General features: G+C 37.6%; 3 protein-coding genes across 6 annotated transcripts in view; all 3 read left to right on the top strand.

Annotated features, from left to right (window-relative positions):
- The window catches only part of TTC39B (tetratricopeptide repeat domain 39B), an 81,985-nt gene extending 55,439 nt beyond the window's left edge, over positions 1-26,546 (top strand). For all 4 annotated transcript variants that reach the window (XM_087716090.1, XM_087716091.1, XM_087716092.1 and 1 more), the window contains 17 exons: positions 482-586; positions 1,463-1,594; positions 2,595-2,671; positions 5,297-5,364; positions 7,373-7,437; positions 9,151-9,256; positions 9,659-9,724; positions 11,220-11,328; positions 13,228-13,295; positions 13,381-13,440; positions 14,061-14,222; positions 14,905-14,996; positions 17,528-17,648; positions 18,546-18,657; positions 19,734-19,851; positions 22,352-22,468; positions 23,478-26,546. In XM_087716090.1, the coding sequence (XP_087572216.1) occupies positions 482-586; positions 1,463-1,594; positions 2,595-2,671; positions 5,297-5,364; positions 7,373-7,437; positions 9,151-9,256; positions 9,659-9,724; positions 11,220-11,328; positions 13,228-13,295; positions 13,381-13,440; positions 14,061-14,222; positions 14,905-14,996; positions 17,528-17,648; positions 18,546-18,657; positions 19,734-19,851; positions 22,352-22,468; positions 23,478-23,574 (1,675 nt within the window). In that variant the 3' untranslated portion in view covers positions 23,575-26,546. The remainder of the gene's footprint in view (positions 1-481; positions 587-1,462; positions 1,595-2,594; positions 2,672-5,296; positions 5,365-7,372; positions 7,438-9,150; positions 9,257-9,658; positions 9,725-11,219; positions 11,329-13,227; positions 13,296-13,380; positions 13,441-14,060; positions 14,223-14,904; positions 14,997-17,527; positions 17,649-18,545; positions 18,658-19,733; positions 19,852-22,351; positions 22,469-23,477) is intronic.
- Positions 26,547-39,705: 13,159 nt separating this feature from the next.
- On the top strand, positions 39,706-133,808 carry FREM1 (FRAS1 related extracellular matrix 1). The gene is made up of 37 exons (XM_087716089.1): positions 39,706-39,829; positions 48,608-49,067; positions 58,653-58,747; positions 59,029-59,330; positions 60,962-61,113; positions 62,628-62,951; positions 64,019-64,127; positions 65,616-65,747; positions 68,790-69,134; positions 71,123-71,265; positions 72,269-72,465; positions 74,007-74,097; positions 75,075-75,242; positions 79,129-79,337; positions 79,905-79,998; positions 80,721-80,973; positions 83,679-83,876; positions 87,101-87,286; positions 88,230-88,426; positions 90,872-91,097; positions 91,859-92,003; positions 96,862-97,003; positions 98,648-98,843; positions 99,187-99,451; positions 106,272-106,686; positions 107,079-107,280; positions 110,780-110,924; positions 115,078-115,207; positions 117,374-117,446; positions 120,097-120,246; positions 122,002-122,231; positions 123,563-123,610; positions 124,650-124,805; positions 125,505-125,633; positions 127,224-127,339; positions 128,589-128,674; positions 131,267-133,808. Exons 2-37 carry the CDS (start codon positions 48,846-48,848, stop codon positions 131,464-131,466), a joined length of 6,471 nt encoding a protein of 2,156 aa, XP_087572215.1. The 5' UTR covers positions 39,706-39,829; positions 48,608-48,845; the 3' UTR covers positions 131,467-133,808.
- Positions 133,809-141,142: 7,334 nt separating this feature from the next.
- On the top strand, positions 141,143-142,626 carry CER1 (cerberus 1, DAN family BMP antagonist). Its single transcript, XM_014052900.2, has 2 exons — positions 141,143-141,616; positions 142,342-142,626. Exons 1-2 carry the CDS (start codon positions 141,143-141,145, stop codon positions 142,624-142,626), a joined length of 759 nt encoding a protein of 252 aa, XP_013908375.2.
- Positions 142,627-144,179: the final 1,553 nt, after the last annotated feature.

Raw genomic sequence — 144,179 nt, 5'->3', positions numbered from 1 at the left:
GAGTGTTTCTTATTTCTTACCTGTAATGGAAGTATCCAATTGTTCTTTTTCTCAGGGTTCATTAGCTTCATTAATCTGATGCAACATAAATTATAATTGTGTAACATTCAGAGATTATATCATGATATAGTTATAGACTACAATCTGCTGCTATATGGAATATTGTCGTCTGTCTGTCTGTCTATCTTATCTATCTATCTATCATCTATCTATCTATCGTTTGAGGGATTGGGGCTAGGAAGTAGTATTACACATACATTGCTCTCTCTGACCCTAAAATTTGAGAGGGTAATACTCTATAAACTGGATGAAGTGTTTAGGAATCACAAATATTTTATGTTAAATAATTAGTCAACACTCATCATTATTTCAACGTAATCTTGCCTAAATTGAACATTGAGAATCTTACCATATTAAACAACAGAACAGTATTAGTAATGATGTAAGTGTAATGAATTTTTTTCTATTTGTGCATTTTTAGGGCTGCAAAAATGGACCTTAAATGTGCTTTGGAAGAGTGTTCAGTGGCAATAAATTTATTTCTTAACAATAAATTTTCAGAAGCTTTGGAATTACTTCGACCATGGTGAGTATTGTTTGCTGGAGAGTTTTTATCTAGTAGCTAGAAATGTATTTAAGGCCTCTCAATAATATAATTTCAATTTGCCTAAAATAATTTGTTTTACAACTATTTAATCCCATTCTAGTCTAAAACATAATTTTTTAAACTATCGAAGAAGGGTCCCTAAATTTTGCCCTAGGCATGATAGTTAAATTCAGACTTTTGAATATCACTGAATATAATTTTTCACCTGATTCTGTTTCCCAGCAGATGCTCAAGGATTTCATGAAACAATATTGTGTTCTTTAAACTAGTCTTTTGTTATAAACTGCTATTTTTTAAATGAACTTTTAACATTTGTATTTATTTTACAAAATATTTAAGATTTATTCATTCAGACTTGCCATTTTGTCAAAAAACAAAATGTCTTTTTGTTTTCAGTGTTTTATAGAGTTGTACGTTTTTATTCTTTTTGATATAAAAATACTAAATTTTAATTATTAAAAATGGTATATTGATTTCTTGCCAGAACTTACCTCATTAGATAATTACTTTTATGGGAGAGAGGTCATCACAATATTGCAAGGTTTGGGTCCCCCAGGAAAAAAGTGTTCCTGATTATTTCACTTAAAATTAATATTTTAGCTCATATTTTGATATATACTGGAATTCATATATTCTTTGAAAAGCAAATAACAAAGGAGATTGGACTTCAAAATAATTCCCAAATAAAATGCATAATTTAAAGAATTTTATAGGCTTGGCTCAAAATGTTATGTTGAACCCAAAGTAGCATGTTAAAAATAAACTATTGTAAACATTATGTAAAATTTCACTTTTGTTTTTGACAATCGTAATTGACTTCCTTATCACTGTCTTTATATTTTATTTTCAAAATAGGTCTAAAGATAGCATGTACCATGCCGTAGGTTATAGCGCTATATTATTTATGCAAGCAACAATGACGTTTGAACAACAGGATATCCAAATGGGACTGTGTACAATTAAAGAAGCTTTACAAACTTGTCAAAAGTAAGATGGAACAATTTTACGACATTCTTGCAGGATTGATATAATCAGGATTGGTATTATTTCATTATGTAATGAAAAATATGTGTTTGTTTGTATCCTGCCTTTATTATTTTTACAAATAACTCAAGACAGCGAATATATCCAACACCATTTCTCTTCCAATTTACCCCACTATAACAACCATGTGAGATGAGTTGGGCGGAGAGAAAGTGATTAGCCCAAGGTCATCCAGCTGACTTTCATGGTAGAGCTCTAGTTAATTTGGAAAGAAAAAAGTATTTGTTATTTTAACGAGAAAGCTCAACATTTTCATTACTTATTAATATTTATAAGATTTTTATAACAATGAAGTTGGATGAAAAATAAATGGCATTTTTCAAATTTTAAATCTGCTGTTGAGTCCATTGAAAAATAAACCTGGATCTATTGTCGTTGCCCTCCCGTTTTCAAAATTAAATAATATCTTTGCTGCATTTTAAAACTTTACTACAGATATCTTCAGATGATACTGCAGTAGCCAAGTAATTGAGATAACTCTAGAGCTTGTACTACCTATCAAATCACACAGTGCTAATCCATATAACCTGCTTTTCCAAGAACAAAGAGAAAAACTGCAGTGTAACTAGAACATTGGGTATGCCGATTCAAGGTAGCTTTTCAGGTTGCAGCTAATGGTGAATGGGGGTGGAATTTCACTAAGGGAACCTGTGTACTGTGAGAATGACAAGATTTAAGGAAGCATTACTTATTTCTGGCTTCAGGATTGAAGCACAACACAGCAAAGCAGTTGTGTGGAAGTATCCATAATCTTCTGGTTCCATTTCCTTATTCCCCTTTGTTTGCTTAGCATCATGTTATTGGAAATTATTTGTGCAATAGTACAATGTGTTTTCTGTAGATTCAGTAGAGCACAACTTGTTTAGGATTCTTTGTTTTTATGATAGTTGCTTTAATTAAACAACATGATGAAAGTTTGTTTTTCTTATTTATGTCAATATAGGTTTAGAAAAAGAAACACAATGGTGGAATCATTATCCAGTTTGGTTTCAAAACAGTCTGTAGATCAGCTGAGTGAAGGTAAGAATATACAAGCAGACTTCCCATGATATTTGAGTTTTAGTCTATTTTGCAAAAAGTTGTATATATTTTTCACACATATAAACACATACATGGTGAAAAATATGTACAACATTTGCAAAATAGTCTAAAACTCAAATATCATTGGAAGTGGGCTTTCTTTATTTTTATTTAAAGGATGTTTAACTTTTTTGTTTCTGTAGAAAGAAAAAATCCTGCCCAGATTATCAGCATATCAGGGTTCTGTTTTAATCTGCCTTGGGAAACTTTGGTGTCAAAGGGTGAGAATCACACACAAACTTTCTGGATGGCAAACTGTCCCAATCTTCATCCTTAAAGATCCAAAAACCATGGGAACCTGAAAATTGATTGTCAATAGTTAATGTTTTATAAATCTTAACATTTAATTTGAATATTGGTTTAGATGTCACTACATCGCATTCAATTAATAGGCCCCTTTCATTTCCTTACACTGGAATAATGTGGAGGGCATTATGTGCACAAGAAGACGTGCCAGAATATAATTTAGACTTCAGTATTAATCTGCTTTCTAACTGACCGATGCTACGAGCTCTGAAATAACAATCCTTATAAAACATCTATAAAACACTTAAGTCTGGCAATGAACCATGTAATAGTTTTATTATTGCTGAATTTTACACAGTAATTTGGAATGATGCACCTTTGAATTTGCTTCCTTGTTCATCTATATCACATTGTGTAAATATCAAAGGATTGCAGTCTAGTGATTACAGATAGTCTGCGACATAGGACAGGTTGCTTTATGGATGTTCAAACTTACATCAACCACCCACAAAAACTATTTATGGCTTTTGTGTACAGCCACTAGGTCCCCACAGGCCTTTTCTTCTTCCCAAGGGTTCTGCAGGCCTTAAGCCTGATTCTACACCACCAAGCCTCACATTACCTTTTGAAGAGCTCTGGAGCCTTCTGCAGCACTGGAAGGATCGCTTATAGCCCAATTCTGGAAGTTCCCACCATGTTCCCAGTGGCCACATTGAATTCTGATATGATGACCCTAAGTTTCACAAAGCAACTTACAAACCTGGCAGCTAAAAGCCAGATTATAGATCAGGTAAAATTCTCCAAATATTTGCCTATGAATTTTTATTATTCTACTAAATACAGGGCACATTCACATTACATCAACCAAAATGCATGAAAAATAAGAGTTATATAGTCACATAGCACAGTCAAACATCATCATAGGAAATGTTTTATGCTATTTTGTATGATGTCATAATTTTATGATAATATTAAATATTTTATAACATTTACCAAATTTCAACTCCATGGGAGTCCTTGATCCCAGATTTTGGACATGTTCGATAAATTAGCCCATTTGAGATAACTATATAATATAGGGCATATTATATCTGGGCAGTATTAATTGTACAGTGTTTTAATGTCCCTCATAGTAGTTCTTAAGGGCATATAAAAAAACCCCATGTGAATTACAATTGGACCCTTCTGTATAAAGGCCTATTGAATCCATACTTCATATCCTGCTGCTTAAATTTTATTGTTTTATAAGGGTGCAATGGCTTATTTTATCACCACTCATTCACCAAAGTGTCCAGACAATTCTGATCTATTCCATGTTAAATACACAAAGAAGTACTCAGTTTCTATGAACATGGCCTAATATGGTTACATGTTTGTAAAACCTAGTGCAATTTGATTGCTTTGATGATCTAGTTCTAAAACAATTGTTTCCCATTGGATGTTGATTTGTTGCATTCTGATTAGTGACCATAGTAAAGAACCAATGTTGCTAATGGTAACTGTGTCCTTAAGTGTTATATGTTATATATTGTACATGTCCTTCTAAGCCTTTCATGTGTATTCAGCAAGCTTTCCTGAACAATTGGAATGCATGGCATGTATATTTATATTTTTTTGTAACCAATACAGTACATATTTTTGATAATATTTCTTCTTTATGTCTTAAGAACTTTAAGAACTGCCAAAAGAGTTAAAATGTCATCATTATTTCTGCAGGCTGAGTGTTAGTTCTCCAAGTAAATATTGGTGCAGTAGTTTCATTCTGTGATTTAAAACAACAACAACAACCAAACAACTTATACCATCACAACATAAAATGTTTTCCAAAATCCTGCTTTAGATTTCAAGTACAAATTTTAAAATTAACAAGCCATGATCTCCTTGACCTCTATACCAGTATTGGCTTGGTTTATTAATTATTTTCAGCTTTACTTAGAATTATTTTTATCAAAGTAAAATACTTAAAAATATTTGGGCTACCAGATAAACTAAAAGTGTTTCATTAAAAATAATGTATATTATAGAAACAATAAAATAACATTAACATAAAGCAAAACAGTTTGCAAAAAAAGAAAAGGGACACGTATGTTCAGGGTTTGGTTAAATAATAGGGAGAAAAGATAACTGGTTAGAAAAAGAATATGTAATTAAAGGCTAAAGTAAGAGAAATAATGTTAGTTAATTTTTAAAAAACAATGCAAATGTGAGAATACTGCAATATTTTGTGGAATGCCTTTTGGTTTTTAGCATTTCTTGCTTTAATAAAAATGCTGGGTACTAGATATATACACATACACATACATTTTTCTTTTTTAATAGAGGAAATGCATGCAGAACTCTGTTATGCTGAATGTTTACTGCAGAAAGCAGTCCTGACATTTGTACAGGTAAATATAGTATACAAGTAATATAGTTTGTGTATATATTGCCAATCTATTAGAATATAGGACTCTAAAAACAAATTTTTCTTTGGTATCTCACTACTGCCTTTTTGAGGCAAGAAATTTAGATACAAGTATGAATTTATTAATATTAAGACACAGAGAAAGATTAGAATTTCATTTTGTGCATCTACTTTTTAAATCTTAGATGGGATTTGTGAATCTCAGTGAGGTTATCTGGCAAATTACCTTTAAGTACGCACATCTTTTCTTATCCATGAGATTCTTCCATCAAATATTACAGAAATTTGGAAGCAATAAATTCTGTATGCATACTATAATATTCAGAAATATTGTTGCCCAAATATCTTATATGGAGCTATCACTTGCTTATATACAAGATTGTCTTTCCAGTTTCTAGAGTATTAGATGTGACTGTGTTCTTTTTGAGATGTTCTCATCTGAAACACATTTAATCCTGCTTCATATACAGACATTATCAATTTCTTCTTTGTTTGCTCGTGCTTTGGAACCAACCTGTTTGCCTTTCTCCTGTGCAAAGTAAACATCATGCTACATTATAGATACAGTAATGACTCTTGCCATTTTATTTCCTATAATGATAGATGGGAAAGCCTTTTAACCCATCCCATAATCATGGATTCTAAAATGTTTTTCTGGCCAAATCTGACTTAGTTTCCATATTCATCCACATCTTCTGTATATGTGTGATTTAGGAAAAGGTGTTGAGGATTGGGTTCTGCATTGGAATGCTGGTAACCAATTCCAAAATTGTGGCTCTTATCGAAGAAATAACATTCTGACTTTGAATATAAATCCTATTTACACAGTTGATTAATATTCTGTCTTCATTGGTGAACTTTGCTTTGCTATCCTACATACACAATTATATAGACGTTTGATAGTGAGATTTACTCCTTGGGTTCCAAAAACAAACTTGCAAGAGGGCATTCTTTATCAGATTTAGACTCTGATAAAGAACTGCAATAAGGAAGAACTCACAATACAATCAAACAATAAAGCTAGGACATGATATTCTTTGCCTGTTATGTACTGAAATATCAGATCTTGCTAAACAGGCTTCTTAGAACTTGTTGAGTTTGGCAACTTAATTATTATTCAAATGATACTTATTTGATGAGAAATGTGTCTGAAAGCCAGAATTTCTACAATTAAGTCCTCTCTCTTAATCTTCAGTAAATATTTATGCAGGATCATCCTTGTAAACTGTCAAAGAACTTTGCAAATAGTAAAACAATTGTTCATGATTATACTCTATTGAAGCTTTTGTACAATCCTTGTACTCATAGAACTGAAATATGTGTTCAGAGTCAAAATCTTTAAATATTTATCAAATGTTTTATCAATTTCATATTTAGGAATATCTTTAAAATCAACAATACAGCCTATTAAAAATAAGTAGGATTGTACTTCATTGAAGCTTGATGTAGTTCCTATATTTTCAAGATGAGCATATTTGATATAAACTATTAGTTATTACTAATTATGAATCATATTGCATTATACCATTCATATACTAAAAATAGAATCATACAGAAAATGTAGCTTTTGGGTAAATATAACAAGTGGAAATTGCTGAAGAAATCAGTTTTCTAATCAAAAGAGTCTGGAAATGCCAAGCTTTGTTGTCTGTTATGTTATTATTGTAACTAATACTATAGTTCTTGTTATTTTTATTATCATTTACTTTTAGCACCATCTAGTGTTATCATATGTTACTTCAATTTGTTCCATAATGTTTTATTTCTCAGTGATTTCTTTAATAAAGTCCCTTGGTTAAGAATAGCTTTCACATTCTTTTATATATATTTAGGAGTGTGCATGTATGAACATTTAATTTGTAAAGCTATTTTCAAAGTATACGTTTTATAGATATATTTATTCATTTTAAAATTCCATAGATGAGTATGATGTATACAACTGTACTATTTTATTCATTAATTAATTAATTTAAAGTTTATTTTTCTTCCAGGATGAAAATATGATCAATTTCATCAAAGGTGGCTTGAAAATCAGAACAAGTTATCAAATATATAAGTACGCTCCTAAAGAATTTCACTTAGGCTGTGTATTATGTCTATTTGTGTTTTATGTTTCAGTAAATTAATTCCCCATCATAGCTTGAAATAGTGCGAGGAAATTTCCTGGATTTAAAAAAGAATGTCATTTTGGCAATGATTTCAGTCTTGCCAGATTGAAGACAAGAATAGTTAAATAATAATAATAATAAAGCTATCTATCTATTTATATATTGTTCTGATACCAATGGTAATTGCTTGTGAATTTCTTTCTATTAGCAAATCATTTCCATAACATTATCAAAAAAATTGCAGAGATGCAGACACCAGGAATTAAGCTTGGCTCAGTGCCATCCTTATTACTAGATATGCAAACGGTTATGGCTATATCATATACCGTACTAAGCAGGGCCACAAGATGTCTAGGGTTACTTCCAATTGTGTGATTCTGCCATTTAAAGTACACAAGTTATTATACAAGCCACAAAATATTGTGTTTCTATATAAAGAAATATGATCTTGGGGTAGACATGTGTGAAATTATGCAGGCATGGTGTGGATATCTCCGTGACCGCCTCCTGCAACATACCTCCCAGCACCCAATAAGAGCGCACAGGGTGGGCCTTCTCCGGGTGCAGTCGACTACACAATGTCATCTGGCGGCTCCTTGGGGGAGAGCCTTCTCTGTAGCTGCCCCGGCCCTATGGAACGATCTACCCCCTGAGATCTGGACCCTCCCCACTCTCTCGGCCTTCCTAAAGTCTGTTAAGACCTGGCTGTTCCGGCAGGCCTGGGGCTGTTGATCTTGATTGTGCCCCATTAAGATCGAGAATATGTTGTGTCATTTTTTAATTCGCTCTGTCTTGCATTTTAACTCTTTTAGTATTTGTTTTTTTAAAACTGTTTTTATGTAAGCCGCCCAGAGTCCTTCGAGATTGGGCGGCATACAAATCCATTAAAATTGAAATTGAAATATGAATGAATCTACAAAACGGTATCAGAAATTATAAGCTCCTGGTTGTATTTTTTTCCATTTCTTCCATCCATTCAAATTAGCTAGGGATTGTAGCTAATATCAGATTATAGATATATGAGTGTGTGTGTGTGTGTGTGTTTAAAAAAACCTGGCTTCTGATTTTAAATTAGGTTATCAGGAATTATAGAAAGAAATTTATAAAATACAAAAAATAACCCTTGTGAGAGCTTGTAATAGTCTTTTCACCTTTCTTTCCCCTTTATGCCTCCTTTTTCAGATTTGTAAATTTATAAAGATACTAAGTAAGCATTTAATACACTGTTATTACAGTGTATGTAGGCAGATACTGGGTGTCATTGGTCAAATTACTCTGAAATCACAGATTTGGGATTCTAGAATATAAAATAATGGAAATTGCTTGAATTGATGTGAATTTTTATGGTAATGTTCTGGCAAGTATCTGTACATTTAAATTTAGACAAAGATGTAGGATAGGCCTGCATCCCTGAGCAGTGAGTAATGTGGCCCCACAAGATACAATAAATATTAAAAAAGGAAGTTTGTTATTTATATACATTAATTATATTATATGTTTCATATGCAACCTAAGACAATTCCTCTTCACTCATTGCAGTCCAACCAAGTGACACCCATGATGTAGGGTATAGCATGATAAACTAAACCTTTAAAGTAATAATAGTTCATATTATCATTGCTGTTATTTAAATTAGCATGATTTGTTTTGTTAATCAAAAGGGAATGCCTTCACGTTCTGCAGATGACCCAAAGCAGCAAAATCAGGAATGAAATATTCCACCAATATGAAGGAGGTGTACAACTAGGAATAGGAGCTTTCAATCTGGTATGAGTATTCCTTCCAATGTGTAATCAAACTTCTTCAAATTTCATAATGCATCTTTGTGGTTTTACTGTTTTATTTGAATGCAGAACTGCCTGAGAGGTTTTTTTTTTTTTTAATTATTTTAAATTTATATGGTTGTTCCTCTCACCATGGCTCTGGGCAGAAAGCAAGTTTAAACAAGTTTAAACAAAATCTACAATATAAAACCATTATACAATTCCCCACATATAATTTTAAAAAATGCTGAGTGTAAAAAGCATAACATCAAGTCATTTGGACTTTATTAATGTTATCTGAAGATAGTGCTGAACATTTTTAAAGCTATTACGCAATAACTTAAATATTTGTTTTTCCTGCTGCATTAAAAACAGATGGAATCTTTGTTTTTTTCCTTTTTTGCAGATGCTGTCCCTTTTACCAGGAAGAATTCTCCGACTTCTTGAATTTATTGGGTTTTCAGGCAATAGGGTATTACATTTAATTTCTATTGTTATGAATTTTTAAAACAGCTTACGAGCTCTGCTTATCAGGACAGGAATAAATAATGGATGCGTTTGGATCATCTTTGGATCTCATTGACTATCTAATTATAGGGCTATGAGAAGAAGGTGACACAAAGTATTTAAATCTTTAGTTTTAAAATCTTCAACATTTTTATTACTATTGCTTTTAATAAAGCAGATTTTACAAATAATGGATATAATTGCTGTCACCAACTGCTAAAAAAAATGTTATATTAACAGAACTTACCCCTTGACTTGTTTCTTTGTTTACTTTCTCTCCTTTCCCCAGTGAACAATGTATATATTTCCTCTCTGTCTCCTGTCTATAGCCTTGTCAGAATGGGACAATGTGCCACAACCAAATTGCTAGTGTCAACTTGCCATGGCCAACTCACCACAGCCAAATTGCTGTGGGACAACTCACTGGAGGACAATTTAACAATTCAATTTAGTTATTCAAAATGAAATATTTTTTTAAATTTTTGTCATTCACATTATTTTCTGTCCCTCATTTGGCATCCTTAAATGATTCGATTCCACCATTTCTTTGATATTAGTGGCAAGTTGGATGTAGTGAGTTGGCTATGGTGAGTTGACACTAGCAAGTTGGTTGTGGCCCATTGTCCCATTCTGACAAGGCTATAGAGACAGAGAGGAAATAGATACATTGTTCACTGGAGAAAGGAGAGAATGTAAACAAAGAAGGCTATGGTGAAATGTCATAGGCTTAGCCCTGTGCTTGAAAGTGGAGAGAAAACAATGGTATATCCCATACTGACCTCACCTCACTCCTGGGAATGAGGTGTGAAGGCTTGAGGGGGGCCTTTATGTGCATTCACTTGAACACAAAAATAGTTGCGTTTTGATTCATGACCCTTTTTTATTTAGGTTGTAGATCACATAGGGAAGGGCTGTCAAACTCCCGTCCTGTGGGCCGGATGCGTCATGCGCTGGCCATGCCCACGCCCAGTTTAGCGAAGCGGAAAATGTCTCGATATGTCACAATATACCACCATGATGACATGAGTTTGACACTCTTGACATAGAGATTTCTACTCACACTTCAGCATGAGTACAAATCTCTACAACAGGAATGTCAAACTCTCGGCCCGTGGGCCGGATGCATCGTGCACTGGCCATGCCCACATCTGGTTTAGTGAAAGGGGAAAAGGTCCCAATATGTCATGTGACACTGTCATGACAATGTGAGTTTGATATCCCTGCTCTACATGATCCACAACCTAAATAAAACAGAGTCATGGATCAAATAATATTCAGTCCATTGAATAATCCATAAGACCTACATGACTTCACTTGCAAATGATACCAATATAGTTGGAATTCTACCTTGCTGCTGTGTTCATTCAAATTTCTTTTTTGTGTTTTCTTGAAATTATTAGCATTTATTAAAATAATAGACTATTGTGACTTATATTGTACAATTTTGTGACTGTTGACAGGAGTTTGGTCTTCATCAGTTACGGGAAGGAGCTTCTGGTCCCAGTTTACGAGCAATAATGTGTACTTTTACCTTGCTGCTATATCATACCTATGTTTCATTAATCCTTGGTAAGAATTAAAAGTGAATAACCACGTGAAAAATAATGCAGTATATCACAAATTCTAATATAATTCTTAGTATTTATTTGTTTTGTTTGAATTTTCAGCAACACTAGTGGCTAGGTTTACAGTATAGAATGAATTTAAGATTAATAAATTAGTTAACATTAGTGACATTTATTCTGCCCTAATTAACTATAATCTTGATAAAAGAAAGAAGGGAACACTTTTTTTTACATAGGATAAAAAGTGCTTGCTCCCACGTTTTTTGCTATTTTAACATTTGATAGAAGCCTGCCTGTAGCCCACCTTTGGAGGGAAATAAGAATGACAAATCAAATAAATGTTCATTTATTTATAATTAAAATGTAGGATTTTTATAAACAATAGTGTGATGGATTTGGAATTAGGCATGCCAATTTGAAACATCTTGATGTCATTCAATTCAAAGCATTTAGGAATTCAAATAACAAGAATGCAAATTAAATTAGCCCTGAACTTCCTATGGTAGTATTAAAACATAAATATCTAATGTATCAAATTAATTCATATTTAACATTTGCTTCAGATGTTTGGAAAAATTAAAAATAGTTTTTAGTTTCTTATCTTTCTTCATTCACACACTTTTTGAAGATAAACAGTTTCATCAGTACACAGAATGGGAGATAAGAGATTTTTATAGAATTGGATAACTAAATAATGATTAAAACTCCACTACTACTGAAGTTATTTTGATAAAGAATGGGTTAAAAGCTACAACTTAATTTTAAAGGAGTTCAATCATTCTTTCATAAATTATCTAGATCTCATTAGGGAAGAAACATCTACTGTATTTAAAAGCAATCTTACATTAAAAACAATAGGTTCTTTTGAAATTAAAAAAAACCCCTCTGGACAGATAATTATAGATCTGAACTCAAATTTATTTGAAGCATTTTATTGCATATATTTCTTATACTCCCAATGTTATTTATTTTAGATTTAGTTAAATCTGGTCATTTATTAACTATATTAACACTTGATCATCTTTCAAATGTTGATTCAGGATAGAAAAATAATACTTGTGCTTTGAGAGGGAGAGAGATTTTCATTTCCTTTGGCTTTGTTCCTACTTCATCTTTCGTTCTAACTATGGTCCTGATACTTCATTTCATTAAAAGAGCATGAGAAAAAAAATCATATCTAAGCATTAAATCTTGAAGTTGTTTTCTTTATTTTTTTAAAAAAACTAATGTTTGATAATATCTTTCAGCGTTCTGTTTCACTATAAATGTTTTCCTATACTGTAATCTTTTACTATACCAGTTGTCCTCAACTCTCAACCACAATTGAATCCAAAATTTCTGTTACTAAGTAAGACATTTGTTAAGTGAGTTTTGCCCCATTTTACAACCTTTTCTGACACCATTGTTAAGTGAATAATTGCAATTGTTATGTTAGTAACAGTTAGTTATGATTGTTAAGTGAATCTGGCTTCCCCATTGTCTTTGCTTGTCAGAAAGTCACAAAAGCTGATCGCATGACAGCAGGACACTGCAACCATCATAAATATATGCTAGTTGCCAAGCATCCGAAGTTTGATCATGTGACCATGGGGATGGTGCAACTGTCATAAGTATGAAAAATGGTCATAAGTTACTTTTTTCATTACTGAAGTAACTTTGAATGGTCACTAAAAGAACTGTTATAAGTCGAGGACTACCTGTACTATGATGACTTTTATTACATTTCAATAAAATAGGTTTTATTCTAATATTGTTTTATAATAATACTATATATTAATTGTATTCTAAAAATACTATATATTAAGTATTGTTTTCTAATAACACTATATATATTAATTAGCTTTTATGAATCAATGTATTATATCGTCATCAATACTGAGAGAGGATGTTGATATTTCTACAGGAACAGGGGAAGCCAATCTCATTGAAGCAGAGGCTCTCCTTCAACCTTATCTTCAGAAGTTCTCGAAGGTTTTATGATTTCGCATTGTTAAGTATTTTTTTTTACTGTGGTTAACACTTCTACCTTACTAACAAAGTTGCAATCTTTTCCAAGGGTGCCCTCTTTCTGTTTTACGATGCCAGAATCAACATATTGAAAGGAAATTTTGAAAAGGTAACAGCAGATTGCCCCTTTTTAAAATAAAAACTGAGGTTCTGCGTTAGTTATAAGAAAATCTTGCTCACAAGCTTTAAAAGAATCAAAGAAAGGAAAAAATGGAGGAAAAAAGGAAAACTTGAGCACTGTTTGGTGAAATGCTCATAATGATCAAATTCAGTAATAACATTTGACAGTGGAAAGAGCCAAAAACAAAAAAACCAAACAGCTGTTACTCCACCAAGTTAGGGAATATCAATATCAATGTTAAAGTTTACTTTCATAAGAAGCAAGTCCTCATATTTTCAGTTTTTCATGTGAGATGGCAAACCCTCATAAAAGTTTAACCTATGTAAGAATCAAATGTATTCTTTTCTTTGCTAGATATGACCATTGTTATAAAGCCGTCTTAAACTTTTACACAGGCTTATTTTACTGGCAATTAATTAATGTCCATTCTGCCTTCCACACATAACAGCAAATTGCAGTTGTTTGCTTGAATAGTCTAAAATAATGAACCATAAAGTTCATTATATTATTTTATCTATCTTCTTATACAAAATGAAAATAAAACACCATAATTTGAATGAGAAGTTTACTTTTATATGGTTTGACTTTTTTCTCCTTTTAAATTCCAGGGTGAGATAACATTCCTGGAGTGCATTGCTGCTCAGCAAGAGTTGAAACAGATCCATCATCTCTGCTACTGGGAACTGATGTGGTGTTACTCCTTCCAGCAGAACTGGCTTCAAGCATATCGGTATGCAGATCTGCTTTGCAAAGAAAGCAGGTGGTCAAAGGTAAATGGGTAACCCAGTACTGCTGTGAAGTGGTGAGAGCACTTCATGCTTACACAATGTACCATCATAAAAGCCTCCCTGGGTTAAATACTCAAATGTTATTCAGCTCGACATTTGTTTAAAGGAAATCGTTAATTGTAACTGATTTTTAGCAACTGGGAAATTGGCAAAGTGGAAATTATAGTAACCACCACTGAGAAAAAAATGCTTTGCTAGACAAATATGTAACATAATAATATATATAATTGCTAGACAATTATGTAACAAATTCCAATTTATGATTCTTTTTTCAGTAAGATGGCCCCTTGCTTTTTCCTATGACCTCATTCACATTGCCAAAAAAGGCGTCTTAAACATGGGCATTTCTAAGACGTCACAATTATGTCAAAACAATTCATTACTTATGTCATCAGGCAAATAACACAATTATATACAAGATGTCTGACGCAAGTAGATAATTAGAGACGCTAGTGGTGTCAAGAAACTTTGTCATCTACTATCTCCCCTTTTGCTTACCACAGGCACCTGTGCTTTGTGTAGCACAAAACTTTGAGGGCAATTTTAATGGAACAATAATTTGGCTTAATACCTCTGTGATCACGCAATGTGTACAAGGAAACAACTGTGATCAGATACATTGTAAGAAACTATATATTGAATATTTTTATTCTATTTTGCCTAGGCAATATATGTATTCCAGAAAGCTGCCATTTTGCTTATGCTTCCTGATGCTGATGTGAAAACAACAGGAGAAGATATTGTAGCTTTGTTTCGGTAATACTTTTCAAAAGAAAAGAATTTATTTAAAACTTGATCTTTTAAGCTATATCTTGAAAATTTCATCTTTTTTGCCTACTATTATTGCCTCAAAACTGCTCATTTGATAATTTATTTGTAACCTTATGGTTGGAAGGGGGGGACCTTTCCTAAGGGTTTGCTAGAGAGTTTTCTCTGCTACTTGAATTTATATTCTAGAGTGGATGATGGCATATAAAATAAATTCTTGACATGTCCTACCCTTAGTTAAAAATGTTTCAGCCATTGCTCTTATCTTGATTATCTAGAGATAATTATAATTAATTAAAAGTTTTCACATCCAATGTGAGAAATCTGCTGATCTCTCATGAGACATTTTTGGGGAATCCATATTGCAACTAAGACTGGACACATTTGTTACTAAAATCAAGATTTTGCTCCATTCTGCTAGAAAGTTCCTGACTTAACTTTTAAAATTTGGGAAATTAGCTTCATTAGAGTAAAATACTTGGAGTTCCTTGCATGAATTTTTTTGTCATTCTATTAATCAAATTGCATACTTTGGCCCTTACAAATTGTACTTTCGATATAGTTGTATGTAATTCAATAAGATTTGTCGCTTTTGAAAACATATACCTGTATTTTTCGGAGTATAAGACGCACCGAGGTTTTGAAGAGGCAAATTTTTAAAAAAGTGGGTAGGTAGATAGAAGGAGAGAAGGAGAGAAAAATACAGTAGGTAGGTAGGAGAGAGAGAGAGTAGTTAGATAGGTAGATAGATAGATAAAGGAAGAGAGAGAGAAAGAGAAATAGAGAGAGATAGAGAGAGAGAGAAATACAATAAGTAGGTAGGGAGAGAGAGAGGGTGTAGGTAGGTAGGTAGGTAGGTAGGTAGGTGGATAGAGAGAGAGGAATAGAAAGAGATAGTGAGGGAGAAATACAGTAGATAGGGAGAGAGAGAGTACGTAGGTTGGTAGGTAGAGGGAGAGAGAGAGAGAGGGAGAAATACAATAGATAGGTAAAGAAAAAGAGAAAGAGAGAGAGAGAGTAGGTAGGTAGGTAGATGTTTCCAGGTGTATTTATCCATGTGCTGGAGAAGGAAATCTCTGACAATCTGCAGCACCTAAGACTTTCTTTCTGCTGGCACAGCACTTGATCAATGTAATTCTCATCAATCAGTTAAAGAGCTTTCCAAAAGGGAAAAAACGTTTTTACACTCTGCAAACCTCCCAAAAACGACCCATTTTTCGTGAAAATGGCCTCTTTTTCTTTTTAAAAGGCAGGAATAGCCTTGGGGGACTTGCAGAGTGCAGGGTGGGGGCCAAAAACGAGCAAAAAAGGCCCATTTTTTATGAAAACGGCCTGTTTTTTGTCAAAAAAATTGCATGCATAGCCTTATGGAGGCTTATAGAGTGCTGCTGGGGGCCAGAGGGGCAAAAAACTGCCCATTTTTTGCTCATTTCTGGCCCCCGCCAGCCCCCAGGAGCTCTCTGAAAGCCTCCATAACGATATGCACGGCCATTTTGGTGAAGGGCTTTGGGAGGCAAAAAAAATGCTGTATTCGATGTATAAGACGTACCCAGATTTTCAGCCTCTTTTTTGAGGCAAAAGTGCATCTTCTACTCCGAAAAATACGGTAAACATGAGACATCTTAGGAACCTCTGTTCTTTCCTTATCTATGGTTTATTAGTTGGAATGCTTTCATAACAATCTTATCATTTTCTTTTCCAAATATACAAAAAGAGAGCCTAAAAAAGGATTTAACATTTTTTACATTGTAACTTTTCAAAGAAATTTTTAGATTTACTACTGTGGAAGCATTTTGTCAAGCATGTTTGAAAACCTTCCTGTCTACAAGACAATAAGCTAAATGTTGTTCACAAACCTTTATTACTAGGATCTACATGAATGATTTCAATTCACTGCTTCACCTATCAGATTAGATTGATTGTTTTGATCCTTTTTCCTTTCCAGTGATATTTTCTTTTGTTCTTGGTCTTCTGTCTCTTTCATTGCTTTCTTGCACATTTTTGAGATGAAATTTATGTTCTATAGTGAGGTCTTCCTACCTGGAGATATCATGATTATGGAATTCTGCTAGGGTTGGCACTGATTCTTTAGAGCAACTTGGCAAATTGAAAATGTATGGACTTCAACTCCCAGAATTTCCCAACTCTTAGAATTTTCTCAGAACATGTTGGCTTGTCAGAACAAGTTACCAAGGTTGAGAAACTCTGCTTTACATTTTTCTGTATCTTTTAAAGACTCATCTGTTCATTCAAAGTTTCATTTGATCTATGTTGTTGTGTTTAATGTACTTTCATCAGTTTAATTTGCTATAATTTTCTGTGATAGTCTTCCATTTTTATTTCTAAAATTACACAGCAAGTAATAAATATTATAAATTAAAACTAAAATATCTCTCTAGGCTTTATTATTCAGTAGAACTTATTATTGGTTTAGGGATTGCTGAAATGGAATCAGTAAAGCAAAAGTCAACAATGTGAGCTCTCCGTGTCTAAAGAAAGTACTGTTTTCCCTCTTATAGGCAAGTAGAAGGCTTAAAGCAAAGAATTGCAGGAAAATCTATCCCAACTGAAAAGTTTGCTGTGAGGAAAGCACGACGCTATGGGACCTCTCCTCCTGTGAAACTAATAGTGCCTGCTCTGGTATTTACAGCAGACTTACTTCAATCATCTTTTGAGTGACAGAGTAAATATGTGTTTGTGTGTATGTATAGTACATAACTAAGGAAAATTAGATTCCCATTTAGCTTTATCATGGAAAACCTAATTTATTTATTAGATAAAGCATAGAAGAAATCTATCTATTGACATTTCCTAAACATTGTAAGATAAACTTAGAACTGTATGATCTTACTGGAACTTATATATCAATGTACTGTTGCTTGCCATGTGAGTTATAATATTTCCAACTCTTGAGAGGCTAGGTATTGAACATAAATTATTAGCAAATTGTGCAGAATATATATTCTAATTAATAATGTAATATGTCTGCCAAGCTCATTCCCTAAAACTTTGGAGATACATAGATACAGGATCTATTCAATTTCAGTCTTTGTTATGAGCCAAGTTACATAATAAATATTAAAGGAAGCATCTATAATTTACAGGCTGCTACAATTATAATCAACGTGATCCTATTTATAAAATATTTTATCATTTAATATTTCATAAATATAGATTTGTGCTGCAAGTAAGTTATATGAGTATTTGTATACTTAGATTTTTATTCCAGTTTCCAAACAGGAAAATGTTCAAGAGGACAAATGCGAAAATTAAAATCTAGCATTTTTTATTGAAAAAGTATTAATTTTAAATTTGCAATTTTTCAGGATGTGTATCATCTTCATATCTGCTTCCTTTATATTAATAATTTCTTTTTAGCTAGATTCAGAGAATATATTTGTTACATTTTAAAGTTCTGCTATTAATTTACACTGAAAGAAATATTAATGCTAAATGCTAAATATTTAGCTTTATTCAGAAGTAAATAGAAAACTTATTGTAAATAAGTACTTTTCATTCACTGACTCCTTTTTTCAGGAAATGATGTATGTCTGGAGTGGGTTTTCAGTTCTTGGAAAGAGAGCTGACTTCACTGAAAATATGTTAATAACTATTGAAAAAGAAGAAACAATTTTAAAAAATGAAACCCGTGAGTTTTACTTTGATTTATAAGATACAAACTACAAAACAAATGTAACTGAGTATATTTAAATATTCTATGAAGAAGAGAGACATTTGCATTCCTCTGAATTTAATAAACATATATTTTATTTATTGGATGCTATATAAATACCTGTTCTTTTCATACACTCCCAATTCTGATGAATCCATAGAAACTCACATTGATAAATCCTACCTTTACACATTGCTTTTGCTTGATAATGTTAAGCAAGAATCATATTTTATACACACATACACTCACATACATAAAAAATGTATTTAGAATATTAATAAACTCAGTTTTCCATATGCTAGAAAAAAATCCTCTTGTTAACTATACTTTTCATTCTTTCAAAGGTTATATAGTCTTAAGTTGGTTGGCAGTAAATATGAAACAAGAGCAAGGTTTTGTTGTGACAATAGATGTTGACTGAGCCTGGCTGGTGTGGTTTTTAAAATTCTAAACATGCAATAACAAAGGGTTAGAGAACTCTTGTTGTAAATAATAATACAAATGATCCTCTGAGTACAACAGAAATATGGTTTTCAAAGCAAAACTGATGATGCATTTTGCTTCAATTTTCTATTACAGGTAGCAAATGTAATAAAAATATTATGCAGGGAGACCCTGTATCAACTAAATTATCAAATATTTCAAGGCTATATAAATAAATACTAAATAGTATTTAAAATATTAAATTCATCTTTTTAAACATAGAAATTAATAGAGCCATTTTCATGATTTCTCACATGTTTAATACTGTGTCTTTTTCTGCAGCTACCATTTTGACCAATAATTGAATATGAATTAAGGAAGGGAAGTGGGAGAATGATAGAAGATTTGCTTTATTTTGGAACATTCCAGTATTAAGATATACTTTATAGATATTTTGCTTTATACTGGAATTAAATATTACTAAACAATATTTTTATTAATTTTGTTACTGTATATAATAGATATAAAATAGATATAAAACTGTTAATTACGGTATTTGGCAATTTGTTGTATTCACAACTTTCATTATAATAGATGTAATTTTAAACTCACTTATGTTTAATTTTCAGATCACACTGAATTTTACATGGATGATGTATGTTTGCTACAACTACTAAAAGGATTGTGTTTGAAGCATTTAGGAAGACTCTTGCAAGCAGAACTCTGTTTCAGTCAAGTTATTCAAAGGTGAACATTGGGAACAGAATTTTAAGATGCAATAATATTCAGTAACACAGAGAAAATTTATTAGAATACTTCAATTAAAGCCATTAGAATGTAGCATTTAAGAGACATATTTGTATCTTTCCCTAAGTTAGTGTCTGACTTTATTCTTCCACATTTTTCCCTAGCTGACAAAATCAGTGGGGGGAAAACCCAAGGGATCTGGGACATTTTTTCTTGTATTCATGGTTGTATTGGAAAATAGGAAAAAGGGACAGGAACTATTCAGGCACATATGTGGAATGCTTGCTTACCCTTCTGCCTCATATATATATTTAACTATAAATGGAATTTCATCCAGATGGATTTTCATCCATCACTAGGTGCAAAGCTTCTTGGTGTCTATAAGATGCTGAGGCTGGTGTTGACACACAAAAGGAAAAAAAAACCAGTGAGTTCATGATACCATTCCATATTCATCAGGTCAAGTAAGTCATCTAACCACTGCCTGCATGAATAATAATTTTCACCTTTAGTTTATGGGATGGCACAAATATGAGTTGCTTAAAGTTTATTTATGTATTTAGTTAGCGGTTAACATTTTTTATTCCAATTACCAGTAACTTTGGGCAGTTCCCCCCCCCCCAAAAAAAAATTGCTTTCTTTTCTGACAAAATTTATGTTCAACCGAGGAGTTGAAAGTTTTCCCTGCGTAGATAAAACTTCACCAGTCAAATGGATCATGAAACTTCTGCCGGTGCAGAGTTCCTTCTTTTCAACTGTCCATGTTGGGTGCCTTCTATTGGAATTTAAAACTTTCCTACCAAAGTATACAGATGAAACTCGAAAAATTAGAATATCATGCAAAAGTTCATTTATTTCAGTAATGCAATTTAAAAAGTGAAACTAATATATGAGATAGACTCATTACATGCAAAGCAAGATAGTTAAAGCCATGATTTGTCATAATTGTGATGATTATGGCTTACAGCTCATGAAAACCCCAAATCCACAATCTCAGAAAATTAGAATATTGTGAAAAGGTGCAATATTCTAGGCTCAAAGTGAAACAAGGATTGTACATAGAACAATATTGGACCTCTGAAAAGTATAAGCATGCATATGTACTCAGTACTTGGTTTGGGCCCCTTTTGCAGCAATTACTGCCTCAATATGGCATGGCATGGAAGCTATCAGCCTGTGGCACTGCTGAGATTTTATGGAAGACCAGGATGCTTCAATAGCGGCCTTCAGCTCTTCTGCATTGTTCGGTCTCATGTCTCTCATCTTTCTCTTGGCAATGCCCCATAGATTCTCTATGGGTTTCAGGTCAGGCGAGTTTGCTGGCCAATCAAGCACAGTAATCCCATGGTCATTCAACCAGGTTTTGGTGCTTTTGGCAGTGTGGGCAGGTGCCAAGTCCTGCTGGAAAATGAAATCAGCATCCCCATAAAGCTCGTCTGTGGAAGGAAGCATGAAGTGCTCCAAAATCTCCTGGTAGATGGCTGTGTTGACCCTGGACTTAATGAAGCACAGTGGACCAACACCAGCAGATGACATGGCTCCTCAAATCAACACAGACTGTGGAAACTTCACACTGGACTTCAAGCATCTTGCAATGTGTGCCTCTCCATTCTTTCTCCATACTCTGGGTCCTTGGTTTCCAAATGAGATGCAAAAGTTGCTCTCATCAGAAAAGAGGACTTTAGACCACTGAGCAACAGACCAGGTCTGTTTTTCTTTAGCCTAGGTAAGACGCTTCTGACGTCGTTTGTTGTTCAGGAGCAGCTTGAAAAGAGGAATACGACATTTGAAGCCCATATCCAGGATCCTTCTGTATGTGGTGGCTCTTGATGCACTGATTCCAGCCTCAGTCCATTCCTTGTGAAAGTCCCCAACACATTTGAATGGCCTTTTCCTGCCAATCCTCTCCAAGCTACGGTCATCCCTGCTGCTTGTGCACCTTTTTCTTCCACACTTTTCCCTTCTACATAACTTTTTTATTAATGTGCTTTGATACAGCACTTTGGGAACATCCAACTTCTTTTGCAATTCCCTTTTGTGGCTTTCCCTCCTTATGGAGGGTGTCAATGATGATTTTCTGCACAACTGTCAGGTTGTGATTCCTACTGAACTAGACTGAGAGACCATTTAAAGGCTCAGGAACACTTTGCAGGTGTTATAGCCTAATTAGCTGATTAGAGTGGGACACTTTGAGCCTAGAATATTGCACCTTTTCACTGTTGCCATAATCATTACAATTATGACAAATCACGGCTTGAACTATCTTGCTTTGCATGTAATGAGTTTATCTCATATATTAGCTTCACCTTTTAAGTTGCATTATTGAAATAAATGAACTTTTGCACGATATTCTAATTTTTTGAGTTTCACCTGTATAAACATGGTTTAAGAAAGGCATAAGGTAGCTAATGTAACTGGTAATTTTTTATAGATATATTCAATGAAGTGTTTTAACAAACCTTTTTTTTGGTCCTTAATAATTTGTCTATTTGCATTTTAGTGAGAAGCAATTAAAGTATGATACCTACTTAGTTCCATATTCAACATTTGAATTGGGTCTTCTTTATAAACAACAGGATGAAAGACAAAAAGCTGTAAGATTTATAGAAGCTGCAAAGTAAGTAGTAATTATTTTATACAACTATAATCAATAAATATATAAAATATATTGTTTTCAGCTTGCTTAAATACTTTAACATAGTTACTGCTACTGCATCCAAATAAGTTTGGTTCAAGATATCTTGCTGATTGAAAAAAAAAAACAGGAAACATTTATATACTTACCTCTTGACACAAGAGATCAAACTATATTTCCAAATGATTAAGCTACTTTTACATTAGAGAGGAAGCTTGCACAAATGCCAAAGGTATAAAAGCTGTTGCAGGAGCCCGATGGAGAAAACAGTTTAAGAACACACTCTCTGAACTGAAAATAGGAGAATTGACATTAAATTTCAAAGGTTTCTTCTAGAAGATCTTATAAACTAAAATACAACCATCTGATTACTAGGAAACTTGAAACTTAGATATTTGAGAGTAAAAATTAAGGTGGGATTTCTGTATTTGAGCAAGAACTAATAGAGAACATTGGATAATGAGAGTATAGATTGGGACAGTGTTTCACAACTTTGGCAACTTTAAGATGGGTGGACTTCAAATCCCAGAATTCTTTAGCCAGCAGCATGCTTAAAATTTAAAACATACAGGTAGTCCTCGACTTATAACAGTTTGTTTAGTGACTGTTCAAAGTTACAACAACACTGAAAAATTGACTTATGACCACTTTTCACATTTATGACCATTGCAGTAGCTTGACAACTGGTTCATATTTATGACAGTTGCAATGTCACAGCGTCTTGTGATCATCTTTTGTGACTTTCTGACAAGCAAAGTCAATGGGAAAGCCAGGTTCACCAAATGTGGCAAGAACAATTATAAAATGGGGCAAAACTCACTTAACAAATTTCTCAAATTTGAGAAATTTTGAGCTCAATTGTGGTTGTAAATCGAGGACTACCTGTAAAATATTTCTACTGGAAAAATCTCATCCATAATTTCTCTCTTTGATTTTATTGGACCGGTTGGGGCATGGAAAATGACCAAATAAACTGAATATTCTTTTCTAGAAACAATTACAAGGACTATTCCATGGAATCCAGATTACATTTCAGAATCCATGCAGCACTTAGCAGTATGAAAGTGACTCCTGCTCCAACACCATGATGCCTTCTGAAGTTGTTGTCTAACATGTCTGTACAAGTTAATGTTTAAAAGCCTACAAAAATCATGTAAATTATGTAACAAAAATGTAGTTTATATTTTCTATCATTTGTGATAATTGAATGTCTGCCTCATCATTGTGAATGCTTCTTTTTTCTATGCTTCATTTCCATATTTCTGCTTAACATTTAAGAGGAAACCTATTTTATTTATAGAAAGATTAATGCTTGAAACAATAGGGGAATATTAAAAATTGCTGGTACAATAAAGAATAATTCAAACATTTATTTTTTTATGGAAATACTAATATTGTTTATGCATGAAACTGTACAATACATTTGGTAATAGTTTCAGCATTGCCTAAAGGGTTGTATTTCTGCAATACCTTTATTATGTAATAGGATTAAAAAAATTGGCTGCTGGTAGCCCTAGATGCTGTATCTGGATTTGAAGCTTAGTTTTACATACCAAAGACCAAATTACCATACTGTAGCAAAAATAATGCTTCAAGTCATTTCATGAATGTTAGCTTGCATTCAGTGCAATATCCTGACCCAATCTCTAAAGATAGTTAGGAAAGGACTTTGAGTTTTGTTCAATAACCTAGGAGTGTTTTTAAAATATAGGACGAAAATATTTATCAGTGAAAAGGGTTATAGTAAAGCAAAAACCAAACAGTAGAAATGTTTCAGTTTTTTGTTCCATTTTATCTATTTAATTCAGCAACCTTGCAGGGAATTCACTATAAAAATATGCAGCTAATGTTCTGAAGATTCTTATGCCCACCTCATCAGAGGTGGGATTCACTTGCCTTTCCTACCGGTTCGCAAATGTGAATGTGTGTGCACACACTAGCTTCGCCCGCCCGCGCCTCATCGATGCATGCGCACCACCACTTGCGCATGTGCAGTGCTCACATTACGTCGGGGTGGGTCAGCGGAACCTCCCGCAGCCGCTGCTACTGGTTCGCCCAAACTTGAGAGAACCAGCTAAATACCATCTCTGTCTCTCATTAACACTGGAGGTCAGCGGGTTTGATTCTATTTTCTTCCATATATTGCAGCAAAATTCTCAAATCCCAATTTCATATTTCTTATGAAATTGGTATCCATAATGTTTATTTAGCATATTGTCTTGATCAGATTTTTAAAAATGTTTTGCAGAAACTAGTAATTAAATATTTTTATTCTTCATCTTAGTCTCTTTTTAATATATATGTGTTACGTTGCAGTATTTTATGTCACAGAGTCTGGAGGCAAATGACCATGTTTGAGGATTTATAAATGTTACCTGTCTAGGTTTAGTGTTTTCCCATAAGAATAAAAATGTGACTAATCAAGAATGTCTATTTAATGACCATAACTGTCTATAAAAGATATTTATTGGTTTCATACCTATTATAGCTGTTTGAGATTAGTTTTTTTCCCCTTGTTTTTGTCTTTCTGTATTTAAATTATTTTATCAGCTGCTAAATGAATTGAAAAGCTGGGCTTTTAGAGTTTTTTTTAAATTGTCAAAACTGATGGACACACACAAAGTCCATGTTCATAAGCAGCTAGTATAGGAACACAAGGATAATTTCTTCTAGCTTTTGTAGCACGAGTTCTTATATGAATGGGTTTTTTCCCCATTAGCTCATTGCAATGACATTTTGCGTGTTTACTATATTTTATTCTACATCATCTTTTTCCCATCTATTCTTTTACTCAGTTTTTAACACCTTCCAGTTTGAAGAAGAGCACACTTTGTATATAATTTTCCTACATGCTTATACTCTAATTAAGAACTAATGGTAAAACCAATTTAACTGAGCAAATGTGACTTTTATACTTTTAGTCTGTGTGACACAATGCATGGTTAATACATTATTTCAACTAATTACAAATTTTAAGTGTTTAAAAAGAGATTTAATTATTTCTTAGGGATCTTTCATACATCTAGAACAAAAGTATTCTTCATTTATCATAACAAATTGCCATTCTTGTGTTTGTTTCTTTGTCCAGAGTTTCCCATCCAGAACTCTGTGAGTGTCACTAGATAACTTATTACATTTTGTTAGACAAGAACATGGTAAAAATGTAGTCATTTCTAGATTTAAAGAATTGAATGTTAAACATAGGGATATAGTTAGGCTTAAATCTGTTTTACTCCAACTAAGTTTTGCATTAAAATATTACAACTATTCTATGGTTATAATCTCTATATTAACACTAATTCTTTTAGTGTTATGTTGCTTAGATATCCACATTCTGCATTACACCTTTAGTAAGAGCTACAGTAATTGTTCCCACCTTTTGATAGAACCATTAGGAAATATTACATGTTTTTATAAAAGAAGTTACAAAAGGATTTTGTTCGTGTATGTTATAGTGGCTGTGGTTCCCATTTGACTTGCACTGTAATCGAGGCCAGGAAATAATATATTAAATAGATTTAGAAATTTTGCTAATTGCAATAAAACAGTCCAGCTTCTATCAAAATAACAATTCATGCTCTGGAACTGATTTTAATGTTCAACTACTGTGGATGTTAATTGGCTACTATTTTTCTTGTCTTGTTTGCACTGCATTTTGTAAAGCTGTCTCAAATTAGTTTTAAAAATTGAATAAACTAAAATGTAAACTACATTTATTTGGAAACAATGCTATTTTGGTTAAGCAGAGCTTAGTTTTAAGTAAGAATACATAGGATTTAATGTTGATTGCAGTATAGCACAAGAATTACAGTAGTGTTTTTGAGCAGAATTTGAAGAGAAATTATATCTAATCCTTCATGTGAGTTGTCAAAAGTTTTGTTATCCTGCCTTTCTGTGATAGGCAACAGAATAAACATGTATTTAAATAATTCTGCAGAGATAAGCATTTCCATGACTAAATAGGTTGCACATTCAATTGCAAGAAAATTGCCAAAGTATTTTTAGGAATGTGATAGTATATTGAAACTATAAATAAATAAATATTCTCAACAAGCTTTCACATATTGCTTTGCTTCTCTTTCCTGAATGCCTGCATATGGAGCCGTAGAACATCTGATAACAAATAAGAACTGTTCAACTTGGGGACGGGGGGGAGGGGCTTTCTCACAGTTTATAGCATTTTAACAATATTCAGTAAGTAACATTGCTAAAATCTATGACATTAAAGCTGTCCTCCTTAATGACAGATAAAACCTGAACCAAAAAGAGCTAATAGTCCTAGGCAGCCAAATTACTACAGGCAGACCTCAACTTACAACCACAATTGAGCCCAAAATTTCTGTTTTAAGTGAATTTTGGCCCAATTTACGACTTTTCTTACCACAGTTAAGTGAATCACTGCAGTTATTAAATTAGTAAGACAATTAAGTGAACTTGGCTGCCCATTGACTTTGCTTGTCAAAAAGTTGCAAAAGGTGATCACATGACCACAAGATATTGCAACTGTCATAAATATGAGTCAGCTGCCAAGCATCTGAATTTTGATCACATGACAATGATATAGCAGTTATAAGTCACTTTTTTCAGTGATGTTATAACTTTGAACAGTGAGTGAAGCATCTTATCTCCATAAAATGCTGCCCAAGGGAAACATTTGCCTAAAGATCATGTATGATATAGCCATAAGGCATTTCAGATTCCAAAGAAATGGTGCTTCAAAACATTTTGGTATAAATATTCTGTAGGTCAATAAAATGTTTTTGAATAATCATGTATTATACATAATATACCATAAATGTCAGAAGCTCTCTCAATTGACATTTAGCATATAATTCTTGAGAGTTTTAAAATGCAACTTGCATTTCTAGTCTTCATTGTGGAAAAATTCTTAAGGTCCCAGGTTTTCCCTGAACCTTAAATCTTAAGGTTCTTAAATGCAAAGCATACATGGAGCCCAGAGTCAGCTGTATTGACACCAATCTATGTTACTCATTGATAGTAAAAGGTCTGACTTTGGCACCAATATTCATTGTTTTTATTCTAGCCATTAGTACACCACATATGAGAATATACCTAAAGTATTTTAGAATATACCTAAAATATTTGTGTTGTAAACAAATCCATAAATTAATTTCTGCAGACTGGACTTACAGAGTTGTAATTTGTTCTTCCATGGACATTTTACCTAATTTTTGATACCCAGGTGTGTTTAGAGAACACATTTTGTCGTTTTACACTTTGTAAACTTGAAGTGCTGTGGCTAAATTTATGATTATGGGACTGTATTGCCATTCCAAATACTTCACTAGGTCTGACTGAATTTTTACCTACTCCTGAAATTTTGAGTCATTTGTGCGCTCCTATTCGGAGGTGCTTTCATTCTTAAGCAAACACTAATTAGGGCTTTGTTAATTGTACAGCCCTTCTATCAAAGACTTTGGTACTTCTTGGTAAGTCCGATGCTGTGTTAAACTTGCCTCAAGACCAGTCTGGTGATCTCAGTGGAAACTATAGAACTGAGTCAGATCCCATTTCCATTATCATCTTCATTTTATTGATAATGGACAGGACTTCTAAGGCCACAGTTTTACAGATGATGAAATATTCGAAGGAATGTTACTAAATTAAAAACATTCCTTCTCAGTTTCTTTATGATTAACTTTGAGCAATGCTGTGCTTGATTTTCCTCAGCAGGTGGCAATCTTAACAAAGCCAAATGGATTTCCTTAGCTTTCTGCTAACATTCTCATGTCCCTAATGCATAATTTCATATGTTCTGTTTAACAGGTATGTCACTCTTCTAATGTGTGTATAGAACAGCAGGTAACTTGACTTTGTGTATCTATATCAAAGTTGGCAACTTTAAGATGTGTGGACATCAATTCCAATTCTGATGGGGGAATTTTGGGAGTGGAAGTCCCAAACATCTAAAGTTGTCGATCGAGGACTACTGTACCAAAGTTCATTCTGGAATTTCAGACATGAAATTCAATATATTCAATATATTGAATGGTTCCAGTGGTGGGATTCAGCCAGTTCGCACCACTTCAGGAAAACCGGTTGTTAACTTTCTGAACAGTTTGGTGAACTGGTTGTTGGAAGAAATCATTAGGGGCAGAGAACCAGTTGTTAATTTATTTGAATCCCACCACTGAATGGTTCCAATTCAGGAGCAACGTAGCCGTTCTCAATATGGATTTGTTGCAGTAGGAATGATCAACAGACCCAAGAGCATTCTCTTCCAGTTCTCCTTTCTCTCTTGCACCAAGCAGCATGAGGACTTTGCTATGATTTAACTCATCCATATAATCTAAAATTGTAAAACACAATGTGATTGTCAAATAAAGATAGAAAAACTTGTTTTCAGTCATATGTGAAGATTCTTATGGAATCCAATCTGTTTTATGTTGGCTGATGTTGACATCAAAAATATTATACGGGAAAATACTTATTTTTAATTGCAAGTTACAAAACCCATTAATCTTTGCAATAGGCTTAATCTACAAACTCTTGTAGAGTTTGGGCTAAGGCCTATAATTGTCTGAGAATTCCTCTTCTGTCTTCCAGCCCATCTGATAAAATGTTTTTTTCCACCACATCTGAGAAATCACAGGAATGTTTTCCTTTCATTAGAGTATATTGATATTGTGCTGAAGTGAAGCCTTAATCTTTGTTCTTTTGACCATCCTAATATTCTGTGACATATATGCTGTCCAAGTATTTCATCCAATTATATATTTAAACATAGTGTGCTGTTGTGACTCGGCTAGAGCCTTGGGAGCTGTTATCAGACTCTGACAACGAGGGGGCTTTTGAGTCATGTTTGGAAGAGGAGGAGGGTTCTGGACAGGGGTCTGCCTCCGAGCAGGGCTCAGAGAGACTAGTTGGTCCCCAGGTAATGACTGAGCCTTGGGCCAGTGGGGAGGACATAAGAGAGACTGAGCCTTGGAGCAGTGGGGAAGAAACAAGAGAGGCTGAGCAAGAACCCTTCTGTGAGTCTTTTCGGGATGCACGTAGGAGACGAGCTGACCGACGTCAGGCACAACAGAGGACTCCGAGGAGGTGATTGAAACCAGATGTGCCTTGTTAGAGGCTTCCCTTATGGATAAAAGGACTGGTGGTGCCACGCCCTGCTCGCAGAAGTCAACGTTCCTTGATCCTGGATTGTGGTTTCTTTGCTGTGCACTTCGAAAAGTGGTTTGACTTCTGTAATCCTGATTCGTAGAGACTTTGGGAAGAAGGGCTTTGCTTCCGTTTGATTCATCTTGTATTTGCCATAAGAAAGATTTATGTTTGAGTCCGTTATCTTCTGGCAGAGACTTTAATTAGTTTAGTTTGGCTCGCAGCCATTTTGAAACTGAGAACTGATAAAGAGAATTCCCTTTCCTTTTATTTGCCTGTCGTCTGTTAACAAATGAAGAAAGGGGGAACAGAACAGTGTGCCTAGGACAATGTCTAGGCCACCAAATGTTTTTTTTAACCTTTATTTAAAGGAAAGATTAATTTCATTCACAACTATGGTATACATAGAAGATCAGAGTGATTGTGACAATAAAGGGCATTCAGCATTCAAAATATCAGCACAATAAGCCATCACTTTTATATGTAAATTGCTTTTCATATTGTATTACCACCAGTATATAGTATTGTTATTGTAATACATGTGTCTTATATCTTATCAGTAGAATAAAAACCACAACAGTTCAACCAAACTTTAGAAGTTAGAAATTAAATTATATTCATAGCTATTTTGCTCAGTAGTATCAGTAGCATTCTTTTTTTTTGTTGTTGTTGTTAATCTTCCATCACAAATGATACAAGACAGTGGTGGGATTCAAACATTTTTACTACCGGTTCTGTGGGCGTGGCTTGGTAGGCATGGTGTGGTTTGGTTGGCATGGCAAGGGAAGAATACTGTAAAATCTCCATTCCCTCCCTACTCCAGGGGAAGGTTACTGCAGTTCGGGGCCAGTCAGAGGTGATATTTACCAGTTCTATGAACTACTCAAAATTTCCACTACGGGTTCTTCAGAACTCGTTAGAACCTGCTGAATACCACCTCTGGTACAAGATTGCACTCTTATAATATAAGGGGAAGTGAAGTGTTCCTTGGATGAAGTCAGTCTGGTTCTGCCTCCAGATGATTCCATTTCAGAACCTTTCACTGGTAACACGGTTTGTTGAGATTTCACCTTGTAACCCCCAGCAGGTCAACTTGACCAGTTGGTCTGTGTCAGGAGAACTGATGATGGAAATAGCAGCCTCCCTATTCCTGCTGGCAAATCTCTTCTCTAGAAGTGGCTTTAGGGATGATTTAGATTTGCTTTTCCTTCCCCATTTGCTTAGTTGATTAAACACCTATTCAAACATCTATTCAATTTGATTAGGACTTTTCTTGCAAAGACTCTAGATTGTCATTAATTTACCACAATAGTTGGGACTTGAATTTCTGATGGTTGTTAAGTGAGTTGTGCTCAGTTTTATGCTGTGGTGGTTAAGCAAATCATGGTTAATTGAATCATGTCATTTAGCAAATCTGGCTTCCCCCATTGACTTTATTTTTCAGACCCCTCCTGGGAAGATGACAAATGATGATCCTGTGACCCTGGGATGTGGCAACTCTCATAAATGCATGCCAGTTGGCAAGTACCCAAAGTTTGATCATGTGACCATGGGGGATGCTGAAACAGTAATAAATGCAAAACTTGAAATAAGCCACTTTTTTAAAGCATTGCATAACTTCCAACATTTGTTGAACATTGCACAGCTGGTTTGATTACATGGCAAATATGGTCTACCATATGTGACAGCAACTCAGTCCCAGAAACCCTATATCCCTTATATATTAGAATGAGAATATCTCTTTGATGTCTTTGCTAATTAAAGGATTGCCACTGCGATTTTAAGCAGTTTGCCTTGCCTATTAAAAGTGCCAGTACCTAAGGCAGTGTTTTGGAGGTAGGGGATTTAGCAATGCATAATCTTTTGTCAAGTTGTTGCATTGTTTTAATCCAGTGATTACTTTGAAATGCACAATTTCTATACCACATGCCATTATTGTAAATCTTGAAAAGGATTCCAGTCAGTTAAAATACCCACAAGAACAACTGGGTCCACTGCAGAGCCCACGCTGCTTAAAAAGAAACCAGCAACTGATGTCTAGTTAGGAACAATACAAAAGGAATAACCAGTCTATCAGTATTGAATCTGCAGACGTGAACAACTATATTCACATGTTTTGAACATCAGAATAGGCAAACATTCTGTGGGGAGACTTATTTGGAATGTTGGTCACACTCACAAAATGGCAGCCAGGAAAGTCTTGCCTATCTACTGATGACTTTAGACAATCTTTGACTTATGACTGGTTGCTTCACGACAGTTTGAAGTTACAACACTCTCTCTGCAAGTTACTCATGACCTACTTCCCAAGTTAATATTCCAGTGTCCCTGTCGTCACAGGCAGAAAACTCAGGTGGATTTGCCCTTACAACTGACCACACGGATGCTATCTTCCTCCATTCTGCCTTGCTGGGCCCCCAGAGGCCTTGGGATTGTTTCCCATCCCACCGGCTCCAACCACCTCCTCCCTCCCCATCCACCATCACCGCTGGCACATGGTTTGTGTGGAACCAAAAACATTGTTCCAGAATGTTTCCAGCGTGTTTCTTTGCAATATGCTATCTATTTAATTATTTTAATTAAAAAGATCTTTTTAAAAAACAAGGCAAAGAATCTGGAGAGCCCCAATGAGATTTGGGGTGCACACTCACACTACATTGTTACACCAATTGATTCAGTAATATCAGCCAGATGTATAGGCATCCTTATTTAGTACAATTTCATCATATGAATCACTATTTGTGCTGAAATTTTGTTTAAGCTAAATAACATGTTATGACTGTCTCAGCATTGAGTATTATATGTACTACATCTAACTCCTAGGTGTATAGCTTTTTTGTAATTATGAAATGAAGATATAATTACTAATTTAAAAACTCTGGCTTTTAGTCTTCTTGAAAATGTCATGATCCACCCCCATTATTACTATCTGGGGATTAAAGCAGAGTTCTGCACATTAAAAACCAATGAAACTTAGTGATGAAAGATGGCCAGCTGTACATTCTTAGTACTTTTAATTACCTTCATATGTTCCCAGAACAATCATTTGACACGTACCAAACAATGCTTAAGGCTCAGGACTAAAAACATAAATACAAGGCATACTTTTATTCACTTTTTAAAACTTGAAAGAAGTCCAAACAAACAGTTTGTTCTTAAAACTGCCCCCAACTCCAATTTTGGCAGCTGTAGCTTTTAACTTGTTTAATCACATAGGGCAAATCTGTTTTGTGACATGAATCTCTGGATTCCAGTATAAAACTGACTGGTTCAAAGTTTCTTCCTTCTAAAAGATTTTTAAAAAGCAGTATTTTTTCAAATGAATGGCTTTCCCATAGAAATTTATCAAATGAAAAATGACTCCAGAACAACAGCAGCCTGATGCAGACAGATCTTTTAAAAGTTTGTATTTTGGACTACCCTTCTGGATTTGTTCTAATCCATTGTTATATTAAATGTATTAAAAAGGCAATACCATTAAAAAAAACTTTTGTGACATGGACGTTATAGGATTGACTTTTTTCAGAATTATTAATGCAACTGTAAGTAAAGTTACAAGGTCCCACTAATAGCTAAAACAGATTGCTAAAAGGAAACAGTTACTAGAACTCTGGAGGAAATTCAGTCAACTCTCTTGATTCTGCTCCCAAGCTCAACCTGTCTTTCTCCTACATAGCAGCCATAAGTACTATTAATAAGGCCATTGCCTGGATCACATGAAGTTTCCTGGATCCTCTCAGAAGCCATAAAAAGACCAGCACATTCCTGACCTTGTTTGCTTCTGTAATTCCAGACTATCAAGGATATTATTGAATTTGGCTATCAATATAAATCCTAACATGATCCAGAGGTGGGAGCCTACCGGTTTAACAACCGGTTCACTGAGCGCGCATGCGCAGTATAAAGAAGACTTACTTTCCGGATTTATGCTTGGGAAGGAAAACAGCTGAGGCGTGGCAATCTACTATGCTGTGCGACTCAGCTGAGCAAATAAAGGTAGGTAAAGTGTAGAGGCGGGCGGGCACGCCCACTTGCTCCCACCTGATCTTCGGAGCTACCAGTTCACCCGAACTGGTCCAAACCGGTAGAATCCCATGCCTGAGTAAATCAAGTTTTCTATTGGCACCAACAGACAAATATGAAACAATATTAGGATATTCATTTCTCTTTTTCAATTTGAGTTTCATTCTTTGTTTTGCAATCATCATCTAGGGCAGTGATGGTGAAACATTTTCTTACGGCGTGTCAAAATGGACTATCACACATGCGCAGGTGCCTACACCAATTCCATCCTCCCGCCCACCTCCTCGTGTGCACGTGAGACCCCCCCATGCATGCATGACCCCCTCCTCAGGATCCAGAAGCTTTTCTGAAGCCTGGAGAGAGCGAAAATGACCTCCCCCCGGCCCCCAGAAGTCGGAAACAGATCGTTCCTGAATTCCCGGTTGGCCCGTTAGGACCGTTTTTCACCCTCCCCAGCATCCGGAGGCTTTCCTGGGGAGGGTGAAAATGGCCTCCCCTGGCTCTCTGGAAGGGCAAAAAATAGCACATGCGTGCTGGAGCTGACAGCTGGCATGCCAGAAAATATGGCTCTGCGTGCCACCTGTGACACGCGTGCCATTGGTTCACCATCACCGATCTAGGGAAATTGATTTGACTGATAGAGGAATGCATGTGAATAAATAGGATACATGTAAGCAAATATAATAGGCCACAATCATGGAATGGAACAAAATGAGACATGGTATAATTTCAAAATTAAAATAGACATTTTTTCTCTTACATTTGAACTGATTGTACGGATAGAACGAACTTCTAGCATATGTATAGGAAAAATATTTATTCCTATTTCTACTGAATTCATTTCTATAAATGATGCTCAAGCCCTGAATAAAAGATTGCCTTTTTTGTGCAGCCTAATGGAATAGTTTCTAATGCACCAAGGAACTGAATCTCCTGTTTATTACTAGTGGAATGGCTGCCAATAGGCAAAAGGAATATTTTAAATTAACATTTCAGAGCCTATAAATATATGCTTATTCTCTTGTCAAAATGGCACAGGCCCACATATGAGTCTTCACTTTGCTGCCTTACGGTAAGAAAGCAGCTTATTTAAGCATAGAAACCCATCATTTATATTATATTCTGCAGGCTGGTCAAATATTTACCTAGATTTCATTTTTAAGCTGGGTTTTGCTATTCCTTTTGCCAATTTCATTAAAATCAGATTATAAACCCACCCAGTGCCAAATGCTCAACATCCCACTAGTAGTTCAATCTGTGCTTCATTTCAGAAATTATTGGACCTTTGTTTCTGCAATATACAACATAAATATTAATTGATATTTTAAATGGGATGCACTGTGTTTTTCTAAATACATCACTTCTCAAAGATAACTTTTTAAATTAAAATGCAGAGCTCTGGAAATTATTAACATTTCATCAGCCTCGTTGCTCAGCATGGATAATTATTCTAGTTCATAATATTTTGGGGATTTATACTACTGGGCAGAAAATGAATTCTGTCTTATTTTCCTTTTATTCTATTTACGTTACAACATACGTCAAACTTCACAAATGAATTTCATTATTCTTGCTTGCATTCTTTATAGAATAATATTCCTAGCAGAAAATATATACTTATAAAACATCGGCTAGCAACTGAAAAGAGTTAACTGGCAAAAGCAGGACAACAACCAGAAAAGGACTGAACAACAGGCAAGAGATAAAAAGGGGTGGGAGTTTAGTAAGAATAGTCTGCATTATCTCAATCTTACACCACAAGTACAGAACTTTTCAGAGTTGCTGGAAACAGGCTTGTGGATAATTAGCATGGACAGTTCCAAAGGGAAGAGCCTTTGATTATTCCAGCTTTAACTCATTTGTGCCACAATAGCAGGAAAATAGATACAAAATAGGACACCAGGTGATCCCGCCTCAGTTCCACATTATGAAAGAAACAATATGAAGAATGTGGATGTTCTGAAGGAAAAAAAAATATTTCCAAAGTCTTCATGTTATGGAGGCTGTACTGAGAACCAAACAACAACTACTGCCAACAGATTTCAGCAAGATGGTATCTTTTACAGTAAGTTGTCCATATTGTAACCCATCTATAGGAACTAGGCAAATACCACTGATATCATCATTGTCTACAATCTGAAGCTGCTGCCATGATATAGGGTAGTGAGGCCGAACCTTTTTTGGCTCGTATGCCATAAGCGGGGGGAGTGCAGGGGGGTCATGCGCGGGCATGTTGCACCCATAATGCAACATATGACTACCCCCAATACGCATGCGCACATGACAGGCACTCCTCTCATTTTTTGCATTTTTTTTCCGCCCTCCCTAGGCTCCAGAGGCTTTATAGGAGCCTGGAGAGGGTGAAAACAGCCTCCCCTGTCCCCCCAGAGGCCCTCCGGAGGCTTCAAGAGCTTCCCTGAAGCCTCCGGAGCGCAAATAACGGCCCTATGGGCAAACCAGAAGTTCGGGAACGGACTTCCGGTTTGCTCGTAGGGCTGTTTTTAGTCCTCTGGAGCCTTCAGAGACCTTCAGGAGGCTTCCCTGAAGGCTCCGGAGGAGTAAAAATGACACTACGAGCAAACCGGAAGTCACTTGTAGGCAGTGTCAAATGACTGCTCAAGTCAATATGATTTAAATCAGGAATGTCCTTTTGAAATATAGACCGTTGCACGCATTAATACACTGGAGGAATTGAGATTATCATAAAGCACTTTAAAAATAAATAATGCCGATTTTGTTTGCTAAAGTTTCCATGAAATTCTATCCAAAGATTGTGAAGAATGTAAACATCAGTTTCTGCTCAGGCTAATCAAAGTGAAGCTGATGGAAACCATCTGCCCCACAAACGAGATTAAGAAAGACAAGCTCACTCTTGCCCGCTCCAAATCTAAAGGCACTTGGATAACTTTATTTACAGTGCACATCACCCTGATTTTGAAAGAATTGAGATAAAGTGGAGAATTAAAAATATTAGTAAATAGCTCATCAGAATCTTGAAACTTTATCAAAGGGATTAGTTATAAAATTGTAAAAAGGGGTGGAATTTGGAATGGTAGATATTCACTCACTATAATATGATTGGCTAAACAAGATTGACTATAAAACAGAAAGAGAACTGCTGGGTGTGGAATTCAGTCTTATAATAGAAGGTTCATATATTTGCTGGCAGCCCTAATAAACCAGGTAAATTCAAGAGATGGCATTTCTGTAAAATTTTTACCAACAGAACATTCCAGCTGTTAAAGTTAAAGTCTACAATTGCTTTGGATAGTGAGATGGGCAACATAGAAATTTAATTAATAAATAAATCCAGGAAAATAACTTGTGTCCTAAGCTCTTATAGGAAGAAACTTTTAGGGGAATAATGCTCAGTTTATAAAAAGTTTACGTTGCAAAAGAGATAAATATACTGAATTTACAGAACATTGCAGCACTGAAAGCTATTTTAATATTATTACAAATGAGAGTTTTTCTACCAGTATCTTCTGGAGTCATTGTTCCATTAGCAACTTGATGTGGTTCTGTGAAAGACTAAAAACAAAATAATTGAAATATCCATTATATAATAGCGTATGCTATTGTATTATATAATGTTGATAAAAATGTACAACCCCCTCCTTTGTCTAGTAATTTTCATTATTCCTGTGATTATGAGGTTAATCTGCTTTTCTTTTAGGAAAGCAGATCAGGAACTGGTTTTAGGGGATCAATTGCTAGAAACCTCTAAGAAGGTTGCAGTAATACAGCTTTTAGCTATCATGTGATACTTCTCTGTTAATTGGGGGATGGGTTTTTCATGTAATTTTATTCTTTGTATTTTTTGATACCTGTTGTATTTCTTTTTTATGAGTTGTAATTAAATACTCACCTACAATCTGCAGTCAGAATATCGTAACATCACTAAGTGAAAACAATTCATATAACAAAACCTTACAAACATCGCATCATGGCATTTTATTTCCCATAAAATACAGATGGATCCAGAGGCAGAATGTTTTCCGTCCCAAGATTTTGGGGAGAGTTGAACAAGCTCCTTTATTTGCCATTTACAGCATAGAAGCAAAGAGAAGGACGAAATGTAGATATCTATTTATTTAACAGTTAAGATTTCATAAAGAAAGTAGAAAAATGAAACATGTTAAGATATATGGTGTTTTGGGTTCAGTTCCAAAAAGGTGCTTAAGAGCACATAAGTATAACACTTGTCTGCAACTTTTTAAAGCAGCTTTAGCTTTTCCCTTTATTGCTGTGTGATCCTGGAACGGATGCAGATCTGACTATCATAGCTACTCATTGTAAATAATGTCCCAGAAATAGGGGTATTCATCATCAAATTGTGAATCTTGTTTACGTCATTGCATGAGAAACATGTCCTCCTGTCTTTTATTACAGAATAAGTATTGGAAAGGTAGAACCTAGATTCAGTGAAGCTCAGTACACAATGTGTCCAAATCATGTCAATTCCCACACATAAAAAGCCTTGGAGCCTATATAACTCTCTTCAAGATAATTTAGCCATGATTCAAAGGATCAAACTAGACTCTGTAGTTAATAGAATCTATTTGAAAACAAAGGAGTAATTGGATCTGTTCAATGACTTGCTTTTCTTTCATATTCCTTGCTGTACAAATATATAATTTTATATATAGAATCCACCCTCCATTTTTAAAAAAGTATTAAGAACTCTACTATTGTTTTTTTTTTAATTAAAGCAAGAAGTTAGCAGACGAGCCTGAAATAAGAAGTTCAATTTTAGTGCAATAATTTGACCCAGCATATTGAAACAGCTTTGTTCCAACTTTTTATATATTTGTTTATCCTGTTTTATGCTGAAGCATGTTATTAAATAATTCTCAAGGATTTATGTAATGTTTATACTAACTATTTTTGAAACTTACATTATCAAAGGCATTTCTAAGATACTGGATATTTAAAAAACAATTAAATCTGATAATTCTGGAACTTCTTGCAAATCTTGAGTGGGAGGCATTGAATGTGAGGCATTTGTGAAGATGAAATAATATAGGAAAAAATACTTAACCAAACTGATTTGCAGAAAAGATGTGCCTGCCTACATTTTAATCTTGGTGCTGAACCCATTTCTCCTCTTTTATCCTGATTGTAATTTTTAAGCTTTTATCCAGATAAAGGTACATTTGAGGGTGGGAGTTGCTTCCCACAGTGGATTGCCAAAAATAGTATTTGGAAGGATGGGAAAATACCTCTGCCTGGAATGTTGGAAAAGGAGTTTAATAAAAATAAATAATAAATTAACAGATTTAATTTCGTTTACATCTGATATTTCTGTGCATCTGATAGGATGTTATCATGTGAAAATTCTAAATATCGAAATAAGAATATTTGTTCTGCTCTTAAACTATTTCCCATAGAATTGTTGTATCCCCCCCCCCAGATGCAAAGCTAGACTTCTGACAATTTGGATGAAAGTTATCTATTTAGTGCCAGAAGATTAAAAGAAGATGTCCAAGTAGATTTTTTTTAGACTTCCCATCCTTTTGTTACTCAATTTATCTACTCTTTAGCATTTCAGATCTAGAACTAATAACACAATTTAGGCTACTGAGATCTAAGGACAGAGGTTTGCAAATAATAGTTTGGAATAAGTATCATTTTTCAGCTAGGATAGAGAACTTGGTTTCTCTGTAAGAGAGAGTTTCTCCTTTGAAATTTGCTGCTAAATCAAGAAATAAAATATCAGGGACAACTACAGGAGAGCAATTGACTGAACTGTTGAATGTCTGGAAGGAGGTGGTGGAGTTGGCGTGGAGAAAGCCTGTGCATTTGAAGGACTACCGCTGGAATAAGGGAGGGAAACAGCAGGCAGGAACAGGAAGGGCCCAAGAATTTTTGCTAAAAAATAACTGCTCAGTATGAATATTTGTAGGCATCTTTAGAACATCCTTATCACTTTGTATTCTGTACATTTTCAAGGCAGCAGCTGTCTGGCAGGCAGCTTTGCCAGCGAGACTTTTAATGTGGATGTTTCTTACAAAGAAAAATACAGGCTGACCAGAAAGACTGGAATTTCAGCTTCCCCCTCCCCATTTCCTTGGATTTCTTCTCCCCCACCTCCTGCTGCAACTCTTTTAAACAAGACATTATTGGGTCAGTGCCTCATTTTACCCTTTCCAAGCTAGTGGCTTCCTTGGCTAGAGCAAGAAAAGGACACGGTTACCTGTAAGTACTATTTTTTTGTTCTTTCTCTTCGGTTGCTTTCTCTAATAATTGAGTGTTGCAATGTCATATTTGCAGAATAACATAATGTCTTGTAAATGCTCAAGTTTCATAGAACTGAAGTTTTCTTAAACCATGTGCATGAGAAAAGTTTTTGAGATGAAAGTAAAAATCTAATGGGGAAAGGGAAAAACAATATTGTAACAAAATACCATTAAAGAAAGTTGTGGCATCAATTCTCTTGCCTTAGTAGCTTATGTTGTATAATGAAACTCTGGACACAACAAATCTTAAACCACCTACATCTTGTCTTGACTGCTCATTCTGCCTTTACAAAACTTGGAAAGAGGAAGATTGTTTTTCCCACTGTTCTCAGCATGGGAGAAACTGAGAAACATATTTTACACAATATGTTTAACCTGCTGAGCAGTGCAAGTATCTCATGCTTTTTTATTAAGCAAGATTGCAAATCTTTTAGAGCCTTGCAGTGTGTTTACTAGGAACTTGTAGTATATTTACTAGGAACAGATTAACTTCCTAAGCAATTTAGCATGCTTCAAATGACAGGACAAATGTTGAACCCCAATCAAAAGTATTTTTGCAACTTGTAAAATTTTTATAATAAAGGAAAGATTCAGTAATGACTTGCAAATAAATAGAATACATCTCATTGAATTGATTGGCTTATACAATTAGTGTAAGGTTATAAAAGAAAAATAAATGGGGTTATAAATTGAATAAATAAATAAAATTATATTTTTAAGATGCCAGCTAAATCCAAGGTTTTAGGAAATAGCTTCCTGCTCATTATTGAAATAAGCATGGTCTACAATCCAGCACACGCTGCTTAATATATTAATGATTTTAATAAGATTTAGGTTGCAGTCTTAAATTCACTGATTAAAGAATAAATCTCATCAAACTCAGCAGGAGTCTGTCTTTTAATTTGCTTAAAACTGAATTGCCCAATATCCCAACTGCAAAGGATTTCCCCCCTGGATTGTAAAAATTCCTTTGTCTGTCTGAAGACCATTTTCATCTGTCATGCTGTTAACTTATCATTCTTTGTTTTCCAACAAATGTTTTCTTTTGTTTTGAAAATATTTTTTTAAACCTAGAAAGTTATAATATTCCCTTGCTATATTTAGTCAGCAATGAGATACATCTTGTAGAATTCATTTGTAAGATCTGGCATCTTCTGCTAATCCATTTTCTCTGTGAAGTATTAAATAGCTTTCAGATTTGTGGTTCTGTTTTAACGTCCTCCTGCACTCATAAAGAACAGAGCAAATAAAGAAGTTTTAAGATCAAGTTGCTTTTGTCTTTGGGGAAGACATTTGGAAATAATATTCAGTGTTCACAATTCTTACAGAAGAAAAATAGTGATAAAACATTTTGAGTGTGATTTTCTTTTTCTTCCAGTGAGTGCCTTTCCAGAAACATTAAATTAGTTTCATCTCTATAAATGTATCTGCTTTTCCAACAATCAGTAATTTTAAATCTTCAGCTTGACTGTCTTTTGCTGAGATGTGAGGAGAGTTAGTTTCTTCTACATCCTCTTTGACTGTTAAAAGGATTTTTTTTTTACCTCCAACAGAGAAGTGAAATGTACATAATTTTGCAGTTGCACTACCATGGTTATAGGATTAAAAAGAAAGTTGCTGCTTGCTACCCTGATATGAAACATGCTCATTGGAATCAGGCACCACATTTTTGCTTAAATAAATAAACTTTTAAACAAGAAGGGTAACAAAATGAATATGTATACAACTAGCTCTTTGGTATCTATGAAATATTTAAAAAGAAAAAAGAAAAAGAAAGAAAAAGGACAAAGAAAATGAGCATAAGCCAAAATTTTGGTGCCAGCTCTATTTGTGCTACTCCCGCATTATATCTTTGGTTCTAGGAATTTGTGGGGAGCAGAGAGTAAGTGGTGGAAGTGGTGAATTCTGCATTGTGATCTTATGATACAAACGCAGCTCAAAACCTGCAAAAGGCTACTAGACATTTGTATCATAATGTCATGATGCATATTTCAGCATTGTGCCACCCTTCTAGCTAGGAATGGATGCCTCAGGTGCAGAGGTAGGTTTCTGCCAGTTCGGCCCAGATTGGGCGAACCAGTAGTGGTGGCAGCAGGAGGCTCTGCCCACCTGCCCGCACGCTTCTGCACATGCGCAGAAGTGTCGCACAAGCGAGTGTGCATGAGCGAACTGGTAGAAAAAAAATGGAAATGCACCACTGCTCAGCTGGGTGGGCTTGGAGTTCCTTGAGGTTCAAGGATTGGTTTTCAGCCCGAATAGCTAAGTTCAAGTAAAAATATTGACCGGACAGGTTTTATTTTCTCTATATTTAATGGTCTGTGAGAATAATCTTGGGAGACAGGAAAAGGCTCCACAGCTAGACACTGGTCAGACAAAAGCTATCTCAGCCCATGGAATGAAGACAAAGAAAACATCTCAGAAGGGACCCTTCCTAGTTCTGTAGGAAGTACAGGGAGGGGGGGAAGATTCTGTTATTTGTAACCCTACAATAAATTTAGCATTAAAACTAATGATTTTGATTTCCTGACTATCTCAGAAAGCTGACACTAAGGTAAAGGGGCATGGTAAAACAAATCTAGCTGGCTGTTAGAAATTCTCTTTTCACTTCCTATTAAACCCAATTTTAAGCTTTTATTCTTGATAGTAGGCATGTCTGCAAAGATTCAGTGGCATGTTTGAGAGTGAGGGAGGGAGACTTACAATGTTTTTTTAAACCTTCCTAATGAAATGTTTTGCTTAGATTACAATAGTTATCTGTGGCAGATTTTCAAAGGCTTCAGAAAAATTGGCTGAGAAGGTGAATTGTCAGCTGTGTTTCTTTTGATTTTTAGATAAATATTCCTTGCTAAATACAGGCAAGATAAGAGAATTTGTTTTTGTTTTTTTTAAGAGAGTCTTGCATTTCAAAGAAAGCAAAACAACCCTTACTAAACGATTTGGAAGTCATATTGTTGCTATCTTTGTTCTTTTAAAGTTCATGTTATATCCTTGCTAAAGTTGTCTTATTTTAAAGTGGTGTGCCTCAATTACTTATCCCCAAAGAAAAATACCTGCAGGCAAAATTCAATTCTGTATAAGCTCATGTCAGGGATGAAATCCAGCAGGTTCTGACAGGTTCTGGAGAACTGGTAGCGGAAATTTTGAGTAGTTTGGTAACCGGCAAATACCATCTCTGGCTGGCCCCAGAGTGGGGTGGGAATGGAGATTTTGCAATATACTTCCCCCAGGAGTGGGGAGGGAATGGGGTTTTTGCAGTATCCTTCTCCCACCATGCCCACCAAGCCACTCCGACAGAATCGGTAGTAAAAAAATTGAATTTCACCACTGGCTCATTCCTACCTCTTCATCATCCACTTCTTCAGCTGGGAGATCTGAGGAGATTTGTGCTTATATTTCCTTGATCACAAATCCAATCCTCTGTGCAATCTGGGGTCCCAGCTACATAATTCAGGGTGGAAAGTATATGTGTGTTTGAACCATTGCTCAATTTTTGGTCTTACAAGCAATCTAGCTCTTGCTTGACCTACTTCAATTCCTCATTAAATGAAACTCTGAACAGGCCCAAGAGCTTTCCTTGTAGGCAGAGATTACTATGACAAACATACAAAGCTCCTTTTCTTGCATGTGAATGCTTACCTTACGGCAATGGGAAAAGCATTGGGGCGTGGAGTAGAATGGGAGGCAGAGACGCCAATGCACCTCCATACCTGTAGCCTGGTAGATGGGCAACTCAACAGGTAGCTCAACTTTTGTTCAAAGCAACTGACTACATATGCCCTGGTGTAGGTTAACCTTATGTGGGTTAAAAAGACAATTCCCACCATACATTAATAAGAGAGATTAATGTTTGGAAATGATGCTCTATGGCTGGAGAAACAAAGTCATGGAAATTATCCAATCAGTTTCCTTAATTTGTCCTGCACCAAATCTGAAAAGACATCACTACTTGATGGTCTTCTTCCTGAGGCATAATACAGTTTGGGAATCAAATCAATGCAATTGATGATAGGATACATTTCTGCTGACTCAAGGATTAGATTATGGGTTGGATTAGGGACTTTTAAATTCTATAGATATCAGTAGTATAGAAGGAGCATTTTTCATAAATAGCAGTATTTTGTCAATAGTGAGTATCCCTTGTGCCCTGTTTCCCTGAAAATAAGACCTCCCCAGATAGTAAGCCCAATCGGGCTTTTGAGTGCATGCACTAAAATAAGCCCTCCCCTGAAAATAAGCCCTTCCTGAAAATATTGCAACACAGCTGCAGCCATGAGGTGACCACACTCGCCGCCTCCTTATTATTGCACCTCAAACATAATAAGACCTCCCTGAAAATAAGGCCAATGCTTATTTCGGGGGTCAAAAGAAAATAAGATCTTGTCTTATTTTGGGGCAAACACAATAAGTGAAAAGTATTTCACAAACTGCATTAAATAAAACTTAGATTGCATTTGTATATTGGACTATACCTATTTCTGAGACTATGCAAGAAAATGGTGATGAACTGACACGATTGCTTTATTATTTTTATATCTTCATTTATGTGGCACTTTGAAATGTAAAGCGTATAGATCCTTGCTCTGCAACACTTGTACTGAAATCAGTTGACTGAAAACTGTGAGGGATAGGATAGTGATATTATGTTTATTGGTCACAAAACACCTTGTAGCTCTTCCATTTTTCTTTTCAACTTTTTTTAAAAAGAAACTTTCCAAAGAAGCAATGAGACAAAATGGGACAGTATCACTTCAAAAATCCAGATTGTGCAGTAACAGTCGGCAAGCCTGGAACTAGCTACACAATTAACAGTTACATTCAAGCAACAGTTAGTCATTAGATATTAGCCTTTTTGAGTGATTGGTTTTGTGCCATCAAGTTCTTTTCAACTCCTGATGACTACATACATTTTTGTCCATGATGATCCATCTCTAATATGATTTAAAAAAAAAAAACTTCCAACAATGCCATCGTCATCACTGTAAACTAAGTCCATTTAACCTTCCTCTCTTTCCTTCCATGTTTCTCAGCATTACAGCCTTCTCTGGAGAGTTAGGTCTTTGTATAATGGTCCAGAGTAGGATAAAACGATCCTAGTCATTTGTACCTCATATGAAAACTCTGGATTGATCTGTTTTCTTGGCTGTTTAGAGTATTCTCTAGACTTCAAAAGTGTCAATACTCTTCCTATCTAGATACATATTGACTTTGTTATTAGATAGATATTAAAGTGTTTCAAAGTCCATTTTATTCTGCTGGAATTTTAAGATAGACACAGCTTGTAAAAGGACCAGCTGCAAACATGCTCGTGTTTCTCTCTGTGGCACTCATCCTATAAAAAAAATGTTTCAACAGGTAGAACACCTGCACCAAATAATGGCTGAGAAGATACAGTAGCTATTTTCTTAAAGAAAAATGAAATATGCATTTTTGCGGGGGAAATAATAAGGCAGCTTTTAGCTTCACTAGGTATAAAAAGTTAGAATTCTTGTTTATTTTCTTACAGTTGCCAACAATTTTTTTCCTTTGACTTTCCCCCTCAAAGCATAAGAAAGCTTATTTCTCTAAAATCATATTTTCTATGCAGAACTGCTCATGTGGCATTATAAAAAATGATTATAAATCACCTCATGAAACTGAACACAACATTTAAGTAATGCCCAGTTGCCAATTCATGGTTTTATAAGATGTTATGTGGGGTTTGTTTTTTTCTTACAATGAAAAAGGATTCTGTTTTAACTGAATATAAAACATCTGTGTACCATCAGAGTATTTTGGCTCCTCATCATTATATAATTAAAAGATATCCCAAGGCTTCTGAAAAGAATCTACCTCAATTATCAAATCCTTTTTAGAAGCCTTGGGCTGTCTTTTAATTATAGAATGATGAAATTCATGAAAAATACACTACTTATTTTTGCTACAGACTTAAAGAGTACAGTGAAAGAAATCCATTTTCCATTCTTGATTCAATATACAAAATATTGAATATAAAATATTCTTGAAAATATTAATTCAAAATTGATATACATATCCACATTCACTACTTCTGAACAGGAAAGGCCTAAATATGAGAGTCAGTTGCTACAGATAAATATAATCAATCAATATCACAACCCTTTTCTGCATTAGTTTTATACATTTTTGATAATTTGGGATAGATAATTTGGGATGCCTTACTCCTGTGGTTATCGTGGGCAGACAATTGCTCCATTCACCTATAAAAGAGTGATGCATATAAAAGCTACTAAAACGATCACTTGATGACTACCTATTGACACATCTTTTCACCTCTGTAATAATAAACAATTGGGTGAATGACAGACATCATTAAATGCTTTCATACATGTTTAATGAGACAGGAGTCTCTAGGAAAGATCAAGATGGCAACCACACTGCTCTGTGATTGAAGATCTGCCTGTTTTTATATACATTTACTATATGGTACATTAAAAACAAAACAAATGAAGTTTCAATCACACCGTTATGGTCCCCATCTTGTCTCCCTGCCACATACTGTAAGGCTTTTCTCATTTGTTGGGTCGACATTGGCTAGTCTTAGGAAGTGTGAATTCCAATTCATTCATTCACTCGCTCGCTCGCTCGCTCACTCACTCACTCATTCATTCATTCATTCTATTTAGCTAGCAGAACATGAGGTACATGAGATACAAAAGTTGGCATAACTTTTGTATCTCATGTAAATAAGAAACAGGCATTTTCTATAGAGCTAGATGTCAGCCATGGTGCTCTCAGCGGCTTGGGGCTGCCATTCCGTTGGTGGGGAGATTTGTGACTGGAGCGTTTCATGACTCGGATCACTGCTGTGCCACATTTGTTTTCCTGCCGCGCCAAGAGCTTAAAGGACCTTCGGATCCTGCAATGACTTTCATACAGAATGGCACCAGCGCAGGCGTGGCAATGTAAATCAACATGGTCTGTCATGTCATTGGACTATATTGGGTGTATTGCGCGTGCGTAGAAAAAGGCGGGCCATAGGAGGGCAGGGCACAGGAGGGAAGTACAGAATTACAGGCTTGACTTTAATTCACTCCTGTTTTGCACTGTGTGTTTGTTGGAAGTACCGGAACAGGCTTATAGAGATTACATTTACCACAAACTACCTGCTTAGTCATCTTGTTTGTTTTCTTTGCCTGAATGGAACCTGACACTAGGCTTCTATGTTTGGTGGCAAACCTTAAATTCATTAAATTTGACAACTTGAACATGTATGGGCTTCAACTCCCAGAATTCTCCAACCAGCCTTGCTGGGAGTTGAAGTCCACACACACATCTTCAGGTTGCGAAGGTTGAGAAACACTGATCTAGATATAAAAGAAGTAGAGATATACTAGAACTATTTGTTGTGCTCCTTTAAAATTCTGCTGTAAACTCTCTCCTCATTCTACTAGAGAAAGGTTGTTTCTTAAAATGGTATGAAATGAAAAGCAGGGGTCAGATAGCTTTCATGTTTTTATTTGTTTATTTAACAATGACATTTTATTAAATGTATATGCTGCCCATCTCACTGAAAGGGCGAGTCTGGGTTGCTTACAAATGATAAAAAAGATAAATATAGAAACAGTTATAAAAAGTTATATAAGAGCCAAGACTAAGGAAATGGATTGTATGATGGTGCTATGTTGTTCTTATCCCATCAACCATCTCCAGCAAGGAGCATGCCTTCAGACTCCCAAGTCACCTGGCAAAACCCAAACTACTGGCTCCTCTGGAAGGCCAGGAGGATGGGATCAGATGTCATGTTGAATAAGGCTCTTCTCCTTGACTCTGCCAGTCAGAATTCCTTAGCAAATGGGTCTTGAAGTAATCCCCTCCACTGGAGGTGGTAGGGCAGGTAGTCCCATTGGGGCGATACAGCTCTTCAGATACCCTGGACCCATGCCATAAAGAGCTTTAAATATTATTATTCTATTCTATATCATATCATAAGTACTTTCCAGGTACTGTATGTCCTTGCATAATTTTTATTTGTGTGTTGATTTGTATATGAATTATTTCTATACTGATTGTGAAAGCTTTCCAAAGCTTTCTGAAGATATGTAATTTTACAGACATGACCAAATTTAATCAGCGTTCAATGATGAAAAGTTCTACTGATCATCATACTACTTTTCAAACATATTGAAGTATTCCTGGAGTTTATCATCTGCCTGTCCTTCCGCCTGTCTGCCCATCTATCCCAAGATTTAATAAATAATGGTGGCTCAGTGGCTAAGACACTGAGCTTGTCGATCAGAAAGGTCGGCGGTTCGGATCCCTAGCACTGCGTAATGGAGTGAGCTCCCATTACTTGTCCCAGCTTCTGCCAACCTAGCAGTTTGAAAGCATGTAAAAATGCAAGTAGAAAAATAGGGACTGGGAAGGTAACAGTGTTCTGTGCACCTTCAGTGTTTAGTCATGCCAGCCACATGACCACAGAGATGTCTTTGGACAGTGCTGACTCTTCAGCTTTGAAACGGAGATAACCACTGCTCTCTAGAATCAGGAACGATCAGCACATATGTGCAAGGGGAACCTTTACCTTATAACATTGAGATAATCTTGGCATTACATTGGAAAGTAGATTCAAAAGATTACATGGGAAAGGAGTATGAGGTACAATATGTTCACCACATTAAATTATAAAAATAATAAAGGTCCTATATAAATAAAATAATATTTAACACTTTCAAAAAATACTCATTCCATTGTGTGTGAATTTTTCTCTCTTTCCATCTAGATTTTGGAAAAATATGTTCACCATTCTGATGGTTGGAATTGATCCATATATTTATTAACCTGAGGATACTTTCAAAGATCTCCTGGTTTCGTTATGCAGGACAGACCCTTAATGAAACCATACCAGACGTTGTAACCTGGAACTGTTGACTGAATGTTGATGTTTTTGTGTTGTTCACTTTTTGGAAAGGATTAAAAAAACACCTCATTGCACAAGGTGCCTTTTCTTTGGAAACACTATGGAAAAATTTTGGGTTCTGTGGCTCTTTGCACTGAATCTGAAAACCACCTGCTCCACCTTTGTCAGCATCAACCAGGGACTAAAAGTGATGAGAGGTCAATCTGTCTTCCTGTCACAAAATGAGTTGCAGTTTTCCATCCCCAGAGAGAAGGATACTTGTAAAATAGAAGTGGTGATGAATGAGCCAATCTCCCAAAGAGTTGGGAAGCTGACTCCACAGGTACGTGAATTTCAACTGTACGGTAATTGTGTAGTGATGATTTGATGAGATAAAGACTTTTTAAAGCTGCTGTTATTTGACAAGGTGGAGTGCTGAGCTCTACCTTAGTTTCTGTCTGTGAATGATATTTTATGGCTAACGAAAAGTGCATAAAAACTTTAGAATGGTAGCCATCCAGTAAAATCTAAATCTAAAAAGACATTCTACTTACATAATGGAATATATGGATGATCTTGGCGAACAAGAGGAAGAGATGCTGTCTAGGAAATGATGAGATAAGTTTCAAGCTCTAGAGATGTCCAATATGACCTTTGGGCATTCCAGATATAACACCATCCTACTTCATGTATGGATCCAACATGAGATTGAGAAAAAGCAGAAATTCCTTCCCCTGTTTCCTAGCATGGGAAAAATATAAAATTTTCATGTAACATTTATCCCTATATATTTTCAGGAATGGGAGAATATTATGAAGAGTTGTTGCCACTTTAATATAAAAAAATCAGTGGGGGGTTTGGGGATACAGTCTGATGGGATGAATCAGACTGTCAGGGGGTGGAATTCAGCAGGTTCTGGTAGGTTCTGGAGAACCGGTAGTAGAAATTTTGAGTAGTTCGGAGACCCCAGAGTGGGGTGGGAATGAAGCTTTTGCAGTATCCTTCCTGTGCCACACCTACCAAGCCACGCCCACAGAAATGGTAGTAATTTTTTTTGAATTTCACTACTGGGGCAGATGTATTGATCACTGAATCAAATTCTCATTCCCTTCTCTCTTTCTCTGTCACTCTCTCCCTCCCTCTCCATCTACCCCCCCCCCGCAGCACATTATAGTGAAAGAGGGTTGGGATTTGGGGAGAAAGGTTGTACAGATCACAACACCTCCTCAATTATATACAAAAGCTCCATGGAATTCAGAACTGAGACTAAATTCAGAGCTATCTATTCTGCTCTAATTACCGTAAATGAACATCACTTCCAAATTAAACCGTTTTGCAAACTTTAGAAAGAGTCCCACGTTTATCCAAATGCTCTTCTCAGAACTCTAATGGAGGGAAGGAAAAGGATTTCCAAGGGACCACGTGCTGTTAAAACAAACAAATTGTACAAGGGCTATACAGCAAAGCAAACACACAGTGCTACAGTGCTATAAATTTAAATCACATGTGGCCTTTTCTAACCTTTCAGCATTTATTTCTTCTGTACTTACCACACACACACAAACTGCTATATGCTCAAGATGCAAGCACAATAAGCAAGGGTGGGCTGCTGCTGGCGTTATTGCCAGTTCGCAACCCGTGTGCAATGTGCACGTGCGTGCACTGTTCAGTGTAAATTCTTCTGTGCGCATGTGCAAAACAATTTACAGTGAACTGCACACACGCAGTCACTAAAATCCAAAATGACAGAGGCCAAGCGGCAGCGAGGGAACCAGTTTGGGGGCGTGGCAGGCCTGGGTCACTGCCGGTTCTGCAACCCAGGCCTGAATTGCACTACTGGTTCAGCTGAACTGGCAGCAACCCACGTCTGATAGTAAGTATTGAGTTGAATTCAATGTAATGTGACCCCTGAGCAACAATTCAAAAACTCTAGCATAGATCCAATGCGCTTTGTTAACAACTTACAATGAATTGCTTTGAGGAATTTAATTTGATTTAAACCAGAGTATATCCTTTATTCACAAACTTCATGTTTAATAAATAATGGGACCTGGCAGGATGAAATCCCATTCACTTGCTCCCATGTCCAATCCTGTCCATACAATTAGGTTATGCTGTGAGTGGATTTATCTGCATATATGCATTATTATTTGTTTTTATAGCTGTTTGTTCACTATTGCACCTTGCTTACATCTGTTGGACAAATAAGATGGGTGTGTGTATCAAATTTCTTAATTGCCCATCTACCTCATAGAGTTGCTCCACTTATATAGTATAAAGAGGCATTATTGTAGTTCTCAGTGAATCATCTAAATTATTATTTGTTGCATCTTTGACATGGTTAAAAAAAATACATGGATCACATGCTGAATTGAAAAGGAAAGATACATATTCGGGGAACCATCATATGCTTTTATTTACATTTGCCTACCTATTGCCATTTTTAAGGCCACACTTTCCTTCCCAGAAAGTCTGCTTTTGAATACAGGTAGTCCTAGATTTACAACCAGCGGTGAGTTCCTACCGGTTCAGATCAGTTCGGCCGAACCAGTAATGGTATGACTGCCTGGGTTGCTGGAACCAGCAGCGACCCAGGCCTGCCAGGCCCTGAACTGGTTCTCCAGTCTCTTCTGCTGTCCTGTTGCCAGCACATTTCTGTGCATGCACAGAACAATTTTCAATCAACTGCGCTTGTGCAGCAATGTGTGGTGGGGGTGGGGGTGAGTGAAGCGAGGAGTGTGCGTGCAAATACCCTCTCAGAGAACTGGTAGTAAACCGGTTAGGAACCTACCCCTGCTTGCAACCATGTGTTTAGTGACTCTTTGAAGTTACAATGGCACTGAAAAAAACAAACAACCATTGCAGCATCCCCATGGTCACATGATCAAAAACCAGATGTTTGGCAAGTGGCTCATATTTATGATCATTGCAATGTCCCAGGGTTATGTCATGGCCTTTTGTGACCTTCTGACAAACTAAGTCAATGGAGCAGCCAGAGTCATTTAACAACTTACAATAGCAGAGTTGGAAGGGACCTTGGAGGCCTAGGCAGGAAACCCTATACGGTTTCAGACAAATGGCTATCCAGCATCTTCTTAAAGACTTCCAGTGTTGGGGCATTCACAACTTCTGGAGGCAAGCTGTTCCACTGATTAGGTTTAGGTTTAGGTTTAGGTTTATTGGGATTTATATGCCGCCCTTTTCCCTGAGGGGACTCAGGGCGGCTTACAACCACAGGGGAGGGGAAGTGCAAGGTCAAAACAAACACTTTGTGAACAAAAGAAAAATAATAAAACACAGCTTTCATTCAGCAATCAAACACTCGGGCGGGTAATTGGAAGCCTATCCCCAGGCCTGCTGGGAGAGCCAGATCTTGAGGGCTGCGCGGAAGGTCTGGGTCGTGGTGAGGGTGCGGATCTCCATGGGGAGCTCGTTCCATAGGGTCGGGGCAGCAACAGAAAAGGCTCTCCTCCGTGTGGTCGCCAGTCGACATTGACTGGCAGATGGAATTCGGAGGAGGCCCAGTCTGTGCGATCTGATTGGTCGATTTAGGGAGGTAATCGGCAGAAGGCGGTCTCTCAAGTACCTAGATCCACTACCATGGAGTGCTTTAAAGATGGTCATCATTATCCTGAAGCGCACCCGGAGACCAACAGGCAGCCAGTGCAGCTCGCGGAGGACAGGTGTAACGTGGGCGAACCGAGGTGCGCCCACTATCACTCGCGCGGCTGCATTTTGGACTAGCTGTAGTCGCCGGATGCACTTCAGGGGCAACCCCATGTAGAGCCCATTGCAGTATTCCAGTCTAGAGATCACAAGGGCTCGAGTGACTGTTGTGAGGGCCCCCCGATCTAGGTAGGGCCGCAACTGGCGGACCAGGCGAACCTGGGCAAATGCCCCCCTGGTCACAGCTGACAGCTGGTGGTCAAAAGTCAGCTGTGGATCCAGGAGGACTCCTAAGTTGCGGACCCTATCTGAGGGGTATAAAATTTGACCCCCCAGCCTAAGCGTTGGTGTATTAGCCAAATTATTGGGGGGGAAACACAACAGCCACTCGGTCTTATCCGGGTTGAGCACCAGTTTGTTAGCACTCATCCAGTCCTTAACGGCCTCCAGACCCCGGTTCATCACGTCCACCGCTTCATTGAGTTGGCACGGGGCGGACAGATACAATTGTGTATCGTCCGCATATTGATGGTATTTTATCCCGTGCCTCCGAATGATCTCGCCCAGCGGTTTCATGTATATGTTAAATAGTAGGGGGGATAGGACCGAACCCTGAGGTACTCCACATGTTAGGGGCCTCAGGGACGATCTCTGCCCCCCCACTAACACCGACTGCGACCTGTCCGAGAGGTAAGAGGAGAACCACCGCAAAACAGTGCCTCCCACTCCCACCTCCCGCAGTCGTCGCAGAAGGATACCATGGTCGATGGTATCGAAAGCCGCTGAGAGGTCAAGGAGAACCAGGATGGACGCATAGCCTCCATCTCTGGCCCTCCAGAGATCATCGGTCAATGCGACCAAAGCGGTTTCTGTGCTGTAACCAGGTCTGAAGCCGGACTGGAAGGGGTCAAGATAGCTAGCTTCCTCCAAGGCCCGTCGAAGCTGAAAGGCCACCACTTTCTCAACAACCTTCCCGATAAAGGGAAGGTTGGAGACAGGACGAAAGTTGTTTAAGATGGCTGGATCTAACGATGGTTTCTTTAGGAGGGGTCTCACCACCGCCGTTTTGAGTACGGCGGGGAAGTGCCCCTCCCGAAGAGAGGCGGTGACAACCGCCTGGATCCAGCCATGTGTCACCTCCCTGCTGTTAGCCACCAGCCAGGAGGGACACGGGTCCAGAATACAAGTGGAGGCACTTACAGCTCGGATTAATTGTTCTAGCTGTCAGGAAATTTCTCCTCAGTTCTAAGTTGCTTCTCTCCTTGATTAGTTTCCACCCATTGCGTCTTGTTCTACCCTCAGGTGCCTTGGAGAATAGTTTGACTCCCTCTTCTTTGTGGCAACCACTGAGATATTGGAACACTGCTATCATGTCTCCCCTAGTCCTTCTTTCTATTAAACTAGACATACCCAGTTCCTGCAACCGTTCTTCATATGTTTTAGTCTCCAGTCCCCTAATCATCTTTGTTGCTCTTGTCTGCACTCTTTCTAGAGTCTCTACATCTTTTCTACATCGTGGTGACCAAAACTGAATGCAGAATTCCAAGTGTGGCCTTACCAAGGCATTATAAAGTGGTATTAACATTCACGTGATCTTGATTCTATCCCTCTATTTATGCAGCTTAGAACTGTGTAGGCTTTTTTGACAACTGTGTTATTAACAGTTATTAACAGTTATTGATTCACTTAACAACTGTAGCAAGAAAAGTCATAAAATGGGGCAAATCTCACTTACAACTATTTTACTTAGCAACAGAAACTTTGGGCCCATTTGTGGTTGTAAGTCAAGGACTGCCTGTATGTATGTTTCAGTTATTTATATTTTGATTTTGAGATTTTAATTTTCCCCAGGCAACTCAAAAACATAACACAATGACAACATTTGAATATATTTGAATATTAAATTTTGAATATTAAAATCAAGCAATATCATATAATTACATTTATTTATATAAGAAAAAATCTTACCCTAAAACTGATTAATTTAAAAAGAAGCCCTCTGACATGACATTATTTGAAGAAGAAAGGCCCCACTGGATCTTTGCGGGCATAACATTTTATAGCTGCACTGTCTTTCATGCTGTAATGAAAATAAATGTTATATTAAATATGAGTCCAGAATAAGACAGACCCCCCCTTCTTCTCTGTGTGTGTGTGTGTGTGTGTGTGTGTGTGTAAGCAGACTTAGATATTAATGCCTTTTCCACTAAGTTTTTGGAAGCAGATGTCAAACATCATGTCACACAGGATTGCATGAAAAGCATGATTTATACAGGGGTGGGCTTCAAAACTTTTAGCAAGGAGTTCTCTGCCTGGTTGCTGGGTGGACATGGCCATGGTGGGCATGGCCTACTCAGCATCCTGCACCATGACGGTGGTGTGTGTGTGTCATTTTTGCCCTCCCCAGACTCCTGGGGCTTTCTTTGAACCTCCAGGAGGGAGAAAATGGCCACCCCAGGCTCCGGAGGCCCTCTTCCCGAACTTCCAGTAGGCCCTGCATTTACCTGCATCCAAAATGGGCCCAGTGGGGACTCCTGGGAGAGGAGAGGGTGGGACGGGCCAGCCAGGAGTGGGATTTGGGGATTCTCCAAACTACACAGAATTCTACCTAGATGTATTCCTGAACCCCTACGAACCTCCAGAACCCCACCCCTGGATATGTTTGACAGACAAATCTGTTTTAAATAAAAAATCCTATGGGATTCTTGTTTTAGAAAGAAGCTCTTAAAGATAGTATACTTGAAGCAAGGCTAGCATTACAGTTTAATGGATGTCAACAGACCAGCCAGAGGTGGTATTTATTGGTTCTCTGAACTACTTAATTTCCGCTACCGGTTCTCCAGAACCTGTCAGAACTTCCTGAATTTCACCCCTGGTTTTGACTGCACTAAACATTAACTATTTTGGATGACCTCAAAATAATTTTGAATGAATGTGATTCAATGAGAATTGAAACTGAACACATCTGGTGGGCATCAGGCCGGTGAAGGCAAAATTGTTATTTTAACCAGCAAAAGCTACATAGTAGAAGAGCCTTTCCTATGATCTCACTTCTGTCATTAAAGTGAGTAATGTACCAGGGATGTGTGACAATTTAATTACATATTGTAATTGAAAAGTAGTTGAAGTGGAAATAAAAGCACAGACAGACATTAATTAAGAAAAGATTTAGCTCTCCTTTGTTTTATTTGTTAAATATATAGACAATTATGGATGCCTGTTTGTATGAAAGGAAAACATATTAGGTAGCATAAAACAGATGTTTCTTTTTAACAAAGCAGATTGCGTCTATTTTATAATTGCTGTCTGTTTTTGGTAACAGTCCTGTTGAGAAGAAAGCTTTCATTATTTATCTCCCTTGTTATCAATTAAGAGGAAGAAGCAATGATATCTTATGGAAAAAATATAATTTATGAATATCATGACTATTATTCTTTGATGGATAAGCAAAAGCTGTACAGATGTATATTTTTGCATTAGGAGAGGCTGCTTTCTCAAAACTAGGAGTGGTTTGAAACAGGAGGCTTTAATTGCCTTTAATCTTTTCCCATCTATCTAAAGTCATTTTCACACACCAGCTTCTAATATGCTTAAAAAAAAACAACTAATGTATGCTTATACTGAGTGAGGTGCCCGTCTGGTTTCTTTCAATCATTTCCTGCATTAGCTTGAGGACACATACGTACATGCATAGGCGAAAAGGCATTGTTAATGGCTGGTTCTACCATTGAGCAGAATAAAGTTTGTTGTCTTGGAGGAGAAATTTTGGAGGACCTTTAATTGGTAATAAAGAAGAGTTCAGTGTGTGTGTGTGTGTGTGTGTGTGCGTGTGCATACACACACACACACACAAATGAAATTTCGAGTAGTTCAGAGAACTGGTAAATACCACCTCTGACTGGCCTCGCCCCCATCTATTCTCTGTCTCCTGGGTCCCAGCTGATTGGGAGGAAATGGGGATTTTGCAGTATCTTTCCCCTGGAGTGGGGTGGGAATGGGGATTTTGCAGTATCCTTCCCTGCCACCCCCACCAAGCCATGCTCACTGAACCACACCAGGTCCACCAAGCCACGCCCCCAGAGCCAGTAGTAAAAAAAATTGAATCTCACCACTGATATATATACCACTATATATATTGTTGCTAAGCAAAACATTTGTTAAGTACACTTTACCCTATTTTATGTTTTTTGTGCCACAATTGTTAAATGAATCACTGCAGTTGTTAAATATCGTAACATGGTTGTTAAGTGAATATGCCTTCCACATTGACTTTGCTTGTAAGAAGGTCACAAAAGGTACTATTGTAATGAACTGTTGTAAATTGAGGACTATTTGTAGTTTGTAAAAGGTTAGAGAAAAGATTTTAGGGAATCAAAGGCTTACTCTAAATTTTCTCAACCTTTCTTTTAATATGAATCTTGCTTTTTCTCTCTCATCATTGTCAAGATGACTACTTTTGCTTTTTCTAATGCAAGAGAGGAATTCGTTTCTCAATCTTCAGTTGTTTTGTGACTTTGCTGGCATTTGGGAATTTGAATGAGTGAGATTCTTTTTCTCCACCATCCTCATAATTGGCAGAGACTTTCAGAACATTTTTGATACATAAGTCTTGCTAGATATGATGGCATAAAAAGCAAGTCACCTAAAATCTTTATAATTAATTAAAATAAATTAAACTTTTAAATAAAAACATGGAGACGGTGGAAAAACTATTGTCATACCCCCATAAACAAAAGGAAAAATGTTCAACAAATAAAAAATATATTTAGCGTAAGTATGTATAAGTACTACCATGCAGCAGTAAGTGAATTTTATATGTAAAGTGTTGGCTTCAGTAATTATATTATTTCTCTAGTCTCCATATATTTGGATGACTCAAAGTTCATCCCTTTAAGACTACTCTTTGGGGGTGGAAGTGCCTTCAAGTCAGTGTTGACTCCTGTTGCTATAGTAGTCTTGGTAAGATTTTAGAAGGGGTTTGCCATTTACCTGCTTTCTAAGGCAGGGAGAATAAGAGATGCAATAGAAACGAAGAGCCAAGGTGGCGCAGTGGTTAAATGCAGCACTGCAGGCTATTTCAGCTGACTGCAGTTCTGCAGTTCAGCTGTTCAAATCTCACCGGTTCAGGGTTGACTCAGCCTTCCATTCTTCCGAGGTGGGTAAAATATGCTGACTCTGTAAACCGCTTAGAGAGGGCTGAAAGCCCTATGAAGCAGTATATAAGTCTAACTGCTATTGCTATTGCTAATAGCTCAGTGGCTAAGATGCTGAGCTTTTTGATCGAAAGGTCGGCCGTTTCGAATCCCTGGTGCCACATAACGGGGTGAGCTCCCGTTACTTGTCCCAGCTTCTGCCAAACTAGCAGTTCAAAAGCAGGTAAAAAATGACAAGTAGAAAAATAGGGACCACCTTTGGTGGGAAGGTAACAGTGTTACGTGTGCCTTTGGCGTTTAGTCATGCTAGCCACATGGCCACAGAGATGTCTTTGGATGGCGCTGGCTCTTCAGCTTTGAAACATAGATGAGCACTGCCCCCTAGAATCGGCAACGCCTAGGACATATGTGCGAGGGGAATCTTTACCTTTAACTAAGGCCGAGAGAAAGTGACTGGCCAAATGTCAGCAAGCTGGCTCTGTAGCTGATGGAACTAAAACTCATAGTCACTGAGGTTCTAGGCTTGTGCCTTAACTACTACACCAAAATGGCTCTCTACTGTGATATAAGGAATCTTCTCCAAGGTGTTTATAAATTATAAAGGGGACAAACAGTTACTTCAAAAATGTTCACAGATTCAGTGGGGAGCCACACTCCCTTTTCTTCCTCACAGTTTAAAACATGTCTCTTTCTCCTCTAACATGGAACTTACTAGAGGATTGATGGATTTTCCTAAAACATGAATAAGTGATTTTTAAAATACCTGATTTCAAATTAGGTTGGGATAATCTGACCATGAAGGAGAAATAACTCAATTCAGGAGAAAAAATATTATGTGACAAAACAAAAGCAGTAATCTACAGAGTCATTCCACAATTATCAGTTACTGAAGTTTCAATTTTGAAACTTTCTAAATAATACAGTGAAATCAGTATTCATTTTTGTAGCTCAATTACATTGTTAGGGTCCTATCTTTATCATGCATGATTTAATTGTGAAAATCTCATCTGTGTTGCAATACATCCTTTTCAAGTTATGAATGCATAATGATAAAAGAGAAATGTCTATAATACTACGTTCCCTCTCTAAATATATTCTTTATGTAACAGGTGTTTGACTGCCATTTTCTTCCGAACGAAGTCAAGTACACTCACAACGGATGCCCAATTCTTGATGAAGACTTTGTCATACTAAGGCTTTATAGGTAAGCAACACCTGACTAGCATATGAGTCATGAGTATATGAAATATATTTCCATCCTTCCGTAGAGTTAATAAGAAAAATTAATATTATTTAATAAGAAATCTAGTTTTTCCTCCTATGTTCTAGGTTTTTCATTTAATTTATTTTCATGATTTGATCAACATTTTAGTTGGCTGTTGTCACTACTGATCAATCATTAGCTGTGGTACATTTCACCTCTCATATAGGTATTTCACTATTGCTTCCTGAATTCTGATTACATGGTTTCTTTACCCTTTGCAGGTTTACAGAAACTGAAACTTTCACCGAAACAGTCACTCTTCTTGTAAAGATACTTGAACCGGATTGTAATATTATCAAGATGAGTTCCAGTGCTTTGGAAGTCCCTGAATTTCATGGCCTGTCTAACATAATTAATAAGAACATAATCACTTTGGACTACAACAGGAAGATAAACTTGGAATGCACTATAAGCTTGAACTCTTTAGAGACGTTTCTGCCAGCCCACGGGCAACTTGTTATTGGAAAAAACAAAGAAGAAGTACCTAGAGGAGATCAGCCACAGAGTTCCTTCCATACAACTAGTATGTCCTGCTTTAAAAATATATTGATTATCTCAATACTATCTGCATAGTATTGAGACCAATTTGGTATTATATCTCTGGTTAATGCTTCCCTAGAAGCCACATTAAGTGCCAGATTGTGTCTTTTGAGTCTGCAGCATGCAAATGGCTACATATCAGGGGTGAAATCCACTTACCTTTGCTAATGGTTCCCTTGCTTCACTCACTCAGGCCACCTCTGCACATGCGCAGGAACTCTCGCGCATGCGCAGAGAGTCAAAAAGGTAAGGTAAGCGAAAAGCGAGGGTGGGGAATCCACTGTGCCAAGTGACTTAGATTAGCTAGAAAGCAGGAAATTCTGATTTTTAGCTAATATAAATCATGCTTCACAGCAGATCGTCAGAAAGAATGTTTTCTTTCTTTACTACCAGTTCAGGCGAACCAGTAGCATTTTTACTACCGGTTCGGATGAACCAGTCCAAACCGGTAGCATTTTACCCCTGCTACTTATGTTTACATACACATGCATATACTTAGATACATACATATCTCTCATGCATACACATGTACACTTTATCTACCTAGCCATCCAGTCAAACCACGTTTGTCTTTCAAACCCAGAGCTCTTCACACATACACACCGACCAACAGTTTCTTTTCTTTTAGAAGTGAAAAGGGCTTTTTTTTTCCTCTTCACCCAGCATTTCAGCACCTAATGAAGTCTGGAACCATCATAGGCCCTGCAATAGGTCACACAACTGGATTTTTAGGACTGTATGTGAGCTGGGGATATCCACTTTTGCTATAGCTGTCCAAGGGTAATCCTTTATTCAAAGCAGTTCTCCATTAAAAAGGCTATTCAGTTTAAGTCCGCTCAGAGTGAAAGAACTGTAAGAGGAAAAAGTAGTTTACTCATTGATAACATTTATTTTGATAATAGATCAAGAAGGTACAAAAGAGTTGTTTTTTGTTTTAATTAAAACATCAAATGCCAGATAATTTAAAAATGCCCTGTTGCCTAAAAATTAATGCTGTGAGTTCTGGGCTATCTTTTTTTTGGTGGGGGGAGAGGTCTGTAATTAAAGTTCTTACAAGTGAGCGGGCTATTCTAATATTATTTCTTTAATCAACCATTATATCAATTAGATAGCATGCAGTTTATTCTCTTTGAATAAGAATTTTAAACACAAAGTGTTTAAGAAATAATAAGACTACATACCCTCTCAATCTGTGTACTACCCAGATCAGAACTTTACTAGTTTACTTCAAAGTCAATATAAAGGGAGAGTTTATCTGTATATCACATAACATATGGTTTGAGTATGGTTTGGTTCTTTGATAATTATGGTACCTACAAATACTCAAAGACCATGAAACGCGACTAGAAAATGGCTGTTTATATCTTGTGACCAGCTTTGTTTTGCCAAAGTTTGTAGATATTGGAAGGGTTATGTGAAAATTGCCCTGGGAGTGTGTCTGATAACAGTTGAGAGATCTATCCCATGGATAAATGAGAAAGGCTGGTGTTGTGATTTACACCTATATCCCTGAGCTCATAATGTAGTAATCCTGGATTCTGTTCTTCAGACCTATTTACACTGATTTCAAACCATAGGATGGGTGAAACTGTCTGATGAAGATTTGTGTTTCAGACCTGAAGACTGTTCAGAATATCAGAGTGAGCTGTGATGAGTTTCTTTTGATGGGACTTAGATACCAACATTTGGACCCTCCTTCACCTAATATTGATTACATTCCCATCAGGCTAGATCTCACTGATACCAGAAGCAAGATTTTGTATAAGGTAAATGTCTTAAATGAAAGGCCAAAATCAGTTCTGGTTTACCTGACTCTTAACATCAAATCCGAATACAAAGGACTCCTTATTGGTTCCGACTGTCACATAATAAAACAGTCTCAGATGTCCTTCCACAAATGGCCTGGATTTTGGCTACTTAAAAAAAATCATAAGTGATGATCATAGGATGTGTTACGATCTTAGTGGATATTATGAGTTAGATAACAGTAATTGTTCTCCCATATCAGAACCCAGCCCAATCTGGACTCTGCAGAAAATCCCATAAATCTCAAAGATCTTAAAGAACTTCCCAAATACAGAAAAAAATATTACAAGTTTTACTAAGAAAAGGCTATCTCTGTCCAGCCCAGAAGCATCTCTGATTTCTCTTGAGCCTTGCTATACTCTGCAATTCTCTTTCCTTGTCATGTAGTTTTGTAGAGCACAGGCAAGAGATCAGATGAGTGAACATAAGACTATTCAGTACCAGAGGTGGTATTTAGCTGGTTCTGTCCGGTTCGGACGAACCGGTAGCAGTGGCTGCAGATGATTCTGCTCACCTGCACATGTGCAGATGAGGCGCCTGTGAGTAAAGTGAGAGTGTGTACAGGTGCGCTCGCATTTGTGAAAAGGTAAATGAAACCCACCTCTGCTCGGCACTATTATAAGGTTTTGTCATGAAACAGCTAATTGGAATAATAAGCCTATTTGTGAAAAAAAACCCTCAGTTTTAATTAGTGAAACAGCAAAAAGTCAGAGCGAAGATGATGAGTTAGTAGTTTAGATTTAAACCCTTTATACCTTTCTTGGCTCTGTCGACCCTTATGTAGCTTCTTCCTCTAATGTGAACCATAAAACATCATTAGCCACTCACTTTTTAAATGGCAAAGTAAATATAAATATATGGCATCAATTAACTGGGTTTGTTGGGACACAGCTTCTCTCTATAACTGTACATTTTCAGCAATGAAAACATGGAAATGGTTTTTTTAAACCTAGAGATCAGTGTGTGTTGTTTGTTTGTTTTTACTATTGTCAGTTTTTATTCCACAGATGGAAATAAACCAGCTAAGCTCATAAGAACTGAAAGAACTGCATATTAATAATATTTAAAGAAGAACAGTCATAACTAAAGAATAAGCCCTAAATATAGAAACAATGTTTAAACCCTCTTAAAGTTATTTTTAAGTAGGGGACTACTTGATCTTCTCTTTACAGTGGGCCTGTCTCCATCTGTCTCTTTGTTTCTGTAATGGTCAGATCTGTTTATCTTATTATTTTTCAATGACTGTGAGAATTATCTTTCATTGTTATATTACTGTGTTATATGCAATGCTGATATTCATTGTTTCACTTCAGTTTGACCTGCTATAAATAAACATTATATTGGTGCACTGGATGAACAATGGACAGAACTGGAGATGGCTTGTATTATTTAATGTTAAAAGTGTTACAAATATGAGGATTTTCTCTCTCACAAAGGAGGAATCTAATTTGTTGCTTCTTTTTTTATTCCACAGTCTGAGTATGCTTGGATTCCTGTTCAGATCAAAAATGCAGTTTCTAACCAGCCCCCCCAACCTGCCTTCATGGCCATGCTCATCTTAGAAGCAGACCAATTCATCCTGAGTCCCCTATCCACAGCCATATTGGATGCTGAAGACAGTGAAACATCCAAATCTTTGCTAGTCTTTAATATCACCCAGCCACCCCAGGAAGGTTACATTACACACCTGCAAGACCACACGAAATCTATCTCATCCTTCACTTGGACCAGCCTGGATAACATGCTGATTGCATATCAACCTCCAAATAGCAGCCATACAGAGAGAAGAAACTATGAGGTAATTGAAAGGAAGCTGATGCTTCAGTCTGGCATCTTCCTTTATAAATGAACTCTTCCCTCTTCCTGAGTAAATAGTGTATCATGTACAGTAAAAGGATTCTATGAGGATTAGTACTGTTGTTTCTGGGTAACTAGGAGGCAAAGAAAATATTTCATATTATCTTTTGCTCACAATGACTTTTAAGTTGACAAATGTTAAATGATCATATTATGAAAAATCAGATGAACATCATGTATGTCTTTTGCACTGACTCTGTCAGTGTAAGGTGTCCCCCCCACCCCGATTTTAACCAATAAACTAGAAATATTATTTCCTTCAGCAGCATCTGGGTCTGCAACAAAATCACTACTCCCTCTTGTGGAAGTTAAAATTAATAATTCACACACTAAATCTTAAATCCAAATCTCCAAACTTGGCAACTTTAAGACTTGTGAACTTCAAGTCTTAGAATTTCCCAGCCTAGTTGAATAACACAAAGTTGCCAAGTTTAGAGACCCCTGCCTTAAATCATTGTGCTAATTGAGTAGAAAGAAAATAAAGGTACAAGATTCTTTTCTTCCATTCAAAATGAGATGCTGAAAGTTGCTGTTCAAAAGAATTTGGTCCCAAATTATTGGTGTCATAAACATTATTGATTGTAAATTATCATGTCACTTTAGAATATTATTTAACGGTTGGTAGATCTGTTCTTGAAGCAGATTTATGTATACAGTCACTAACAGTTGACACCTAATCAACATTCAGATCAGCCCAGCAATAATGAGTCATGACCAATTTTGGTAATCTTAAAAAATATTAGACAAATTTATAGAGGAAATACTCTTACTTGCTACTAAATATATTTGCTGTAGATTGCCTCCATTATCAAAATCATTTGCCTCAGCTGTAATTTCTTCAGGAAGGTGAATGGGATGACATCATTTTGTTCTTCTCTTGACTACACAATTCCTGTAACATCCCATTAGCTGCTGTGGGGATAAAATTAGCTGCTGTGGGAACTACCTATACCTTGCGGAGTGGGAAATAATGTTTAGTAAACCGTTTGTGTCTGTTTTATTTCATAGGTGGAATTTGAAGTTTATGATTTGTACTTTGAAAGAAGTGTGCCAATGACTCTTTATATCTCTGTGAGAACAGCAGACACAAATGCACCGAGGGTTTCATGGAACATGGGTGAGATTTTTTTAAAATGTCATAATATCTTTGATTTAAAATGCAAAAGAACGCTTACAAGTTCAAATTAAATAAACCATGGAGATTTCTAGTAGATCTAATCTCTCTTGGCTTTGGGATAGATTAGTAAACTATGCAGAGAGAAAAAAAATAGTTTTAAGCACAGAGTTAGCACTGAATACAGTGGAGTGAAAATATGGGTGAAAGTCTCATTGCTGCTTTATGTTAATATGTATTCCCAAGAAATCATACAGTCACCAAGTTGGAAAATTGTTTAAGGTAACGTCTTACTTAGCACAGGAAATCATCCATAACAGATGGATGCCTAAGGATTCATTTGCACATGGTACTTAAAGTGGTACAAATATGCTCCATTGACCATTTGCTAAGGGCATGAATTCACAATGGATCCTCCATCTTGGTAGGCAACTGCCACTGAAGTGAACTGAAGCTGGTCCAAGATTTTCTGGCCTGAAAATAGAGTTTTCCACACTAGTAGCATTAAACCTCCCATTGCGGCAATCCCGAAGGGGATTGAAAAGCAGCTCTTTCTGGCCAGAGTGACAGCAGGTTGAAGGGAAATAGTTATGAGGGATTGCAGCAAGAAGAAGGAAATAGTTATGAGAGAGAAACGTTCTATGTACATTTAATGGAGCTGTATCATATTGGCCTACTTCTTGTTATTGTCTGGCGTAGTGTTTGCCTGATCTATGTATATAAAAATGGCTGTGTGTGTATGTTCCAACATAATTCAAGCAATTTCAACCAAATTTGATCCACAGATGACTCTCTGGAAACAAATACTGTGGGGGGTAAGACACCCCTAAGACCCTTCAGGGTGTGTGTTCTGTTAAGATATAGCCTGTTGTGCCTTAAAAAGGCTTCTGCCATACTGCCTTAAAATGGCTCATACTATACAGTGCTGTATAGGGGAAAATCCAACATTAGAAATTGCGGCAACATTCATGGAAGGAGGGTTGGAATAAATAAATACCCGTGCTGTGCCGGGTTATGAGCTAATATCCAATAAAAGGGACCTAATAATCTCTCAGAGGAGTTAATTTATTATCAAGCTATTTGTTAATAGTTTTTTTTCCTGATATGCCATTAGAATCCAAGATCCACTTTGGTGTAGTGGTTAAGGTTTTGGAATAGAGCAGCCCTGAGTTCTAATTTTTCTAATTCTGGGAGTTGAAGTCCATGCGTCTTAGAGTTGCCAAGATTGGATACCGCTGTTCTGCAATAAAGCAGAATTAAATCAGGTGATGTGGAATGTAAAACAGAGAAATGTATCTTTAAAGAGTAGTTTATAAATGTTTGTTTTAAGGTCCAATAAAAAATTATTGGATGCATAGAAATATAACCAATATTTTTGTTATACACCTATACACATGTACCTATTATGTTCGCATGTTAAATATTTATCACACTGAATGCATATTAGTGTAGTAACTCTGGCTGTATCATTGTTTCTCTTGTCTTTTTTAGGTCTTGATCTCCTGGAAGGTCAGTCTCGCCCCATAACATGGGAGCAGCTTCAGATTGTAGACAACGATGATATCAGTGGAGTTCGCTTGGTCCCTGTGGATGGGTTACAACATGGGCAGCTTACTGTAAGAGGTACCATCTTCCTTCTAAAGTCTGACTGCAGTAATTGCAATTTGGTTCTCAGCATAGCCTCTGCAACATGAAAAGCATATTTTTCTCTTGGATCATCCTTCTTCACCCAAATGTTTCTTTCGTGGTCGGTCTGGACTAGAGGAGGGATCACCTTGTGTCCTACTTTCCATTTCTGTTCTGTTGTCATTATGGACACAAGAGGGTTAAAGCTGGAATAACTAAAGGGCCATTCCTGTGGAGCTGTCCACGCTAATTATCTATAAGGCAGCTTCTAGCAATTCTGAAAGATTCTGCACTTTTTGATTGAAATAAGATTATCCATACTAAACTCCCTGCCGTTTTTATCTCTTGCCTATTGTTCATTCCTTTTCCAGCTTTTTGTCCTGTTTCCATACATCCATCTATATATTCTGCTAACTGAACTGAGTGATTTCTGTGCCCTCTGATCTGAATGTGGTGGGTGAAACAAGATTGGAAAAAGTGCACAAAAATGTGCAGCATTTAGTATAGCCTCCTAAATGTGAAGTGTTGAAAATAGACTTTCGTTCTTCCCCCTAGTTTTGCATTGAACAGAAGAGAACAACACAGTTGGAAAGGACTTTGGAGTCTTCTAGTCCAACCCAAGAAATTGTGATTAGATATATTGGTTAAGGAGCAAAAATCAGAAAAGGCTTGCCTTATTTTTATTTGTTCCTTTCAGCACTTATATATATATATTTTTTGTTGAACATTTTTTCCTGCTCCATAGTGTAAGATTTCAATTCAGTTCAGTTCTCTGCCTCAATTTCCTACTTCCTGTTGCATTTCTGTTAGTGGATGATAGTTGGAATGTCCAATGTTCCCTCTAATTTTTTTTCAGTGTGAGCGGAAAAGTACAGTGTGTGAGCGGCACAGTTTCATGCCTGAGCACCTAAGAGAGCCACAGTTTGAACTGCTGTCGCGTCTGCTGGACATTTGCGCAACATTCCAAGCGTCAAGCGCCAATTGCGAGCGAGGTTTCAGCCCGATGAATGCCAGACATGAAAAGTGCCACTCAAACACTATACTTTTCCACTCACCCTGAAAAAAAAAAAAGGCTCTCTGCTCAGCTTTTACATTGTTAGACTGGCTAGAGAGAGACATGGCACCAACAGGGTCCTGGGTCCTGGCATTTTGCAGGCAACCTGTCCTCTCACATTCTTTGGAATGCAACCCATCACATGTGAATTAGATTTTGCCAATTATCCTATTAAAAGATAATCCTATTATTCTAAAATACGACTAACTCAATATTAAAAACTGTAAATATTTGATGCTGATAAATAATAGCAGTAATTGTTATTTAGTATGAGTAAAATCAGTATTGATATATCAATATAATATCTATCAAAATTGACAATAAACACTAAAATAACAATACAAATATATAATGTGAAATATAAATGTAATAAATATAATATATAAATGCAACATAAATGTAATAAAATAATTTATCATGAAACTCTCCCCCTTTAAAGTAGTAAGATCAATTAAATAGTCTAGCAAGTTTGGACAATATGCTATATGTTATGTTACTTAAGAATATATATACCTCAGAGTCAGATACAACATCCACATCATTTCCAACTGAGTCAATAAAATCATATGCCATGCCAAAACTATTTTAAATAAAGATATGAAATTAATCAAGTATTGCATTTATTTTTCAAAATGAATGTACATTTTTTTATTATTTAAGTTTTGTACCCTATCTTTTCTAACGTTAACTTTAAAAAGATGTTACATCAGACTACAATACAAGTAATTAAATGAAGACTAAAATAAGTGTTTTGGCATATTGAGCTTTTTATATTTCTTTCTAATATTTCTTCCTTATTTGAGAACTTCCTCCTCAGCTTACTTACGCATTAACTGTTTGTTGCTTTTATGGTTTATTCATTCACTGCTCCATCTTCAGTTTTTTTCACAGGGGGCAGGGCTTCCTTCCTCCCTCCCTTCCTCCCTTCCTTCCCTCCCTCCCTCCCTCCACTCCTTTGGCCACCAATTTTGATCCAATTCTCTCTCTCTCTCTCTCTCTCTCTCTCTCTCTCTCTCTCTCTCTCTCTCTCTCTCACACACACACACACACACACACACACACACACACACGTTCTTTGTGTGTGGGGGGGTTAATTACTCCGCCTCACTGCGCAAAGTCGGCTCAGCATGTGTTCGGCCCCCACTTACGCCGAATCAAATCCGCGGCCGGCGGGACCAAGGCAAGGGTTGCATTTCAAAGCCGCCAGTCCTCTTGCTTCTTCTCCTTCACCAGCAAAGCTCCCGCTGGCTTCACGGCCCATGGCTTTGGCGTCTCTCCCTCCACGCGGAGCCCCTGAGCTGGCTCCCGCGTTATCCCTCCCCCTTCCTCCTCTGCCGTGCTTTTGAGGTCGCGGGAGCTAGTAGGAAAGCAGCGGAGGGCTCGGCTGCTTTCCTACTAGCTCCCGCGGCCTCAAAAGCACGGCAGAGGAGGAAGGGGGAGGGATAACGCGGGAGCCAGCTCAGGTGCTCCGCGTGGAGGGAGAGGCACCAAAGCCATGGGCCGGGAAGCCAGCGGGAGCTTTGCTGGTGAAGGAGAAGAAGCAAGAGGACTGGCGGCTCATCAAAACAAGTCTGGGAAGGTCCTTTGCGGGCGGCCAGTTCTAGCCGCCTGCAAAGGACTTCCCACGTTTGCTTTGGTAGAAATCTCTGCGCGGCAGTTAGAAACCTCTGCGCGGGGATTTCTTTTTATGTGCGCGGCCGCGCAGGCGCGCACCTTAGAGGGAACAGTGATGTCCACTGAGAATGAGCTGAAATGGAAAGTGTTACTCTTTGTATATTGGGGGGAGGAGTAAATTTTGCCTAAATGGCTAACATGTTGGTGGGTATTGGGAAGGAAGAAGAAGAGTTCTCTGAATGTGTGTATGTGTCTGTGTGTGTGTGTGTGTGTGTGTGTTTGTATCAGTAGCTATCGCACCATCTTTATAAAATAGTGCATTTCCCAAAGCACATTCTAATATGAATTGCTCACTTTCAATTGTCTAACAGGAGGGAAAGGATTCATGTTCAATGTCTTGGATCTTAAGACTGGAGTTGTTCGTTACCATCATGATGACAGTGATTCCACTAAAGACTCCATTGTCTTTAGGATCTTTGATGGCCACCACAGTAGCCGCCACAGGTTTCCAATCAATATTCTGCCCAAAGATGACAGCCCTCCGTTTCTCATTAGTAATGTTGAAATAGAGGTCCATGAAGGAGAAACGATCCTGATCCAAAGTTCAATGCTTCAAGCATCAGATATGGACTCTAGCGATGACTACATACTCTTCAATATCACCAGATTACCGCAAGCAGGAGAAATAATGAAAAAACCTAAAACAGATTTTATTGGTAATGTGCTCAACATCTATGGTGGTCTTTATTCCTTTTTTCTTTTTCTTTATACAATGTTTAAGTTCTGTTTTGATTTATGCCTGGAGATTATTTTCAGCTACACATTAGATTTCACGCTTGCCCGCCTTATTAGCTCTGGTGCTTATGTTAGTTCCTTTTGCTAAGAACTGTACAAATGCACTCTGAATCACATCTATTATCAAAAATATAAATAGTAACTTCAAACTCTGGGACCACATGCTTCTAAAAGTCTGGGCTCTAGGCCTAATTTGTCACAAAATTGACAATTTTTGAAAGACAAGAAGAGATTCAATCTTATCAATTGTATCAGTTAAAATTTGATTTGGATTTATATTTAAATATGCCCAGGATTATAAATTCAATCAAATTTAATTTTCTTCTGATTCCATCTTTTTTTCTGCCCTAATCCCATATGTTTTTTGACATACAGGTAATGTAGTTCTCGACTCATGACCACAATTGAGCCCAAAATTTCTGCTGCTAAATGAAGCACTTGTTAAGTGAGTTTTACCCCATTTTATGACATTCCCTACTACAGTTGTTAAGTGAATCACGGCAGCTGTTGGAGTTAGAAGCATGGTTGTTAAGTGAATCTGGCTTCCCCATTGACTTTGCTTGTAAGAGGGGCGCAAAAGATGATCACATGACCCCAGGACACTACAACCATCATGAATATGAGTCAGTGCCAAGTGCCTGAATTTTGATCACATCATCATGGGGATGCAACAATTGTAAAAGTGAAAAATAGTCACAAGTCACTTTTTTTCAGTGACTGTTGTAACTTTGTTGTTGTAACTTTGAACACTCATGAAATAAACTGCTGTATGTTTAGGATTACCTGTGTTGCCTTTGGTATGTCATTCAAAATTAAAATGAATTCCTCAATAATAACGGAGGGATATAAAAAAACAAATAAATAAATTCTCCGTAGAAATTGTATACCCATATATCTGTAGGGAGGAATAAAAAAGTTAAGATAGCGGCTGTGACTGTGTGATCAAAGACCTATCCATTTTTATATGCATACAATTGACTGCACAATTGAATCATCATCTTTATTGTTTTGACTCCCACCACTGTGAATGCCCCTGTTTGAGAAATAAAGCAATTGCTGTGTAAAGTTTGATACAAGAAATTTATCCTAGAATAAGAGCATGGTGTTTCTTTACAATGAATATAAGTTATATTCTTCCTAAATAAGTGGGAACAGTAGTAAAATGATGGTTTAGAAGGCATATTAAAAGAAAACACCAAAGAAATGTAAAGTCTTGTGTACCTCAACAGCCTCAACAGCATTAAAGAAATGATTAATTTCAGAATTACATACAGAATAACTATGTCTAAGATTTCATGACCCCCCCATATATATATACCTGTGAAATAGGTATGTGTGTGTGTATATATATATATATATATATATATATATATATATATATATATATATATATATATATATATATATATATATATATATATATATATATATATATATATATATATATATATATATATATATTTCACAGGTGTAGGTATGCTGGTCTTATTGTATTCGGGTCTTTTCCCTAGTAAAATTGAGATTGTTTTGGCAACGTTACAGCAAGGTCTCACTTGTCATCTTCAGGCTGGGTTTTGGCCTTAAAGCGTGGTCGGAGCTGCTGTCTTTCTATAAATCTTGATGGGGGTGGTGGAGTGCTGGCTTTGTTTCAGTAAGTGGAATGGCAGTTCCGACCATGCTTTAAGCCCAAAACCCAGCCTGAAGATGGCGAGTGAGACCTCGTTGAAATGTTGCCAAGACAATCTCAATCTTACATGGGAATAGACCCAAATACAACAAGACCAGCATACCTACACCCATGAAAATCTACGAAAACACACACACACACATACACATATCATATCATATCATATTAGTGACCTCTGCTAATCAAAGTTATGGATTTCTTTCTGTTACCGATGTTTAACAGGTTATCCAGTTACCAAATTCCTTCAAAAAGACCTGTTTAATGGGATCATTTACTACCATCACTTAGGAGGAGAAATATTTGAAGATTCAATTGAATTGATTCTGTGTGATAGTCATGATCCTCCCAATCTTTCAGAAATTCAGGTAAGATTTAGAAATCATTATCGGGATCAAGAGAGAATGCAGTAAAATTTCTGTATAACTAAAATATATAGTGTCAAATTCACTTACAATTAAGCATGTCCCATTTGTAGAATGCAGATATACCAGAGTGACTTTTTTCTTACCCAGATAGCTCAAATTTATGATTACATGTTAAGATTAATGTTGTTAAGTTCCTTCTTTAGCTACCTTGACAGCCAAAGCTATCTAAATATGTGACGTGGCAAGGATAGCTAGACCTGTATTACATATTATAGTGAAATAATTTCTTCCTCCCAGCTATTGAATGTTTAATCCACAGTTTGCTTTGCATGTCTCACATTTTTAACTAATGCCAGTTAATTGTTTACCTAATCAGAATTCCTATCTTGGAAAAAACTAGTTCCCAACATTCTTCCCACAACCATATTTACGATTGATAGAGGGGGATGATGGAGCTGTAACTCAGGTTTCAGGGTGGTATCAGGTTGGGAAAAACTCTTGTTTTGTAGTAAGTAGATAAACGGTATTGGAAACCTATTGAAAATGCAGTGAACCTGATTTAAATTAGATGAAAATACTAGTAGAATACATAGCTGCCCTTTAAGTGGTTTCTTCTAAAAGACACCAGAACAAAGATCTACAACATTTAAGAAAGTGTCCAGGGATTTCTAAAGTATAACACAGATTAATTTAAACAAAATGTAAAGAAAAACATTTCACAAGATTGCCAGCTCTTGCAACCTGCCCACGTGATAATTTGTGAGAGCTCATGTAAAAATGTTGAAATCTCATTACATTTAAAAAAAAAATAGGGATAGTATCTAGGTAAATGCAGGGTCTGCACATGCTTGCAAAACTTGACAACCCTTGTGCTTGAGGTGTGTGGTCAAACAAGTTGCATAGATTCATTTTAAATGCCATGGTTATTTATTGCAGCATTTTGGATGGTCTCTGTTTAGAAAAAATCAGGGTATGATAATTGGTCTTATTATTGTTGTCCTAGATAATTAGAGTACACATAATTCCTGTGAATGATCAGCTGCCAAAAGAATTTCCAGGAGCAAGCCGTCATCTGATTGTCAAGGAAACGGAGATTGCTTATTTAACAAAGACACACCTTCATTACATAGATATGGAAACCCAGGACAGTGAGCTGATATACATCATAACATCTCCCCCATTCTTCTCCTTTGCACATTAGTAAGTCCCAGGGATGTACATTTTGCTGAACAAAATACATTTCGTGTATTTTGTCATTTCATAAATGACTTATGACCATTTTTCACATTTATGTGTTATGAACTTAACAACTGCAGTGATTCACTTAACAATGGTGGGACGAAAGATCATAAAATGGGGCAAAACTCACGTAACAAGTGCCTTGCTTAGCAATAAAAATGTTGAACTTGATTGTGGTTGTGAGTTGAGGGCATACATGTGTGTTTTCAGGCTCGGCTATCTTTTGACGCTCAATTGGGAGTATGTTTAAGGAGAGATTAGAAGGACTCCTGCTTCTCTGTTTGTTTTATGTTATGTGTACCTTGACTGATAAGTTTTCCCATTTTTCTACATTTATTGCAATCACTTATTCTACCTGCATGGATCAGTGGTGGGATTCAATTTTTTTTTACTACTGGTTTCTGTGGGCATGGCTTGGTGGGCATGGTGGGGCTTGGTGGGTGTGGCAGGGGAAGGATACTGTAAAATCTCCATTCCCACCCCACTCCAGGGGAAGGATACTGCAAAATCCCCATTTCCTCCCAATCAGCTGGGACTCGGAAGGCAGAGAATAGACTGGAGGGGCCAGTCAGAGGTGGTATTTACCGGTTCTGCAAACTACTCAAAATTTCTGCTACCGGTTCTCCAGAATTGGTCAGAACCTGCTGAATACCACCTCTGGCATGGATGTGTGGAGATAGGACTATATTATATGTGCAATACCAGAAGCGGCCCTCAACGTATATTTAAGTAGAAATCAAAGATATTTTGTATCTTAAGATCTTTGACATGTACATGTCAAGGCATCATAGACAACAATATGAGAAGCTGATCAATGACAACGAATATGAATCCATATAAGCAGACCTACAATGACCTCAGGAGGCCATTTGAAAACACAATTATGGTTATTTGAATTGGGAAGGTTCAGATTGTGCACAAGACTTTAAGAACTACTAAGTACATAGGTAGCTTGCCATAATAACATCTCAGTATTATGGACATTATAATAGACAGTTGTGATTACATTACTTGACTGGTCACTTAGTGGACCTCTCCAAATGTACTTATGAGTCAATTCTAGAGTTCCAATAGTTGCATTACATGACTGCAATTACATGACTGCATTTTGGATGCTTGGCAATCAACTTACCTTTTTGAGCAGTTATTGCATTCTGTGGTGACATCACCATGAATTATGATATTCTTTTGTGAGCTTCTGTCTTTTGGGCTGGTTTCTGGCCAAAAAAAGTCCATAGAAATAAAGCGATTCACTTAACAACTTTCGCATTTGCTTAATGGCTGTAGCAAAATCTATTATAAAATCAGAGCTGTATGTTATCTACCTACAAGTACTTACCCAGACATTCTGTGATCACAGTTATTTCACTATAAATTATAACAAGTAGAAAGACACTTATAAGGAACTTTCTGTCCTATTTTGGAATGACTGTATTTCTTCTCTTTTCAAAACCTCCTGTGATTTAGTACACATATATGACAGTTCTTTTTTTTTCCTACAGCCATACAGATGGTGGAAAATTATTCATGGTAGAGAGTATTCCTAGGCTTATCAAGGATCCTTCTATTCCACCACTAAGATCATTCACTCAGGTTTGTCATTAAATTTAAAGTTGACCTGAAAATGTCCCATCATGCATTACACTCACTTTATCTAAAGAGTCAATTGAAAAACAAGCTGCTCTGCATGTGATTAGAAGCAGTTTTCACTACAAGGAACCCATGGAAGGAAAAAAAAGCCCAAAATTAATGCTAGCTTTGAAGAATTCCTATGTGGACAATCTTAATTTGGTCTAGGAACCATCCTAGACCATTGATGGTTTTTTTCCTGTAGTCTGCAATGTTTTTAGTAAACATTTTCACATCCATAATTTAAAGGTCTTTTACCTTCATTTCCTCATTCCTTTTAAATGATCAGCTTTCAGAGCTGCGTAATAATTGAAATGTAAAATATAAAATAGGTTATTGTAAAAATGTATGCACAACTAGATTAAAATAGGGGTGGATAACTATGAAAACTTTACAACCTGTGGATTTCAATTTCCAGAATTCCTGAGCCAGCATGGTTGCCTAACCTTGGATTATAGCGTAGTATGAGTGAAAAGGGGACGCAGTGGCTCAGTGGCTAAGACGCTGAGCTTGTCGATCAGAAAGGTCAGCAGTTCGGTGGTTCGAATCCCTAGCACTGCATAATGGAGTGAGCTCCAGTTATTTGTCCCAGCTTCTGCCAACCTAGCAATTTGAAAGCATGTAAAAATGCAAGTAGAAAAATAGGAACCACCTTTGGTGGGAAGGCAACAGCGCTCCATGTGCCTTCGGCGTTTAGTCATGCTGGCCACATGACCACGGAGACGTCTTCAGACAGTGCTGGCTCTTCGGTTTTGAAACGGAGATGAACACCACCCTCTAGAGTTGGGAACAACTAGCAGATATGTGCGAGGGGAACCTTTACCTTTACCTATGATTGAAAATATTTCCTTATTTTAAAAACGATTAGCGATGCAGATACAGAATGGAAGATTTTTTTATGCTATATAACAGATATTTGTTTAACTATTTTGCATCCCTAGCATGCCATAAACCACATGAAAGTTGCCTATGTGCCGCCCATGGAAGATATTGGTCCTGAACCTCAATACATCCAGTTCGCATTTTCCATCAGCAATCAACATGGGGGAACTTTGTATGGCAACTGTTTTAACATTACTGTCCTTCCAGTGGACAATCAGTCTCCAGAGGTATGTTTTTGATGCTAAAAGAAGTAGAAGAAAATGGAGACTACAGGTAGATCATGATTTATGATCGGTTGCTTAGTGATCATTTGACGTTAGAATGGACTTCCCAGGGAGTACTTATAACCTGGTTCTGAAGTACTGGCAGCCATGATCCTGCTGGCCACGTGACCGCACTCTGGGTACTTAGAAACTAGCCTGTACTTAGAGCAGTGGTGAAATGCAAATTTTTTACTACCGGTTCTGTGGGCGTGGCTTGGTGGGTGTGGTATTACTTGGTGGGCATGGCAGAGGAAGGATACTGCAAAATTTCCCTTCCCACTCTATACTGGGGCCAGCCAGAGGTGGCATTTCCGTTACCAATTCTCTGAACTACTCAAAATTTCTGCTACCAGTTCTCCAGAACCTGTAAGAACCTGCTGGATTTCACCCCTGACTTTGCATTTGCAAAGCATCCTAAGATCACATGATACCAAAAAGGTTATAAAGGGTCAGTCCAGTGGGCGATTTGATTTATGACTCTCATGACTTATGACCATGATGAGCAGACTCCATTATAGTCCTACATTGAGGAGTATCTATATATCACTTAGATCTGAGTTTCAGTCTAAGCTGGGCATAGATTTTGTTCATTTATTTTCAGATGCAGATCAGTGGTGGTCTGCCAGCTTTTATTGGTTTGGGCTAACCAATAGTGGCACCTACTGGAAGCTGTGCCCCACCCCGATGTAATGCGCAACCTTCTGTGCATGCGCAGAAGGCAGTGCGCATGTGCAGAAGGGGGCGTATGCTAGCGTAGCAAGCACACGTAGAGAGCATGCTTACATTGGCAAACTGGTAGCGAAGGTAAGTGAATCCCACCACTGATGCAGATGTTTTATTCATAATCATTTGTTCAATTGTACTTTTGGTATGATTTTAAAACAATAACCATAATAGTAATAATGATATTTGAGAATGGAATCACATTTTACGAAACAGGACTTTTGCCAGAGAAGGCATGGTGGGCAAAATAGGTTCAGGAAAGGGAATAATGGATAGAAATAGGAAGTTTTAATAATTTCTGATGCTGTCAATTCTTCTTTAGAACTGTCAATTTTCCAATTTCCGAGCTAGGACAAAGGGAAAATCAGTTTAAAAAACTGTGAAAGGAATCAATACGATTATCATCATCATTATTATTAGCCTATGTTGTAAGCTATTGAAATTATATTATGTTTTTACTTTTCATATGGTCTGAGTTTTTCCCCCTAGTTAGAAACATTCACAATCAGTTAAAACAAGCACACCTTAGGTGTAAAGGGATAGAAGAAAGTTTTATTGGGTTGAGAAGGAGTTAGTATAAGAAATAAGCAGGCTGTTAAAGTCCAAATGATGATTTGCCTTTTCTTTACATTTTAAGAATTAGAATTGTCTTTCTCTGATCTTATAATGTCGGTATTGGAAAACTGAAAAAATATTTACTATATCTGGAACCAGAACAAAGCAAAACTGGTCTTTCATTTGAATCACAATGCAGTTGAGTTTGGAAGTGATTGTTGCCCACTTCTGGGAATTCTTTCCTTTAACTTTCCCCATGTCGTTGCTAAAAGCAATCATCATTTTTCCTCTATCTTTTGTTCACATCAGAGATGGTATTCAGCAGGTTCTGACCAGTTCTGGGGAACTGGTAGCAGACATTTTGAGTAGTACAGAGAACTCGTAAATACCACCTCTGACTGGCCCCGCCCCCATCTATTATCTGCCTCCCAAGTCCCAGCTGATCGGGAGGAAATGGAGATTTTGCAATATCCTTCTCCTGCCGCGCCCACCAAGCCACACCACGCCCACAGAACCAGTAGTAAAAAAGTTGAATCCCACCACTGGTTCACATGTAGAATTAGAATATTAGAATACTGCAAAACATTTCAAATTTTAAATTTTTAAGGACAATACAGAACATCTGTTTTGATTTCAGTGGGCTGTTCTTACTTCACAAATGTTCTGATACTCTTCTTGTGCTATCAGGAGCATTCTGAGTTTAAAAACAGCCCTGTTTCCAGCTCAGAAAATTTCAAATTTGAAAGTCACCTCTACTCAGCATCACTGAGAAAAAAGCCAGCTGTTAAACTGTTAACATATGCTGTATAAAAATTGTTGCTGTAGAATGATTTAAATGGAATAAGAAAATGATGGTTTGTGGGGGAGGAAGATTAATTGCACAAATCAGTTCCTGCAAGATGACCTGAAAATGGAGGGGGGGGGGGAATAGCAATTTATTGTACCTGTATTTCCCCGAAAATAAGACAGGGTCTTATTTCTTTTGACCCCCGAAATAAGCACTTGGCTTTATTTTTGGGGAAGTCTTATTATTTTTGAGGTGCAGGAAGTGGTGAGCATGGTCACCTCATGGCTGCTGCTGTGTTGCAATATTTTTGAGGAGGGGTTATTTTTGGGGGGAGGGCTTATTTGAGCGCATGCGCTCAAAAGCCTGATTGGATTTATTATCCAGGGAGGTCTTATTTTCGGGGAAACAAAGTATATCCTTTTTGTGTGGAATTGAGATGAGAGGATTTTTGTTGCTCCATTAAGGAACAATAATTCAAAAGGTGGGACACTCTTTGTAGTTTTGTGTGCAGTGGAGATAAAAGTTTTGCCAACCGAAGATAAATGTGAGTGCTGGCTCTCTCATAATGTTCTCTGCATGTTTTTTTGCATTTTGAGATTGGCAGAAGTGAAGATAATAATGGGGTCAGTTTCAGACTTTGGGAGACTTGTGAGTGGAATCAGCAGAATCAGAACTACTATATGATTTTGAAATCTCAATAAATCTAGCGATATATAAGTACACCTCAAAGCAGGAATGCCACTACCACAAGATAGATCCCCTCCACAGGAGGGCAAAAACAACTTTAATTGAGTTTGTCTGTAGTAACAGAAAGTTGCTTGTCTGATTGCGTTGTACCTCCTTTCTCCTACTTATTAGGGAGGCATTTCTCTGCATTAAGAAGGCACCTGTTTGAACCTCTTCTAAATGCCAACTAGATGTCCTGAGTTTAGAAATGGTTTTATTCTTTCCCACTATGACAATGGAGTTTGCATATGTCCCTCATGGCCATCTACCTGATCTCCTGCAATAAGAAAATATAATTTCATCCTGGGTATTTCTGATGGGAAAATGGGGGGAAAATTACAATACATAACATTACATATTCTTACCGCAAGTAGAATTGTTTTAGAACAGAACTGGAAACAAACAGATACTCCTCCAGATCTGATTATAAGAAGGTAAATTTATGAATGCGCAGAAATGGATATACTGTCTATGGAAATGAAGGCGAGGGAGGAAACCAAATACTATCAAATTTGGAATAGATGGTATTCCTGGCTTGAGAGTAAACGTAAAACTTAGGGTATAAAAGGTTAAAGTGTAATATATAAAATGTAAAAGGTATAAGAAATATACAATATTGATTTGATGTTATTATAACTTAAATAAGGATATAACTTAGGATAGTGAAATTGAGATAGAATTTTTGTAAATAGGATTGTTATGAAAAATATTGATATCGATATAGAAAACTGTTATAGGTGTAAATTTGTGTTTTGTGTTTTGTCTTTTAAATATTGGAAAATTAAATAAATACTATTTAAAAAAAAGAAAATATAATTTCAGAAAATTTATGGTTTTTCATTTTGTCCACAAAGACCAACACTCTTCAAGTCCAACGTTGACCAATTGAGAAAATATTGTGGACACTGTCTCCAGAATGCAAAACTTTTTTTAGATGAGAAATTTTGAAGTCTGCAGAACTGTGTTCTATGAAAAAATACGCCCTAGGCCTAGTACTAAAACTTCAGCAAAAATATTATTCTAAGAGGAAATGGCAAGTGTAACTTTTCTTCTGCTTAGGTGCTTACAAACAACTTGAAAGTGGAAGAAGGGGGCCAGAGCACCATTACCAAAGGCCATATTTTGATTTCAGATGTGGACACCAAGCTGGAAAACATACGTATACATCTCCTTAAGCTCCCTCTTCATGGAACTATTGAGTTAAATGAGAATCCTATGAACCAAAGAGATTGGCTGACGTGTGAAGATTTACAGATGTCCAAAGTCAGGTTAGGGTACAAATTGCTATTGCTGTGAAGCCATAGGCCCGATCAAATTTTGATGAAAAGTAACCTGTCTTACATTCATTGGATAGCAAATATGTTTAAATTCTTTCCCGTCCTCTCCATATTAACTCTTTGCAAATGTAAACGAGCAGATCTGAGAAAATTGATCCAAAATTGTCTCTTTCAATTTTATTTCAAACAGTTGATTCTGAAGTGTGTGTGTGTGTGTGTGTGTGTGTGTGTGTGTGTGTGAGAGAGAGAGAGAGAGAGAGAGAGAGAGAGAGAGAGAGAGAGAGAGAGAGAGAGAGAGAGAGAGATGTCAAGATGGTGGGTTTGATCATGTGATTAAAAACGGGGAGGTTTTTATTTCACACCTGTATCTGATATTTTACTTTTTTTGACATGCCTCCTCATGGATGCTTCTTAGTGAAGAATGGGAAATATTAGGTCTTTTTTGTTTAGAAAAGACTGAATTTAGTGACAATGTACAGAATTTAGCGCATTACTGAAGCATGCCAATAGTTGCAGTAGCAACCTTGCAAACCTAGGTTTATCCTTTGATTCCCATAGGTACCATCATAATGGTTCAGAGTTTCCACAGGATCATATTCTTTTTGAGGCTACAGATGGCGTTAATTCCTTCGAATTCATCCTCCATGTGAAGGTCAGTGTAAGATTCCTTCAAAACACACGTCCGGTGGAAAAGTGAAATTGTCAAAGGGATTCGCGCTTGGCTTCAGCAACTGGGAATTCATAGACAGGAAGAGTTTTGTTCTTCACTTTGGAGGTTTATGTGACAGTACTTGTTAGGCAACAGATTTGATATGCAGGAGCTGATAGACACCTGCACCTGTTCAGTTTATCCCCTATTGTCAGGAATAAATTTCATTTAGAATTAAATGATGAAGAAAATGCAATGTGTCAGAAAAAGTTATTTCAGCAAAGGCCCCTTAAGAAAACCAAACTTATGTTGCATTTTTATTTGGGTTACCATTCCTAGATTGTTACAAATCAGACGGTTCAAAAAGTTTGCCTTTTGTTTGTAAAATCAGGAAAATCTCAAGCCAAATATAGAGATTATGATTTTTAAAGGTATGAGTAAAAGGCTAATTCTGCAAACAGTGGTCCTCGATTTACAACCGTTTGATTAGTGACTATTCAAAGTTACACCCTGCCTTTAGTGGGATATAAAATAAATAAATACACGATAACCTAGCTAACTAAAAATTACATGGCATGTAATATAACTGGAAGCAATTCTCTGTTTATGCATGAGGTGGGTAGGAGGTGGATTTTTAATGTTGTAATCTTTCTGGAATCACTGCGTATGAGTTGGACATCCATATACATTTGTTTGAATAAATAAATAAAATATTTTTTTTCTAGGTAATTTCTGTAAATGATGAACCCCCGGTGATGAATGCTGACCTCATTCCCTTCATGCAGTGTCCAGAAGGACAGGCGGTGTCCATCACTTCAGAGCACCTCTATGCAACTGATAAAGATAGTGAAGACATGCAGCTTTTGTTCATGCTTGCGCGACCTTCTAAGTATGGGGTTGTGAAGAGAGGCGGACTTGTGATAGATCGCTTTCTCCAAGCTGATGTTGTTTCTGGAACTGTGACATATGAACATACAAGTAAGTAAAAACTTGGGACTAATTGTGGAAGGCACAGAAAATGGCCTTGAATGACAGTGGGGAGATCCATTACCAAGACAGCAATCAGACAGAAACAGCTTAAGTACAGAGGTGGTATTCAGCCGATTCAGACCGGTTCACCCGAACCAGTAGTGGAAATTGCGGGTGGGCCTGCCCACCCGTCTCGGTCCTGTGTCATCCTATTTAGACATGTTTTCAAGTCATGTGTATGCATGTAAGTCACACATGCAATCAAAGAGTATTCGTGGAAGGCTGAGTGCATATGTGGATGGACGCGCTCCCATTTTCAAACCGGTAGGGAAAGTAAGTGAATACCACCCCTGCTTACCACATTCCAAAGGACAAGCCTGATAAAATACTTCAAATAGTACCTTCCCTAATTCACACGAAGATAAAGTGAAGGAGGAGGGAAGCATATTCAGGCATGCGAGATTCTGTTACTATAACTGTTCTATAAAAGTAGTTTATTGACATTGATTTCATAGCTTAGTCTATTGAATATGTTGATACTAAATAGAGACATGAGTTTTTACTGGTATTGTGAAAAATTATTCCTCCTTCCAGTTCCCTTGAGTGGCACAAAAATGGTTCTGCTATGCCTGGAAAGGCCCTTTATGCTGATTTCTTTTTTGTTTTTATTTAACATTGCTACACTATAACTGAAAATAAATATATTGTGTTTTCCAAGAGGAAAAAATCCAGAAAAACAAAGAAGAAAGACATTGAATGCTAAGTGAGACTGAACTGTGCTCGTAGCTATTTAATAAATTTATTTACTGTCCAATTTATTATCTTGTCAGCAGATTTTACCAATGATTTAATTCTTCAAGAAAGTTTGCTTCTCTTATCAAAAGATAAACTTTCCCCCTCTTTCACCAAAGGCATAGTTAGCAATCTCCTTTGTAATGCTTGCCCCAAAGAAGAAATTTAATTCTATAAGACATTAGGCAGAAATGTAAATTGAATAGCAACTATCTTTTTGGCGGTTCTGCAGAATTATTCTTGCTTATTCTTCCAGATGAAAGTTGCATGTAATCTATAATAGTTTAAAATATTGGTCAGGATACAGATGGCTTCTTTGCATTACTATGGCTAGACTTCAGGTGACAGATGCTGTAATTGATACTGAATGATCATTAATTTTATTAACTAGATTAACGAGTTACTAAATTTATAGCTTCCAAAGCACAAGAGTCCCTTTTTAGAAAGAACCGTAGCACACATGGCCATTACATAATGTTCTTATGACTGATACCATATATTTCTGTTATTGAAAACACAAGATACTTGAAATGAAAAATATCAAACAACAGCAGTCATGTGCAAAATTGATAAACATTTGTTTTACATAAATAAATCTTCCATTTTGCCTGTTTGTCACCTCTTTGAGCTGTCAATATTAGAAAACACAGAGTGTTTATGATACCTGTCTCCATGACATAAAAGCAGATGACATTAAATAATCAGGCTTGTACCTTCACTGATGACAAATGCTGGTGGGAGATAGTTGACAGAGAAGGTGATTCTTGTACTGGGAGAAAACATCCATGTTTGCCACCAAATAACTCCAGGGAGTGAATTTTTTTCTCTCGCATTTTAGACTCCCAGTTCATCTTGGGAATATGCATAAAGGCAAAAACTGAAATCATTTGTGAATGTGTCACTTTAATTCAGTTGACGGGTGTCTCGTCTGACATTCCTCCCTCATGAGTCCTGTTGAAGAAAATTGTTGGGTGAAAATCTCTCAAAATTGCCCATCCTGTATAAAGCTGACAGATCTTATTTAGTTTTTTTAAAAACTGCTTTGTAGCCATTCTATTTAATAGTCCGAAGGGGTGTAGTTCACCAAGAAGAGTATTTCAGATCAAAAACTGCATAATTGAATCAGGTCTAGGAGCTCAACAATGAACTTTGCTAATGAATTTAGATACAGACTTTCTTATGTACTGTCAGAGATGGTATTCTACCAGTTCAGATCGGATTACCGGAACCGGTAACGGAAATCGCGGGTGGCTCTGCCCACCTGCCCTCGGCTTTATGGCATCCCATTCAGGCCCTTTTTTCACCAAAAGCGCATGCACGGAAGGATCTGCGCATGCGTGGAGGTGTGGTTAGGGAGAAAATTGCACGCATGCTCACATTTGTGAACCGGTAGGGAAGGTAAGTGTATACAATTCCTGTATAACCTATAACAGGTTTGTTAAGGAAAATGTTAGCTCAGGAACTGAAGCGCTTTTCAAATCTTTTTTTTTTCTCCAGAGGATTGTTTGGAACATGTCTATAATGGTTCAGTGGGACATCCAAAATTCTTAACCTTGACTATCTTTTGTCACAGTAGTCACTAGGAAAATACTGAAATATTAAATTACTTTAGTCTTCATGCTGCGTATCTCTTATATGAGACAACAATTGGTTACTCCCCAATTCCCCCCCAAAAAAATGTTTCTTCTGTTTGCATTAGAAGGAAAAGATGTGTGTAGAATCTTTTGATAATTTTGTGATTTGATTAGATTAGATTCAACACAAAAACATAGATACTGCACTTTAGCTGCGTCACAATTTTAGACATTTCTCTTAAACCTCATGGTTTCCTAATTATTGCTGAAAATAATTTTCATATATCCTCTTGATAGGCTAATGCTGCAAAATACCATATACTTCATCTATATATTTTATTTTTCTAGGTGGCGAGATTGGCCTAACTCCTATCTTAGATGTTCTTACCTTTATTGTGTTGGATGATGAAATTAATCCTGATGTAAAGGCCTGTTGCGACGAGAAAGCTTCATTTTTTCCTGTACCATATCATAAATCCTTTCCAGTATATGATATTAATATTACAATATTTCCAGTTGACAACCAGCCACCATCCATTGCCACTGGTAAAATTATTATTGCTTTTTATGTCTGGCTAATTGGGTGTGGTGATTGTGTAAGCACACACAAAATTTAGCAAAATAGATAAAATAGATAAGCATTTTCTTCTTTCAAAACTCATATTGCCACATTCTGTCATTTAAAACTTAGGCAGAATGGTAGATGATGGAGGACATCTTCATTTATACCTGTACCAGTGGAGCAATAAAGCTTATGTAGGGTACCATCAATACAGGTAGTCCTTGACGTACAGCAGTTCATTTACTGACTGTTCAAAGTTACAATGGCACTGAAAAAAGTGACTTATGACCATTTTTCACAGTTACAACCGTTGCAGCATCCCCATGATCACGTGATCAAAATTCAGATGCTTGGCAACTGGTTCTTATTTATGACAGTTGCAGAGTCCCAGGGTCATGTGATCACCTTTTGCGGCCTCCTGATAAGCAAAGTCAATGGAGAAGCAAGATTCACTTAACAACTATGTTACTAATTTAACAACTACAGTGATTCACTTAACAACTGTGGCAAGAAATGGAGCAAAATTCACCTAACCACTGTCTTACTTAGCAATAAAAAATTGGGCTCATTTGTGGTCATAAGTTGAGGACTACTTGTAAAAGCATTGTCCATCATAGATAATGATATCATTAGTGGTATGGTATCATTGTCTATCAAATAGGCTAGTACAAATTTGACAAGGCTACAGGATCTGGAAGGATGCCAGTAGTTAGTCAGTCATACATACAATTCACAACATAATCCATTTCTTATGCCACTAAAAGGTTGACCTGTTGCCAGAATTGCTATATAGTAGGTTGTGTTACAAGTTGCAAAGAAAAATAATCATGAATCCAATGTAGGATTTCCTGAATCTTTGGGGATTTGCTTAGCACGGTGTCATTAAATTCCAGTGTGATAGTATGAATTGCCTTTGAATGCTATAGTGTAGAACCCAGTTTTCCCCCCAATCAATTTTCATTGAGTTTGTCCAAGTTGGACTTTCCATTCCAGCAGATACTGCAGGAATGTGCTTCTGTTGTAGAGAGAATTCAGTCACCTTGCAATTTAGACTTCTGTGGCAAGTATAAATGCAATTCCTCGATGAACGTGAATTGCCATAGCCCTTCTCATGCAAATGCTGCAGAACTTTTGCAGTGCACATTCTGTTCCATTTCAACACTCTTTTATTTAGGCGATTAGCGGAATTGCCTGAAATTACGAGCCTTGGTCTTTTTGGCAGAGAGAAAACTAACTACAGAGAAGAACAAACAGCAGTCCAGAGTTGTAGGAATTAATCCCAGTTGCTCTTTTTGTGGTTCGCAGTCTGTGTTCAAGTCAGTTTTGAAATGCGAGGTATGATATTATAACTGTAGTTGAAAGGGTAACATAATAAAGATCTGCCAGGAATTAAGTTGGCAAGCTAGGAAGCAGGAGGTTTGCAGGCCTCAGATAACTTTAATGTTTACAGATCCCAGCTGCCTCCCCTAGCGTTGAAGAATGGCTTTCTGTTGTATTGGTAAAGTGGTAAGACGAAATCTAGGATTCAAATGTTGCTTCATGAGGCAGATCTTCCTTCTGTTGCATATGATTTTCTTCTGTCCTGCTGAGTTACAGCTCAGAAACTAGTTCCTAAAAAAAGGTTCAATGTCTGGAGAGCTGAGATTTCTAACTATGCTGGACAAAACCCAAATATCAGAAAGAACCTTACCATTTCAATTTGCAGGTGAGGTTTTTGTTTAAAAATGCTTTCTGTGTAATGAAAGTTCTCTACAATAATTAAGTTGCAAAGATAAAGGGGAAACATATTCCAAGAGAGTTTATTTTTAAATTTCAAGGTGGTTTACACACACGCGTGCACACACACACAATCTGAGAAAAACATTAAAAGTATGTGATTCTTTTTTGCTCTCTGAACTTAAATAGCCCATTATTTACATTTAATATAGTAATTAAATGTAAAAAGATTAAGCATCTTTTAACTTTTCAGTAGATGAAAACTGGTCATATTTAGGATTGTACTTATAGACTCTAGATTGTAGAATCTATAAGGGTAAAGCTGAATTATATATAATTGCTTTATTTTTATTAATCATGTATTACATACCTATTTATTAGCGCAGTGGCTAAGAGGCTGAGCTTGTCGATCAGAAAGGTTGGCAGTTTGGCGGTTCAAATCCCTAGCGCCGCATAACGAGGTGAGCTCCCGTTACTTGTCCCAGCTTCTGCCAACCTAGCTGTTCGAAAGCATGTAAAAATGCAAAAAAGAAAAATAGGGACTACCTTTGGTGGGAAGGTAACAGCGTTCCATGCTCCTTCTGCATTTAGTCATTCTGGCCACATGACCACAGAGACATCTTCGGACAATGCTGGCTCTTCGGCTTTTAAACAGAGATGAGCACCGCCTCCTAGAGTCAGGAACAACTAGCACATATGTGCAAGGGGAACCTTTACTTTTACCTTTAAACTTTACTAGGCATTAATTATAAATTATAAATTTCAAGACAATCTCTCCACATGGGTTTCTCTTTAAAAGTTTTTATATTGGGCCATATTAACTGGATTTTGAAGAGAAATTGCATTTAAAAACATGAATTCTCTTGTGAATGAAATTATGTGTGAGTCTTAAACACTACCACTATATTTGCCAGAATAAGCTCTAGTGTTATGCAGTGGTCCTAATTAATATTTCTTTATTGCTGTTCCACATCTTGCAAAATAAAGCTGGTTTGCCAGTATTGTATGCAAGTACACCACATTTCAACAGCTCATGTATGGGCAAATTCGTGATTTGCTGTCTGTCACCCAGGCAATGTTCTGAAAATGAAGGATTGTCCCAGCAGAGAAATTAAGTACTGATGCATGAAAAATGGTTCATTATGAGCAATTCATAATAGCTTTCAGGCAATTAATGCTGTGACAAACAAGGGTAACAACCCATCTTGAGCAACCCATAAGCCATTCTGAATAGCTGATCAGCAAAATTGTTTTGCAAGTGTGTTTTTTTCCTCCTTTCTTCTTCTCTTGCTGAGAAAGAAGAGTCATTGGCCTGACTGCAAAACAATGGTACCAAGTCGTTGAAGGAAAATTGTCCTCATTAATTACTAGTTGTATTTTTTAGCCTAAAATACCATGGGGGTTTAATATGTTTAAATAACAGTAATCATCTCTCTTTCTTTCTTGCTGTCTCCTTCTCTCTCTCTCCCTCTCTCTCTCTCTCTTTTTGCAGGACTTGTGTTTGCTGTGCAGGAAGGTGCCTCAGCAACTATCACAAGTAAACACTTGTACGCCACTGATCTTGACACCAATGCAGATGACTTACAGTTTGTTTTAACATCCCCTCCCCAGTTTGGGTACATAGAAAATATATTACCATCTCCTGGTTTTGAGAAAAGTAACGCAGGGATAAGTATAGGTAGGTCTGTTTTACAGGGGGGGCCGCTTGTCTTTAAATGCAGGAAAGTTTGTATCTTCTTTGGGGTGTCTTACAGCATTCTTGTACATGCTTATAGTTGTCTGTTGGGCTTGTTATCTATCATGTTCTTGTTAGTAGATTTCACTGAATTCTATGGAGAGACTAGAATTGCCTTGTGATCAGGATAACTCCTATTTCATATGTCCAGGGGTGGGCTGCTGGGGGTTCGCACGGGTTTGGGCAATCATCTAGCTAGGATTCTGTCCAGTTCGGCAAACCCCCAAATGCCATCCCTGGCTGGCCACGCCCACCCCTCCCTGCCCCTACCAAGAGTCTCCACGTTCATCATGCCAGGTAAGTGCCTATTCTATGGAGTTGAAGGTGACTTCCCATATTTATCCTATAATAGCTGATAATGTAGCCCGGGTATTTATTTATACTAATCCATACATTTGTCCTCAAAAATAATCCTGGACCAAATGTAATTTCTAATGTTGGATTTTTCCCCTTACCAGAGGGAGAACCCTTGTGGAATACTGTAAAGCTGTTGCCATGACAATTCCACTGCGCTGTACAGTAGAAGTCATTTTATGACAGTATGGTAGAAATCATTTTAAGGCTATATCTTAACAGAACACACACCACAAGGGGTGTTAGGAGTGTCTTACCCCCACAGTATTTGTTTCCAGAGAGTAAGTCATCTCTGTACCAAATTTGGTTGAAATTGCTCAAGGCATTCCAGAGTTATGCTGGAACACACACACACACACCCATTTATATATAGATTAACATTGGCTGTTGTAAATCCAATGAATGTTCTCTTATTTCTCTGTAACTTGTTCTTTGCATTATATGTGTTTTGTTAGTTATCTGTACTTTTATTTTCGCTAAGGGTAGAAATATGCATTTTCATTATTTTTCATTTCCTCCCCAACACGCCTAGCTTCATTTCATATGGAAAATGTGAGGAAGATGCATATTAACTATGTTCAGACCAGGCACAAAAGAATTGAACCAACTACAGACCAATTTATGCTGTATGTCACTGATGGGAAGCATCGTTCAGTGGAGGCACCATTTTATGTCTTAATTAACCCAACCAATGATGAAAAACCAGAATTCATGGCAAGGAATATTACAGTAAGGAAGGAAATGGTGTCCCAAGGACCGCTTTTAACAAGGCAATATAATGATCTTCGCTTTTACTGTCCCCTGTCAAAATCATTCCATCTCTGATCCTCTGTGCATGTATATGCACCACGTCGAGCAAAATATTGTGCTATGTTTATCTTCAGAATAATTTATTTATGCCTCTTACCTTTTTATCATCCTATGCTTTGAAGTCGCATCATTCGCCTACACCCAACACTTGCAGAGCTCTTTTACTTGTTGGTTATTTTGTTATACCACCTCTCTCCCTCCTTCGGTACCTAAACTTGATTGTGTTGTTTTAGCTTTGGGGAGGAGAGTATGGAGAATCAATGAGAAAAGCAGACTATAGCTGAAACTCGAAAAATTAGAATATCGTGCAAAAATTCATTTATTTCAGTAATGCAACTTAAAAGGTGAAACTAATATATGATATAGACTCATTTACATGCAAAGCAAGATGGTTCAAGCCGTGATTTGTCATAATTGTGATGATTATGTCTTACAGCTCATGAAAACCCCAAATCCACAATCTCAGAAAATTAGAATATTGTGAAAAGGTGCAATATTCTAGGCTCAAAGTGTCCCGCTCTAATCAGCTAATTAGGCCATAACACCTGCAAAGGATTCCTGAGCCTTTAAATGGTCTCTCAGTCTGGTTCAGTAGGAATCACAATGATGGGAAAGACTGCTGACCTGACAGTTGTGCAGAAAACCATCATTGACATCCTCCATAAGGAGGGAAAGCCTCAAAAGGTAATTGCAAAAGACATTGGATGTTCCCAAAGTGCTGTATCAAAGCACATTAATAGAAAGTTATGGGGAACAGAAAAGTGTGGAAGAAAAAGGTGCACAAGCAGCAGGGATGACCAAAGCCTGGAGAGGGTTGTCAGGAAAAGGCCATTCAAAAGTGTTGGGGACTTTCACAAGGAGTGGACAGGCTGGAGTCAGTGCATCAAGAGCCACCACACATAGACAGACCCTGGACATGGGCTTCAAATGTCGTATTCCTCTTGTCAAGCCACTCCTGAACAACAAAAAACATCAGAAGCGTCTTACCTGGGCTAAAGAAAAACAGACCTGGTCTGTTGCTCAGTGGTCCAAAGTCCTCTTTTCTCATGAGAGCAACTTTTGCATCTCATTTGGAAACCAAGGACTCAGAGTATGGAGGAAGAATGGAGAGGCACACTCTGCAAGATGCTTGAAGTCCAGTGTGAAGTTTCCACAGTCTGTGTTGATTTGGGGAGCCATGTCATCAGCTGTTCCATTGTGCTTCATTAAGTCCAGGGTCAATGTAGCCGTCTACCAGGAGATTTTGGAGCACTTCATGCTTCCTTCTGCAGACGAGCTTTATGGGGATGCTGACTTCATTTTCCAGCAGGATCTAGCACCTGCCCACACTGCCAAAAGCACCAAAACCTGGTTCAATGACTGTGGGATTGCTGTGCTTGATTGGCCAGCAAACTCTCCTGACCTGAACCCCATAGAGAATCTATGGGGCATTGCCAAGAGAAAGATGAGAGAAATGAGACCGAACAATGCAGAAGAGCTGAAGGCCGCTATTGAAGCATCCTGGTCTTCCATAACACCTCAGCAGTGCCACAGGCTGATATTTTCCATGCCATGCCATATTGAGGCAGTAATTGCTGCAAAAGGGGCCCAAACCAAGTACTGAGTACATATAAATGCTTATACTTTTCAGAGGTCTGATATTGTTCTATGTACAATCCTTGTTTTATTGATTGCATGTAATATTCTAATTTTCTGAGATTGTATTTTTGGGGTTTTCATGAGCTGTAAGCCATAATTATCACAATTATGACAAATCACAGCTTGAACTATCTTGCTTTGCATGTAATGAGTCTATCTCATATATTATTTTAATCTTTTAAGTTGCATTACTTAAATAAATGAACTTTTGCACAATATTCTAATTTTTTGAGTTTCACCTGTAAATGTTGCATCTCTACAACTCGCCTAATAGGCTGAGTTACATACTGTAGGTTCAGTTATGTCATGGGAACCCAGAAGTGTGACACCAATCCCAGATGAGTGTATATACTGCAGGTGAGTTGTGAATGAAAGTTTACTTCGTTCTTTCCTTGCTTTTGTCATTCTTGTCCCGATTTCCACTTTCTCTTTCCTTTTACTTGTTTCAAGTCTGTTCTATTAGTACATGTCTTTCTCTTTGTATGTATGTGAAGTAAAACAAAAAAAGCTCAGAGGAGGGCATCCCTTTACGAAAAGTGACATTTGATCTTTGTCTAAATCTTGGAGCTCGCTCATATTAATTAAAAAGAAGAAAGCCCTTGTTACACTGAACAGTCTAATGGTAATTTACTGAGTGATATTCAATTGGTCTGTAGTCCTGAGAATTCTACATCTTACCATTCATTTTGTGAAAGAGTTGACTTTTGTCTTCTGTTGACGGTACAGGTGCAAGAGGGACAGATGAAGGAGTTGGATCCATCAATAATCAATGCTGTTGATTTGGATGTACCAGAAGATATCCTCATGTTTACTGTCCTTCAACAGCCCCACCATGGGTTTCTTGTTAAGGGAGTATATGGCAACAATATTTTCCATTACAGGCAGGCAATTATTAGTCAACAGTATCATGAAATTCAGGTGGATAGTTTCTCCATGGAGATTTTAAAAAATGGTAAGTATTATATTCCTTCTGACCATGTTGGTTCTTTGAAACAATTTCCATCAAATAATAGGCAATAGAACACTAAACTGAAAATTAGTAAATGAATCTGAATTCTATTAATAAAAGATTCCTCAGTTCATTAATTAAAAATACTCTGTTAATAAAACAAATAGAGATCAAATTAGAATAAACAGTCTGTATGAAGGATTTTTCAAGATTTTATCTTTAACCCAATCCAGTTTCCTATATTTTCAAACACAGTTGACTCGGGGTTAGGTTCCAACAGGCACTACTGCCGGTTCGCTTGTGTTTGCGTGCTCTGTGCGCGTGCTTGATGCAATATGTACACGCATGCGCAGTGCAATTAAAATTGTTCTACGCATGCGCAGAACTGAAAATCAAGATGGCAGCACCTACGGCGGTGTCTGGGGAACGGTTCAGGGACGTGGCAGGCCTAGGTCGCTGCCGGTTCCAGTGATCCAGGCCGCCAAAGCACTACCAGTTCGGCCGAACCGGTCTGAACCGTAGGAATCCACCACTGAATTGACTTAAGGAATGTTGGAGTTCTTATTTTTTATCATTTAGTTGCCGTATTGGCAATAATTTGCCATATTGCAATATTAATTACAATTACTAATTTGGCAGCAGTAACAACAAATACAGTAACTTATTATGTGTGCCATTTATAAATTTAAAAATCTAAATAAATTTCTCCTTTTCCTTTCTCCTCTCCCTTTCCTTGTTACCCACCTATATTCTCTACCTTTCAGGATTGAAACTTGTGTATCTACATGATGACTCTGACAGCTTAGCTGATGACTTTTCAATCCAGCTGTCGGATGGGAAACATAAAGTGTCAAAAACCATTTCAGTTAAGGTTATCCCCATTAATGATGAGAAACCAGTGCTGATCAGGTAAGCCACAAATACCTCTTCCAAACTGCTGTGTTTATACGGGCCAAATGATTCAGTACTGACCACATTTGTGATTAAAAGAGCTCATCTTTGGCAAATATCCACCATTAATGCTAGCAATGTTTTCATGTAGTATTCCTTCTCATTGAAGAACATTGTGTAATGGACAATGAGATAAAAGTTACTGTAGCTAGATCTGAATTGGGGACACAGATACACACACACACACACGGGGAAGGAGGGATGGAGAGAGACAGAGACAGAGAGAGACCTTGTATATGTATATTCAAGCGATATACATGTTGGCCAGTGATGGTGAACCTTTTCGGCACTCTGGTGAAAAGGGAACACATGTGAGCTCAGCATCAAGTGCCCAAAAGGGAGCACTTTGCGCATGGAACTCATCTGCACCACAACCAGGAAGAGAAGCTGTCCAGGGGACATGCACGTGCTGGAAAATGTACTTCTAGTTTCTGGCATGCAATTTTCTTGCCGGCCAGCAAGTCTTCTGGTTACTGCGGTGCATACGAATGTGCAGATCAACTGGGCAGCACACATGCTCACGCCAGAAAAAGGAAGACCAATTTTTCCGATTTCCAGCACTGCTGCATGCACAAAGACCAGCTGATCATCGCATATGCATGCATGAATGCCAAAAACTCGGAAGAGGAACGGGACACGCCACACATGCCAGGCGATATGCCTCTGTGTGCCACTTTGGGCACGCATGCCATAGGTTCGCCGTCATGCATGTAGGCAAATGTTACATATGATTCCAATAAAATTAGTGTTTGGATGGTTTTGGAAGGTGATAAAAAAGCAATAATAATATAAGCATGCCCTCTATTGGTCAGTCTATTCTTGCGCCAATAATAGCTTTTTCTCTCTCTCTCTATTCATCTATTCAAGGCCTATTTATATTGCTATCTATATACCAATCATTCTTCACCATGTTTGAAAAAGATTATTTTAGTTGTGGAGAGAATGCAAATCAAACCTCTCCTCAACAGACCTTCAAAATCCTATACTTTGGGGTCATGCCTTCAGAAGTAATTGCAGAAGGTTCCCAAAACCACCTTCAGGAGAAAAGAATGGAGAGAAAGAATTGTGCAAATTGTCCCTTGCAAGTGAATGTATTGGGCATTTTGAATAATGCTAGGCTGAATCAGAGAACCAGAAGGTTCAGGAGACCTCTTCCACAGCGTTAGCTCCCCCTCCCCTCACATTTGCTTTCAAAGGCGTTGAAAACATTTTGCTTGAAATTTGAGAGGGAAGGTGTGGTTGTTTTCCATACATTACCTCCAGTCAACTTTTTCCTTTTTTCCCCTTTTATATTATTTTCCTGACAAGAGAATGGTGCCCTTTATAAGACAGAGGGAAAGCATAGCCACTGAGCTTTTTGCATTGCTAGGAAGTTCACTAAGAGGGTGCTTTGAAATTTGAGGTAGCAGGGTTTTGTTTTTTTTTAAAAAATTCAAAACAACCTCCTTGTGTGCTTGCTAAGAGGCACAAAGGATCCCATTGTATCTTTGCTCCAATTGCCTTCTACTTTTTATAACGTGGCATGGTCACTACAAATAGAAGAGAGAAGGGAGAACAGGTGTCCTTCCGCTGCTAACACAGATGGACACAGACTGTATTGCATTTTTTTAAAAATACGTTAGAAAGCTAGGATGACTTTTTGCTGAATTCCAAAGGGAATTCAGATTCTATTCACCAACTGTTCTCTTGTGCTTTATGTTTAGCCCTGTTAATTGGGATGAATTCACAGGGCAGCAAAAACCCTCTGCAGCACTAATGTTGACTGTTCCATCAGAACACCTAAAAAGCCCTTAAGGGAGTTTCCAACATTAAATCTGTACCTTTAAGCATTCATTATGAATGAGCTCTTCTTATTGTCCCTTTCTTGCCAATCCCCCCTGTCACTTTCTTTGAGCAGCAGAGGAATACAGTAGGGGTGGATTCTGGCAGTCACTACTGCCGCTTTGCTCGTGGCTGTGCCGTGTGCGCTTGATGTGCACAGTGTGCACATGCACAGAACACTAGAAATTGCTCTGTGCATGCACAGAAGCAAAGAACAAGATGGCGGTGGCTACGGTGCCGCCAGGAAAACTGGTTTGGGGGTGTGGCAGGCCTGGGTCACTGCCGGTTCCAGAGACCCAGGTCACCCAGCCGAAACGGTCCGAAACAGTAGGAACCCACCACTGGAATACAGAGAAAAGAGCATTTTCTAGACTGAATCCTATAGATTAAAGTGATACTAGTCCCCAGATAAATTGGAAAATTGGCCCTGACTGGAAAGGTAGGTTACTATTAGAAATAGTACCTGATAGAATTTTGAGAGGTACTTGAGAGTCATTGTTGCTAGAGAGGTATGAAGTGATGAACGTTTATTTGACAACCTAAATACTGGTGCTGGAGGCTTCAGTTGCTGGTGTGTGTTTGTGTGTGTATATGTGTGTTTAGGGGAACTGCTAGACTAGGTGTGTCTGCCTATAAGCACAGCTTACCCTCTCCTTCATTCATTTCATGGAGATCATCCATGGCAAATGTCATAATCCGATTTTATCGGATGATCTACTTCTTTATGATTGCATGCCAAAAACAATGCTGTGCCAAGCAAGCTTCAGCCTTGGGAAAATCCCATTGGAAAAGCTGTAGCTAATGCAATCCTGTCTTAATGTAATAGAGTGATAAAGGTGCAGACCCCATGCAACATGTGGCAAGACATGGGAAATTCTGTGGCTCCTTGAAGACTAATTAGTGTAGAACACACATGCTTTTTTCCTAGACAACAGATGCAGGAGACTATTCAAGCTCAGGAGCAGTAAAATGTCCCATTCCGTTGGTAATATGTATGGGATTTCCATCCTTGTATTGGCTTCTCTCCTGGTCTTTTAACCGCAGATTATAATACAGAAAACAGTTTAAAAAAAAGTCTTCCTAGTATTTATCTCCATCTCTGAGCAATTTCATCAATTTTATTTCTGTTTTGGGTACAGAGAAAATCCTTTGGACATGCTAGCAGCTCACCTGCTAGTAACATGGTTGCAGTTTTGCACTTAATTAGGTTGACTTGAAGGGGATGGGAGCACTTTCGGAACAGATGTGCACCATCCATCTTTTCGGAAGCTTTTTCAAGCTATAGCTAGAAAATAACTAGGTGCTCCTAGCAGCCAAAACGTATGGATTTGTTCTCAGAATTAAGCCTTTTCACAGAAGTACTTATGACCCATAAGTACACAAAGTTGTTTACTTTTTATACCATGTGGCAGCACTTAATCAAATTACTTGAATGAGAAATACCAGGAAATCTCTGATAGGCTTGTGCAGTAAATTAAATGGGAAATTAAAAAAACAAATTCTGGAAAAGAGCAGTAACACAACACTTCCGTTGCCAATGAAATCTCATCAGAAGCAAGTATTTTGTATATACAAAAAAAAAGGGGTGGTGGTGTCAGAAATGACAACCAGAATTCTCCAATCCCTAGGAATAGCAGTAGCCCACAAACCCACAGCAATACGCCATCAGGAATTATCCAGAAGAAGACAATATGCAGAAGGATGAAAGAAAGAATGCAATTAAAAAAAATAACTGTAACAATTCCAACCAATCTATGTGGGACAAATATCACACCAATTAAAAACCAGAATACATGAACACCAGCTAGAAGTCAAAACAGCAGTAATTTTGATTGGAGCAATGCAAAAATCATTGGCTAGGCTACCCCTCACCACATGCTTGGCACCGGAGCTTGTCACTTCATAAGCCATTTCATCCATAGACACATTGACCTACAACCAGCCTATGAACCAGTGGTGGGATTCAAAAAAAATATTACCAGTTCTGTGGGTGTGGCTTGGTGGGCGTGGCAGGGGAAGGATACTGTACAATCTGCATTCCCACCCCACTCCAGGGGAAGGTTACTGCAAAATCCCCATTCCCTCCCGATCAGCTGGGACTTGGGAGGCAGAGAATAGATGGGGATGGGGCCAGTCAGAGGTGGTATTTACCGGTTCTCCGAACTACTCAAAATTTCCGCTACCAGTTCTCCAGAATTGGTCAGAACCTGCTGAATACCACCACTGTTATAAATCCCTCAGAATTCAAATCAACTGCACAACCAACCAGCAACAGCACCAACCCTCAACCAACCCACACAACCCCCCCCCAACCAGCACTTCATCTCCCAGTGACCTATATATGACCTGACCTACCCACCACAATACCCTCACCTGACACACCCCTACCTGACCCAGCACAAGTCCATGATGTGACCCTCACCTGATGTGACCTCCCCATCACAAGACCTACTGACCACACAAAATCTTTATAAGCAGAAGAACACAGAAACCGACTCCGCTGAATGTGTTACCTAGCCTGGTAACAAAATGATCAGAAACCAACTCAAGCTGGGAGAATGAACTTCTTCCTCATCGTACATCCAAGCTACAGATATTTGACATTGTTGCAAAAAATAAATCTTACATCCTGTTTAAAATGTTATTTGAGGAAGCCACTAGATATGAATTAATGCTTTAATTAATTTCATTCTTAAATCGTAAGAACTGTGTTTTACTTTAAATAAACTAAAGTGATAATTTGTAAAGAACTCACAAAGGGAAGAGAAAAGAGCATGATTTAGTATGCCTCTATTCGTCTTCATAAAACTTTGTGAATCAGTTCATAATTTAAAATCTCAATATATATGCATTGAACCACAATACCACCACAGAGCCTTCTCTGCTTGCAGTGAAATGTTGTACACATAGATATGGTTGTGTTGAGTCTTGAACATTTCAGTGATTATTTGCATTTTAAACACACTTACAAAGAATCTTTGTTTCTCTGTTGTAGAAAGGATAAGATTGAGCTGAATATGGGGGAAGCACAGATAATATCTAGTGCTGTTTTGTCAGCTGAAGATAAAGATACTCCTCGGGAACAAATTTATTATCTATTTGAGAGAGTTCCAGAAAATGGACATCTTCAGCTCAAGGTTAGTTTTTGTTTTTCAACAAAACCAACTGAAGTGTTGGAAAAAGAGATTCAAGTCTTAGCTAACAATGGGAGGGAGTGTAATCCTTCTGTTTCTTAAATATCCCTCATGGGACTGAAACACACTCCAGTGACTAGTAGAATTTACAATTAATTTTTTGATATAATCCTTTGAAGGGTTCCCTGTTTATATTGGGAACGCATGAGATAATTTTGAAAATCCACCACAGCTTTATCGTAATTTTATTTATGATCAAAATGCTTCTAATGTTGAATCTGACCAATGTTCTTCACTGCCAAAGAATGTGGCCTGTTTTCCAACTGAAACTATTCTAAGAGTTTCAGTTCAAACATTCAGGAGAGGCTCTGACCTGGAGCCACTTCAGTCTAGGAGGCACAGCAGTTGTAGAGGCCAGGAAAAGCATGGTAGCTGCTGTATATAGAAGGGAAATGTAAGACACCCCGTGTCAGGGTTCCAAATAGCATCTAAAAGTAAATCAGAGTCCAAGGCAAAGTATTGCTTAAAGTTCCAATTTATTAAGAGAGCCATGTTGGCACATCTAGGAAAACCCGAATCTGAAAGCTTCCCAGTTGTCCCCACCCAGTTGAAAGTTCAAGTTCTTGCCCACACACCCACAAGTCCATCACCTGGTCCAATCTTCCATTGCCATGCTGGCAGTTCCACCCATCCAGTTCCGGTCAGGTGCAGAGATGCAAAGACAAAGGATGACCTTGGCTTTCTAGAAATAATTTTGTTATGGCTATATAGCATCTCGCTCCTGCAATCCTCTCTCCCATTTTCCCACAGTAGAAAATGCATAGTAGAATAATAGAAAGTGTGGCAGGCCAAAGATCTAAAAAAGAAGATGGCTGCAGGCCTGACATCCCGTTTTAATTAGGGAGAAGTGGGAAGTCTTAGAAAAGTAACAGAAATTTGGCAACCAATGATATTACAGTTGCAGCTCGACTTGTACCTTATTTCTTTTTTATATTATTCCATTTACCTGCCTGGAGATATGCACAGGGTTGAATCATCATTACTTTGTATACCTTTGAAACAAATTGTGTATTTAAAAGGAGAAAATTGCCTTTTTCTGCCTTCTAAGACCTTAGCAGAAGTAGAGATTATAGTTTACCCTTCCATCCTTGGCACTTATCACATTTTTGACACGGTTTCACAACTTGCTTGTACATAACCTAGTCTTCCAAATTTCATACAGCAATCCCATAGTCAGTTTCACAATGCTTATTGAACTGTATAGCATGTTTAGCAGGCATTTCTGTAGTCATGTCCTACAAATGAATTTGTTAATGCTGGCACTTTGATATGAATGATAAAAACTAGACCTGTATAAAGCAGTCGGGAAAAGTGGATTTTTGAAAAAAATTAAGTAGCCAGGGGATGAGCATGTGTTCTGTGTGGTGACTGACTTGTTGATGGGATGAGTACCAAGTTGAAGAAGAATGGATTTTGTTTTAGAACTTGTGTTCAGTAATAAAATCTTTTTAACGGCTGCATTAGTACTATAATACCAGAGTTATTAGGAGATTGATAGCATATAAATGTTAATAGTAATACTCTAATCATAATCATAATAATACACAATATAATATCTCAAAGTCATGATAGAATTTTCCCTCCTAGGTAGGTCATGATTGGGTGACACTGTACAAAGGAATGAAATGCACCCAGGAGAATATAGACACGAACGCTTTGAGGTATCTACACACTGGAACTCTTGGATCAAACAATGAAGACAGCTTCTCTTTTCAACTTTGGGATGGAAGCAACAGATCTCCAGAAGTGGTTTTTCCTGTTGCTATTAAGGATGTGGAAAAAGGTAATTTTATTTTAGATCTTCCCATAGTGTGTATAAAACCATGAGAATGACTACCCTGGATATAGAGGATGGGAGTTGAAGCGTAGTGTAGTCCAGTGGGGAAAACTAATACATATCTATGGGCAATAACATTTAGCACAGTATACACTGTCCTGATTGAGGAGAGAGAGGATGTACTCCAAGAGATCTAGAAAGCATAAAATTGTGTGTATGAAAGTGTGGCAGAATATAGCAAATGTTATGCTCTGATGAGGGGGTGATAACAATTGTGACCTGATTCATGATATTGAGAAAGGCTGATACAAAATATTGGATGATGGTCCGTATTTCAAATGTCTTATAGGAAACATTGCAATGTTTATGAGACCCCTCACTGTGTTGATGGGTGACAAAGGTCTCCTGATGACTGATGTCCTCCTTGCAGTTGATGGTACCAAGAAGCCAGAGGAGCTACATTATGTGATTACTTCCCCACCACAGTATGGACAGATAGAATATGTCAGCTATCCTGGAATCCCCATTACAAGTTTCAGCCAAATGGATATAGCAGGACAGAAAGTCTGCTATGTCCACAGTAATAAAGCATCTTCTTCTAAAGATACATTCAGGTAAGCAAAAAAGAGTCTTATTTTACACTTTAGTATTTAATTAGGAAGTATACCACATTTTTTGGAGTATAAGGCACACCTTTTTTCCTCAAAAAAGAGGCTGAAAATCTGGGTGCATCTTATACATCGAATACAGAATTTTTTTGCCTCCAGAAGTCCTGCCCCCTTCACCAAAATGGCCGTGCATACCCTTATGGAGGCTTTCAGAGAGCTGGGGGCTAGGCAGGGCAGAAATCAGCAAAAAATGGCCCTTTTTTTGCCCTCCCAGCCCCCAGCAGCACTCTAAGCCTCCATAAGGCTATGCATGCACTTTTTTTTACAGAAAACGGTCCAGTTTTCGCAAAAAAATGGGCCATATTTGCTCGTTTTTGGCCCCTTCATCCCCCCAGAAGCACTCTGCAACCTCCTCCCAGGCTATTCATGCCTTTTTTTGGAAAAAAGGGCCCGTTTTATTAAAAAACAGGCTGTTTTGGGGAGGTTTGCAGAGTGCAAAAAAAAATTTTTCCCTATTGGAAAGCTTTTTAACTGATTGATGAAAATTAGATGGATCAAGTGCTGTGCCAGCAGAAACAAAGTGTTAGGTGCTGCAAATTGTCAGCGATTTCCTTTTCCAGCCCATGGATAAATACACCTGGAAACATCTACCTGCCTACCTATTCTCTCTCGCTCCCTATCTACTGTATTTCTCTCCCCCCCATCTATCTACCTATGTACCTACCTACTCTCTCTCTCCCTACCTATCTACTGTATCTCTCTCTCTCTCTTTCTATTTCTCTCTCTCTATCCATCTACCTACCTACTTACCTACACACACACTCTCTCTCCCTACCTACCTACTGTATCTCTCTATCTCTATTTCTCTCTCTATCCCTCTATCTACCTACCTACTTTTTTTAATTTGCCTCTTCAAAACATTTGTGCGTCTTCTGCTCCGGTGTGTCTTATACTCTGAAAAATATGGTAATTAGTTAAACAGCAAAGGACTTTCAGATCTGGGTTGCAAAAATTCCAACAACCTAGTAGTAGAGTATGAGTTTTCTGTATCGCTTTCCTGTCATATTTATATACTGTAGCCATAGACAAAGTGATATGTTGGAGTAGCAGCTAGTACGTACCAAATGTTTTAGACTATAACTCACATAATTCTTTGCCATAAACTGACAACTGAGGTTCAAAGGAGCTGGGAGTCCAATATTGGAACAAAGTGATGCTTAAGAATCATATAAGCTACTGAATACTCATTGTCCTATACTTTATAGGCAGTTTCGCAAATATATAATTCAGCTATTAATGTCTCACTTCTGCACTGTACCAGTTGCTCTTATTGCTGATGTATTTCTGAGCTCAGTGTAAAATATTACTTTCTTGGGAGACAGCGGCACCAGTCTGGGCTTGGAAGTTAAACGGGTATTATAGGCTAAACTGGGAAGCTGCAAACATCCTGGAAGGTGGCAATGGGAAAAACCGCTTCCATATTGCCACTATAGAAAATACATGGCAAAACCTGTTAAATTATCTGAGTTAAGTTTAGCTTGAAGGAGAGTTTGCATTGGAGGAAAAAAAAAACCTTTACAGCCTTAATCTTCAAAGTCTTAAAAGTGGCACCAAGTTGAACCACTTTCATCCTTTAAATCAATCGCTTTAAATTAATAATCCAAAGCCCTCTTTGTATCCCCATCTCTTTAAATTGGCAGTCAAAGGATAACAAGTTAACAACTATAATCCTATACCTACCAGACTGATTATCACCCTATATAAAGTGTGCTTGCTGAAATTCATGTTGGGGCTGGTGTCAGTTCATTCACAAAAGAGGAGTATCTTGCATTGCAATGGCATAATCAGATTCTCCTGTTTGAATTCCCCTGTGGCTGGCCCAATCCTTTGAGTCTTTTACAAAAACCTTGAAATCATATTGTTGATTACTTTTTCTTAAAAGTTTTACTTGGCTATTAAATGGAAATTCGTATTAGCTTGTGACTGAGCTAAACATTTAAAGTTGTTTTAATTTTACTGCTGCCTTTTATTGGTTATTCATCCTGAGGTTAATTTAAATTTGATGTTCTATTATTGTCACTGGTGTAAGCTATATGGAGTAGTTTGCTATCCTTGAAGCCAGCCTATACTCTTAAGTATATTTAAATGAACAAAGATTAGCTCCAAGTGTTAAATAATTCATGAAATGAGCTGTTGAGGGCAAGTGAAATGCACAAATGTTCAAATGTAAGTCAAACATGAGTGCAAATGACTTTTAATTATATACTTTGAATGTTTAAAGCTGGGGAAGCATTTTGGAACATTCATGTTTTTTCTCTATTCTGGCTTCTTATTATTTGCCGCCTTCTAAGAAGCATTCTCAGTATTCCTCAGCCTTCTTGGCCATACCTGGGTTTGGGTTTTCCTGATTCTCTTCCTGTGACTTTTAAGAGCAGCTTCTACTTTCTTTTCTACTCTGATGGTAGGTAAAGAGGATAAGACTCTGTTAGCTTCTTATAAGGGCCATTAGGAAAGGAAGGTGATATAAATATAGAAAAGGAATAAAATTCCTCAAATAATAGTAGTCTTTTTTAAACTTCAGAATTGACCCTTGTTAAATGCTGTTGCACCTTAATTCAGGTGATACAATTAAGATGACATTTCCGAAATGCTAAAATTGTTTTTACATTGAGACATGTTTTCATTAACATGCTCTAAGATATTTTAATATATTTGCAATTGTCTATCTCATTGTCTAGCTGATTAAAAAGCATGGCAGCTAATTAATAAAACAAATCTGTATCTATTAACAGTTTGGTATAAGTTTGCTCTCCTCGTTTGTGATTTTTCTCTTTTTAATTAATTGGTAAACCTGCACAGATCCAGATTCAAAATGCCAATTAAATACCCATTTAATTGAAATGGTAGATATTACATTTGTTTGCTCAAATACTGAAATGGGTTCTGACCACAGATAGAGATAGGTATATGCTTATAGTTAAATTGTGGTGATATAACATCTAGATTACATGACCAGTTTATTAAAATCCAGGCCAGTTTAATTTTGATAAAATAATTTTAAGGAAAAGAAGATATAGGTTCCATTTTAATCACTGTAAATTATGTTCCTGCCCGAGAGAAGTTGGCAAGGTATTTGGTTGTACAGTGAAATATAAATACAACGATGGATTATTAAAAACTAAAACACCAAGAGCTGGTGATATTTAATTAAATGGGGAGATTAAATGATCAGATTTTTACCGTCCGTTAAGGCACTTTATTCCATCATAAACTTACAGCATTGTCTGTTGCTGCTGGCCTGGAAGACGGATTTGGCAGTGCTTGTTTGGGACAGATGACTTCAAGTGATTAGCAATCTGACATCAGATGCTGGCAGCAGGATGCTAAAAGAAGATGCTAATGTCCTCCATTTTGACACGGTGGATCGGTTTTGTAATGAGCTGGCACCATAGCTGATTCCATTTTTCTGTCGTAAATACCATGGCAGATGGCAACTTCTGTAGCCAACTCAATTGCCATGAACTCCAAAAGCATGATAATGGTGAAATCAGTCCATGCAACTTGCCTTCCCAACTAAACTGGAGAGTTATTTTTTTCCTAAATTTCATCAGAATTGTAAGAAGGTTGACTGTTCCCTATCCCAGGGGGAGACACAGAGAAGATTTAGCATGAAATAAACAGCATGTGGTGGATAGGAACCCAGCACTTCCCTTCAAAACTGACAACCTTGTTGTCTCGAAGAATCTAGCAATGCATGTTGTTTGTATGGTATTTATTAATCTACCAAAATAGCAAAGCTCTTTATCTAATCTCATGTCTAAATTGTTCATTAAATCTTCTTCGGTTTGTACCCAGCAACTTTGTTGACTTTTTCAAAGTAGCAATAATAATTTAATAATGTTTTTATTCTTCTGGCTGCTTTTAATCCAATAGACATGAAGGTAGTAGGAATTCCAGAATTTATATAGAGAACTTGGGTCAACAGAAATGCATCTCACCAGATGGGATGGCCTTGCAGAATAATATACATTGCTGGAGCTATTAAAGGGTCACTTCCATTCTGCCTTCTTATATTTCTTTAATTTTAAGCAGTAATTGAAGCAGACCAGAGATAGAATTTCATGATATCATTCACATCTCCTTCAAATGTTCTTGGCAGCAATGTGAGGATGGTGTTTGCCATTTCTGTTTTATGTTTTTGTTTTACTTCTCTTTCTCTGGAGTTCTCATGAAGTTCCTAACCAGGATTCATCCTGTTTAGTTTTCTAGGCCAAACAAAGTTAGCCAGTTCCTGTTGTCTTCTGAAACAACTAAGGATTACCTTCAATCAGAAGACCATTGCCAATGAAGCAGGGCATTTTATCTACTTGGTGTTGTTGCCTTAGTTCCGAAACCTCCAAAATATGCTTATAATCTTTGTTATTCCGGATGAAAATCTGGTATAACTAAACTGATTATAGAGAATCAGTTTTCCTCTTGGCACAAATACTAGGTCAGTGTAGGCAGCTGCTGTTTGATGGCACAGAGCCTATACACAAGTTGGTCAATCTTTAAGCAGCGGTAAAAGTGCCAGCAGCTTTGATATCAGTATTGTTCCTCTCATCAATAGATCCCGAATTCTATTAATGGAAGTACTAAATTGCAGGCATGTAAACTTAAATGTATTGACATATTCCCGACACAGGTGTTCAAGGACAGGCCTTCAGATGAAGAAAGACATTTGAATTATAATTTTCAAATATGTATCATTTTATTCATAGCTTATGCTTGTGATATGATGATTTCCACTTTGATTCTATTGTAGTGAGCTAAATGTACCAGTGCTTGAATTAAGAAGCAACAACATATCTATAGTAGATTTAGAATTAACACATCTAATGGGTTTTCTTATTTTCGTTGTTATAAAAATGAAATTTATTTATTTAAATAATAGTCAGTTCTGATTTCTCCTTGTCTTACTTTGGGGAATCTGTTGTTTCATCAATTGTTAATATTTTTTAAAAACCTGCACTAAATGTAATATGTACCGTGATTCCCCGAAAATAAGACAGGGTCTTATTTTCTTTTGACCCCCCCCCCCAAAATAAGCGCTTGGTCTTATTTTCAGGAAGGTCTTATTATTTTTGAGGTGCAGGAGGTGGCGAGCATGATCACCTCATGGCTGCTGCTGTGTTGAAATATTTTTGGGAGGTTTGGGGGGGGCTTATTTGGGGGGGCTTATTTTAGTGCATGCGCTCAAAAGCCCGATTGGGCTTATTATCCAGGGAGGTCTTATTTTCAGGGAAACAGGGTACTTGAATATATACTGTGTTTCCCCGACAATAAGAAAGGGGGTTTGCCGGGTGGCTGGTCATGAGCGTGGTCACTTCATGGCTGCTGCGACAGTGCAACACAGCCATTCACCCATGAGGTTGTGCTTGGCTCTTTGGGAGCCCGCTCACAAGAGAGCAGCTGCCCAGCAACCCCCCTCCTCAGCTGGTCACAGCGCTGCTCACCAACCTAGTGGTATCCCGAAGGCACCAAGCAACACAATCACCTTTGCCTCCCCCCCGGTTCCCACGGCTTGGCACCTTCGGGATACCACTAGGTTGGTGAACGGTGCTCTGCCTGGCCAGAGGTGGGGGGTTGTCCAGGGGGCTTATTGGCAGGGGAGGGCTTATATTTTTGCCCACCAGAAAAATGTGGTTTGGCCTTATTATTCGGACATGTCGTATTTTCGGGAAAACACAGTATTTCTACAAACCTATGCATTGTACATATTGTGTATGCACCAAATGTACAGTATTTGAAACTTTACATTTTTTTATTTTAATCCATTTTTGTACATTACTTTAATGAATATGTGCAGAATTATTATTTTCCTAAAAATACTTTTTCCTACTTTTTTTAAATTGACAAACTATATTGAAAAAACGCAAAAATGTGGATTTTGAATAGGAAGGTTGCAATTCAATATTGGTTGGAAAACATAGTAGGCCAATTTTCAAGTGGGAATTAAGGCATTTTCTCTGCACTTACATGGAACTAGCTTCAAAGAGAATTAAAGAACTGTTACTTTGTTAATGCTCAGGGAAGACATTTTGATTTTTCAAAATGAGAGTTTTGGGGATGTTAAATTGGTTAAATATATTGTATAACTAAAAACCAAGAATCAAATTTATGTGACATAGTTCCATGAATTTTATTTTGAACAGTCAGAAGGCAACCTAATAATATGAAACAATTGCTAAATAAAATATTTATAAAAATGTTATAAATAAAATATTTAGTAATTTACTAAAATTATTGGACAGCACTGTGGCTCTTCAGTCAAGATGTTTGGATTGGTTCGCTGGAAAGCCAGCAGCACAGGTTCAAGACTTGAGCACCATGCGATGGAGTGAGTGCCCTTTCTCGCCAACCTAGCAATTCAAAAACATGCAAATGTGGGTAGATAAATAGGCACCACTTTGGTAGGAAGATAACAATGCTCCATGACATCATACCGCTGGCTTAATGGCCTTGAAATGGAGATGAGCACCATCAGTAATGTCTAAGAGAGTAAAATCCACAGGAACTCCTTTACCTTTACTAAAATTATTAGTAAAGCTTCAAAACCATTGTAGCCCATTTCCACAATTTGTAGTCTGTTTCTAGAGTTGAATTTTGAACGTTGTGCCTTTTCAAAGGCTTGAAACGTGTCACAAGAGCCATTCAAACAGAAATTGGGGCTTAATTTTTCTCATAGGTAGTAAGAGATAAGCTCTTCAGTAAAGGTGTCTGTTTCATTTCAGTAGATGGTGCATCAAGAACACATGCTGAAGGATGCCTTGCCTCTTTTTGCCAGATTCATCATCAGCAATGGGCTAAGAACTAAACATGGAGAATTTGAGATCATCTTGGAGACAGTGGATCGAGCTTTACCCAGCGTGGTCAAAAACAAGGGCCTGAGACTGTTTGAAGGCAGCACAGCAGTTCTTTCTCCAGATGTTCTCCAACTTTCAGATCCAGATACACCACCACAAAATCTTTCTTTTCTCCTAACACAGTTCCCACAATACGGTCAACTCTATAACAGGGAAACTGGATCACGGCAGCAAAACTTCAGTCAACAAGATGTGGACAATCTGAATGTAGCCTACAGACATGGAGGAGGTGGTTCTCAGATGGACAGGTTTTCATTTATGGCCACAGATGGAGTAAACCAAGGTTTTCTTGTAAACAACAAGCTTCAAGTAGACCCCTTGCCATTTATTATTCAGGCAAGTTCTACATAAATACCTGCACTCATGTGTACAAATGTAATTCAATACACAGAAAGTGTGCAAACATAAGATATTTGCATTATTTATTTAATAATGTTACAATGCAGCCCGAAGCAGTCAAGGGATACCAAGACTGAGTATGCTTATGTTTAAAATAGAACAAAATTCATTTCAGTATGTTTATCTCTCCAGTGCATGCAGACATTTTCAGAACCTTCAAATATAATTTGGATTATGTGTGCCTGATTCCTTCTATGATATTAAGTCCAGTTCACAGCATGGTTGATTTTGATTATACAAGTGTTCAATTTCACAAACTAGAAGTTACACATTACTTTCATTATAATCTAATCTTTGACCAGTAACATAAATTATTTTCTTCCTTACAGGTGGATAGACCAGCAAACACAGCACCAGAAATGGTTCATCTTCATACAGCTTCAGATGTGGAACTTTTGCGCAATGGCAACTATGGAATTTACATTACAACGAGGTCCTTGAAAGCATCAGATTGTGATACTGAAGATGATCGAATTGTTTTTAAAATTTTACGAGGACCTCAGTATGGTTACTTGCAAAATATAACAACAGGTATTGTGTCCTAATAACCTTGTGTCCTAACCTGTCTTATGTAACATATTTTATGGGTTTACGTTTTACGTTTCATTAAGGATGTAAGATTTTTAAAATATTTTTTATTCCACTTTTATTTTTTTGTATAAATAATTCAAGGTAGTGAGTATGCACAGTACTCCTTTTTCATCCTACTGTATTGTCCCTACAACAACAATTCTGGAAGGTGTGCAGGGCTGCAAGAGAGTGACTGGCCCAAAGTCATCCAACCATCTTTCATGCCTAAAGTGGGACTAGAACTCACAGTATCCTGGTTTCCAGCCTGGTACCTAACCACTGGACCTAACTGACTATCTTATTCCTTCCCAGAAGGTTAACATTATTCCTTCCCAGAAGGGTAGTATTACTGTGACTAATTAAAAATCATTTCACCATTCCACCAGTTCTTTTCACATAACTGATGTATTGTGAGAAGAAGAAAGACAGAGGAAGGAAGCCTGGGAAAAGTTAGAATTGGAGGATTGCTTCTGGATGCCAGTAACATTCTTTGGACAAGTAGTAATATCACCACAAAAGCCAAGTCTGGGAGTCCTCATTGCAGATTTATTATGGGATATGAAAAAATTAGATAATTTTGTCAGTAAAATATAGTTGATGACCTCCTTTTATGGGTCCACAATAGAAAGCATCCTCACTTATGGCATTACGCTATGCTGGCTTGATAACCGCGGATAGTAAGACATTACAGAGGGTGATGAGCATGGCACAAAACATCCTGGGCTGTCCCTTGACACTACTAGACAAAATTGCTAGGATTCACTGCCTTAGAAGAGTGAGGAAAATCCTCAGGGATGACTCACACTCTGGTCAGCAGTTCTTTACTCTCCTGCCATCGGGAAGGAGATATAGAAGCATAGCCAGTCGTACGAATAGGCTGAAAAACAGCTTTTATTTGTGGGCTGGCACACTCCTGAATGCAACATAACATCATAAATATGTAGTCTGATAGACTTGCAGGGCCAGCGCAATGTGCAACATGTTCATATTGGTGTAATATATTGCAATGTAATGTTATGCACCTATATGTATAGAGGATTATGTATTTGTTAGTATGATTTACTGGGTTAGGGATTTTCTTTCTTTCACTCTGAGTTATTGAGATGTATTTGTGTTGGGGGTGTGCACTAAGGGACACTCAGCCAATCTCATTGTACACATGTTGTGCATTGACAATAAAGGCTTGAATTGAATTGAGATTCTACAAAAACATATAGCTCCAAGTTGTGTATCTATTTAGATTTTTTATACTAATTGGTGGGGTTTTTCTCTCTCTATGGCTCTGTCCTATTTTGTAAATTGACAATGTGTCATAAATTACAGCCAATTTCCCCTACATGCTTGCTTTTCTCCATTGATTCTCCTGGCCCCTTGTCTGTTCCATATTTGTTGTTCATATTTACTGGACAGAATCTCCTTCGACAGCAACGATGGTAGCACTAGTGATGGGATTGGTAGAGATACAGTAGAAGCAAAGAGGCAAATCTGGGAAGGCAGGACAGATTTGATCATAATAATTCCTACTTCTGCCAGGCTGACCAGTCATAGGGGGTCCTGCCTCTCTGGGCTCTGTATAGAAGTGGCTTTGGGGAAACTTTGGTCAATTCCTTAGAGACTATTTTGAGAGATCTTGCAAGAGTCCACCTATAGATAGTCCTCAGTTGAAGACCAACAGCAACATGTTAGTTCAAGTTCAAAGTTATGACAATGCCAAACGAGCAGTACTTATAACTGTTGCTCAAACATTTGCCCATCCCAGCATCTCTGCAATTAACATGATCATGATCCAGGTGATCGGCAACCAGATTACACGTACAATGGTTGCAGTGTCCCATGGCCATGTGATTGCCATTTGTGACTTTCTCTGCCAGCCTCTCACAAGCAAAGTTGACGGAGAAGCCGGCAGAGAAGTCTGTGGGACACTCCTGTGAATCGCTCCCGTTTCCATTATTTGTGTACCTTCCCACCTCCAGCAGCAGCCACCCCAGTCTGGCTATGCTTGATCTGGGTTACAACAGCCTTTTATACACCATACCACTCTTTTCAGGAGCCATTTCTGCTCTGGCAATGGTGATGCTAATCTGAGACAGCTGTTTTCACTCCTTCCTGCACTTCAGAGCACCTTGTGCTGGGTATGGCAACAGCTTGCATGCCCTCTCATTCTCTGGAGCACTGATCCCCCCTTCTGATACACTTGCAGTCCACCATAGCAGATCCATACCTGTCGCCAGGGACTTGCAACTTCCTCCTAGCTTCCCTGTTGACTTTGCTTACAGAAAATCATGAGGAGGTCCATGCTTAATGACCTAGCATCCTCACTAAATGACAGCAATAGGGACTGCTGTTACTGAATAATGTCATGCTTTACAACTGCATGGCTTAGCCATTGAAACTCCAATTACAGTCATTAACTGATGACTCCCTATATTCCCAAACTTCTATATGAATTTGCTGGAATGGATCATTCATAAATTTGAATTATTTACCACAAAGTTCGATGATGGCTACATAGGATTAAGTGTGCTACCATTGCTCTCTGTGCTGGAGGAAAGAAAGCGTAAAGTGAATTGTACAACTGTGTATATAGAGACTATCAGGATAACTTTTTTTGAGACAAAACATGTAGGCTAATGCCTTCCAAATTGAAAGAAGTAATTGAAAAAGTGATCAAGCCATTTAAGCCATTATTTTCTGCTATTTACATTAAATTAACAATAACATCACCCCCATCCTAGTGAATTGTATTTCTTTCTTGATACATTGGTAGCCACACCACATTTTTCAGTGATTTTTCACCTAACCAAATAACAATTGTCATGTCTAAAAATTGACTGTACCAAGGTTGTTTTAAACTCTGGAAGCCTATGTTCTGTAAGTGACTAAGGAAGGGAGAGGGGAGCAATTTTCTATCAGTACACTTTAGTCTTTTGCAGTGGTGGGATTCAAATAATTTACCAACCAGTTCTCTGTCCTAATGACCAGGTGGGTAGGCGGGGCTTAGTGGTAATGTGACAGTGTGGGCGTGGCCAACTCAATATTACTCAGGTCGATGGGAACTTTGCCTTAGCTGTTACAATGTAATAAGGGTTAACCGGAGAGGCAGTTTCTGTAAGCAAGGCAATAAAGATTAAGCTAGAAACAACACCAGAATGTTTCCTTCCTGCCTTCCTTACAGGATTAGCCCTGTAAAGTGGGAAAAAAACAAAAGAAGATTTCTTCCAACAACCGGTTCTCTGAACCTCTTAGAAAGTTAAGAACTGGTTCTCCCAAATAGGTGCGAACTGGCTGAATCCCACCACTGGTCTTTTGATCATGGTTTCTGGAATTTGTTTTGATTTTTGTCTTTTAACTAGCAATTTCCACAACTCAAAACTGTTTGAAAACCCCTAGTCTAGATAAATATGGACAACTGTTTTTAAAGAACACTTTGATTTCTCTATAATCTTCTTTATTTTATCAGGAGAAATTATTCAAGAACAATTCAGCCAGAAAGATTTAAATAGCAAAATAATATTTTATGTCGTTGATCCTTACTGGGAGGAGAATTCAGATGATCTGGAATTTCAGGTTATGGATCCTGAAGGACATTCTGCCCTCCCCCAAATGTAAGTTAAGATTTCCTTTCTCTAAATGCTTATATCCAGTGGTGAAATTCATTTTTTTTTTACTATTGGTTCTGTGGGCATGGCTTGGTGGGTGTGGCAGGGGAAGAAGACTGCAAAATCCCCATTCCCTCCTCACTCTGGGACCAGCCAGGTAGTATTTCCTGGTTCTCCGAACTACTCAAAATTTCTACTACCAGTTCTCCAGAACCTGTCAAAACCGGCTGAATTTCACCCCTGCTTACATCATTCCCAATAATTGCTGCTTGCTTCCTTGTCAGATCCTGTATGAACAGATTTGAAACTAAACTAATGGAATTTTTGGGCCTTATGGGTTTATACTGCAAAATCTACTACTAAAGCAGTACCTTTAAAAAAAATATATGTCGCTGTCCTGTCGTCGTCTTATTGAAAGAAAGCTTTTTGTCCAGGAAATTGTTGCCATGTTGACTGTTAAATGATAGTAATACTTCAAATCCATTTAGATTTCACAGTGCACCCATATTTTTTGCCTGGGTTTTCCCACTGTATTAAAGCATAATGTTGTTAACTTGGTTTGGCTTAATACAATGTGAATCTAGCAGTTGGGTTTATGGCTTAACGGGATATATGAACTTAATCATTATTCTTAGGCAAAGCTAAGAAATTGCCTTGTTCAAGATCACCAGGCAGAGGTGAAATTTAGGCTGAGAAGTTCCTATTGCACAGATAAGGGTGTATCTGCCCTGCTAGGTGACCCCCAGATAATGAGTATTGACCACCAACAGCTTCTGGGTTGACAGCAGAAGTGGTATTCAGCAGGTTCTTACCAGTTCTGGAGAACCGGTAAATACCATCTCTGACTGGTCCCACCCCCATCTATTCTCTGTCTCCAGAGTTCCAGCTGATCTGGAGGGAAGGGAGATTTTACAATATCCTTCACCTGCCACGCCCACCAAGCCACGCCATGCCCACCCAGCCATGCTCACAAAACAGGTAGTAAAATAAATCTCACCACTGGTTGACAGGAATAAATATTGCTTTCTATTCAATTCCTGCCAACTGAGAATGAGACCTTCACCTATATTTTATGGTCTAAGTTGAAGGCAGAGTTTTCCAGGTTATGCCACTCAAGTATTGTTCTTCACTTTGTCTCCTGTGTTTTGTTATAGACAACCCTCTGCATTTTGATTGGCTACGGCATAGAGACAGGAATGCACTTGAACCTTATTTTCTCAGCTTTTCTTCAGGAAATTCTGCTGCAGCTTCTGTGTTGCAAGTGCTTCTGAGTGGCATAAGGCCTCTTCCTTCCTCAATTTGTAGGGTTGAAAGCGTGTGTGTGTGTGAATCTGTGTGTGTCTCTTTCACCCCAATTGTAGGAGCTCTCAGGACAATTCATCGCCTGAACTCAAGGCAATAATCTCTTTCTCTCATAAATATGCATTGCACACACATTTTTTCAGTTTGTTTTTTTGGTGAAGGATTGACAGGCATTATGCTCATTGTGATGCAGGACAGCACAACATTAATGATCACACTGATAAAAAGAGTTTCTACTTGTGAGGGGAAATTTTGCTGTAAACTACTCACTAAAGTAAACTTCCATTTGGAAATGAGGAAAGCTACCTTTTGATGTGCTTTTCTGACAGCTAGAGGTCACTCTAGTTCTGGGATATTAACATGTCGCAAATCTATGCAACAATCCTTAGTAAGATTTTTCAAAATGACAAGAGTGTAATTATATTTTGAAAGCTTCCCCAAAACCTGACCTTTTTCTCAACAGTGTTTCAATAACAGCTGTCAGCACATGCTCTGTCTTTTATCTAGCACTAAAATCTGCATACCGCATAAAATGATGTCTCCGAAGGTAGAAACAGTATATTTTGGAAATGTACCCGTGTCATTTAAAGGTACCCCATTTGCATTCTGCTACTTACAGCAGCAGTGATGGACAAGAGGTAGACCTGTAACGTTGTTTGAATCTATAGCTCACTTCATCGAATGCACAGAGTGATTAAATGGATGTAGTTCAGTTTTAGCCACTCCGTGCATCAGATAAAGCAAGCAGTAGAATTCCACAAAGCCTATATCTTTCAATAAAAAGTAGCAGACTCTTTTTAAAATCCTGCCTAGTGTGACTAGCTTTCTTTCATTGTTCTTTTTGTGGCTTGTTAAAGTTTAAAATAGTATGGGAAAAGCTCTGTAGGGTGTTACTTTTAATATAATTGGATCAGATTCCCTGGAGGGAGAAAATAACAAAATTTTAACTGAAACCTCTCTGCTGTGTATTTCTTTGCTATTTTGGTTTTGAGCGCAAAAAGGAACATATGGAATAATAACAGTTGCTTCAGTGCTGTTATACCTCTTTTCCAGCATTAATTATATTTATTTTTAAATAGAAGGTACTGTATACTTTCCAGTGGTGGCATTTAAATTTTTCTACTATCAGTTCTGTGGGCGTGGCTTGGTGGACTTGGTGGGAATTGTAGAGGAAGGTTACTGCAAAATCCCCATTCCCTCCCAATCAGCTGGGACTCGGGAGGCAGAGAATAGATGTGGCCGGGGTCAGTCAGTGGTGGTATTTACCGGTTCTCTGAACTACCTAAAATTTCCGCTACCAGTTCTCCAGAACTGGTCAGAACCTGCTGAATACCACCTCTGGCACTTTCCCACTGAATTTCTGAAATCCTCCAATTTCCTAGATGTAGAATGGACAGGGGAGGGACTTCTTCCCTCCCTCCCTCTCCCTCCCTCTCTCTCTGCATGTGTACATGGTGCGTGTGTGTATGTAGCATTTTTGTATTAGGGCATGAAGGCCTGCTTGTTTTTCCTTGACTTTCTGCAGTCTGCTGAGTATTTCATTAGAGAGAAGGCAATGCCACTTTGAGAAGGGAAGTTGATGATATTGGGTCTTTGGCAGTGGTGGGATTCAAATAATTTAACAACCGGTTCTCTGCCATAATGATTCCTTCCAACAACCACTTCACCAAACTGCTCAGAAAGTTAACAACCGGTTCTCCCGAAGTGGTGTGAACTGGCTGAATCCCACCACTGGTCTTTGCCCAAGGACTGACTGTTGCTGCCATAACGTCTACAGCATGTGGATTTTACTTTCGTTATATTTAATGAGGATACTTAAATATAACATGTATCTCCATCATCTGCATTCTGTCCTTAGTCAAAAAAGTAAAATACAATACAAATGTGGTATTGATTATTTTTTGCGGTTTTCTTCTTATGATCACATTGTGTGATACATTAGACTTAAGTCACAATGGCAGTTGTCCAGTGTAAATGCCTATGGAGATTCTCAGTTACCCAGGTCATGGTTGTCCCAAAAGTGCTTTTTAAAATAGAGAATTGTAGTTGTTCTTGCAGAATTGTAGACATTATTAAATGAAATTATAGATGGGAACAGAAGGAGAATTATTTTGCAACATTAAAAAAGAAAAATGAAACTCAGTGAGCATATCCTATGCCTCTGCCCTTTGTACTGTATCTCCATCTTACTGGATTTTTACCCCACCTTTATTGCTTTATAAGTAACTTGTGAACATACCATAAAGCTCCTTCTTCCTACTTTTCACCATGACAACAAGCCTGTATGGTGGGTTGGGTTGAAAGTGCACGACTGGCCCAAAATCACCTAGCTGGCTTTCATGCCTAGGGTGGGACTAGAACTCACAGTCTCCTAGTTTCTAGACCATCACCTTTACCACTATACCAAACTGACTTCATTTTGCTCTATTATGCTCACTGAACCTTTGCCTATTTGTCTGTCAAACTAACACCAGATTTGGGAATGCCTTCTAGCTTGTTCCTATGTCCTCCTACGTATATAAACTTGCAAGCCAGAGATCAAATCATTTCTATTTGCATGTGCATTAAATAATTTTAAAAAATCTTAGAAATAGCTGTCATCAGTCCATGCAAATGCTCTCTGGCTTTCTACATAGTGTGACCCAGGTATAAAACTACAGATAAAAACACAAGTGAGGCTTAATTTTGATCAGATCAACTGCTTACCTCTCTTGAAACAACTCTTCTCTTTAAAACAATGACAAACAGCTAAAAAAATAAATTTCCATTAACAACAAAGAGACAAACCAGGGATTTTGGGGAGGGGGGATTTTTATGAGAATTCCTTGTTGTGTTTTCTTCCTCTCTATTCCAATAGGTTAGAACTAAAATGGTCTAAAATTGAACTGCAGAAGGATGTGTATGAAATGTGTGAAAATGAGGAGATGCTATCTTTAAAAATCACCCGATCAGGATACAAGGGAGATTCTGCTTTTGTGGCAATGAAGGTAATTCATCACAAAGGATAGTTGTATTTAGGACACTCAAATTAAGGACATGGAAATTAAGAATATGTTTGCTGGCTAGGGAATTCTGGGAGTTGAAGTCCAAAAATACCAACTTTTATGTTTAAACCATCCATTATTAGTGCTATATCCTTTTTTCCTATTTTGCCTCTAACCTCTATTGAATTTGCCATAGAATTCCTCAGAGCCTTCTTTTTGTTGCATTGGAATAGCTACTTATATTTCTATAACATAGATGTTCATGGAAATCCACTCATTCTAGTATATATTTTCATGATTGGATTATAGCCAAGCACATACCTAGCAATTCCCTTTTGCAGTATCCATATTACTATCACATATGCAAGGTAAGATTTGATTTAAAGTACTCATTTTAGACCTGCACTTATTCCTAAAACATCCAATATATTACATTTCAGTTGCATGCTGATGATTTTAATACTGCTATCATCAGTGACTAGATTTCCTTGTGGTTTTGTGTGTTCATTTCATTTTGTGTGTTCATTTCATCTCCTCCTTTAACCTGAAACTCTCATCTTCAGTCATACCGATATAGTTCATATCTATTTTTGCATAATACAGACGTGCTTGGACATTGCATTCATCTGCATTTAAGTTTCATGTTCTTTGTGTCAGGAGGTTTGGTGCCCCACATCGTCTTTACTCCACTGTATATTACTTTTAGATTCCGCCCTTCTTTTTTAACATTGGAAAGAGTTACCCTACCACAACCTACTGCTTCCGCTTGCATTTGTGTTAGGATCACTGAAGTAACTCACTGCTCCCACCACATCAAGGTTGTTACAGTGCATGCACTGTGACTACTATTTTGAGACAACCCAGGAGCAAAATAGAGGACACAGAGGTTTGTCTTACAAACAGTGGTTTATATACAAGACTTCTATATACAAGGCATATAGGACATACATATACGTACCTACGCGCGCACACATACACGCACACGCGCACACACACAAACACATTTCTAGGCACAGCTAGGCAAGCAATAAACCTCCAACTCTACACAGAGAACTACCATACTATGAATACACAAAGAGAGAGATACTCGAGGAGACAGGGGCACCCTCACATGGCCTCTCTTATATAGACAGCTTCTTAAAGGAGCAATAACCCGGCTTCTTAATACCTCTGCGGACTCATCCTGATTTCATCATCTTAAGTTACAGCCTTACATTGGCTGGTTAGCTTTAAATCATCATTACCCTGACAAAGGTGTTCATTTCTTGGGAGAGTAGAGACTATTAACCAAATTGCAATACAAATCTTACATCTTTTGTGTATGTGCATCAATATCTTCACATTCATCTTCAGAGGAACACGGCTTTGATTGCATGGCCACATTTGCCCTCGGACACTTTTTAATTCCACCACACACACAACTGATTTTCAGTTTGTATATTTATATACAGGAACTCCTGGTGTGTTAACGTAATCTTTAACTTGCAGCAAATATCACCCTATGCAGATTTCACTCTAGACTAGAGCAAACATTTTCAAGGGCAGAAATTAGGTAGAAGGGTTTTTGATACATTTTTTATGCCAAAAGGTCTCGTTCATGCTATTAAATGGAATAACCTCATTTTTATAGACTGCATAACAATATTTTGCTGTTGGCTTTCTTAATAATTACTTATGAATCCTCCATCTTGTGCATATTCTCTTGTACAGAACTGTACCAGCACAATCACTATGGGAATTGAAGACCATATTTACCAAAGTGTCTTTTTTGACATCATGCCCTTAACGCAAAGTAAAATGCATTTTTCTCTCCCCGAAGAAACTTAAATACACTAGGGATAATTCTTTACAAATTGAATTCTCAGTACTTTAAATTTCCTTGTTTTTGTTTGTTTTGGCTCTACTTTATTCTTTCCTTTCATTTGACTGCACTTCATTTGATTCTCTGTAGTGAAAGATAGCTGTTCCTTTTACTTTCACTTGTGTCCCTATTCAAGGATTTAAAACTAGAAACACCATGCTCAGACGTGTATTAGCTTGGATGGTTGCTGAGGGCTAGCTACATTTCAGGCACAGAAGCTGACAATTAGTTAAACCCTAATGGTAGATATCTTGGACTGGCTATCTGTGGTAAAAGACTCAGAGCTTCTATGTGTTTTTCTCTCTTAGGTTAACGAAATGACTGCCTTATCAGGAAAGGATTTCATCCTTCCTCCTTCCAAACTTATTCAGTTTGATCCAGGTGAGCTTTCATCAGTAGTTTAGGTGATGGCCTAAAACTGGAGGCTGAGAATTATAGTCGTGTCTCAGGCATGAAAGGGTGACTTTCGGCCAATAACTCTCTCCGCCCAACTTACCTCACAAGGTTGTTGTTGTGGGGAAAATAGGAGGAAGGAGTACTGGGTTATGTTATCACCTTGAGTTATGTATAAAAGTAAGACAGGCAGGATAAAAATCTAATTAAAAAAATAAAAGAAGGCAATGGATGGAGAGATGTAAATCAAAACAAAAGCAGGCAGAGAAGAAAATCTATGGATGGTTGGTGTCCTTGTCTGAATTAGGAAGCAAATTTCCAAGCTACAATGATGTCAAAATTATAACATGTGCATCATGAAATCATTGTACAAATTGCAGAGTTATGTTCTTGAGGCAAGAAATTGATACAAAAGCGGGTTGTTTTTTTCATATCATGATGTGCAGTTCCTTCCCTCTCCTCTTACCCCTACAGCAGATGCTGCGATGACACTCATATACTTGAGCCCTTGGGCACTTATTCTGTGACTCAAGCTTAGATTGATAAGTCATCTGTGGTATTTGTCAGACAAAGGTAGTCTGTCCATGATGATTCATGCTCCGATAACATTTCATGTGGCTAATTACTGTATAATGGACAGAAAATCGCTCAGAAGTTCAGCAGTTAAAAAAAGTCTGGTTTATCTGATAAGATCCAGATATTTATTACTGCACAACAATTGAGCTGGCTTCTGTTCCAGACTTCAAAGATTAGGGCATAGCCTTTCAAAGACCCACAGTAATAGGACCAGCATATTTTAAGAAACATTTGCTGTTGTATGAACTTAACTAATGTTTTGGACCTTCTTTAGAATTTTCCTTGGAGATCACTAAATATTGATATAATAAATAGTGATTTTTTTTCTTCATTTTAATATTACCAGATTTTTAAAAATGACTGTTGCTATTAGCAATAGCACTTACACTTACATACCGCCCCATAACACTATAGACTATAAGTGGTTTACAGAGTCAGCATATTGCCCCCAACAATCTGGGTCATCATTTTATTGACCTGAGAGAGCATGGAAGGCTAAATCAACCTTGAGCCAATCAGGATCGAACACCTAGCAGTGAGTAGAATCAGCCTGCAATCCTGCATTCTAACCATTGCACCACCACAGCTGTATTGTTATTATTTTAACTTTAAAGAAGTGTTTATAACTACATATAAATAAGTGTGTCATTTTCAATTAGGTTCATTAAAATATACCTCGTCCTGACAGTAGAACAGAAACCCCCAATAAAAGTAATCGATGTGAAAAGACGTATAGACACACTTCTTTCCTTTCTTTTGCCTGTGTGCAAAAATGGTTACAGAGTAGCTGAAAATCCCTTCTCTCTTGGGACTGCTCTATTGGAGATAAATGTTGGAGTATATTAGTCAAAACATTGACACTCTAAAACACTCCTTTTGGGGGGCTGACACTGATGTGCAGGATTTCCATACAATATCAGCATTTTGATTCAATGATGGCAGCCTTGGGAAACTCAGGGTTAGCGGCAGCTCAAATACTTACATCCCATCAGAAGAAGGAGATCTTAAAAATCTGAAGAAGGAAGCATTGTTCTTGGTCCTTGGGCCAAAATTGTGGTCACCATCATTAATCCTAAGAAGCACAGAGGTGCAAAAAGAGTCATTTAGGCCATTCAGTCCAACCACTTAAGCATTGCAAGAGCTCAAGGCCCTCAACAAATGTTTGAACAAATCCAATCAATGAGAGCCAAACCCTTTTTGTAGTACTTGGGTTCACGATTAAGCTGCTCTTACTCTTAGGAAGTTTTTTTTTTTTAAAGGCATCAATCAGATTTTGCTTTCCATATTCTTATGCTATCCTGTTGACAATTCCACTGTTCTTTTTTCTAGATGAGAATCTACAAATATATTTTGAGTGTTTGCATTAAGCCAAAGCAATTAAGCAATTAAGAGATTGCAATACTTATATTTTCTTTTCAAATTTTTTTGGACTTTCTGGCCAAATCTCCAAATTTGCTTTGGTAGTAGTAGCAACTTTATTCATTTTAGTTTTTCTCAGACATTTTTTTGAGGGTATATATGTGTGTATGTGTGTATATGTAGTGCATGGGATACTTATTTCTACTTACATCTGAACAGATTACTTGGACTTTCCAATCAAGATACTGGCTCCGGTTCAAGGTTTTTTGACAGATATACCTGGAACTTGGAACAGAGCTCCTGGTGAAGGGTGATTGAAAATGACAATATTTCAAAACACAAGTTGGGTTCCTTGCAATTAAGATTTCAAAATGAAGAGTTCTCTTAATTTCTTTTTCAAAATTTACATGAAGAGCCAATCCTCCCCTCCTGAACTGCATGCTATTATCCCCCATCCATTTACCCTGTAGGAAACCAATCTTTGTTACTATTTGAATGGAATCATCAGTGCTTAGGAAAAAATTTGATCTCTAGTTAGTGTTATTTCGGAAAGCCACAGGAGTCCAATCAATGGGCAGAAGCACAATAGAATTATACAAGCCAGTCTGTTATAGCTGTAGACATGTTAATTAATATATTTCTTCGACACCTAGGTTGATTGAAAAAGCAATTAAAGTGTAATTAAAATGTTTACTTCTGGTAGGAATGTCAACCAAGATGTGGAATATAGCAATTACCTATGATGGATTAGAGGAAGAGGATGAGGTCTTTGAAGTGGCTCTGATCTCCCCTGTGAATGCTGTTCTTGGCACTCGGACAAAAGCTACAGTGAGAATTTTGGACTCAGAAGGAGGTATTTTCTTTTGATCTTCCTAATGAAATCTGGAGCAATCTTGGCTGAGTAGTTGCTTATTTTTCAACACACAAATGTTGCTGCTAGCACCTTTCGATCAAAATGCTTCATTTCTTTCTTAAAAGGAAGACAATAGCTTTGATAGCTGGAGATCCCTTCTCTTCTGCTGAGAGAGCACAGCATGGAGGAATCAACAAACAACCATAAAAGCAAATACCATTGTCATCTACCAACAGATCTGGGATCTGACTGATAAACAGATGAAGTTGTGGCTTAGAGCTCCTTTTGTGGGACTTGCAATACCCCTTCCACTCTTTTCCCTGGTAATCATAGGGCGGTTTGGGGGTAATTCTGAGGATGCAGTTTTGGAAGGAGATAGCTAAATACAAATAAATAAATAAACAAACTGCCCGCCCGCCTGCCTGCCTGCCTGTCTGTCTATATTTGGAACCACTCAGTATAGAAACCACCCAGTATATAAAATTTAAACGGGGCAAGCTATTTTAAAAAGGAATGAAAAGGAATGGAAGAGCTTTCAGGGTGCCTAACCAGCCCATGGCTGCATATTCCTCTCAGTGCCTCAAGGAGAGCCGCAGGAGAATCATTTCTTCATGCTTTTCTGGAAGGCCAGGAGATGGAGGGTCCGCCTCACCTCAGGGGGAAGAGTGTTTCACGGGGCAGAGGCAACAGTAGAGAAAGCTCTCTTCCTTCACAAACACCCCATTAAGGGGAGGGGGCACAACATCCCTTCTCTGCCTGACTGGGTACGACAGGCTGATGTAATGGGATGAAGATGGTTCTGTAGATAACATGGCTACATGCCATGTAAGGCTTTAAAGGTCATCACCAATAACTTGAGTAGGAACCGGAAGCAGACTGCCACCCCATGCAGCTACACAGTAGAGGTACCACATGTCCCGTTCTTTGGGCATCCAAAATTGCTCCCATTTGGACTACTGCAATGTGCTTTACATGGGGCTAATGCTGGCTGGGGAATTCTGGGACTTGAAGTCCAGACATCTTCAAGTTGCCAAGGTTGAGAAACACTGGTATAGATTCACGTTTAGAAATGATAAACATTTCAGCACAGTGGGGGAGCCTGTAACATTTACCGGTAGTTGGCTATCCTGATATGGATGTTCTACTTTTCCCATTCTTTTTATTCCTTTTATCTTCACTTCTCAATACAGTTTAACTAGTTTTAATTTTATACACTGCCTCAGGCTGTTTATGGCTTGAAGGCAATCTAAAATATTTAGATAAATAAAATCAAGACGTAGGCCAACAATGATTTGGCAGGCCAATGTAAACAAGCGCAGCTGACATCAAGAGTCAAACCTTCAAAGTTGTGAAGTTCTGTGAATCAAACAGATGGGAAGAGTAGAACTGACACTCCAGGAGGAAAGGCCAGATTTTTAAAAAAAGTTAAAAAGAGGTACAGTATTTTTCTGATTATACTGTTGCTAAAGTTTAAATGTGGGGTTTATGCCCACAAGTTTGGGCACAAGAAGTTTTTTATCACCTTTTTTTAATTATGAGAAATTATATTTTCATCTCTCACATCAAACTTCTAAAATTGTTTTTCAGTTTTCAAATTAAGCAGAGAAATAAGGATTATTTAAAAGAACTAAATGAACTATCTCATTTTTAATGACAAGCTGTTTCATCATCCATATCAATGTGACCAATTCTCTGCTTTTATTTTTTTTATTTTTTAAAAAGACTGACCATCTGCCATCTTGTTTGCTTTTTTAGGTCAGTGCAATTCATTCCGTTCCACAAGCCAAAATATTCAGAACTTGTGGATGAAAGAAAGACCGCTTCCAGGTTCTCCTTCATCTTCCAGGCACAGTAGTGTTAATTTGGAAGGAATCCCGCTGCCCCTTTCCAAAGAGATGATAACACAGCGACGAGACAAGCCAGCCAAATTCAGCTCAGTGAATCTTGCGAGGAACCGGCTACGGGTCATCGGAAATGGCAAAGTAGTAAGTGTTGCCTCATAAACAGGGGGAAAGTTATATATATGTTTTCATGAAAATCTCATCTGATTTATTAAAAATGAGACTGACTGCTGATGAGACTGAAAAAAGGCATTTTGAGATATGATTTAAGGTTACAGGTAATCCTTGAGCTGTCAGAACTTAGAATCTGGTTCATAAGCACTCTTCTTTGGATCAGTTGTAACTTCAAATGGTTGCCAAGTGACCAGTCAAGGACTATCTGTATTGTCACTAGTGTGCAGGGCCAGCTATATGCATTTTGATGCCCGAGGCAAAACATATTCTGGCCCCTCCTATGGTTTAGCTCATTGCCTGATTTTGACCTCTTGTTTCTTTTTTTTTCTATGAGTCTTACACTTAAGATTTTCCAGTCCCAATTTGTTCCTCAGATATTTTTACCCTATTTACACAGTATTCTCAATTACATCACCAGCTATTTTTGTCATATGGCAACAATTCTGCAAAATTATATTTTTACTCTTGAGTGAGTGCATTACCTTAACATTGAGCGCTGTTTCTTTTGCTTTTTTATTGTGTTTTTCGGAATACAATTTTGGCACACCCTAAAGTTTTAGCATACTAGCAGGTAACTGTCTACTTGACTTTAGCTTAAAGGCAGTTCTGCTATATGAACTTTATTAAAATACTCTATTAAGTCAAACAGATTTCACTATTTTCTGAAGCATGATAAAATAATTTAATCAGAAATAGTAATGTACATTTTAGAGAAGGATTCCCCTGCAATGCCAGCCTAAATTCTCCATCTTCATTATGTGTTTTTTCCCCCTATAGAATCAAGAAAGAAATATTCTCCCTAGGGGTCAAAAATTGAAAAAATGATAATGCTCAGATAAACTAAAAAATATTTTTCAAAAATGTTTCATTCTGTTGGGATTGTAAAATATTTTCTCTTTTATATATTGGCATATTGTGGCCAAAATATATATATTCAGATATAAGTTATAAGGTTGATTTGTTTGCTTTCATTTCCTTTGCTCTCTTTGGAATGGGAAATTGCTCCAAGAACTGTATAATAGAAAGCCAAGAGTAGAAAATGAATAAATTAGAATCAGAGAAAGAAAGTTAGGTAAAGTTGACTAATGTCCATTTGTTTATAATAAAAGGTTCTATTTTTCTGGGTGAATTTCGTATTTGTAATTCAAAAGATCTCTCTCTTTCCGCCAATTATTCAAATGATATAGACTAAAGTTTTGTCTTACGTTCTAACTATGGTCAATACTACTAACTACCTTAGGAAAATATACAAATTAAATTTTGCTTCTGTTACTCAGCTATACTTCTCCCTTTCCTTTCAGATTCATCCCTCTTTTATTTTTCGAAATGGCACAGAAGAGTTTTTCAAAGTAAGGGCATTTTTGTAAAACAAGTTCCTTATTTGTAATATTTATTTATAGCCTCATTACATAGAATACTTGATGAGTTCAAGATACACATCATTTTCTATGATGTAAAAAGTCTTTAGTATAGATTTAATTCTATGTATTTTCAGTTTAGTTGGCTTAGAAATGGTGATGGCAACTATTTAAACTGCCTTGGTCAATGTTTCACAAGGTGTGAAATAAGGTGAAGTTGAGCACATAGGCTTAATCTTAAAGCAAACGCAAGGAGAACTAAGAAGAACTGTTTTAGTGCAAAATATGTTTGTGAATGACGAGTGAAATAATGCTTTCCATGCTCATTTTTTCATTTACCCTCATATCCCCAATAAGCTTCCCTAGCCAGAATATAGTATTGGAAACAAATCATGTGAAAATAGAGAAAAAGAAGATAGGAAGATCTATCACTTTGCATGTTTCATTTGTTCATACTTTAAATATTATTCCCACAGATATCGGGTACTTTTGTGACTTTAATATTTGTATATCCAAACTATATATCTCTCTCTTTCTTTTTACCTTGTTTCCCTGAAAATAAGACTTTTCTGGATAATGAGCCCAATTGGGCTTTTGAACTCATGTGCTAAAATAATCGTTCCCCCGAAAATAATCCCTCCCCGAAAATACTACAACACAACAGCAGCCATGAGGTGACCAAGTTCACCGCCTCCTGCACCTCAAAAATAATAAGACATTCCCAAAAATAAGGTCTCCCTGGATAATAATCCCAATTGGGCTTTGGAACACATGTGCTAAAATAACCCCTCCCCAGAAAATAATCCCTCCCTGAAAATATGGCAACACAACAGCAGCTGTGAGATGACTATGCTCGCCGCCTCCTGCACCTCAAAAATAATAAGACTTCCCCAAAAATAAGGCCAAGTGCTTATTTCGGGGGTCAAAAGAAAATAAGACTGTCTTATTTTCGGGGAAACACTGTAGTTCTGTGAATTAAATGCCTTTGGAATTAACTGATATCAAATTCTCTTTTCTATCTCTTACAAAGTACCATGGGATGACAGGGCTAAAAGTAGATGAAGACAATTCTTTGCCTAGAAAAACCAAGTTGGGACCCATATCTTTAAGAAGCCAAAAAGAGCCAAAAAAAAATGTAGCTTCCTCCAAGAAAATGGAAGTTCTTCAAGCAGACTCCAGCATTCTGGTATGTTCCTGTTAGGGAAGATGTCACCTTCCAGAATTAAAGTTCCCAGAAGTTTTAGAGTAGACTTGTCCAATGGTGAGGGATGGTGATACAGCCAGAGAAAAGTAGGGTTCCATCTCTCTGGCGAATTTTGAAATATTTTAAAAACCTGAAGTTTGGCCATTTCACATTTAGTAGCTGTTTATTATTATTAATTCTTGTCATTGATTTATTATGACAATAATAAAAAGTAAAGCTATAGGAAAGTTTTGTGATGGAATCTAGTAAGCAAGTGGATCCCCAAGAGGGAGTGGGTGAATTCAAAAAGGAGTAAGAGGCAACTCTGCCCAGATCTTATATGTGAAAGAAAGGGGGTGAAGACAGACCTTCCTTAATTGTTCACAGAGTATACATGGTATATGCAGCTGGTAGAGTACTCAATCCGTCTACAAATGTGAAAACAATAAAGAACTTAGCTTGGAGGAATCACCATTCTTGGTTTGGGGCCTGGCAATATTGTACACTTAATTCTGAAAGAGGTTATAAAACAATGAATTTCTTCAATGATGTCACTGATTTAACATCTATCAACCAAAATACATAAACATAATTTTTAAAATAAACAATAAATAATACACAACGTCAATATCTCAAGTGTTCTGTTTCAGAACACTCATTTATAACTGTTGTTTACTTCATAAAGGTGTTACTCATTTTCAGGTTGACAGCATTTCATTTCCAAATAGATGCACACCAAATTTGAAGGGTCTCTTGTATTTTGAAGAAAGCATACAGAAGATGTTTCTGTGTAATGGTACTGCCTGGACATCATGGAACTACTCAACCAAGGTAGGCATCTCTTTTTCCTCTGTGTGTGTGTTTTATTTTTTCTTCTAAATTTACCACTGGCAAAAAAAAAAAAGTTTTACAACTGATAGGGAATACAGATGAGGGCAGAAAGGAATCTGGTTATCCCTATGTCTGGAAAGAGAACACCTTGTACTCAGGGTGCTTAACTTTTGAGAAATATAAAGCCAAATGTTATTGTAACAGTTTAATCCACTGGTGGAATTCAAATAATTTAACAACCGGTTCTCTGCCCTGATGACCAGCTGGGTAGGTTTGGCTCAGTGGTCATGTGACCATATGGGCGTGGCCAACCCAATGTCACTCAGGTTGATGGGCGCTTCGCCTTAGCTGTTACAATGTAATAAGGGCTAACCAGAGAGGCAGTTTCTGTAAGCAGGGCAATAAAGATTAAGCTAGAAACAACACTAGAATGTTTCCATCCTGCCTTCCTTACAGGATTAGCCGTGTAAAGTGGGGAAAAAACAAAAGGAGATTTCTTCCAGCAACTGGTTCTCCGAACTGCTTAGAAAGTTAACAACCGGTTCTCCAGAATAGGTGCAAACTGGCTGAATCCCACCACTGGTTTGATCCCAACATCCAACTTTGAAGGGAGAAAAATGTAAATGCACTCATTATCAGAATGCTTGAGAATGCAGGTAGTCCTCGATTTACAATGGTTCATTTAGTCACCGTTCAAAATTAAAACAGCACTGAAAAAAGTGACATGACACTTTTTCACACTTACAACCATTGCAGTATCCCCATAGTCATGTGACCAAATTCAGACACTTGGCAACTGGTTCATATTTATGACGGTTGCAGTGTCCTGGGGTCATGCCATCCCCTTTTGCGACCTTCTGACAAGCAAAGTCAATGGAGAACTCAGATTCATTTAACAACGGGGTTACTAACTTATCAACCGCAGTGATTCACTTAACAACTGTGGCAAGAAAGTTCGTGAAATGGGACAAAACTCAATTAACAAATGTGTGTTACTTAACAACAGAAATTGTTGGGCTCAATTCTGGTCATAAGTCGAGAATTACCTGTACTGAAATTTATGAAAACATTGTGAATTGAAGGCCAGTCATTGATACAACAAAAATTATAACTCCAGAAAAATATATGTCATGAGGGAGCAGTTGTGGCATGCTATAAGGAAGATGGTGCAGCAAGTAAGTTATTGTGGTTAGATATATTGAATGTACATTACAAGAACAAGCAAAGACAGAGATAGCCAGGTATCTTCAGTGACCCAGTTATGAGCGTGTAGAAGGCATATATTATAATAATAATAAAAAATCCTTCCCCACATGTTACAGGAAGGGAAAGAATAAATAAGCTTTTTGAGTGATACTGTATTCAGGAATGCTTATTATTGCCAAGCAATAGGCAGTGTTTGTGTTTCATTTATAGCCGGATGTCATCAGAAATGCAATAGTAGCCAAATTCATAATTTAGAACAGAAATAACCCAATTAATCAATGTTCTTATCTTTCTGAAGCCCAAAACGGAAAGGAGTTAATCACGTCTTTCAAGGTGGACAATTTAACAAATCACTCTGAACTAAAAAATATTGCTTTATTCCAGGATATTAAAATGAAAACTTGTCAGTCAGGATGGACCTATCATGATGGAAGATGCTATATCCTAATCACTGAGCCAAAAACCACATGGGCAGTTGCTGCCCAAACTTGCAAGACACGGTAGGAACAACCTTATTTGTACCTACCTACCTACCTACCTACCTACCTACCTACCTACCTACCTACCTACCTACCTTCCTTCCTTCCTTCCTTCCTTCCTTCCTTCCTTCCTTCCTTCCTTCCCTCCCTCCCTCCCTCATTCATTCATTCATTCATTCATTCATTCATTCATTCATTCATTCATTCATTCATTCGACATTTATCCTGCCTTTATTACTTTATTAGTAACTCAAAGTGGTGAACATACATAATACTCTTTCTTCCTCTTCCTATTTCCCCCACAAAAACAAAACGTGAGATAGACCCGGCTGAGAGAATGACTGGCCCAAGGTTACCCAGCTGGTTATTCATGGCTAAGGCAGGACTAGAGTTCATCGTTGCCTTGCTTCTAGACTTTTCGTAATGTGACTTACGACCTGATTTTGAAGTTCCAATAGCCACACCCCTCCCTCCCCCTTAGACACATAATTTCATTTGGGGTCCTTGACAACTGGCTCATCCGTACAGCTATTTTCAGTGATCTATGAGCACATGATTGTGATTTTTCCTCTTTTTTTGCTGATTTCTGACATTTACTTTTATCCATTAGATAAAACAGATTTACTTAATGACCTTATTATCTTCTTAACGACTGCCACGGAAAAGGTCATAAAATTGGGCACGGTACCATGGTGGCCTACTTAATGAGTGCAATGACTTACGGTCATAATTCCAGGCTCAATTATGGTCATAAGTCTAGGACTACCTGTAGAGCATATTAAAATTTCAGCATGCCTAGATGAAATAAAATGTTTGCTGCTTATACATATAAATGTATTTGTAGATAAAAAGGCATGCAGAAAACTTTTTCAAAATACCCTTTCAAAAAGAATTCCTAAAACTCTTACTAATGACTCCCAGTCTTGGTGTTTATTGTAAACTGCAAGTAATTAGTGCATTTATTATATCTTGATGAGTGAATAGTGTGGTGGCCTAGTGGTGAAGATGGCCCCCTCCCACTTGGAAGGTTGAGAGTTCAGTCCTAGGTAGCAACATATGTTTTTCTCTCAGGGTGCAAAGAGAAAATATCTGCTGTGAACTCAACATAGGCATCAGGAAAGGCATCTGGTCTGTAAAAGCTCAGCTCCTTACAGTTGGCTCGACTGTATCCTAGATTAAAGGATTACAAGGTTATATAAAGAAAAAAAATCTTGATGAGTAGCAGGTACTATATCTCCTCTGGTTTTTTAAAAAAATATCTTATTTCCAGGTACCAAGGCCATTTAATAAGTGTGGCTTCCAAATCACACATGCACTGGCTCTGGAACTTCAGTGGAAAAAGACCTTTTTGGATAGGTAGGTATTCTTACAATTGTCTGAAATTTCCCTATGAAAGATGCAGAATTCTACAATGTGAGGAATCCACCAGAGCTAGTCCTCTCCTTACAACCATTTATTTAGTGACCATTACAAAGTTAGAAGTCCCCCAAAAGGGTCTTACAACTGGTCCTTGGACTTATGACCATTGCAGCATCCTCATGATCACATGATCAACTAATTTGCTTAGCAACAGAAATTCTGGTGTCGATTGTGGTCATAAGTCGAGTACCTTTAAGAATCCATAACAGAGAGCCATTTCATGTCCAGCAAAGGAGAACACGCTACCACCATCCGTCCCATTGTGGGATAGCTCTTACCATCGGAGTTTTTTCCCCCTGAAGTTCAAGGAAAATTCGTTTCCCAGTTTTTTAAATCCATTGTTACTTTGGATCATCTCTGAACAATTTGGCTATCTTCTAAATGAGGGCCCTTGAAAATGGCTGTCATCCCTTCCCACAGCCTTCTTTTTTCCAAGTTAAATATAGCCAATAAATACGTTAACCATTTTCCCCTTCAGGACTCTTATCAGAGGTGGTATTCAGCAGGTTCTGACTTGTTCTGCAGAACCGGTAGCAGAAATTTTGAAGAGTTCGGAGAACCGGTAAATACCACCTCTGACTGGCCCAGCCCCCATCTATTCTCTGCCTCCTGAGTTGCAGCTGATCGGGAGGGAATGGAGGCAGAGAATAGATGGGGGCTGGGCCAGTCAGAGGTGGTATTTACCTTCCCCTGGAGTGGGGAGGGAATGGAGATTTTACAGTATACTTCCCTTGCCACGCCCACCAAACCACGCCTATAGAACCGGTAGTAAAAAAAATTGAATCCTACCACTGACTCTTATAATGTTGGTTGTTTTGCTTTGAATGTACACCAATTTCCCACTATCTCTCCCAAAATGCAGTGTGCAGAATTTGGCACAGCATTCTAGGTGTGGTCTGACGAATGATCAATAAACAGTGATGTCCTTTGATCGTGACTATAATTCTACTGATATAGCAACAAATATTAAATATTGTTCCATAATATTTTAGAGTTCAATATTTATGTTGGTGATACTGTGTTTTCCCGAAAATACGACAGGGTCTTATTTTCTTTTCTTCGGCTTTATTATGGGGGGAGGGTTTATTGTTTTGGGGTTTCTGGGTGGCTGCTCTCTTGCGAGCAGGCTCCCAAAGAGCCAGGCACAGCCTCATGGGCGAATGGCTGTGTTGCACTGTCGCAGCAGCGCAACACAACAGCTATGAAGCGACCACACTCATGAACAGCCACCCGGCAAACCCCCTTTGCAGCCGGGCACAGTGCTATTCACTGACCTAGGGGTATTGCCAAGCCGTGTGAGCGCCTGTTCGTCGCCGCCTGGGTCCCGCGGCTTGGCGCCTTCCAAATGCCAGTGAATGGCGCTCTGCACGGCTGGAGAGGGGGGTTGCACGAGCAGCTGTTCGGCTCTCGCTCACCCGCCTCCCAGCCTCATGATGCATGGCCCAGTTCTCATTACGGAGCCAGGGCACTTCCGCCACCGCCATCCCAGCCTGGCTTTTTCCGCTGCTTCCAACCCAAGTCTTTCAGCAGTGGCCGCTCTGAGCGCATGCTCTATGGTTGTATGCTCTGCAGGCAACTGGCCCACAACCATAGAGCGTGTGCCCAGAGCGGCCACTGTAGAGCACAACACAGCCATTTGCCCATGACACTGTGCCCGGCTCTTTGGGAGCCCACTCGCAAGAGAGCAGCCACCCAGCAAACCTCCTCTGCAGCTGGGCACAGCACTGCTCACCAACCTAGCGGTGTCTCGAAAGCGCCAAGCAACACGATCACCTTTGATGATGCTCTGCCTGGCCGGAGGTGGGGGGTTGTCCAGGGGGCTTATATATGAGGGGGCTTATATTTTTGCCCACCAGAAAAATGTGGCATGGCTGTATTATGAGGACATGTCGTATTTTGGGGGAAACACGGTACTGTACATGCAAGTACACATGATGAAATATTTTCATAAGCAATACCTATTAGTCTATCTATGTCTTTCTGAGAGGTTGGGAAATATACATTTCTGGCTGCTCAGTTTTCTGACTTACATTCCTGCTCTTGGGACACAGTAATTTGACCACTCTACAAACTACCGCCATTCTCCCACCAACACCGATGGGGCAAGTTTATAAAATGAGAACAAACTTCCACTCCCTATATGAAGATAACATCATCCACTTATGATGTTATCTATCTTGGTAATGAAACATTTTTCTGGAACTTTTCCTTTGTGTCCTAAAAGCTAATGGAAGAAGGGTTCTCAGTAACATGGTAGAAAGACACCAACCAGAAATCAATAGATGTGATCAGTTGCAGCAGTTCCCTGCTTACAGCAACTAAATCTTCAGACATTTTTCTAGTCTAAATACCAGCAGAATCTATTTTCACAACAAAATGTAATCTTCCTTGTCCATGGAGCAAATTTATTGTGGAAGGGGGTGGGAATTTGAAAATTATTAGAAGATCAGATAACACCAATAAAACTTCATTAAAATGCTTGAATCGGTTGTTCTCAGGTTGTCTTTTTATACAAGTAATGTGTTATAGGTTTGAATGATCAGCGAAACCCAGGTCAGCTGGAATGGAGCAACAGAGAACATGTCATTTTCACAAACTGGAGAAGAGGCCCACCTCGGCTTTCAAAGCAAAGGAGAAACTGCATTTTAGCACAACAGCAAGGAAAATGGCAAAGAAAAAACTGCAGGAAGGGCAAAGCATACAGTTATATATGCTCCACAAAACTGTAAACACAACTGACAGACACTTACTTGGCTCTCTATATGATAAAACAGTTTTATTTTCAGGCAGTTGGAAGTGTTGATGGAACTTATAAACGGATAGTTGTTTGGCCCATTTGCAAAAATTCCTATGTGAGAAAAGGGTTCAAACGTGATACAGGATTTTGTTTTCTGCTTGCCATTCTGTCTTGTCTTGCTCTCCTGTGTTTGTGATGCAATGGCTATGTGCAGGGGTGGGCTTCAAAAATTGCAGCAATGGGTTTTCTGCCCTGTTGCTGGGTGGGTGTGTCATGGTGGGTGTGGCCTAGTCAGCCTCCTGCATCACAGCAGGATGGGGGCATTTTTTGCCCTCCCTGGGCTCTAGAGGTCTTCCTTGAGCCTCCGGGAGGGTGAAAACGTTTTCCCCTCGGCTCCAGAGGCCCTCTGGAGGCTGGAAACATGCTTGTTTCTGGACTCCCGGAACCTACAGTAGGCCCGTTTCCCCCTCTCCCCGAGCCTCCACATGGGCCCTGCACTAACCTGGCATGATGAACAAGCCGCATGGAGACTCCTGGGAGAGGCGGGGGCGTGATCAGCCAGGGGTGGCATTTGGGAGTTCGCCAAACTGGGCAGAATCCTAACTAAAGGATCACCTAAACCCATGTGAACCCCCAGCAGCCCACCCCTGGTTATGTGTCAAGAATCAAATGTATTGGTTCCAGAGTTCATTTCTGTCTCTTTCAAGAGATCATATCTTTGAAGGTGCTAAAAGGCTAACTGGAAAGAGCTTTGAGTTGAGTATAGACATTATATCATATGCTACTCACCATCTTTCTTGAGTAGGATGGTTCATTCACCACAATTCTTATTTAGAAATTTAGGCAACATCCGGTTCTTCACTTGGTCAGGCAAGACTGGTTGCAGATACATGGAACAAAAAAAAAAAGAAACATTATGCCACTCCCTAATCCTCATGCCCATTTTTTAATATAGCTGGATGTAAACTTCCAACAAATGTCAAACATTCCCATAACAAAATTGCAACTGTGATAAATTTCTAGTATGTCTATATTTGGGGCAAATGTAGGAGCCATGATGGCATAGTGGTTAGAATGCAGTTGTCAACCCTGTTGATAGTATTGCAGGCTACCTCTACCCATAACCAGGAGTTCAACCTTGACCAGCTCAAGTTTGACTCAGCCTTCCATCCTTCCAAGGTCAATAAAATGAGGAGCCAGATTGCTGAGAGCAATATGCTAACATTTGTAAACCACTCAAAGAATGCTGTAAAGCACTGTAGAGTATAAGTCTTAAGTGCTATTGCTAAATGTCAAGGGAACTTTCCAATTCTCATGGTAACAAATTCAAATGTGTTCCCTTTAAAATAGATATGAGTTATGGTTATAAATTCTGAAGTATAATAGGATTTCCCTAGCCATCAATGTTAATTGATTTCCCAACAGAAGCGTATTGTTTGCTACGATCCCTGATTAGCTCTGAGCTTTGTTTGCATGTAAATTTCTCTGGCCTTTTTTGATAGTTTCCTTTCCTTTCTTCCATTAACATTGGAGACACTCTGAATGTCCATTCAACTTTTTGAAACTTTGTGATGTGTCAGGACTACAACCAACCTAGACAGGAATTCTGAATGCTGCAGTCCAACACATTTTGAAGGTGCTAGACTGGGCCAGACAAATCTGAGAAGTTATACACATTTCCCAATCCTCTTGTGTGGATGCTTGCTGGGAAGAATTGTACTGCAAATGGGAGTACAATGGTAGAGTTTGAAAACAAAATCCAATTGCACATAAAAAATAGGAAGAATATATGTGAAGTTCATATAGATTGGAATGTGTTGTAGAATGTGCAAAATACACTTGAGTTATTATAAAAGCGTGGAATTGAATAAATATTCTGACAAAATCTGAAAGGAGAAAAAGAGATGTACTAATTTTTAAAAAACTCACTGCAATTCATTTTGACATATCAATAATCTTCTAACACACCCTTGTATGTTAATCTGAGATTGCTCGTTGGAAAAATAGTGTGTGTAATAGTGTGTGTAAATCTAATTTTACCTTCCATTATTCCATATTGATAAATAGGTAAAAATATTTATAAATATAACAATCCATTATGGACACATAATCCCTCCCCCATTTTTTAGTGGCACTAAAATAATTTTCCCCCCTGCAATGTGTATTTCAAGGGATAGAATTAATCTAGATAAAATAATACCTTAACTGCTGTAGGTTTGGTTTTATTTGAACTTAAAGGGTGCCAATCTACTTTTGTACCTTAAATGACATGTGTTGTGTGCTGTTTTCTACTGTAATATCTAAATTGAATGCATTAATAAAAATAGCATTGGAGATTGTGCAAACTGTATAATCAATTTTCCAGAAAAAACTTGGGGCTGATGAAAATACATCGCATCAAGAGCTACACAATTAAAACCTCAAACTACCCATAGAAGGGAGGGGGAGGCAATTTGCAACACAGTGCGGTGTTTGTTCCTATCTCTGCCTGGTCTCCTCCCACACACAAATACATACACACACTCACACACCATGTGGCTTTTCCAGCATGGATTGTCCAGGTGCACAATTGTCATATTCAGTGACCCAAACAATTGCATAGAGTTGTTGTGTTTGCTTTAAACAAAGAAAGAAAAGGGAAGTGAGGGGGGCACAGGTGGTGGTGGGAATGAAAAGAAAAAAGGCTGAGGGCACTTCCAGTCATTACCATTTTTCCCCCTCTATAAATCAACATATTTACAACAGAGAACCAACAGAGGAGTTCTCTGCCTCAAGTTTACAACAATGCTTTTACTTCCAGAACTCCGAGAATGCCTCCTTTCTGGGGCAGTGAAACTCTCTTTATGTTTTGCTGCTTGATTGTTTTGGGCTGCAAAATAATTGAATCTCAGGAAGCTATTTACCTCTTTAATTCTTAAGACAACAGTCTTGTCAGCCATGACACCACCTCCTTGCAATGGGACAGAGCTTCTCCTGAGTGACAGAGCATTAAGCCTTATAGGATGTACACCAGATGTTTATTTGTAGGGATGAGCATAGCAACATTTGTAAAACTCTTCTTCCTTTGTGTCCTAAGGCTCGATTCAGGTCTGTCTCCTTCCTCTCAGGTGGCTGTTCAACAAAGAAAACAACAACCATGCAAATATGTATTATGGTGTCTCCTGAAGATCTTTATTCATTTCAGTCCACATCCAGCAGAGCCAATTGCAACAACTTACAATATCCAGATTGAAATCTGTTAAAGAGGACCGAGACAGACTCTTAATGAAACAGCTTTCTTTGGATTCACTGCTTACCAAGATTGTTCTTATCCCTGTATGTTTTATGTGTCCATGAGAATAGAGACATCTCTTCCTGCATCCAGCTCTTGAAAAATATATAATAAAATGAACTTTTAAAGTGACTTTTTCCCCAGCTTCCTAGACCTACATGGTATCTCAGGGGGAAACTTACATTCCAACTTTTAGAAAAAGCAGTTATGTTTTTTACTTGCTACAATAGAACATGATGCATGGGTTGTTTTTTTAAAAGGACAGATTATATGTCAAGCAATTACAGGTAAAACTCGAAAAATTGGAATATCATACAAAAGTTCATTTATTTCAGTAATGCAACTTAAAAGATGAAACTAATATATGAGATAGACTCATTACATACAAAGCAAGATAGTTCAAGCTGTGATTTGTCATAATTGTGATGATTATGGCTTACAGCTCATGAAAACCCCAAATCCACAATCTCAGAAAATTAGAATATTGTGAAAAAGGTGCAATATTCTAAGCTCAAAGTGTCCCACTCTAATCAGCTAATTAAGCCATAACACCTGCAAAGGGTTCCTGAGCCTTTAAATGATCCCTCAGTCTAGTTCAGTAGGAATCACAATCATGGGAAAGACTGCTGACCTGACAGTTGTGCAGAAGACCATCATTGACATCCTCCATAAGGAGGGAAAGCCACAAAAGGGAATTGCAAAAGACGTTGGATGTTCCCAAAGTGCTGTATCAAAGCACATTAATAGAAAGTTATGGGGAACAGAAAAGTGCGGAAGAAAAAGGTGCACAAGCAGCAGGGATGACCAAAGCCTGGAGAGGGTTGTCAGGAAAAGGCCATTCAAAAGTGTTGGGGACTTTCGCAAGGAATGGACTGATGCTGGAGTCAGTGCATCAAGAGCCACCACACCTAGGACTTCCGGGGGGAGGGGCTGCCGTCGCCGGTGGCTCAACGGAGCTACCCTCAGAGTTCTGGTTCGTATATCTACAAGATCTGTAGATATCTCTTTTTTTCAGGCAAGAAAGAAGCAGGGAGGAACTCAGTCGTTAGAATCCTCTTTGTAGTTCACAGCTTTTTTTTTTTTGGGCTGTGAACGGAGAAGAGGGTTCAACAAAAGCTGAGTCATTTTTTACTCCGGTCAGATCTTCTCAGCTGTATTTTTTCAGCTCAAGGCAAGTCACACACCCCCTCAGGACAAAATTTTTGAAACTAAGTTATTTAAAATCAATCCGAGCAGCGACCATTCCTGAGAACCCTTTTTTAAAATTATTATTCAAAATACCAGCTTCAATTTTATAAAAAACTCCTTTGTTTAATTGCTTTTCAAAATGGCGATTTTATAGCTTCCGCATTTGATATATGATATATTTCCACCTTCCTGGCACAGAATCAAGGGAATAACTTCTCACAAATTAATTAGCCCTGTTTCCTTGAAGACTTCTCCTTACTAATTGCCAAAAGTTTATTGAAAGTATCTTATCTTAAATCAAGGTGAGCAGAGACTTTGTTTGTTTCCTTTTTATAATGGCTCCGAAATCAAAGCAGTCTAGACATTTTTTTAACAATACATCCCAAGCAATTGCTATAAAGCCGCAGCTCTTGCCTTCTACGCCCTCTACTAGAGATTTGTTAACGAAAGAATTCCTTTTTGAAACTCTTAAAGAATTTAGAGAGGAAATGAAGCAACTTATTTCGGACTTATGTGACAAGCTTGATGCCAAGATTGCTCAAACAAAGGAGGATATGATCGGGGTCATAACTGTAATGACAGATTATATTGCTGGAATGGAAGATAAACTGGAGCTCTTGGAGGAAGCTAATTCTAACCTGACATCTAAAATTGAAGTGTTGCAACAGGAAGTTGAAAACACAGAAAAACAACTTGTTATGACAAATTATAAAAAGACGGCGTTTGCAATAAGAGTTAGGGGATTACGTGAAAATGAACAGGAGAATTTGAAACAGACTTTTTCTGAGGCTTTCAGTCGTTTGGTGGGAAGTCCGGGACTCAACTTTGATTGGCAGATCCAAAAAATTTACCGCCATAATTCGTGGGCAGCAAAACAGAGCAGCTTCCGAGAGATATAATTATATATTTTGCTACAAGAGAATCCAGAAATGCGATATTACAAGAGTTTTATAATAACAGGCTGCTAATTGATGGACAGGACTTGATCGTTTTCAAAGAAATACCACCCCAAATGTTAAGAGCCAGGAGAGACTATGCGTTTCTAACTAAAGAACTCAGAAATTGTCAGATACAGTACAGATGGGAAGTGCCATTTGGTATTACAGTTACGTTTGATGACCAAAAACATCACCTCAACTCTGTTTGGGAAGCCCGAGATTTTTATTATAAGATCCTAAAGGCGGGACTTCCTGAATTACCCGGACTTGGAGAAAGACAAGGAGAAGTAGAAGAGAAACAACAAAACACACAACTACAAGGCGGGAGGTATCGCTTTCCCCCTCCGGAAGGGCAGAAGAGTAGAGAACAAGGATTTAGTTATGCTTCCAAAATATTTGCTTAATTTTTAACTTGAATAATACTTTGTGACTTCTGTCTTGTATAAAATGGTATAGTTGTATACCGATGAAGAGACATTAAGGCTGAAAGAAGTGATGCTGATTTCCTCGGAAAATATATTGTATGGGACTTAAAAAAGACTTGATGGATAACTCTGAACTTTTATATAAATTGTTTATGATTTATTTTCTAGGATGAGGAGGGCGGAGATCGTGATGTTCCTGGATTGTGGTTTAGGTTGAATGGAGTTGGGAAGTGTGGTGTAGATGGGAGGGTAGTGAAGGTTCAATTAGAGCTTATTTTGAGCCAGAAAGTAAGTTGATTTTTATATAAACTGTTATTTGAATATAATGTTTGAAAGGATATACCCAGGGAGTTTGCAGGAAGGCGGAGCAAATATGAGAGGAGTACGGATGAAAATAAAATATATATATGGACACAGGTAGAGGCAGGATGAGAAGAGTTGGAAAAGGAAACCGAGAGAAGTATTTGAGATGTGTTTAAATTGCTTTATAGAGAAGGAGGTATAAAAGGGACAAATTAAAGGTTTGGAAATGGACAGATATTTAGATAAAGAGATAAGGCCCCTAGCTAGAGTAGAATTCCATTTGATTAACTTATTTGGTTTCAATATAGTTTGAAATCCTGCAAGTAATAAATTAATTGAGATTAGGAATGATGTACATTGTTTAAGTTTTAATAATGATGGGAAGTTGAGCTCAATGTAGAGAGTTTATTGATTTTTCCCTTTTTTTGTTTTTTTTATTCCTTTCTTTTTTCCTTTATCTTTTATCTTTTAATTTTTAATCTATTTGGTTTTAATATACTCTAGACTATGTTTGATAAAAAGCTATGCCGGGTATGGGATCTGGGAAGTCGGAAGGGGGCTAGGGAGGGGGGTTTACTGGGGGGAGGGGGGGAGGGGGGAAATATAGTTTCAATTTCCAAAACAATAAGAACGCACTTGTATACTGCTGCTCTTTTTTCTTTTTTTCTCTTTTCCTTTTATTTTCCTTTTTTTCCTTTTCTTTCAATTTTAGTATAAAATACAAATCGAATAGATTAATTAATAGTAGAAATACACCGAAGTGAGGAGTAGAGGGAAAGAAGACGGAGGAGTAGAGAGGGAGTGAGAGGGGAATGTAAGGAGGGTGAGATGGAGGGAAGGGGAGAAAGGAATGTCTGAGGGGGAGGGGAAGTAGAAGAGGGGAATGCTGGAGGGGAGAAATGAAAGTTGGAGGGGGAGAAGAAAGGGTGTATGGAGGATTGAAGTGTTATGTTGGTTTTCTATGGTGGAATAGAAGATGAGTTGTGTTTATTGTTTTCTTAATTGCACAGTATATAAGTGACTGTACAAAATGAAAATGAAAATGAAATAAAACAGTCTTCATGAAAAAAAGAGCCACCACACATAGACAGACCCTGGACATGGGCTTCAAATGTCATATTCCTCTTGTCAAGCCACGCCTGAACAACAAAAAACATCAGAAGCGTCTTACCTGGGCTAAAGAAAAACAGACCTGGTCTGTTGCTCAGTCCTCTTTTCTGATGAGAGCAACTTTTGCATCTCATTTGGAAACCAAGGACCCAGAGTATGGAGAAAGAATGGAGAGGCACACACTGCAAGATGCTTGAAGTCCAGTGTGAAGTTTCCACAGTCTCTGTTGATTTGGGGAGCCATGTCATCTGCTGGTGTTGGTGCACTGTGCTTCATTAAGTCCAGGGTCAACGCAGCCGTCTACCAGGAGATTTTGGAGCACTTCATGCTTCCTTCCATAGACAAGCTTCATGGGGATGCTGACTTCATTTTCCAGCAGGACTTGGCACCTGCTCACACTGCCAAAAGCACCAAAACCTGGTTCAATGACTGTGGGATTACTGTGCTTGATTGGCCAACAAACTCGCCTGACCTGAGCCCCATAGAGAATCTATGGGGCATTGCCAAGAGAAAGATGAGAGACATGAGACTGAACAATGCAGATGAGCTGAAGGCCGCTATTGAAGCATCCTGGTCTTCCATAACACCGCAGCAGTGCCACAGGCTGATAGCTTCCATGCCACGCTGCATTGAGGCAGTAATTGCTGCAAAAGGGGCCCAAACCAAGTACTGAGTACATATGTATGCTTATACTTTTCAGAGGTTGGATATTGTTCTGTGTACAATCCTTGTTTTATTGATTGCATGTAATATTCTAATTTTCTGAGATTGTGGATTTGGGGTTTTCATGAACTATAAGCCATAATCATCACAATTATGACAAATCACGGCTTGAACTATCCTGCTTTGCATGTAATGAGTCTATCTCATATATTAGTTTCACCTTTTAAGATGCATTACTGACATAAATGCACTTTTGCATGATATTCTAATTTTTGAGTTTTACCTGTAGAGAGCTGAAGGCCAATGCTGCTTTCAATGTTTTAAATTGAGAAGAGTTACAAAATGATGAAAAATTATACCATAATGTGAAAAGACATAGGAATCCAATCCCTTCTGGTGAGATTATTGTGATTTCAGCTTGAACAGCAATAACTTACAGCCAAACAATCTTTCAAAGTTCATATATGAAGACATTATTGGAGTCTATAAACATTCTGGATGCTATTCGTACAGCATGAGTAAGATATTTATATCAGGGCTGTTTTTTGCATATAAACTAATATAAAATCAACTTTCCAGTTGTACCAGTCCAGTTGTTAATTGTGTCTTTTTAGAAAAATAGAACACAAATACTCACTTTTCATTTTACTGAACCTTTGTGGCAAACCCATTTCTACAGAAATAGATAAAATAAATGTCTAGAACTACATACACATGAAGTACCATAGTAGTAGTACAAAGCAATAGTAGTACCAAGAGTGGACATGGTCATTTTTCTTTTACACAGCGTGTAAGATGGTTGATCCAAACCTATGGGCACATATATTTTTGAGTCATCCATTATTTACAAACAGTTCATGTACAAACAAAGTTGAGAATAATACCTACTTATCAGAAGGAAGACTATACTTAAAGTATGCACTCTGGCGACCTGCATGAACTAATACTTTCCCTTTGAGGTCTATAAACATTCTGAATGCTATTGGTACAACATGAAAAAGATACTTTTATCAGTGCTGCTTTTCACTTATAAACTGTAATGGAGATTTGACAGGCACTCCTGCCATATAATTAAAAAGACCTACATAGCTTTTAAAGAGTCTTGTAATAAGTACAGGTTGAACTATAACATTTTCAAAATCCTAAGGGTTTAATAATATGAGTAGTGAGAAATTAGCTCATTATTTTATTTAGTAATTGCATTTTTCAAAAAGTGCATCCTCTATTAGTTTTTACACTGTAATTAAAAAAAACTAAGTTGGATCCATTTAAAATGGCATATAATTGGACTAGATATAATCCAGCTGTTATTTTTAAATAAGATTTCATCTAAGAAATTAAATTAAACTTTGTTGTAATCTGTACCTACAAACATAGTTTTCTCTCTGTTGTATTGAATCCCTATTGCCTTATGGTGACTTGGGACCAAATGTATCAGGTAAGTTAATATGCATCTAAGAACTTTCCCCAGTATGTAGACAACAGCTAAACTTAATCCAAATATTTAGAATGATTCCTACTAGAGAAAACAGATGTAACTAGAAATACAAACACAAAATACACACCTAGGAAGACAAGCTAACTTTGTTAGAGGCTGAGGTTAATGAATGTTAATGGGTATCACTGATTAGCCTTCCCTTCTTCCCCCTCCCATGCTCAACAGCTGCAAAAGAGTACTTTAGGCTTCCTTTATAAATACAACAATCTTCCTACTGCTTTTTTTTTTTTAAGCAGAAAGGAATTGAAGGAGAAAGACAACAGTCAAGAATAATGCTTTTACTATTGTTTCAGATAGTGTTGATTTCATGGCTTGGAAAAGCAGAGCAAAGAGAAGAAATGCAGCAGAAAAATTCCATACAGGATATGCTCAACAAATATTTAGGGGAACTTGAAGGCATTGGGAGGAAACCTGAGAGGCCAGTGGTACCCTTGGCAGAAATGAAAATCAAACAAGACTTGCCACGAGGTTCTCGTTTCATGTTCCCAGATACAGTTAAGGAAGAAATGGTTGATGATTTGGGAGGCTGGGCTCCTACAAACATAACCCCATCCTCTGTGTATCCAAAACATCCACCTTCTCGCCCACAGAACAAGAGAGATGCAGCGGCGGCCTTCAGAAAGGATGCCAAAAAATTCTGGGACCTTTTTAAATTGAAGAGCAATTCAAGATCTGAAGAGGTGATCCTTCCAATCAAGATGTCTGAGATTTATCAGGAGGTTTGCAACATGCTTCCTTTCTCTCAGGTAAAAATGACTGCCACAAATATAGTATTCTCCTATATCTTATTTTAATTAGAAATAAGCCCTGCTGTACTAAATAGTTCAACCTTATATTATCTCTGGAAAATAAGCTATGTCATGTCCTCCCCCATTTATAGAAGGAAAGTTAAAATAAAGGTGGTAAAAATTTACACTGCTCCTAAGGTGAAAACAAAATACGGATTTTTAATATATATTTTTGCGGGTATCTGGTAGCAAGTGGATTTTTGCAGCTCAAATCTTGTAGCTTAATTTCAGTGAAAGTGGTTTGCTGGTGTTCTTAAATTCAGTCTGATATCTGAAATATTAACAGCATAAAAACCCCAGAATATTGATAGCTTTGGGCTGGAAATTTTTTGTTAGAGTAGACCAGGTTTGTTGTATTGAAATTGCAAAAAGCTGAAAACTGGTGTTTGACTCGTATTATGTTGGAGAATATTTTCAGGAAATTCTTAGGCAGTAACTTTGAGAAATTTGTAGAAATGTCTGTATATTTCAAAGACCCAACAGTTTTCCCCTTTAAATCTTTCTGCATTTCTAATATTGGCTAAGACTGTAAAGTTATGACTTAGTATCTAAAACAATTCTAACCTTTGTATTCCTGGCTTTATCTCTAAAGGTTGTAGGAACATTTTAGTTTTTATATCACTGGCTATTTTTATTCTAACAAAGTACTATGGCAAGTATTTTAACAATGTGTTTCCTTTCAGAGCATTACACATGAAAATTGTGACAAAGTGGTGATACAAAACAACCTGTGCTTTGGGAAATGCAGTTCTTTCCACGTTCCTGGTGCTGATGATCGCATGTATAGCTTCTGTTCCCTCTGCATGCCCACCAAATTCTCCATGAAGCATCTGAAGATGAACTGTACCATGGTTAATCCAGTAAACAAGATAGTTATGATCATTGAAGAATGCAAGTGTGAAGTTCAGAATATGAAAGAAATTGAACCAGGGTTTCTAAAGCCTGCTCTGCATTTGAATGAGCCTTAGCACAAATGAACCTTCTGAAATGACTTGTTTTTTCAATTGAATCTGTAGTTGCTAAGGGCCAGAATACTCGATAAATCCTTTTATAATAGTTTGCATCTGTCTTGATAAAGCTTGTAGCTTATATGAAACAGCACACTCTAAACATAATTGCAGCTTGATATGTTCATTACCAACAATTTTAATGGTCTTCATACATCTTTTTTTTAGTGATATATTGGTATGTTTTATGTACATTTTAGAATAAAAATATTTTGATAAATGTGGAACACAGATTAGGACAGTAATAGTAAACCTATTGAACATTTAGTAGCAAAGCAAAGCTTTCTCTGCCTCCTTCTGCACTATACCAGTAATATTAAATGCATAATGTAAGTATTGTTTATCCACAATAAAATTATGGAATACTGTCTTTATACTTTGAATAAAAATGATTTTTTTAAATTTATGGACTGGAATTAATTATCTCTTACAAAGTACGTAAAGCAACTTTAGCTTCAAGGCTTTTTAACGCTTATTTTTCAAAGTCATGTTTTTAGTAAATTGTGTATTTTTCAGTTTTGAAGCTGTTTAAGATGTATTGTGGCCTGCATTTGGCTACAATAGGGATCCCACCAAACAATATACAATGTCTTATAACGCTTAAATTGCCTTTACCTCTCCATCTTTGTGTATGTGCCTCATATTTAAATTTCAAAGGGGGAAAAAAATCTGTGAATTGGAATTGAAAGAAAATCAGGCTACCAGTTCTGGGCTGCAAATTTCCATATTTTATAGCCCAGCATTGATGGCTCCAAATGTAACATCAAGTTGATTAGAGATTTGAACAGATTTTTTAAAAATGCAATGACAATATTCTAGTATGTGATATATAACCAAAAGAAAGTGATAATTATTACATTTATATGCTGCCCAACTCTCAATAGTAAATATACTGGAAACTCAAGTCCTATTTAAAAACTTTAACTTCCATCAATTCCTTTCTAATATGTACAATTATATGTTATTTCCCCCCATATATTCACATGTAGGTATATACTACTATTTAGTTCAGTAGAACTTTAGATACAAACTCTACAGTATTATGTACATGTGTACATCAATCCCAGTTCTAAAAAGTGTTAAGTTTAAGGTTACTGCTGAGCAACTGAGTAGTGTAAAATTGCTCTAATGTGCAAACTTCAACAGTTAAAGGGGTGTATCAAATAAAATGTAAACATATTTTATTGTGGTCTTTAGCAAGCACCATTACATGGTCAAGAATATCAAATTATTTCTCAAGTATTCAGTTCTCTGAGTGCTGACCACAATTTCTAACCTCTTTCTTCTGCCATCCATCTCAAAGGGAATTCTTTTAGAGGAAGAATTTGCTGGATTAGGACTGAAGTGTGAATATTCACCATTTAGAAAGCAAGTGTAAAGAGAAAACAGCAGCTGTAGTAATTGTTAATTAGATTAATGCCTTAGCTGGGGGGTGAGTGTTTAATTAACCCAGCAATGATCAGCTGCATGTAATTAACACTGTATTCTGTTATATCAAGGATGTGTTAATTGGA

Source organism: Thamnophis sirtalis, unplaced genomic scaffold (assembly GCF_051295495.1).
Source record: "Thamnophis sirtalis isolate CommonGarterSnake01/CBP01778 unplaced genomic scaffold, rThaSir2_p1.2 scaffold_5, whole genome shotgun sequence".
Classification (NCBI taxonomy): domain Eukaryota; kingdom Metazoa; phylum Chordata; class Lepidosauria; order Squamata; family Natricidae; genus Thamnophis; species Thamnophis sirtalis.
The sequence above is the reverse complement of the archived record's forward strand: the minus strand, read 5'-3'. Positions and strand labels throughout refer to the sequence as shown.

Excerpts from the sequence above, each read along its gene's own strand:
- FREM1 (XM_087716089.1), top strand. The coding sequence starts at position 48,846 with ATGGAAAAATTTTGGGTTCTGTGGCTCTTTGCACTGAATCTGAAAACC. Across the intron at positions 79,999-80,720 it reads AATTCATCCTCCATGTGAAG|GTAATTTCTGTAAATGATGA; the intron begins GTCAGTGTAAGA and ends TTTTTTTTCTAG. Across the intron at positions 97,004-98,647 it reads ATGGACATCTTCAGCTCAAG|GTAGGTCATGATTGGGTGAC; the intron begins GTTAGTTTTTGT and ends TTTCCCTCCTAG.
- CER1 (XM_014052900.2), top strand. The coding sequence starts at position 141,143 with ATGCTTTTACTATTGTTTCAGATAGTGTTGATTTCATGGCTTGGAAAA. Across the intron at positions 141,617-142,341 it reads ACATGCTTCCTTTCTCTCAG|AGCATTACACATGAAAATTG; the intron begins GTAAAAATGACT and ends GTTTCCTTTCAG.